This window comes from Phalangium opilio, unplaced genomic scaffold (genome assembly GCF_054372755.1).
Source record: "Phalangium opilio isolate 3A_F unplaced genomic scaffold, DU_Popi_V2 ptg000086l_1, whole genome shotgun sequence".
In the NCBI taxonomy this organism is placed as follows: Eukaryota; Metazoa; Arthropoda; class Arachnida; order Opiliones; family Phalangiidae; genus Phalangium; species Phalangium opilio.
This window is the reverse complement of record NW_028324191.1, coordinates 895,007-1,039,185: the sequence shown is the minus strand read 5'-3', so window position 1 is coordinate 1,039,185 and position 144,179 is coordinate 895,007. Positions and strand designations below refer to the sequence as shown.

Here is a 144,179-nt window from a genome sequence, read left to right as displayed (position 1 = left end):
TGTTAGGCTTAGTTTTGACGGCTATTACGTTACGGTCCAAAGGTTACTTGTTTTTTATATTTCTTGCAGTTATTTGATGCAGAACCACGCTCTGCTACCGTTGTTATTAATTTACATCGAATTGAAGAAATAATAAGAATGTCTAAGTAACAATAATGAATGCTTAATTAAAGAATGAAAGAAACATGTTAACCCTAACACGTACAAAAGACAAGTGCATAGGCGTAGAATTTCGTAAATGTTTGGTGGGGCCCGGCCCAACCGGCCTGGACCAATACATAGATAGCATCATTCATGATGCATGCATATGATGTATATAAATACCTAACGAATATTAAGTAATAAATTTAAATATACTACATTGTATAGTATATTTATTAAGTATATCCATGTACTATGGATGTAAGATAATCTAGGCCGTTTTAAAACAAATTTATCCGTATTTGCGCATTACAACCCTTATGGAAAATTACATTGGAAACCAATTGGTATTTTTCCTATTGGAAATGTATTAGAAATCGATTGTGTTTTGGACAAATACACCAATTCTAGGAGAGCGGTCGCTCTCTTAGATAAGACTTGATACTGCCTCTAATGCTAAAGGAGGGTTCTCTGATTGGCCGTAACTTTTTTCGTATTGTGTTTGCTGCTTTGAAATTTTGCCAGTGAACTAAAATTTGGGCCCTAAATATGTGGTTAAAATTTCAAAGAGATCCAACTAATAGTTAGTTCTATAAAGAAAAAAGTTGTTAAGGGTGGTTTTAGAATCCATAAAATTAATCAGACATTTGGTGAAAGATACAATATTCTTCCATAGACATAACATGGGATTTTTTTGAAAAATGACCTTAATTGGGATCGTGTATAAAGAAAACTAATCATTCGTTACGTTTGGGAACCATCTTAAATGAAAGATAACAGTCCATAGATGTGCCTTTTCTTAGTTTCATTAAGATCAATTAAGTTTAAGTATCGATTTTTATCATTATTAACACATACTTTGACTTACGTTGTTTTGGGTATTGGATTTACGGCGTTTTACCACTGTTAGAGACACGCATTTTAGCCCTAATTTTTTATATTTGACTTACGGCGTTTTTGTCGTGATTCACGCCGTTAGAGGGATATTAAGCAAGAAAAACATTGCGTTTGAGCTCTTGTAGGTGGTTTGCCCGGGTTCTTGTGGGTACTTGTGGGTGCTTGTGGGTACTTGTGGGTGCTTGTAGGTACTTGTGGGTGCTTGTAGGTACTTGTGGTTGCTTGTAGGTACTTGTGGGTGCTTGTAGGTACTTGTGGGTGCTTGTAGGTACTTGTGGGTGCTTGTAGGTACTTGTGGGTGCTTGTAGGTACTTGTGGGTGCTTGTAGGTACTTGTGGGTGCTTGTAGGTACTTGTGGGTGCTTGTAGGTATTTGTGGGTGCTTGTAGGTACTTGTGGGTGCTTGTAGGTACTTGTGGGTGCTTGTAGGTACTTGTGGGTACTTGTGGGTGCTTGAAGGTACTTGTGGGTGCTTGTAGGTACTTGTGGGTGCTTGTGGGTACTTGTGGGTGCTTGTGGGTACTTGTGGGTTCTTGTGGGTACTAGTGGGTTCTTGTGGGTTCTTGTGGGTACTTGTGGGTTCTTGTGGGTACTTGTGGGTACTTGTGGGTTCTTGTGGGTACTTGTAGGTACTTGTGGGTTCTTGTGGGTACTTGTGGGTTCTTGTGGGTACTTGTGGGTTCTTGTGGGTACTTGTGGGTACTTGTGGGTTCTTGTGGGTACTTGTGGGTTCTTGTGGGTACTTGTGGGTTCTTGTGGGTACTTGTGGGTACTTGTGGGTGCTTGTGGGTACTTGTGGGTGCTTGTGGGTACTTGTGGGTACTTGTGGGTGCTTGTGGGTACTTGTGGGTGCTTGTGGGTACTTGTGGGTACTTGTGGGTGCTTGTAGGTACTTGTGGGTGCTTGTAGGTACTTGTGGGTGCTTGTAGGTACTTGTGGGTGCTTGTAGGTACTTGTGGGTGCTTGTGGGTTCTTGTGGGTGCTTGTAGGTACTTGTAGGTGCTTGTGGGTACTTGTAGGTACTTGTGGGTTCTTGTGGGTACTTGTGGGTACTTGTGGGTACTTGTGGGTACTTGTGGGTACTTGTAGGTACTTGTGGGTACTTGTAGGTACTTGTGGGTACTTGTAGGTACTTGTGGGTACTTGTAGGTACTTGTGGGTACTTGTGGGTACTTGTAGGTACTTGTGGGTACTTGTGGGTACTTGTAGGTACTTGTAGGTACTTGTGGGTACTTGTAGGTACTTGTAGGTACTTGTAGGTACTTGTGGGTACTTGTGGGTACTTGTAGGTACTTGTGGGTTCTTGTGGGTTCTTGTGGGTACTTGTGGGTTCTTGTGGGTGCTTGAAGGTACTTGTGGGTGCTTGAAGGTACTTGTGGGTACTTTCCCCGGGTACTTGTGGGTGTTTGTAGGTACTTGTGGGTGTTTGTAGGTACTTGTGGGTGTTTGTAGGTACTTGTGGGTGTTTGTAGGTACTTGTGGGTGTTTGTAGGTACTTGTGGGTGCTTGTAGGTACTTGTGGGTACTTGTAGGTGCTTGTGGTTACTTGAGGGTGCTTGAAGGTACTTGTAGGTACTTGAGGGTGCTTGAAGGTACTTGTAGGTACTTGTGGGTGCTTGTGGTTACTTGTGGGTGCTTGTGGGTACTTGCCCCGGGTACTTGTGGGTGCTTGAAGGTACTTGTGGGTACTTGCCCCGGGTACTTGTGGGTGTTTGTAGGTACTTGTGGGTGCTTGTAGGTGCTTGTGGGTGCTTGTAGGTGCTTGTGGATGCTTGTAGGTGCTTGTGGATACTTGTAGGTGCTTGTGGATACTTGTAGGTGCTTGTGGATACTTGTAGGTGCTTGTGGATACTTGTAGGTGCTTGTGGGTACTTGTAGGTGCTTGTGGTTACTTGTGGTTGCTTGTGGTTACTTTTGGGTGATTGAAGGTACTTGTAGGTACTTGTGGGTGCTTGTAGGTACTTGTAGGTACTTGTGGGTGCTTGTAGGTACTTGTAGGTACTTGTGGGTGCTTGTGGTTACTTGTGGGTGCTTGAAGGTACTTGTAGGTAATTCTGGGTGCTTGTGGTTACTTGTGGGTGCTTGAAGGTACTTTTAGGTACTTGTGGGTGCTTGTGGTTACTTGTGGGTGCTTGTGGTTACTTGCCACGGGTGCCTCTGGGTGCTTGCAGGTACTTGCCCCGGGTGGTCCTGGGTGCTTACCCCGGGTGCTTGTAGGTACTTGCCCCGGGTGCTCCTGGGTGCTTACCCCGGGTGCTTGTAGGTACTTGCCCCGGGTGCTCCTGGGTGCTTACCCCGGGTGCTTGTAGGTACTTGCCCCGGGTGCTTGTAGGTACTTGCCCCGGGTGCTTGTAGGTACTTGCCCCGGGTGCTTGTAGGTACTTGCCCCGGGTGATTGTAGCTACTTGCTCCGGGTGATTGTAGGTACTTGCCCCGGGTGATTGTAGCTACTTGCTCCGGGTGATTGTAGGTACTTGATCCGCGTGCTTGTAGGTACTTGATCCGCGTGCTTGTAGGTACTTGATCCGCGTGCTTGTAGGTACTTGATCCGCGTGCTTGTAGGTACTTGCCCCGGGTACTTGTAGGTACTTTGCCTCCTCCATAGGATTAACATTACACTAAATTTTGGAAGCTCGTAACTCTGGTTTTATTAGAGATACGGGGATATCCTTTGATTATGTAATAGTCCTATTTGCCCCTTCCCTCCTTTGTTAACATTTGCTCCATGGGATACTCCATATACGGGAAAAACATGGAAAACTCAGGGAAGTATATGGGGAAAAGCCTGAAAATCTCAGGGAAATTTGTTTTCGAAAAGTTGTATGAAGCTTGTTTTGGAACATATGTTATAAACTCATGGTTTTAGTTATATAAAGTTTTACCAAGAAGCGATATCTAGTTTACTAGAGAGAAGGCATTAGATGCCTAAGTATTCGCGCCCCATAGTCCCAGTCCCACTTTCAAAATACAAGGGGGGACGTAAAAGGAGGCCGGGCTATTTCGCCTCTCGGCAGTCGGAAAATACGTAGTTTTCGTCATTCGCGTCGCGTTTACGTGAGTTTTCTGGTCCGTGACCAAATAAGCATTTTTTTAAACTGGACATTAGGCCAGTGACTTTCCTGACTTGGAATAAATAAACTGGTCCGTTACCATTGACCAGAGCACGTCGTCTGCTAAACTAAAGAAGTGGATAATTAAAATATGAGAATTTTAATGTGTGGAGTCTGATTACCCTTGAACTTTCTTAGTAGTCTCGTGGACCACTGACCCCCCTCTGATTTAATTTTTGAACTGGACCAGGGAATTTTTAAACTGGTCATTTGCCCTGTGTCACCGCCATATTTCCCACGCTGGCGCGAGTTGTTTTGCGTTGTCGTGTGCGTGATGGAGTTGGCTATGCCTGGAGTCCCAACCTTGAAGGAGAGAGGAATGGAGTAGAAACCCCCACACCTATAGCGTTGCCTGTGTACCCCCACCTACGGCAACATAGTCCTCTCAGCATCCTCAGCGGTTAGGTAGGGTCGTACTGGACTAAATTGCAAAGGGCGCTCCCTCTATCTTCAAAATAGAAGCTAGTTCTCATACAAATAAAATGGCGCTCCGCGGCAGCACTTAGCAATCGCCTACCGAAGGGTAGGGGCGTGCGCGAGGTACATAGGGAGAGATACGGTGCCGCAGGTCGCCCATCATTATTTCCAATCCATCTCAACTTCCTTATCACTGTCCCAACCCCCGCGACTTCCAACCACTAGCATAGCCCACTCGATCACGCTCTCTTTTCCCCGGCTACATATTTTGAAGATGGCACTTTTTAGGCGTATTAACAATCTTGGATCATCTTGGTGAACTTTTAGGGTAGCCCTGACTATATTTTGTTTAAGGTTTTAAGCTTCATATCAAACAGACGTTAGTTTATGCTACAAAAAAAGTGTGAAATTGAAAATCTCGGATCGTCTTTATGAAGTTTTAAGGATATCCGAATTTCATATTGGGCTTATGACAATTTTGAGCTAAATGATAAACGGACATAATCAGCATTTTTAAAAATTTTGTAAAATTGTCAATTTGGTCCTATTTCTGGAATTTTTAGGGGGCGCCTCGCGTTTCAATGAATGATTGTAAAAAATTGTATTATGTTAATTACAATAAGAATACAAACTTTTATTGATTTAGGTTTTTTTTTGAAGTATCATAATAAATAAATGTCTGATTGAGCGAAAGTTATGGTCCCCTATATATATTTGTTTCTGCTTAGTGCAGATTTTGAAAATGTAAAACAGTTTCTTAACATTCTTAATTAAAATGAAGACTGAAGGAACAGATATTAATCAAAAATGTCTTGATTAGAATCAAGACCTAAAAAGTATCGATAAGACTGAGGTTATCACTTGTCTGAAGGATCAGATATTAATTTTTCTTTTTAATTGAAACTTAAATGCATGCTTAAGAAAAAACAACGTTCCATTACCGTTTTCCGTTGAAATAAATTATTTTACTGGTAATCAATTTCAAAAATTTACTTATCTCGGCTTTTCGACCACAATTCCATTCCCCGAAAACATTTTATCATTACATTAATTACTTTTGGGAGATAACGTGTCAAAATAAACTATAAAACAATAAAAAACTGTAATAGCGGTCTGTTAAGCCATGACAACAACCTTTTAAAAGTTACAAGCAGTAGCGTCGCTAGGGTTTGAAATTTGGGGGGGGGGGCTAAATCTGGGCAAACTATTTTAAAGTTATTATAAGAACTTAATATAAAGAAGATGGCCCAAGGGCTGGGACTTAATAGTAGCCACATCGTTATCTATTTAATTAGCACATGAATAAAAAGAAAAAAATTCAAAGACCCTAAACAAAAAATCAGAAATGTCCGACCCCACAGTGGTAGCGTGTCTTACTGCTGCGCCAGCCAGCCGGGTTCAATTCCCGGGTGCGGTGTGAAAAATTATTAATTAAAATAAAATCTCGAACTGAGCTCAGCTACCACTATTGGTTCCATTTAAGCTAAAATCTGACGATAACGAAAGCGAAAACCCCGGCCAGTACTACTACGGCTCGGGTCAAACTAAGAGCCTATGGTATACTACGATGTGGCTAAATTGCATAATGGGTTCTTTGGAAAATGTGTAGACCTTTAAAACTATCCGTAAATTTGTGTCAACGTGAAATTATTCGTATTTTGAAGATATACAACCTTTTATTGATAAAGACTACGGAACCGATTATGAAGGATTTTCACTCGTCTTAGGTTTATTTTTAGTTTTGGTTAGCTTTTAGTCCACACTATTGGGACTCCCTTCGAAAGAACATGAAACATTTTACTTGTTTCCATCTGTTTTTTTCTTCAAAATTTTACTGTTTGATATTGAAAATTTTTTATATATTGCTACAGAATTTTAGGTTGCTAACAGCAATTTTTTGGTAGGGTTTACTGATTATTTTGGGGGGGGCTAAGTTTGGAATTTGGGGGGGCTATAGTCCCCCCCAAAAAGGCCTAGCGACGCCACTGGTTACGAGGACTATATAACCCTTTCGAGACTAACAGGACCTGAGCAAACTATAGCTTAACCTGCTACTAGTACGAACAGATGTAAACTGGAGTTGAAATTTCATCATGTGCGACCTGTGGCCCAGAAACTCTCCCATAGTCCCAGTGTGTGTAGAACATAATTTTTTTCGCTGTTATCTGCCAAAATCAATCTTTCTAGGTAGTGCCGCCTCCTCACTTGAATATTTCATGATATATTAAGGTTTGAACGAACAAAATTCTAGATTACTATTTTCACTACCATGTCCCTCTGCTACCTTGAAGCAAAATTTACTCTCTTTTTGCTGCTCATTACCGGTGCCATTCCCTTGACTTTCTGTTCGTTATAACTACTATCATGAGTTTATTAATTTCAAACCAAAATATAAAAAAATGGATTCATTTTCCTTTTGTGCTACTTAGAATATAACGTTGTGCCGCGCCTTATCAAATAGTCTCTAACCATTGTTAGAAACTAGAGAGAGAAATTGGGCAGTAACACTGATCATGCCCTGAACTATGAGAAAGAACAATACGACGGTTCACTAAAGTGCACTTGATATTACATCATTTTGCAAAACCGCGAGTAAAAATGTTACTGTCCCTATTGAATTTGGCGCCATTGGTTTTAGAATAATTAAAATGTTCCACTGCGAAGCGTGCTGGTCACGAATGGAGATGTAACGTCTTTAGGAACCTTTTAAAACGCAAAAACCATACACGTACTCTCCCAAAAGTAATTAATGTAATGATAAAATGTTTTCGGGGAATGGAATTGTGGTCGAAAAGCCGAGATAGTTAATTTTTGAAATTGATTACCAGTAAAATAATTTATTTCAACGGAAAACGGTAATGGAACGTTGTTTTTTCTTAAGCATGCATTTAAGTTTCAATTAAAAAGAAAAATTAATATCTGATCCTTCAGACAAGTGATAACCTCAGTCTTATCGATACTTTTTAGGTCTTGATTCTAATCAAGACATTTTTGATTAATAGAAATTGAATTGGGTATCAATAGGCCTTGACCAATGGTGTCCCAATAGGCAGTGTTGGGATATAATCTAATGGGGATTCAATAGGAATAGAAATGAATGGGATTGTTATAAGAAATAAACCAAATGGGATTCCGATAGGTAGAAATCAAAATGGGATTCCTATAGGTAATAATCAAAATGGGATTCCTATAGGTAATAATCAAAATGGGATTCCGATAGGTAATAATCAAAATGGGATTCCTATAGGTAATAATCAAAATGGGATTCCGATAGGTAATAATCAAAATGGGATTCCGATAGGTAATAATCAAAATGGGATTCCTATAGGTAATAGTCAAAATGGGATTCCTATAGGTTATAATCAAAATGGGATTCCTATAGGTAATAATCAAAATGGGATTCCTATAGGTAATAATCAAAATGGGATTCCTATAGGTTATAATCAAAATGGGATTCCTACAGGTAATAATCAAAATGGGATTCCTATAGGTAATAATCAAAATGGGATTCCGATAGGTAATAATCAAAATGGGATTCCTATAGGTAATAATCAAAATGGGATTCCGATAGGTAATAATCAAAATGGGATTCCGATAGGTAGAAATCAAAATGGGATTCCGATAGGTAATAATCAAAATGGGATTCCGATAGGTAATAATCAAAATGGGATTCCGATAGGTAATAATCAAAATGGGATTCCGATAGGTAATAATCAAAATGGGATTCCTATAGGTAATAATCAAAATGGGATTCCGATAGGTAATAATCAAAATGGGATTCCTATAGGTAATAATCAAAATGGGATTCCGATAGGTAATAATCAAAATGGGATTCCTATAGGTAATAGTCAAAATGGGATTCCTATAGGTTATAATCAAAATGGGATTCCTATAGGTAATAATCAAAATGGGATTCCTATAGGTAATAATCAAAATGGGATTCCTATAGGTTATAATCAAAATGGGATTCCTACAGGTAATAATCAAAATGGGATTCCTATAGGTAATAATCAAAATGGGATTCCTATAGGTTGTAATCAAAATGGGATTCCTATAGGTAATAATCAAAATGGGATTCCGAGAGGTAATAATCAAAATGGGATTCCTATAGGTAATAATCAAAATAGGATTCCTATAGGTTATAATCAAAATGGGATTCCTACAGGTAATAATCAAAATGGGATTCCTATAGGTAATAATCAAAATGGGATTCCTATAGGTAATAATCAAAATGGGATTCCTATAGGTAATAATCAAAATGGGATTCCTATAGGTAATAATCAAAATGGGATTCCTATAGGTAATAATCAAAATGGGATTCCTATAGGTAATAATCAAAATGGGATTCCTATAGGTAATAATCAAAATGGGATTCCTATAGGTTATAATCAAAATGGGATTCCTATAGGTAATAATCAAAATGGGATTCCTATAGGTAATAATCAAAATGGGATTCCGATAGGTAATAATCAAAATGGGATTCCTATAGGTAATAATCAATATGGGATTCCTATAGGTAATAATCAAAATGGGATTCCTATAGGTAATAATCAAAATGGGATTCCTATAGGTAATAATCAAAATGGGATTCCTATAGGTTATAATCAAAATGGGATTCCTATAGGTAATAATCAAAATGGGATTCCTATAGGTAATAATCAAAATGGGATTCCTATAGGTTATAATCAAAATGGGATTCCTATAGGTTATAATCAAAATGGGATTTCGATAGGTAATAATCAAAATGGGATTCCTATAGGTAATAATCAAAATGGGATTCCGATAGGTAATAATCAAAATGGGATTCCGATAGGTAGAAATCAAAATGGGATTCCGATAGGTAATAATCAAAATGGGATTCCGAGAGGTAATAATCAAAATGGGATTCCTATAGGTAATAATCAAAATGGGATTCCTATAGGTTATAATCAAAATGGGATTCCTATAGGTAATAATCAAAATGGGATTCCTATAGGTAATAATCAAAATGGGATTCCTATAGGTTATAATCAAAATGGGATTCCTATAGGTTATAATCAAAATGGGATTCCGATAGGTAGAAATCAAAATGGGATTCCGATAGGTAATAATCAAAATGGGATTCCGAGAGGTAATAATCAAAATGGGATTCCTATAGGTAATAATCAAAATGGGATTCCTATAGGTTATAATCAAAATGGGATTCCTACAGGTAATAATCAAAATGGGATTCCTATAGGTAATAATCAAAATGGGATTCCTATAGGTAATAATCAAAATGGGATTCCTATAGGTAATAATCAAAATGGGATTCCTATAGGTAATAATCAAAATGGGATTCCTATAGGTAATAATCAAAATGGGATTCCTATAGGTAATAATCAAAATGGGATTCCTATAGGTAATAATCAAAATGGGATTCCTATAGGTTATAATCAAAATGGGATTCCTATAGGTAATAATCAAAATGGGATTCCTATAGGTAATAATCAAAATGGGATTCCGATAGGTAATAATCAAAATAGGATTCCTATAGGTAATAATCAAAATGGGATTCCTATAGGTAATAATCAAAATGGGATTCCTATAGGTAATAATCAAAATGGGATTCCTATAGGTAATAATCAAAATGGGATTCCGATAGGTAATAATCAAAATGGGATTCCTATAGGTAATAATCAAAATGGGATTCCGATAGGTAATAATCAAAATGGGATTCCGATAGGTAGAAATCAAAATGGGATTCCGATAGGTAATAATCAAAATGGGATTCCGATAGGTAATAATCAAAATGGGATTCCGATAGGTAATAATCAAAATGGGATTCCGATAGGTAATAATCAAAATGGGATTCCTATAGGTAATAATCAAAATGGGATTCCGATAGGTAATAATCAAAATGGGATTCCTATAGGTAATAGTCAAAATGGGATTCCTATAGGTTATAATCAAAATGGGATTCCTATAGGTAATAATCAAAATGGGATTCCTATAGGTAATAATCAAAATGGGATTCCTATAGGTTATAATCAAAATGGGATTCCTACAGGTAATAATCAAAATGGGATTCCTATAGGTAATAATCAAAATGGGATTCCGATAGGTAATAATCAAAATGGGATTCCTATAGGTAATAATCAAAATGGGATTCCGATAGGTAATAATCAAAATGGGATTCCGATAGGTAGAAATCAAAATGGGATTCCGATAGGTAATAATCAAAATGGGATTCCGATAGGTAATAATCAAAATGGGATTCCGATAGGTAATAATCAAAATGGGATTCCGATAGGTAATAATCAAAATGGGATTCCTATAGGTAATAATCAAAATGGGATTCCGATAGGTAATAATCAAAATGGGATTCCTATAGGTAATAATCAAAATGGGATTCCGATAGGTAATAATCAAAATGGGATTCCTATAGGTAATAGTCAAAATGGGATTCCTATAGGTTATAATCAAAATGGGATTCCTATAGGTAATAATCAAAATGGGATTCCTATAGGTAATAATCAAAATGGGATTCCTATAGGTTATAATCAAAATGGGATTCCTACAGGTAATAATCAAAATGGGATTCCTATAGGTAATAATCAAAATGGGATTCCTATAGGTTGTAATCAAAATGGGATTCCTATAGGTAATAATCAAAATGGGATTCCGAGAGGTAATAATCAAAATGGGATTCCTATAGGTAATAATCAAAATAGGATTCCTATAGGTTATAATCAAAATGGGATTCCTACAGGTAATAATCAAAATGGGATTCCTATAGGTAATAATCAAAATGGGATTCCTATAGGTAATAATCAAAATGGGATTCCTATAGGTAATAATCAAAATGGGATTCCTATAGGTAATAATCAAAATGGGATTCCTATAGGTAATAATCAAAATGGGATTCCTATAGGTAATAATCAAAATGGGATTCCTATAGGTAATAATCAAAATGGGATTCCTATAGGTTATAATCAAAATGGGATTCCTATAGGTAATAATCAAAATGGGATTCCTATAGGTAATAATCAAAATGGGATTCCTATAGGTAATAATCAAAATGGGATTCCGATAGGTAATAATCAAAATGGGATTCCTATAGGTAATAATCAAAATGGGATTCCTACAGGTAATAATCAAAATGGGATTCCTATAGGTAATAATCAAAATGGGATTCCTATAGGTAATAATCAAAATGGGATTCCTATAGGTAATAATCAAAATGGGATTCCTATAGGTAATAATCAAAATGGGATTCCTATAGGTAATAATCAAAATGGGATTCCTATAGGTAATAATCAAAATGGGATTCCTATAGGTAATAATCAAAATGGGATTCCTATAGGTTATAATCAAAATGGGATTCCTATAGGTAATAATCAAAATGGGATTCCTATAGGTAATAATCAAAATGGGATTCCGATAGGTAATAATCAAAATGGGATTCCTATAGGTAATAATCAAAATGGGATTCCTATAGGTTATAATCAAAATGGGATTCCTATAGGTAATAATCAAAATGGGATTCCTATAGGTAATAATCAAAATGGGATTCCTATAGGTAATAATCAAAATGGGATTCCGATAGGTAATAATCAAAATGGGATTCCTATAGGTAATAATCAAAATGGGATTCCTATAGGTAATAATCAAAATGGGATTCCTATAGGTAATAATCAAAATGGGATTCCTATAGGTAATAATCAAAATGGGATTCCTATAGGTAATAATCAAAATGGGATTCCTATAGGTAATAATCAAAATGGGATTCCTATAGGTTATAATCAAAATGGGATTCCTATAGGTAATAATCAAAATGGGATTCCTATAGGTAATAATCAAAATGGGATTCCGATAGGTAGAAATCAAAATGGGATTCCGATAGGTAATAATCAAAATGGGATTCCGATAGGTAATAATCAAAATGGGATTCCGATAGGTAATAATCAAAATGGGATTCCGATAGGTAATAATCAAAATGGGATTCCTATAGGTAATAATCAAAATGGGATTCCGATAGGTAATAATCAAAATGGGATTCCTATAGGTAATAGTCAAAATGGGATTCCTATAGGTTATAATCAAAATGGGATTCCTATAGGTAATAATCAAAATGGGATTCCTATAGGTAATAATCAAAATGGGATTCCTATAGGTTATAATCAAAATGGGATTCCTACAGGTAATAATCAAAATGGGATTCCTATAGGTAATAATCAAAATGGGATTCCGATAGGTAATAATCAAAATGGGATTCCTATAGGTAATAATCAAAATGGGATTCCGATAGGTAATAATCAAAATGGGATTCCGATAGGTAGAAATCAAAATGGGATTCCGATAGGTAATAATCAAAATGGGATTCCGATAGGTAATAATCAAAATGGGATTCCGATAGGTAATAATCAAAATGGGATTCCGATAGGTAATAATCAAAATGGGATTCCTATAGGTAATAATCAAAATGGGATTCCGATAGGTAATAATCAAAATGGGATTCCTATAGGTAATAATCAAAATGGGATTCTGATAGGTAATAATCAAAATGGGATTCCTATAGGTAATAGTCAAAATGGGATTCCTATAGGTTATAATCAAAATGGGATTCCTATAGGTAATAATCAAAATGGGATTCCTATAGGTAATAATCAAAATGGGATTCCTATAGGTTATAATCAAAATGGGATTCCTACAGGTAATAATCAAAATGGGATTCCTATAGGTAATAATCAAAATGGGATTCCTATAGGTTGTAATCAAAATGGGATTCCTATAGGTAATAATCAAAATGGGATTCCGAGAGGTAATAATCAAAATGGGATTCCTATAGGTAATAATCAAAATAGGATTCCTATAGGTTATAATCAAAATGGGATTCCTACAGGTAATAATCAAAATGGGATTCCTATAGGTAATAATCAAAATGGGATTCCTATAGGTAATAATCAAAATGGGATTCCTATAGGTAATAATCAAAATGGGATTCCTATAGGTAATAATCAAAATGGGATTCCTATAGGTAATAATCAAAATGGGATTCCTATAGGTAATAATCAAAATGGGATTCCTATAGGTTATAATCAAAATGGGATTCCTATAGGTAATAATCAAAATGGGATTCCTATAGGTAATAATCAAAATGGGATTCCGATAGGTAATAATCAAAATGGGATTCCGATAGGTAATAATCAAAATGGGATTCCTATAGGTAATAATCAAAATGGGATTCCTATAGGTAATAATCAAAATGGGATTCCTATAGGTAATAATCAAAATGGGATTCCTATAGGTAATAATCAAAATGGGATTCCTATAGGTTATAATCAAAATGGGATTCCTATAGGTAATAATCAAAATGGGATTCCTATAGGTAATAATCAAAATGGGATTCCTATAGGTTATAATCAAAATGGGATTCCTATAGGTTATAATCAAAATGGGATTCCGATAGGTAATAATCAAAATGGGATTCCTATAGGTAATAATCAAAATGGGATTCCGATAGGTAATAATCAAAATGGGATTCCGATAGGTAGAAATCAAAATGGGATTCCGATAGGTAATAATCAAAATGGGATTCCGAGAGGTAATAATCAAAATGGGATTCCTATAGGTAATAATCAAAATGGGATTCCTATAGGTTATAATCAAAATGGGATTCCTATAGGTAATAATCAAAATGGGATTCCTATAGGTAATAATCAAAATGGGATTCCTATAGGTTATAATCAAAATGGGATTCCTATAGGTTATAATCAAAATGGGATTCCGATAGGTAGAAATCAAAATGGGATTCCGATAGGTAATAATCAAAATGGGATTCCGAGAGGTAATAATCAAAATGGGATTCCTATAGGTAATAATCAAAATGGGATTCCTATAGGTTATAATCAAAATGGGATTCCTACAGGTAATAATCAAAATGGGATTCCTATAGGTAATAATCAAAATGGGATTCCTATAGGTAATAATCAAAATGGGATTCCTATAGGTAATAATCAAAATGGGATTCCTATAGGTAATAATCAAAATGGGATTCCTATAGGTAATAATCAAAATGGGATTCCTATAGGTAATAATCAAAATGGGATTCCTATAGGTAATAATCAAAATGGGATTCCTATAGGTTATAATCAAAATGGGATTCCTATAGGTAATAATCAAAATGGGATTCCTATAGGTAATAATCAAAATGGGATTCCGATAGGTAATAATCAAAATGGGATTCCTATAGGTAATAATCAAAATGGGATTCCTATAGGTAATAATCAAAATGGGATTCCTATAGGTAATAATCAAAATGGGATTCCTATAGGTAATAATCAAAATGGGATTCCTATAGGTTATAATCAAAATGGGATTCCTATAGGTAATAATCAAAATGGGATTCCTATAGGTAATAATCAAAATGGGATTCCTATAGGTTATAATCAAAATGGGATTCCTATAGGTTATAATCAAAATGGGATTCCTATAGGTAATAATCAAAATGGGATTCCTATAGGTAATAATCAAAATAGGATTCCTATAGGTAATAATCAAAATGGGATTTCTATAGGTAATAATCAAAATGGGATTCCTATAGGTAATAATCAAAATGGGATTCCGATAGGTAATAATCAAAATGGGATTCCTATAGGTAATAATCAAAATGTGATTCCAATAGGTAATAATCAAAATGGGATTCCTATAGGTAATAATCAAAATGGGATTCCTAAAGGTAATAATCAAACTGGAATTCCGACAGGAAAAAACCCCTAAGGGGCTTTGATAAGACCTAAAACTAATGCAGTTGTACTAGGAATTAAAATCTGTGAGAGGAGTACAAATTAACACAATAAACGGACTTTGCATGTGAAGAGCCACCATTCTAATAGTGTAAAAATTAGCACCCTAGAATGCTATACATTTTATTACGGCTTTTTTACAAAATAATTATTTAATCTTTTTCCTAATAACAGCAATTTTTCGAGTTAAAGCGTGATGAACACCTTTCACAGCAACATCAATAAGATCAGGAGATAGTTTTTTCTGCTCCCCGTAGTACCTTACGCCACCTTGAAGATTTTGGACTTTGATATTTACTTAAAATAATAATTATAAACTTACTCTTTATTGACTGAATTTTTTGGGGGGTGAGGGGTGGCCTAGCTTCATCATATCTGGTATTTTTCATTCTATTAGAAATTACTCCTGTCAGGCTAGTAGTAGCAAGGACTGTGGTCCCCCATATCGTAACAGCCAAATTTTTCGTAAAAATTGATGGATTTTGGGCCATGAGACAATTTTCCCACTTGCATTTATTTAACAAAACGCCGTTTCCCAGATAAATCTGCAAAATTAATTTACAAATAGCTGAGCGGCAGTACTAGATTTAAAAAAAAAATTTACTTACATCCCAATAAAAGTATAAGCACTTTAGTCCATGCCTCAGTCTCTTCTTCAAGATATTTGTAATTGTGCAAAGTTTAAAATCATTCAAATGATTTGGTTTAAATCCCGTAATATTTTTGATGTTAACAATACGCTGTATGTTAGTTCCGGTGAACTTAACTAGCGCAAATAGGGGTTTCTTTGTCTTTGCTTCTACTTCTTTGTCTTGATGACCAAGGCTTAGAATAAGGTTTTGTTTGAACGTCGGCGTTAAATACGTTTTTCCCTTGATTTTACCCATAATACTATAGTAGAATATTGCCATTAAAGTCAAAGTAATTTTTTAATAATAGTTGAACAAAAACATGATTTACCGAATGCGCTTGGGTTTGTCTGTCGGTAACGAGCTGACTCCTAGCAGCCTATCCGTTAAAATTCAAAATCAAACGAAACGATGCGTTCGTTACAGGAGCGGGGAGAGAGAGAGAGAGTAGAGAATGTGGCGCCACCCTGGAGGCGTGTGTCGACTGTCGTGTGAGAGAATAAGCCTAGGGCATGGAGCCTTAACACACACGTGGAGCAATGATAACGAGAGACCGGGATTTGAACAGTCTATATCGATTTTTTAACTAGTAGTCCCGTTATTATGGCTCCATGGGGTAGATAGAAATTGGCAAATTAAATTGGCTAATGCCGTTTTCCATTTGATGGTAGCAATCTTCCACCATGGAGCAATATAAAATTCAAAATAAATCCATTTAATGCAATTTTAAATAGACTTCTGCTGTCAATCCAAGTGAAATACTTAATTTTGTGTATTTAAATTTGGGGTGTCAAAATTCTGAACTGCCTATAGTTATTTTAAGGGAGTACAAAGTTGTTAATATTGGTAGTAATGGACACCCATTTCTAAGGATAGTGAAAAAGACGCAGAATATTTTGGTCTTTACCGTAAATAAGAAGCACTACCTATCCCCTTTCCCAAATTTAGTTGAATCTAAGGGCATAATGTAAATTTAAATCCAAAAGTATTAAATAATTACACTTTCACTACACTTTCACTAAAATTTAAATTGAAATGAAGCCATTTTTAAGTTTCAGTAAAAGTTTTAATAAAGCACCATGTTAATAAAAGTTTCTTAAGAAATAATTATTTGCATATACCTATATCAAAGCACTAATCTTACCGAATTCTTACCAATAAAATCCCAATAGACATGTTAATTGTGAAGCTTATGGCTTTTCTATACGTTTTCTATTGCAGTCCCTTCCAATTAAAGACCAATTTACAATGCAATTGGGGAGCCTATGGGTTCCCTATTGCAGTCTCTTCCAATTAAATCCTAATAAATATTGCAATAGGGAACCTATTGGTTTCCTATAGGTTTTCTATTGCAGTCTCTTCCAATTAAATCCCAATACATATTGCAATAGGGAACCTATTGGTTTCCTATAGGTTTTCTATTGCAGTCTCTTCCAATTAAATCCCAATAGATATTGCAATAGGGAACCAATGGGTTTCCTATTGATTTTCTATTGCAGTCTCTTCCAATTAAATCCCAATACATATTGCAATAGGGAACCTATTGGTTTCCTATAGGTTTTCTATTGCAGTCTCTTCCAATTAAATCCCAATAGATATTGCAATAGGGAACCAATGGGTTTCGTATTGATTTTCTATTGCAGTCTCTTCCAATTAAATCCCAATACATATTGCAATAGGGAACCTATTGGTTTCTTATAGTTTCCCTATGAGTACACGCATAGGTGTATTTTTCCTATAAATTCCCCATATGTCCTACATGTTTTTAATTGGTTTCCAATGAAATTTTCCACAAGGGAATGCGAATGTAAAAATCCTTGCAAAAATTTCGAGACCACTTTCAAAACTCGGGAAAATCACCAACTTAGGAAACCATGAGAGCGACTTAACCCTTAAGACTAATTTATACTTGTGCCTCGAAAAACATTTTGAAAATTGTTTTCTACTCTATGGAGTTGGCCTTACCAGGGATACTAGATTTTTAAAGTAAGATGATCAGCTAGAGCCTTTTCACGTACGTTCAGACGAGACTGCGACAGAGGTTTTTTTAACGGGGATCTATAACTCACGCCGTCTGGTTTTTCCCTATGAAGGACAAATTTAATTCCTATTCTGAGTATTCCCCCATATTTTGCGTTCCACCGGACCTAAGCCGTCCACAGCGTGCCTATTTCTCTAAGATTTCGCATCCTCCCGCCATCATCCTTATTTTGGCTTTCAATTGCACTAAAATCTAGAAGTCCGGTAGACTGTACTGCGCATGACACGCCGATAACTCTGTCGCAATTTCTGTCTCCCTTCGAATCTCACTTAAAGCATCTAGTATCCCTGGCCTTACATTTGTCGCATTATTCCAAAAGCGGATTATGCTTAACACATAAAGTACGTAAGTCCCACTTTTCCATAGCTTTGGCCATAGATTTCATGACATAAAAACTAAACAGACGAACAAAAAAACTTTTAACCAATCATAAGTCCCCTAACCGTAGATAGCCTCTTTAACGCCTGACCAATCAGCGACGGCTATTACTATTTTCTTGCATGGGACCTCGCCGGCGGCATATCCGGGAAGCTCGAAAGGCAAATTTGCGATCGTTCGTTAGTCGTTATATTATATTAAACGTTTGAAAGCTCAAGTTTCGAAAATTTTCGAGTCATTTAATAAGTCTTCAACTAAATATTATAAGAATTTTTTTAATTTCAACAGAAAAATAGCTCTGCGAATAATAGTAGACTCGAAAACTACACTAAGCCTCGGCTAGGTATCGGCTTTATCCCGATTCCGGAGCCGCCAGCGGCTGGGCTCGCCGTAGCCGCGAGAACAGAAAAAAATCCTCGTAAAAAACAGAGTCTTCGTGCCTTACTCCCAATTAATCTTTGGTATTGTGTATATAGTTTTAACTAAAGAATATTCAGTTTTTAAAGTAGTTCCCTAATTTACGTACCTGGTAAATCGGTTCTTAAAGCGGAAGGATCGCAAGGATCCGAAGGAGCCGCCTTACCGAATTATGTTCCTCCGCATAAGGGGGGGGGGTCTTTCCCAGGAGCTTAGAGAATATCGTGTAGCTCCTCCAGGTACAATGACACATGTTACGTACTTCATGTGTAAAGCCTAATCGGCTTCTGACTATACTAGACTAGAGCATGATAAAAACGGGTTATTTTCAGAAGACCAGTTGCACTTTTCAATCCCATCCCTCATTCCTTCCATTATTTGTGTCAACGGTCCACGAAATTGTTGTAGTATCTAAATTTAATTGACGTGAAAACCATGATAACCAGCCAATCTGAATAGGATGGGCTGCCAGCCGCTGCTGCCTTGACCGGTCAACTCACTTTTTCAACGAAAAGGAAAAAAATCTCTTAGAAACTCCTTTTCAGTAATATCGTATGATGTACATCTAAGCATTATTAGGTTAAGCATTGTTTGTTTCACATTTGCTCTATGTTTCAAGCGAGAGAGAGAGAGAGAGAGAGAAAGAGAGAGAGAGGGGGGATTATGATATAGCCTTAAAATGGAAGGTTTAAAACTCCCTTTAAAATTTCTTTCACCCGTCGACAAGTATTTCACGCTTTCAATGCCACTCCCCTATTTCAACATTCAAAGAAATCGTGGGGAATTTTTCAAGCAAAAGCTTTTCGGAACCGGGTTATTACAATTATAACATAAAGAAATTTCAAGATTTCTGTTTATGTCGCACTATTACAAATATAACAGAAGTAAATTTATTGAAGTAAGAATAATTAAATAGATAACGATGTGGCTACTATTATGGCCCAGCCCTTGGGTCGTTTTGTTTACATTTTACAGAACAAAATAAAACTATTCTGTTCGGAAAACACTGCTCTGTAGTGGTTTTAATGGTTTTTTACAGTCAGTTAAACGCAAAAATTATTTTTATGAGGTCACTATCTTCCCGATGAAATTATCACTATTTACAAGTCTGTTATGCAACAGACCACATTGGTCATTACAAGAATCATCTTATTAAACATACAGAAGAAAAATCTTTCAAATGACAAGAATGCAACTTTGCAACAAAATGGAAAAAAAATTTGACAAGACATCAAAACAGTTTCCATTCCAACGTCGGACCGGTACCTGCCGACGTCGGACCGGTACCGCATCAATTTTCCAAAATTTTATTAATTATTTTAATAATTTCAATCGTTATTATTTGGAGTGTATTTCTTATTTTTAATCATTGTTTATTCTTAAATAACACAACCCTGTTTTGAAGCAGTGGTGCATTTGTTTTTTGCTTTAGTTTACGTATTAACTAATTTGGAACTAATGCGTTATTTTTAGTTCACAAAGATCTGTTAAATATTATTTTTTAATTGTTCAAAATTCTGCATAGGCGTAGAGTTTCGTAAATGTTTGGTGGGGCCCGGCCCAACCGGCCTGGACCAATACATTCATGATGCATGCATATGATGTATATAAATACCTAACGAATATTAAGTAATAAATTTAAATATACTACATTGTATAGTATATTTATTAAGTATATCCATGTACTATGGATGTAAGATAATCTAGGCCGTTTTAAAACAAATTTATCCGTATTTGCGCATTACAATGCGAATGTAAAAATCCTTACAAAAATTTCGAGACCACTTTCAAAACTCGGGAAAATCACCAAATGGCTTGTAGCTGTAAAAATGTAGGGTATTAAACCTATTAGATTATTAATTGCTAGGAGTCAAATTAATCTTAAAATTAGACTTGTGATCCCATTAGTAAATGTCCAATTTAAAAGATTTTTAAATTCTAGGTGTAAAGTGTAAAAATTTTTTTTTGTAATAATTGAGAAACGGCCGCTAAAGACCCATGTCCAATTTGTGAAGAAGGCGTGTTTGGTAGTCAGAAAGCAATTCCCTGCAAGGAATGTAAAGTGAAGAGCCACAGCAAATGCTTAAATCTTATCAGTGAGGATGAAATCACCTTAATATATAATGGAATTAATTCCAAACATCTTTGTCATAGTTGCAAAAGAAAAAGCCATTCTGAAGATGCCCTATTATCTCTTACTTCAAATCCTAGCCAATCAACCAACAACATACCGCTGAGCCAATCTAAAACCCTAAAGGAAAATAAAATTGAAGAGCGGTCCGCTGCGGTTAGAGACATTGAGCATCATATAAAGAAAAAGGAACCTAAAACAGCAAATAAAAATAAACTTGACAGTATTATAGACTCTCTCATGAACGAATTACCAAAAATGTTAAATGAATACTTTAACGAGGAAGGAATATCTAGGGATAATAAGTCAGTGTTTGATCAACTTAAGAGTTTGATGAATATGTTATTAGATGAAATTGGCTCTGTAAAATCAGAATTAGAGGACATAAAAAGTCAAAATTTGTCTCTTAAAGTTGACACAAAGACAATAAAATCGCATCAGGAGATTAATCATGACAAAGTAATGGCATCCATACAAAACGACATTAAGGACTTGAAAACTCAAACTAACATTCTTTTACATAACTCGAGCACTATTACTACAGCATCGATGTCCCCAATAGACCTCACTCCAATCACCGAAGAGCTAAACGAACTAAAACTACAAAACTCTCTAGTCACTGGCCAGTTAAGTATTCTGACAGAAAGCTATAACAAAATTGCAAATAGATCAATAGAGAACACATCACCAATGTGCACCTATAGTGACATGGTACAGAATAATACTGGGAACGACAGTATAAGTAGAAGGGATAAAGTTTTTTCCAATACTAAAAGCCGACAAACAAATCAAAGTAAGCAACACAATAAAGTCAAGCCCCACAGGGTAGGAAAGAACAACTCAACCACAATCCGGGCGCTTCTACCAGAAAACACAAAAATTATAAGGAAAAAGGCCTACTTTGTCTCTCGTATAGATCCAAGTCTATCAACGACAGACTTCAAAAGCTGGTTACAAAAAGAACATACTCTTCAAACAGTCGTGGTGACTAGACTAAAAACCAGATCCCCTGCTTACGCGTCCTATCACGTGGCTCTGGGAGACACAGAGTTTGAAAAACTTGATAACCCTGAATCTTGGCCAGAAAACTCAGTCTACAGAGGATGGCTCAGGCACAATCGCAAATACGATGAGGTTAGGGATAGTGTCCTGGACGAAACCACACGGATAGACACTCCGCCATCTCCAAATGGTAGCGTACCAAAAGTCACGGCCACAATAAACAGAGACAATAGCCTGAGTAAGGACTTATCTACAAACGAGAAGTAAGGAAAGGGAAGAAGTTTACTACTTACCACAGTGTCTCGGATAATTATGGCAAAAACGACCAAAATGCATGACCACAAGCACTCACTAAACATACGCTATCAAAACGTGAGAGGACTCCGCACCAAGCTAGAAGACCTCCATCTAGCACTAGTCAACTGTGACTCCGACATCATCTGTTTAACAGAAACCTATCTTAATGAAACCCATTTTAACGCTGATTTTATACCAGAAAATATGGTGGCATTTAGATCCGACCGACGACAAAACTCCGAACATAGTATCCGCGGCGGAGGTTCAATGATCATCGCAAAGCGACTCCTTAAAGCCATACGGAGATCTGACCTAGAGCTCACCAGCGAGTGCGTTTGGATTGAGATAATCACGACCAAAGGCCGAAATATATTACTTGGTAATCACTATTTCCCTCCAAACTGTAAGGTCGAAGAGTACGGACATTACATCCAAAAAATAAGTGAACGACTTCAACTCTATGACGGCACACACCTAATCCTTGGTGACTTTAACCTACCGCGAGCTGACTGGGAACGTCTAACTTCCCATGACTGTAATAGTATGGTGAAACCAAAAGCTGAAATTTTCTTTGACCTCACATGCGCACTAAATCTGAAACAGAAGAATACACTTAAGAACCAATCCGGCAATACTCTGGATTTAGTACTTACCAACATCGACGATATATCCGTTACCATGGACAATACACATCTGCTACCCGTCGACGTCTATCACCCACCTCTTCTAATATCGCTTAGCTGGGAAGACATAAGACAAAACCTTTCAGATGACCGAAAACGGCGTAATTATAGCAAAGGTGATTACAAACAACTATATAACTCTCTCAGGACCAGAGACTGGACAGACTTACTCCAAACAAAAGTACCAGACAAGGCAGTAGACATTCTGCAGGAAACTGATCAGGAAGTAATAAATCAAAATGTACCAAAAGCGGGCAAAATAATTCATAGATACCCATTATGGTTCTCGAAAGAGTTACGCCAATGTCTAGGGAGAAAACTATATTTCCACAAAAAATATAAGCGCACAAAAAAACCGGAAGATCTTGAGTTTTACAGAAATAACAGAAGGGAATCTCAAAGACTTCTAAAAATAGACCGCCTACATTTCACCTCGTTAGTTGTGGCCGACCTGAAAGAAAAACCAGACAAACTATGGACATACGTTAATAATAGATTAAAACCGAAAGAAAAGGAGGCCCTTATTCTCTCAAAAAACGACGGGACATATGCAACATCGAATAAAGTACTAGCGGAAATATTCTGTACACATTTCAAAGCCATTGGTAGTAACCCTAAAGGAACAACGACAATACATAAACCCCTACCTGAGGAAACGAATGCCACAAACCACGGAACCTTTAGCCAACTTCAAATCACCACTCAGGACGTCATAGAAGGCATCAGGAAGCTGAAAAATAAAAAATCAACCGGATTAGACGAAATACCTGCATTTATAATCAAGGGCTGTCAGGACGTGTTTGCTCCACTGTTACTCTATATTTTCAATCTCTCACTATCAAACGGAACATATCCAGCAGCATGGAAAACCTCAGTCATAATACCGATACATAAAAAAGGTCCTAAAGTTGACATAAACAATTATCGTCCGATTTCACTGGTACCGGTTTTTTCGAAACTCTTTGAGTGTATAATCCATAAATACATAAGCGCCTGGTTTTCACCCATTCTTGCCAAAGAACAACACGGTTTTTGTAAATCCAGATCAACCGCTACCAATTTAACATCACTACTAACGTACGCAGCTCCATTAATCGAACACCAGCAACAAGTGGACTGCATATTTATGGATCTGTCTAAGGCCTTTGATTGTATGAACCATAAGATTCTTCTTTCCAAGTTGACCAGTCACGGATTAGGCGGCCCGCTACTTTGTTGGATGGAAAGCTATCTAACCAATAGATGGAACATCATAAAGATAAACAATGTTCTTACAGCGAGTAGATACAAATCATTAAGAGGCGTTCCACAGGGGTCCTCTCTGGGCCCATTGCTATTCTCAATTTTCATTAACGACCTATACGACAAACGATCCAAAGAAGCACAAATAAAAGCCTACGCGGACGACAATAAAACCTATAAAAACGTTGGAAAGCTATCAGATTGCATCGAACTTCAAAAGGAATTGAATAGAATTAACCAATGGGGTCTGCTTAATGAAATGAATCTTAATGCCCTGAAAACAACAGTGGCGTCTTTTACTAGAAAGGTCAACCCTATTACTTTCGAGTACAGAATAGATAACACCATAATAAATAGGTCAAATCTAACTAAAGACCTGGGCACATGGCTAGATAAGAAACTGTATTTCCGGGAACACATAGACATAACGATTTCTGAGGGACTTAGAAAATTATATGGTATTCTTAGAATTTCAAGGGAACTTAGAAGTGCAAAGGTATTCACTCAACTATATACGGCAATCGTAAGACCAAAACTAGAATACTGCGCTCTCGTATGGGGAGGCACTGCTAATTATAATATAACAAAACTCGAACGCATACAAAGAAAGTTTGTTAAACAATTTAAAATATACTTTGCAGCACAGGGTCAGCTTGATTACATAGAAACTCTAAGGAAATTAAATATACTTACCATTGAAAATAGAATTAAATATATGGAAATTACATTTTTATATAAAATAGTTCACAACCGCGTTGACTGTATGGAACTGTTCGAAAATATACACTTTAGAGTACCAAACCTAAAAACAAGATGCAAAGAAATCTTTTACATAAAAACTAATTCAAATCTGAACCCCGTAACCAGAGCCCAAAGACATTATAACAAAATTGCCGACCGTCTAGATATATTTGAAAATAACCAACAGAAATTCAAAAGAGAATTAAAAATTGCATTAATGACTTAATAATAATAATAATAAAAAGCGATGAAAACTTTTACTAAATAACGAAAATTTATAGAATTGGATATTTTACCTTTTTGTTTTTGTTGAACGACTAACATAGGAAAATTATAAAAACTAATATAACTACTCTGTATAATTGTAAAAAGTGCGCAAGCATGTTATTATGCAGACATTAAACATTAATTGAATTGAATTATTTTTGGTCCAAAAAATGTGGGGTAGTATAAGAGATGGGATAAATAGTGATAATCAGTTTATTGATAAATTAGATGAAGTTGAGGGGTCTAATGTAGAAAAAAGATTTGTTATCATTTTCAGTTTAATGTTTTTTTAATATTTTTTTTCTAAGATGTTTCTCTGATCTTAAGGATTTATTAAAAGTTATGTTAATTAGATTTAATATGGTTAGAGTGAGAGGGAGAAGTGATAGTAATCATCAGTTTATAGGGAATATTTGAGGTATTAAGAAAAACTTAAAGTAATTATATCTTGACAAGATATTGTTATAAGATTTTAACTATTTTCTTTCATTAAGGGGGAAATTCCCATAGTATGGTTTAAGAGACCATTGCTTAAAAGTTTCAGCCACTTAATGAGTCAGAATTGTTAATTCAGTTGATAAAATGTTTAACAGGGATTCTTTCAATGATAATAGGTATAAAACTATGGTTAACCCTTAAAGCGGAAATCTGCTCACGATTCGCCCCTAGAGTTTTACTTGCCCGCACAGCTTCAAAAAAATCAGAGAATGTGCTGCCACCTTTAATTTTTAAGGTTGGTTTATGATCAGACCATTTTTTGGTACCAGTGCTGGACATAAGTTGCCATTTAACAGCTTAGACTTAGAGCAGACGACGGTTTGAAGGCGCGGGTTGTTTATAATTCTAAGACTTCACACTGTGAAAGGGTGGTTTGATTTTGATTATTTAGATGGTCTAAACTCAATTGAAGGTGTAAGCTATACTTATTATATTTGAGAATGTTCGGTCCCTCGGGAAAAAAATAAAATAGTTTTATATTGAACGCTTGTTTTATACTCTTTTTATTCCAAAATTTTGGTTTGCGGATGTGAACCTACATAGCCACTATATTGAAATGCATTCGTCCTATTTTAGTAAGTATTTAATTTAGTTCAGTGACTTACACTTGTGCTTATTATAATGATAAACCACAAATACAATACATTGATCCTTTATTGACGTTGAAAAGAAATAGATTCACCTTTGCGTTTGACTAATTCAGTTTCATAATTGTAATAGCAAATAAACATGTTTGAGCCCAATTCTGCCACACGTAATCAAAGGGACAACTTAGTGTTTCCAACGAGAGGGGCCCGTCATTGCCAAAAAGATCCCGTACGCTCGGGGAAAAATCCAAAAACAAATCTAAAATTCCAGTGAAAATACAAAAAGGATTTTGTATTTTTTGAAAAATCCGAAGATCTTTCAAAAGTTTCAAAATATATAAAATTATGTAAAAAATCCAAAAATCCAGAAAAAAATCAAAAAATTCCGAAAATTTTTTAGAAATCCAAAATAACATGTTAAATCCGGGAGTGTGTTCGAATTTTTTTAGAAATCCCAAATTTTGTGAAAATCCACAAAAAAATCCCAAATTTTGTGAAAATCCACATAAAAATCCCAAATTTTGTGAAAACCCACAAAAAAATACCAAATTTTGTGAAAACCCACAAAAAATACCAAATTTTGTGAAAACCCACAAAAAAATACCAAATTTTGTGAAAATCCACAAAAAAATCATAAATTTTGTGAAAACCCACAAAAAATCCCAAATTTTGTGAAAATCCACAAAAAAATCCCAAATTTTGTGAAAATCCACAAAAAAATCCAAAATTTTCAAATTCACAAATCCAGGAAGACGATACAAATTACAGTTAAAAATACAAAATCCTAAAAAAAATACGAAATCCCAAAAAAATACGAAATCCCAAAACAAATTACGAAATCCCGAAAAAATACAAAATCCCGAAAAAAAATGCAAAATTCCGAAAAAAATACAAAATCCCGAGAAAAAATACGAAATTCCATGAAAAAATTCAAAAACACAACGGTTTTTTTGAAAATCCTACTGGATTTTGGATTTTTATAAAAAGTTGACAAATCCATTTAAATAAAAAAATACGTAAAAATCCATAAAAATCCCGTACCTTTTTTTTTCGAATGACGGACCCCTCGGTTTCCAATATATAAACAAAGTGAACAAATAAACCAATTACTTTCAAAAATATACATACATTTATATCCAATACTCGAAAATACTCCTCCGCGACGGAAGTCGCAAATATAAATACCACGGACTACAACTACTACTTTGACCAATGAGGCTGCAATTATCTGTAAGCAGGCTCTATACTTTTAATCTAAGTTATTATCTATTACTTTTATTTATTAAATTAACTCTGGACATCATTGTAAATAAGGACTCCACCTTAATGATTGTTCCAATAAAAAGCCTTTATTATTATTATTATTATTATTATCTATAATGCCACTAATGATCTATATTAGATTTTAAATAACTAAATACCTATTGGAAGGCTAGACAAGGACATGATTGTTAAAACCTTAAATTTTGACATTAACATTTTTATTATTTTCACATTTTATTGACGATTCTTCTGAAAGTCAAAGATATAGGATTTTAAAACTTTATATAATTCTTTTATTTATCTAATGAATAACTTTTGTCTTAAAAGGAAAAAGATATAATTGTTAGCTAGTAAATATTTTAAATTAATATAATTTAACGCGTGTATGACTATGAAAAGTACATTTATGTATGTTGTTATGCACGCAATAAACTAATTAAAAATTCCAAATTATTATAAAACCTTGCAAGAAGTTCACCGCGGTATCTGATTCTAAAATAGAAACTCAAAATATGCAGTGGAAATATATTTTGATATGTGCAGAAGACTATCACTTTGCACAAGTCGGTCGGCCATTCCTTTTATATAATTTCCACTGGAAAATTCTTGCTCCGCGACAATGGCGCTACTTTCACCTAGTGCGGTTTAAGCTAGGTAGTGTCATTTCATCCCTACCAAGCGACTTGTGGATGTGGAACCCTTTAATCATAGTCATTATTATTGTGGGAGGAGTCACGTCCCACCACTGATGCCAAATACATATTGTGCACCCTCACTGTAGCTGCAGCAAAGAATGAGTATCAACGTCTATCAAATGCAGGTGTCTATTAAGCCTAATATCCCATCTGCTGAGCCCAGTAAGGCTGTAACAGACCAAATCCTACAATCCGTACATTAAAGCTAGTTAGCGGGCCAGAGAAAACATCTTACTACTATAGAGTCCATTAATTAATAATTAAATAATACGTTACGTCCTTTATAGGCCAGGACAGATACTCCAAAAAAGGGCTTGACCTAGAACATTTGAACATAAAGATGAAAATTGGTACGTGTGTTGTTTTTGACCCAACAAAAAATATACTAAAAGTCCCCTGCTGTAGAGCGCGAGCTTTCGCCGCCATCTTGGAAAATGGCCGCCGGGAATTACAGCTACAAAGTATTCCACGTTCTTCTTCAAAAATTATGAAAATTGGTACACATTATGATTGGAGCCACATAAACATCATGCCAAAATTTCACAGCTCTGTGTTCAATAGTTTGGTCGCCATATTGGAAAATGGCCGCCGTGAATGCTAGGTACAGTATATTTCACCATGTTGTTGGAAAATCATGAAAATTGATAGGTATTATAATCAGGGCTGTGTGAACCTCATAGTAAAATATTGAAGCCATTAGTCAGATAGTTTAGCCGCCATGTTGGAAAATGGCCTCCATCAATGCCATTTAGATACAGTATTTGGTTCAAAAATTATGAAAATTGGTAATTATTATGTTGAAGACCGTCTAAATATCATACTTGAATATTGAAGACGTGCTACTGATAGTTTGGGCGCCATTTTTGAAATTGACTGCTCGAAGTGCCAAATATATTACCGATATATAAATTTTTTCGATATTTTTTATTGAGTAGATAATTTTCATGAACGTATAAAACACCATAAAAATAACAGGGCTCCCAGCGCTTAGTGCACAAAAATAATAGGTATTATAGGTCTGAAACGCCAAAATTATAGGATATTTATAGGTCCAAAAATGATCAATTTAGAGGTTCAAACATATGTTATGTAAATTTTATACGTTTAAAATTACGAATTATTGGAGTTTTACAGGAAGTATATTATATTCGAGAGTAGACTAGAACTTTTAAACATATTTATAAAAATATAATCAATAGTTAATCAACTTTGGACGAGTCGTTAATAATGTAGCAACTAAATTATTTACCCTGAAATTTTTATAGTTAACTACCTTACATTTTTGAATTATTTTAAATGTCAGGTACTCTAGAATTTGGACTAGTTCAGGGTTAATTTTAAGATTCAAATTCCCTGACTTTTTCAGATTTTGTCCGACTTTTATTACGATTTTCCCTGACATGTTTAGGCCTAATTGTTATTATAGAGAGCTTTCAGATGGGATAGGGAGCTAACAACTGGCTAGGGGGAAGAGATAGTCTGACGTCACGCAGCCCCTCTCTGGTTGGCATTTTTGCGCGTAGAATACTGTTTCCAACCGTTAGGGGGATGAAACTCCAGTAAGAGATAGAAGGGTGTGACGTTTCAGGGTCAGAACTGTTAGCTCCCACGTCACACCCTTCAAAGTCGTACCGCTGTTCTGGTAGCCATATTGGTTGGCCTCAGCTTCATTCCTGCTTTAACCCCACCAATATGGCAGCGTCAATTAAGTCACGAGACTAAGCTCCTCCTCCAACTGAAAGCTCTCCATTCCAAATAACTGAACAATTGCATTTAAATCGTCTTTTTGAATATTTAACTTAAAACATTGGGGAGCGAGCGAAGCGACCTCCTCGATTTTTGTGTCTGGTCAAACGTGATCTCGCTAAAACGGCGTTTAAAACGTCACCTCCTCAGAAAAATAATCAAAAATTTTGGATTGTTTTTGAACTTTCGTAGTGTTTTTTAACCAACATATCTAAAATATAGGTGTTATAGGATAAAACGAATTATAGGTTTTTATAGGACCATCTCGGAATTATAGGTATTTATAGGTATTATAGGTACTCTGGGAGCCCTGAAATAACTATTTTCGAGTCTATATAATCGACCCATCATCAAAAATGGTCACTGAAATATTACTATCCTAAAAATTTGGAAAAAAGAGAAGGAAAGCCATATTACTCGGATTTTGGTTAGGAAAAACCGTTTTATATGGGGTATATGCATTCTAGTGTCGTTAAGGATTAGGAAGGCACATTTTTAGCATTTCGTTCATATTTCTCGTCATCATGAAGATTTTTTATTACGGCTAATACCTTGACAATGACCACACATTGCCCAGCAAGCTAATCCAGATCGTCTACATTCACAGTTCTTTATACAAGATGTTCTGCAGACTGCAGGTACAAATACTGAGTTGTATAAGTTCATCTGATGCCGGAAGGAGAATGGTGTGAATGGGTCTTCGACTTTCGCGATCGCGAACCAATCCCCACTGTTCGGGATTAAATCATTTCCTAGCTATTCTTGGACTTGAAGACTAGCTCGGAAAAAATGTAGTTTTGCGGCGTCGGTTGTTGGATGAAGCTTAGTGGGATCAAATGAGGACTTGACAGTATGTGTGTGCAATATCTACATAGTTGAAGCGTGACGTGTCAATTATCGCCCTAAAAAAAGCGAAAAGAATCTCTCTTCGGCAGCAGCTATGGCTTCCTTAGATGCAATATGGTCATTAAAAAGCGCAACAAATTTGTAAGACGTTGATTATCTGTCATTACTTTAAACCACGCCTTATCATAACCACACCCAATTACAGCACGTAAATGAAAGAAGTGTTCTCTTAACCTTTTTAATTCAAAGGACTTGTCGTGGCGGACGGGGCCCGAGTTCGGTGTGATGGTTTGGGAGTTCCTTGGTTTCGCCCCCACCCAGGTGTTGCCATGGCTCGCCCCCGCTATTGGCAACCCTCTAGGGGTCGCGGATACACTATTTGTTTGGGCCGTATGGCTATGTTGTGTTTGGAGAGAACTTCCCCGTCCCCTCAAGTCTTCTGCTCCCTTAATCCTTCCCTGTCACCGACCACCTCCTGACTGGGCTCGCCGCTGACGGTGTCCAGCTTCTGTCACCTGCTCAAGTGGCGTTTATCGGTCCCACTGGCCGTTCCCCTGTACCATGACGGCGGTTCCGCAGGTTCAATTTGGAATATGATGGGTAGGGGCGCTGATAAGGCCCCAGCTATGTGTAGCGCCTAATCAAGGGTTGTGACATACAATTATTATGAAAAATCTTCAGGATGACGATGAATATGTATGAAATGCTAGAGATCTGTCTAAATTCTAATCTTAAACAACAGTAGAATGTATAAACCCCATATTAAATCATATTCTCTAATCAACATGTTGAGAATAACAGCTTAGAATAACTTTTCTTTCTTTCAGAATTTAGGGCTATGATTTTCATGTGGCCATTTTTAAAGATGGCGTCGATAATTTCGACTTCGAGATATCCATTTTTTGTTGTTTATTACGTTAATGAAAATCATCTATTCATAAAAGGAATTTCAAAAAGATTTATATATTTGAAATATATTTAGCATTTCCAGCAGTCATTTTCGAAGATGGCGCCCAAACTATCAGTAGCACGTCTTCAATATTCAAGTATGATGATAAGACGGTCTTCAACATAATTATTACCAATTTTCATAATTTTTGAACCATATACTGTATCTATATGACATTGATGGCGGCCATTTTCCAACATGGCGGCCAAACTATCTGATTAATGGCTTCAATATTTCACTATGAGGTTCACAAAGCTCCGATTGTAATACATATCAATGTTCATAATTTTCCAACAACATGGTGAAATACACTGTACCTAGCATTAACGGCGGCCATTTTCCAATATGGCGGCCAAACTATTGAACACAGAGCTATAAACCTTTGCCATGATGTTCAAGTGGTTACAATAATAATGTGTACCAATTTTCATATTTTTTGAAGAAGAACGTGGAATACATTGTAGCTGGCATTCCCGGCGGCCATTTTCCAAGATGGCGGCGAAAGCTCGCGCTCTACAGCAGGGGACTTTTAGTATATTTTTTGTCAGGTCAAAAACAGAATATGTACCAATTTTCATCTTTATGTTCAAATGTTCTAGGTCAAACCCTAAAAGTCCTGGGCTATTAGTTCTTTTATTCCAACAGTTTTCCGTCGAAGTGAGAGACACCCGTATACCGCCAACTAAGCCCAAACCATGCCGCACCTAAATGAAAAGTGACTAGGCCGACTAAGCGCGTATATTCGGGATCAAAGGTCAAAAGGGAAAACGACGCCTCGTGGCGGCGTTCGTTACTTGTTCCCCAAAAAACACATTCACATATGATAATTATACAGAAATATAAAATGTTACAATCGATAATCCTATTAGGCATGACAAATATATAATTATTAAACAAAATAGTAGTAGGTAAAAATTAGGAAGTAAAATTTTGTATTTAATTTAAATTTAAAAATTGGTTGATATATTCTGAGAGAGCGGTAGCTCTCTTAGATATGACTTCATACTGCCCTTAATGTATAAGGAGGGTTTTTTGTTTGGATGTAGTTTTTTTTGTATTTTGCATTAACTGTTTTGAAAAAATTCCACAGAACTAAATTTCTGGCCCACAATATGTGGTTAAAATTTCAAAGAGATCCATTAATTAGTTAATTTTATAAAAAATAAAGTTGCTTAGGGTAGTTTTCATTTCCATAAAATTCATCACACCTTTTGTTGAAAAACAGGAATTTTTCCCATAGAAATAACATGGGAAATTTTCTGAAAAAAACGATCCGGTGGCTCCGATGTTAGAAAAACTATACGTTTGTTAGACTTGAAAACGGTTTTAAATGGAAGGTACAACACCTAACATTCCGCTAAGCAATTTTCATTGACTATAATTAAGTCTAAGTATGTTTAAATTTAAATTTTCAAAACCATTCCAATCTGCGATATTTAAGCAGTGTAAAGAGACAGTTTATGATGTTAGCACTTTTAAGGCTAGTTGGTTCATATTTCGTGGTGGTTGAAAAACAAGGGGACCTAGCTTTGTGTGAGCTAACAAGTTAAGTTGGAAAAGGTCCCCCCCCACTAATAAATTATGTAACCAACTGCCTTTGGTACTTGTGGGTACTTGTGGGTGCTTGCAGGTACTTGTGGATGCTTGTAGGTACTTGTGGGTACTTGTGGGTGCTTGTAGGTACTTGTGGGTGCTTGTAGGTACTTGTGGGTGCTTGTAGGTACTTGTGGGTGCTTGTAGGTACTTGTGGGTGCTTGTAGGTACTTGTGGGTGCTTGTAGGTACTTGTGGGTGCTTGTAGGTACTTGTGGATACTTGTGGGTGCTTGTGGGTGCTTGTAGGTACTTGTGGGTGCTTGTAGGTACTTGTGGGTGCTTGTAGGTACTTGTGGGTGCTTGTAGGTACTTGTGGGTGCTTGTAGGTACTTGTGGGTACTAGTGGGTGCACGTAGGTACTAGTGGGTGCTTGTAGGTACTTGTGGGTGCTTGTAGGTACTTGTGATTGCTTTTAGGTACTTGTGGGTGTTTGTGGGCACTTGTGGGCGCTTATGGGTACTTGTGGGCGCTTGTGGGTACTTGTGGGTGCTTGTAGGTACTTGTGGATGCTTGTGGGTGCTTGTGGATGCTTGTGGGTGCTTTTAGGTACTTGTGGGTGCTTGTAGGTACTTGTGGGTACTTGTGAGTACTTGTGGGTACTTGTGGGTGCTTGTAGGTACTTGTGGATGCTTGTGGGTGCTTCTAGGTACAAGTGGGTGCTTGTAGGTACTTGTGGGTGCTTGTAGGTACTTGCTCCGGGTGCTTGTAGGTACTTGCTCCGGGTGCTTGTAGGTACTTGTAGGGTAGCCCTGACTATATTTTGTTTAAGGTTTTTAGCTTAATATCAAACAGACGTTAGTTTTTGTTACATAAATGTTTGAAATTGACAATCTCGGATCGTCTTTGTGAAGTTTTAAGGATATCCGAATTTCATATTGGCCTTATGACAATTTTGAGCTAAATGTTAAACGGACATAAATCAGCATTTTTAAAAATCTTGTAAAATTGTCAACTTGGTCCTATTTCTGGGGTAAAAAATTGGTATTATGTTAATTACAATAAGAATACAAACTTTTATTGATTTACGTTTTTTTTAAGTATCATTATAAATAAATGTCTGATTGAGCTAAAGTTATGGTCCCCTTTATATATAATAATAATAATAATAATAAGCTTTAATAGGGATATTCACATTCAGATAGATCTGGTTTACAAGAGAGTCCCGACAAATTAAATTATAATCCAATATAATATAAATAAATAATATAAATAAATAATATAAATTTCAAATCATTATGCATCATTTTTCAAGAAGGCTAACATTCCATTTATAAAAGTTGCCCTTGTGTCTGATTTTTTAATTACTTCTGGCAAAGAGTTCCATAACTTCACGCCTCTACTTTTAATACTTTTCTGTGTAAATTTATTTTGGGAATTTTCAACATAAAGATTATGTTCACTACCTCTGGTTATATGTTTTTTAGGGCCATTGAGGGCATTATGAAATATATCAGTTATATAATTTGGTGCTTCACCGTTAATGATATTAAACATAAATTTCAAAATATGTAACTCCTGTCTTTTGGACAAATCCAACCACCCAAGTTCAGACCTTGCTTCCGTAGCCGAGAATCTTTTGTCTTTTCGTAAAATACGCTTCGCGCAACTGTTTTGTAATACTTGAAGTCGCTTTAAGTTAGTTTTAGAGGCAGTGCCATATAATATGTCTAAGTAGTCAAAGATTGGTTGGAGCAAAGCGTTATATAGAATGCTAAGGGATTTTTTATCAAGGGCACAAAATAAGGGGTATAGCATCCAAATTCTTTTTTTTAATTTTTTGCATGTGTAATCGATGTGATTAACCCAGTTTAAGTTTTCATCTATATATATGCCCAAGTACTTGACCACAGAGACTCTTTGTATATCAGTGGCTCCTAAGAATTTAATGTTCTCAACGTCCAGTTTCTTATTTTGCGATGGAGAAAATATCATGAAGACTGTTTTTTGAACATTAATTCTAAGGCCAATTGTCAGCAGTGCCCTTTTCAACGCATTTATGTCTGTTTCCAGTTTGGAGATTAGGCATTTCACATCGCCATCAGAATTAATTATAGCCTCATCATCGGCATATTCGAGTAAAACAGATTCTTTCACCGCTAGGTGGTTGTCTTTGGTATATAAATTAAATAACAAGGGGCCTAATATGCTGCCCTGGGGCACCCCTGCTCTAATATGTTCGAAGTTAGAATAACATCCATTGAGATACACTTGTTGTCTACGATGCTCGAGGTAAGATTTAAACCATTTAATCGAGGAACTATTGAGTTTGCAACTTTTAAGTGTTTTTAGGAGGATTTGGTGGTCAACACAATCAAAAGCTTTAGAAAGATCGATGAAAACTATGCCTACGTATCTACCATGTTCTAGTCCGTCAATTATTCGTTCATGTAAATTTATTGTCCCAGTTAATGTAGAATGTCCAGGCACGAAACCTGATTGCATGTTGTTAAACAGACTATTATCGAGGGCAAATTTCATAATTTGGTGGTGTGCACATTTTTCTATAACTTTTGACATGGTTTGAAGAATAGAGATACCTCTATAATTATTTAAATCCATATGATCACCTGATTTATAAAGTGGTACCACCTTAGCTTCTTTCCATTTTTCTGGATAGGTTCCAGTTGAAAATGATAGATTAACAATTTTGGTTAGAATTGGGGCGATAAGAATTGCTATACCCTTTAACAGGCAGACTGAGATGCCGTCTGTACCTATGGCTCTACTATTTGGGAGTTTCTTTAATATATTGAAAATCATATCTTCTGAAACTTCCTGAAAACAGAATTCTGATATTTCATGATTGAAAGGAGTAAAACAGTACGGGTCAACTTTTTGAATGGCCTGATTTTTGGTAAAATGGTCGTTAAATAATCTCGCAATATCGTTGTTTTCTGTAACTATATTGTCATTAACTAACAGGGATGTGACAGTGTTATTTTTACTTTTTATATATGGTTTCAAACTTTTCCAAATGCTTTTTGAATCAGGTGATTTGGCAACCTTATCTTTAAAGAAACTATTTTTAGATTTTTTAACCATTAAATTAACAGTATTTCTTAGGTTCCGATACGTTAATAGTTTTGAAGGGTTTAAATGGGATTTCTTTTTTGCAATGTCACGTTCGTGCATTATATTTTTTATTTCGTTAGTGAGCCATGGTGGTTGGTTAATAAATTTACGGCATTGCTTTAGTGGCATAAAACTATCTAAATTGTACATCAATATATCATTTAACTGAGTGACGGCCTGATTAATTTCAATAATATTTAGCTTCTCTAAGTCTGTCGTAAGGGATACTATAAAATCATTCACCCGAACATGCCTCATATTTCTAATTTTGGTTATAATTTTTTGCGGTCGTGGACACGATTTTTTGCGAATGCACATAATTAAATCATGGTCTGATGCACCATTGGGAATCACAGTACTATATTTAATGTTCTGAGGGTGAGAAGTATAGAAGCGGTCGATGAGAGTTGCACTAGTTAAAGTTATTCGTGTAGGTTCGGTGATCAGTTGACTATATGTGTTTAATGTTGCCTTCAGTGATTTGGTTTTTGGAGTCTGCGTTTGAGTTAAGTCAGTATTAAAATCGCCCAAAATAAGAAGTTCTTGAGTGGTGTCTTCATGTATGAGTGCGATCACTGTACCTAAGTCTTCGAATGTGGTTTTATATTCAAGATTTGGCGGACAATAACAACATACTATATTAGTAGGTTTTGTATTTTTTTCGTATAGAGAGCACCATAAAAATTCAAGAGATGAACTCTTGGGCTGTGTGTATCCAAGAGATTTTATATTTATAGTTAAATGATCTTTATAATAGACACAAATCCCACCACCTCGTTTGTTAATTCTGTCCTTTCTAATTAAAGTATATCCGTTAATGGCTAGAGGAAGGTCTGGTATGAGAGCAGATAACCATGTTTCGGTGATCGTCAAAATATCAATATTATGTTTAAACAATATATTAACTATATCAGTAATATGGATTTTAAGACTCCTTATATTAACGTGACCAATGTATAGCCCCTTAATACGGGTTTTTCCCATAAAATTATGAGTATTAGAACTTGAAGGTAAACTTAGTAAACTTGGTTTGGGAAGTCATTTGGTGCAAGTGTTTGGAGCCCTTTCCACGTAACGCCTGACTCTTATAGGGCTCGGCCAATTCTCGGGGGCTAATATGATACTATGCTTCTGCTTAGTGCAGATTTTGAAAATGTAAAACAGTTTCTTAACATTCTTAATTAAAATGAAGACTGAAGGAACAGATATTAATCAAAAATGTCTTGATTAGAATCAAGACCTAAAAAGTATCGATAAGACTGAGGTTATCACTTGTCTGAAGGATCAGATATTAATTTTTCTTTTTTATTGAAACTTAAATGCATGCTTAAGAAAAAACAACGTTCCATTACCGTTTTCCGTTGAAATAAATTATTTTACTGGTAATCAATTTCAAAAATTAACTATCTCGGCTTTTCGACCACAATTCCATTCCCCGAAAACATTTTATCATTACATTAATTACTTTTGGGAGATAACGTGTCAAAATAACCTATAAAACAATAAAAAAAACTGTAATAGCGGTCTGTTTAGCCATGACAAGAACCTTTTAAAAGTTTCAAGCACTATATTACCCTTTCGAGACTAACAGCACCTGAGCAAACTATAGCTTAACCTGCCACTAGTACGACCAGGCAGAATTGATGTAAACTGGAGTTGAAATTTCATCATGTGCGACCTCGGCCTAGAAACTCTCCCATAGTCCCTGTGTGTGTAGAACATAATTTTTTCGCTGTTATCTGCCAAAATCAATCTTTCTTGGTAGTGCCGCCTCCTCACTTGAATTTTTCATGATATATTAAGGTTTGAACGAACAAAATTCTAAATTACCATTTTCACTACTATGTCCCTCTGCTAACTTGAAGCAAACTTTCCTCTCTTTTTGCTGCTCATTACCGGTGCCATTCCCTTGACTTTCTGTTCGTTATAACTACTATCATGAGTTTATTTAATGGAAACCAAAATATAAAAAAATTGGATTTGTTTTCCTTTTGTGCTACTTAGAATTTACAAATGTATATAACGTTGTCCGTGCCATATCGAATAGTCTCTAACCATTGTTAGAAACTAGAGAGAGAAATTGGGCAGTAACACTGATCATGCCCTGAACTATGAGAAAGAACAATACGACGGTTGACTAAAGTACACTTGATATTACATCATTTTGCAAAACCGCGAGTAAAAATCTTAGTGTCCCTATTGAATTTGGCGCCATTGGTTTTAGAATAATTAATATTTTCCACTGCGAAGCGTGCCGGTCACGAATGGGGATGTAACGTCTTTAGGAACCTTTTAAAACGCAAAATCATACACGTACTCTCCCAAAAGTAATTAATGTAATGATAAAATGTTTTCGGGGAATGGAATTGTGGTCGAAATGCCGAGATAAGTAAATTTTTGAAATTGATTACCAGTAAAATAATTTATTTCAACGGAAAACGGTAATGGAACGTTGTTTTTTCTTAAGCATGCATTTAAGTTTCAATAAAAAAGAAAAATTAATATCTGATCCTTCAGACAAGTGATAACCTCAGTCTTATCGATACTTTTTAGGTCTTGATTCTAATCAAGACATTTTTGATTAATATGTTCTGATGGACTAATAATAATAACTAGGCTTTGTCTATGAAGGGATTTCTAAAACAAGCCTGTGGCTTGTTTTAGGGTGGGTCCCTTTACATTGCATAGAGGGGTGGTGGCTAGCCCCTATGCCACAGCATACTAACTAGTACCATTAACCACTACAAGTTTTTATGGAAAGGAGAAACCGGGTTAGACCGCGGAGGAAAACTCCTTTACAGCATCTCTTCTCGAGCCTGTATGATCGCTTAAGATACAGTACGACTCGGGTTCTATCTTGGTTGCTTGTGGCACAGGAACTTAGGCTTCTCGTTCGATACTGGCGCATCATGTTGACTCCGCTTCCAGGGCGTTCGGTACATTCCTCATCCAGATATGGTAACGGTACATTGGTATGCAGGTTCTTCCACGCTGATACCTCCGATGTGGATAACTCCTCAGGCGCTTCCAATTGCGGGAAGGTATCCGGCCCCTTGAACTGATGTATTAAGGCCAAGTTTAGAGTCTAATAAGTAATAATACGTTACGTGCTTTGGTTCTCTTTTATTTCGACGGTTGAAGTCCTTTATCGTATGGGGATGTGTTGTCCATCTAAGTGACCAAGGAGACATCGGTATACCGCCAAGTCAGCCCAAACCATGCCGCCCCTAACTGATACCGACTAAGCGGGTATATGCGGGATGAAAGGTCACTAATGCCAAATGACGCCATCTCGCTGCATCCATTACAAGGTCCCTAGCTCAAGACCTGCAAGGACCATCAACAAACTGTTTCGTCAGTTTCAGGCCATCAATATCAAGCCAGAGCTGATACTAAATAGCAGTGATTGTGTCATGCAGGCACCATCTTACCTACCCGTTGGTGATGAGGACGACTAACGTTGGTCCAAAGAAGAGGGTGGTGATGGATTTTTCAGGTGTCTTATGTGTAGGGTCCCAAGCCTTTCTTGGGTCTCTTATGTCTAGGATCCCAAGCCTTTGTTTGGTCTCTTATGTCTAGGATCCCAAGCCTTTGTTGGGTCTCTTATGTCTAGGATGCCAAGCCTTTGTTGGGTCTCTTATGTCTAGGATCCCAAGCCTAATAAGCGTTGATTCCTCAGCATTCCAACTGTCGAAACTTCTTATTTCGTGGATTGCTGAAGTTTATTTTTGACATTAGAAAAGTGATTTCATTTCCCTTCAAGGACTGACAGTGCACGATGACCGCAAATTTCCCTTCCTATGACTTACGAGTTATTAGGGTGGTGGGGGGTCGCTTTGCGGTCATTTCCCAAGAAATTTAGTTATTACTTATTATTTAAAATCGAGATATCTGTTTCTCTCTTAATTCCTCCTTTGAAGAGGCTTCTACCATTCCTCTGGTTTTGGCAATCCTTAACGGGTGATCAGCATCCAGTGGTACTTTTTGTTTCAATGACCCCTAGAAATCATAATAAATTTATAGCTGAAAAAGAACAGATTTTATTTTTACCTTGAAGTTTCCCCTCTGTTCGAAAATGATCCGCATTAATTCCGGAATATAAGAATATTTTTTCTTCTCATATATTGGCACAATGTACCATGCCTGCGTTCGTTTACTGTAGGCACGTGTATCTCTGGAATCCACACATTTATGACCGTTATGCTTATTTCACAAACACATAGGCTATAATAAGTATATTAATGAAATTTTACTTTGGCTGTCCATCTTGTCTATAAGCCCGAGGCCTTCCACAGTGCTTGTTGTGGTCTATGGCGGCTAATTTAATCCTTATTTGGTAGCCCCAGTAGCTACATCACAGACAAAAATTACTATGTGATTACGATGGAAACAAAGTTAGACATACCCAAAAGCGATTCTTTTTGGGGCATACATTAGAATTAGACTGTGGTAACTTTCGAGAAAGCCTGTGTGCCTGTAACAAACAAGATTTGCGCGTGATGAATGGTGGTACAGTTCATCTCTCTATGTACTCACGCATACCTAAAGTTTGTGAAGTATCCCATATTTTTCAAGAGGTACTTCCTCATAACTTCGCTTCTTAATTTTAAGAAAGTGGGAGAGTTGGCTTGTAACCAGGGGTGTTTTTCCAGCTGCTCTTCAGTTAAAGGTTCATGGTCGCAATGATTGAACATGCCTATCTCCAAGTGCCACTCATGCTCGTTGATAACATGGTGGAGACAAGTCAACCACAAACTCTATAAATATTTGGATTTCAATTGACCACCTGTTCTTCAAGATTCATTCAAGGTAATCATAGCACAATACCTTCATAGTGAAGACCTGTCCTTGACAATTTTTGGAGCACCACCAGAAATGATTACGTAGTAGAGGAGCCCAGTGACATAAATCTCTATGTTCTTTAGATTTCAGTCCAATCTACATGAAACACGTTCTGTTTCATTCACTTAATAAAGGGTGTGACAAGAGATTTAAAAATGGAAACATATTTACTTCGTTCAATCTCTTTAATATTATTTTGCCACCATGCCACGTGTCCCACGAGTGTTTTACACCTGGCAAACAAGAATCCTCCTTCCCTACGAATAGTCGCAAATAAATTTTTTTTCATAAATATACCATGCATTCTAAAATCGCCAAACGTTAATGTCGTGCTTCAAACTAACTTAGCTCAGCTGAAATTGCCGAATGAGCATCTGTGACGACTTCCAACACTTTGACATTGTGTTGGGCGCCAAGCTCCAGAACCTCTTTGGAAGCACCTTTGAAAGCCAGGAGCTCCATGTTCGGGCTTTTCCCTTCAGCATGTCGAACGTCTTTGTTGGATATAGCTATGATTTTCTTTGATTCAGTATCTGCCAAAGTGTACGTGCAAAACATGGCGGAATGCCCTGGACTGTCCATCCTTCCCGACAATTCTTCGAAAGTTTCTTTTTGCGTCCTCTCCCAGAAAACATCAACAGCTGGCTTCAAAAAATGAAGCTGATAGCTGATGGTGAAAAACAATTTCATGCCCAATTTAATAATAATGATATATGCTCGCTAGCGAGAACTCCCCCGGTCTCCATGTCTATACATCGTTTTCTCTAAAGGTGAGAGGGGATGAATTTTATCTAGACCCTTTATTTTATCATTCTCAAACAAGGCAAAAATCATTTTGCATTAGTCCGTGTGCTTTCCAATGTGCTAAGGTTGTACATCACCCAACAACGATCTAAGGCTATAGACTAGTAACGGGACTAGCGGTAGAGGGGGTGTAGACGGTGTATCCCTCCCTCTGGTCGCGCTCTTGTATGGACTACTTTGCTCTTAGCTCAGTGTCATCCCCCTGCCAGGCGCCTAGAGGGAGGGATACACCGTTTTGAGTGCTTTTAATGGATATTAAAACCGTAACTGAAGTCTCCAGTTTTGTTTTGACTGTACTTCTTCAGTTTTTTACCCAACACCAACGCTATGACAAATTTGTAGTAGAAAAACAGTAAAAAGCTATTGCTTTCATTTCAAAAGCATCGGAAAGCTAAAAATTCTTTAACCAATCTCCTTGTCTGTCCCATGAGTCATTAAGTTTATTGGTCCTGACTCTGTAACCCCCTCCCTAAATTGCAACCATCCTGTCCTTCTAAAAGTAAAAGGTTTCCCATAGCTTCTTGTATACAAAATAACCAAGTGAATGCTTTTAGCACAACAGTAAAAACTTGGGGGAACCAACAAGAGGAGCTGATAAGCCTGACTATAATTATATCGAGGGGCTAATCACTATCAGATTTCGTGTTCAAAGGTATTATATGTAAGGATGTTAGCGCTATCAAGTGCACTCCACTTAAAAAAGGGAGGGTGAAGTAGAAAATGAAGTGATTTTTTATTGATTCTTGTACAAATTATAAGACCAGTCTTCATAGTGAAACATTTAGGAAATACATCAGAAAAATTTTAAAATTAAAATTAGGCTCAGGTTTTAAGGATAATTTTAAATAAGGACGTCCGACCAATCGCGTAACGCCGTGCCTTTCTGTTAACAAAATTCTCGTGACACGTTCCGTGTCGAATGAAATTTATCACGAGATTTGATAAAATTTGCGCGCGACGTGACAATCGTGGCGCGAGACATGGCGCGTGACACAAGAATTTGGTTAACAAAAAGGCAGGGCGTTACGCGATTGGTCGGATGTCCTTAATTAAAATTATTATTAAAATCTGAACCTAATTTTAATTTTAAAATCACTCTGGAATATTTCCCGAATGTTACACCATACAGACTGGTTTTTTAATTGGTAGAAGAATCGATAAAAAATCACTTCATTTTCTACTTCACCCTCCCTTTAAAGGTTAAGCATAATCCTTATATTGTAGTAAAAGGTACAGCGTCTACAACGATTACTTTTTCCTTATCCATTGGTTATTAGGCACGAAACCAAAAGTGATCACCCCCTTTGATTTTAACGCCAACATGCTAAAATTGCTCGCTTCACTTTTTCCCACAGCCGAATCAGGCATAACCAACACTCTACCATTTCATTTCATTTTAAAAATTGTGTTCTTGAGAGTAGAAGGTGTAACGGGCGGCTACTTCACTCGCCGTGTAGTCGCTAAAAGCCGCGCGTCTCGATACTCTCCAACCCTCTATGCCTTTAGGGTGTCCTATTGTCATCTTAGCTGGGGTGGTCCTCGTGACCCTGACCTCCCGGACTAGGATGCCATTAGGCACTAATTGGAGTTTCCGATAATCTACCTAAATTTAAATGTTAAGAAACTCTCTCCGAATGGTTTTATGACAGGTTGACTTGGGGGATTCTGTTGTTCCGAATAATAAAATATCAGTTCTATTTCTACCCTCAAAACGAAGAGTCACTTTTTAACATCTCCTACATTCGCTACTTAAAATCGCGCTCGTAGAGAGACCTGTAACGTACATATCCGGGCAACGTTACAAAGGTTCAAAAATATGGAAGACTTCCCAATTGCAATGAAATCGGGTTCAGCCGACCCCTTTTCTAATTGTTGTTCGTGTCGGTCCGTGTGTGCTCGAGCCCATGGGCGCCTAGGGTGCCCATGTAGGGCAAATGGTGTCGAGTGCACCGATCGATGTAGCTGCGGGTTTGTGGGCAAAAAGGTGCTAGTTTGCACAAACCAGCAAAGACCTAGCACCTCCCGCGCCCCAGACCCCCAAATAATTGTGGGAAGAGCAGGGGAGCCAACTCGGGACCTCATCGAAGAATTGGAAAGAGGAAGCGAGGATTCGAATTCTCAAGATGCGGATCCCAAGGAAGATACTTCCTCAGAAGAACTTCCCGAGCTGGAGGTTAGGTTTTGACTTTTTAAAATTAATATAAAATAAGGCCAGTTTGACGGTCCGGGACATTTAGTGTTGCGACCGCCGCATCAAGCGTGGCATAGCGTGGAATTAGCCTAAGTCATTCTTTGTTCATTGGCCAGATTTCTTTAAAGACCATTTTAACATAAGTTTATAAAGCATCCGAGGATAAATATTGCATGCACGCATGATTTGAATGACAGCCCCATTTTTTTAGTTTTCATATGATGTAAAGGACAAAATATAAATTTTATAGCCCACCCCTGCTCCTAAAAAACGTAGGAGTCGCGGTGCCCAGGCAAGACGGCAACCGGCTCTAAAAAGGGTGCGACAAGCGCAAGACCCGGCGATGAGGGGTGCATTTTCGGTTTTGGTAGTGCCTGCCGAGGCAGGGCCGTCTATTAGTGAAAATATATCTAGAGCCGTTGATGTACGTATATATATATATATATATTTTTTTGAATTACATTCAAAGGTAAACGACATTTTTGTAGGATGTTATCGACGGTCTAGATATCACCACTAAAGATAGACTTCTCCGAAGATTGGCCAGGTTGATTCCGGAAACGGAAGCCATTTTAGGAGAAAGTAAGACATTTTCTAACTGTCTAATAACAGAGACTTTCCAAGTCTCTTTCCATAGACATTTATAGCTGTGTTCAGTTGGACTTCAGTAGTCCTACTTTCTATGCTATATAACATTCTGACTGAACACGACTATGTATACGGTCTTTGCGTGAAAAAAATGGGATAAGAAGTAGGGGTCTAAAGCCGGTTTACGGGTTAGTGAATATAGCGTTGAAAGGACATACTCCTGGAAACAGCAAAGGGACAAGAAAGGGGAATGAAATGACGTCACAGGCGAGGACCCTATACTTTAAACGAAGAGGATAGAAAGAAGAGAAGTAGAAGCTAACGGCTTTGACAAGGCATTTTTAGAGTTCTCGCTTTTCGTTTTTAATTTTACATGGAATTATGGAATTATAATTACGGTAAAATTTAAGAGAGGGTTCAATCGTCTGGCCTTTCCTGGACGCGCGCACGATTTGTAGAGAGAGAAGCTAAAGGTAAATTTAAGAGGGGAAGACAGTGGCCGATTTGGATAGAAAGAGAGAGGCGAAAGCGATGGCGCGCTGAATGAACAGAAGTTAGAGGGGGAAGTTTAAAATTCCCCGATTACTATATTTCAACCAATGTGAGGGCAGTGAAAGATACGCCCGCATGCTGCAAAATGCACAAAGCGAGAACTCTCAACCTCAGCCTTCTACACCTCTTCATTATACCCTCCTTGCTTTGAATAAGGTTCCCGAACCTAGGGTAAACGCTCTTTGACCAACCCTAACTAACACGCACACAATTCTACTAAAATCAGTTTCAAACTTCCATGTTTCTTTCATGCAATTTTAGTTGCAAAGCCTAAAATATGAATGGTTGATAATATTCAATGTTTTAATGAAATAGTTTTACGTGAAAACGACCACCCTGGCCTCGGAGACGCACCACAAACACAAACTAGCGATAGATTGAGGGAATGTCCCCCTCCTTCCTCACCCCCCGCGCAGGGGCAACAGTTCTGCCTATGCGGAATCTGTATGCCTATGCCAACAGCGCTTGAGAATGTGTGCTGTCGTAACATCCAGGGCACCATTCAATGCGAAACCCTCAGGCCACAATTTCATTTATTTTTTTTGGAACCAATGGTACTCATATTGACGATGCGCCTCAGGGGCGAGTTAATCCTAGAGAGGAATTTAGACATAGATAACGCAAACTTGAGATTTCAAGCTTACGCGAATCTATGTCTATCCCTCTTTGGGTTCCTCGGCCTTGGCAACAGGATGGTTTTGCCAGCCTGTTGTGTAAGGCGTATTCGTGAATCATTTCCAAGCCCCGATGGGGAATACCGAGGGTTCCAACCGGGAAGATTTCCGGGGTAATTGAAAGAGTTGCCTGAGGGGGGGGGAAGGTTAAAGTGGGAGATTTATGTAAATATGTTTATAATTTTTTTGTTTTGTAAATATGTTTATAATTTTTATGTTTTGTAAATACGTTTATACTTTTTATGTTTTGTAAATATGTTTAAAGTTTTTATGTTTTGTAAATATGTTTAAAGTTTTGTTTTGTAAATATGTTTATAATTTTAATGATTTCTTAGTAAACCTTTATTTGAATTCATACGGGTTTTGTAAATTTGTTGCAATTCACTTATATAAATAACATTTTTGCCTATAGACTAGTGGCGGTAGAGAGGGGGTGTAAACTATGTATCCCTTTCTCTGGGCGCGCATTTATGAGAGTGGATACTTACGCGCTTGGTAGTGGGATTACACTGAGCTAAGAGATAGAAGGGTGTGACGTTTGCATACTTAGAACTGCCATTACGAAATTTTTAAATGAACATCATTCACCATGCTTACTAACAAATCCCGGGTAAAGATTCAATTTTTAGGTGCACGAAAGCTGCCCCCCCTTTTTACCTATATCCTGTCGCAGCCCTCCCCCATCTTTTGTAATGGCATGGCCCATCCGTGGGAACCGCTGCTGGGTATTTCGAAATTCATAAAGTTGTACCGTTTTTATAGTTTTGAAGAGAATTACAAAATAAGCGTCCTTCCAAATACAAATATCATTTTCTTTTATAATTTTTCGGAATTTTTTAAAACCCGACGCCCACGCCACAAGACCCCCCCCCCCCAACCCCTGATTTTTTTATTTTATCAGACGCGTACACGATACGGAGAGAGAGAAGCTCGGAGAGAAACCCGTCGCCGAAGCACTGTAGGCACGCACGATTCGCGAAGCGGCTCGAGTATCGGAGTATCACCGAGACACCGACAGTCCGACACGACACCGTAAAACTCAAGCCTCGGCCGCGTAATAATGTAAACAAACCTCTCTGACTTTTTCTCTCTCGGTTGCGCCGATTGCGCATGTGCGCCACGCTCTTAGAGAGCCACTGGCACTGGTAACGTTTTTGAAAGGGGGGCTGACGGAGAATTTGGTCTCTCCGAGAAACGAATTGAAAGCGCGACGTAGAGAGTGAACTGCCTGCCTGCCTGCCGTGCCTGGTATATAGTGAGAGGGGGAGGAGGGAGACGGGCGTCTCGCCCGGAGAGGAGAGAGATAGGAAAGAAATGTAGTTTAAATTTCGCGGGCTTTTTGAATGCAGAGGCATAGTGAATTGATAGAAACTACTTCCCCTTTCCTCTCTCCCGAGCGAAGGGTCTTTGGGGAGGGGGGAGGTTGGTAGGGGAAAAACACGTTTATTGGGAGAGAGAGCTTTCAGCAAGGAGGATATATAATAGGCCTTTTTAAAAAGTTCCCTGTACAAAGGATGTAATGGGGGAGGAAAGCGGAGATGGATGGCATTTTTCCCTCCCGCGTTTCTGCGCGCGCCCCATGTGAAACGTCATTTTTTAAATCGCCTATTATACAGTCTCCTTGGTCTCCGGCCTTCTATCAATTCACGGTAGTAATAGCATGCGCTTGAGGAAATTTGTTTTCACGCTATAGGATAGGCAACACCCTATCTCGGACGGCACCTTATTCTGTATATACTCTGTTACAACATCGGTTGTCAGCACGCGCAAACCTAGGTCTCTATGCAACCTAGGTTTATGCGTGCTGACAATAGACAAAAAACTTGAGGATCTTCAGGATTTAAAATAAGCGCGAGTTTTTTTAGCACGAGTGCACGGACATCTAGGCCTTAGTTTCAAATACGTGTAATAGGCTGTAGGCAATTTCACGCGTATTTGAAACTAGGGCCTAGAGTGCACTGGAGCTAAAAAAAACTGGCGGATATTTTAGATCCTGAAGTTTTTTCTCTTGACAGCACGTACAAAGCTACGTCACATACAGACGTGGGTTTGCGCGTGCTGACAACCGATGTTGTAACAGAGTATATACAGAATAGGGTCTTTGCGCGTGACGTCAAGTTACCTTCCCCCTTTCCTCTCCCCTTGCCGGCTGCCCGCTCTGGCCACGTTAGGACGCCATGTTGACATCCCCTGAAAACCGGTTTTCGCCCCCTATTTCTTCTCCCTTTTTACTCTCGCGGAAACACCCTATAAGCTGCCGTCGGAGATAGGGAGTTGCCTATCCTGTAGAGTGAAAACAAATTTCCTCACGCGCATTCTTTATCCATGGTAATAGTTTCAAAAAGAGGGCTAAAAAAATTGGGAATTTAATTTTTGTTAAAAGGAGTCTTTTCATGAACTCCTTCGGTGGAAAGGTAAGAACACCCTTCATCTCTACCCCCCCCCCCCCGGAAAATATTCTCTTCGCGGGAGGGATGAACACCCTTCGGCCACGCTTTCCTCCCCCAGCAACATAGGGATTTTATTTAAAGGCCAATTTCAAAAAGGGACCGGCAGACTAAGCCCCCCCCCCCCCAACATTTTTTGACAGCCACGCTTTTGATGGAATCTGATGGGGTAGAACTACAATATTTTTGGTCTCAGGCTCTAAACCCAGTGACACACTGAGACATTTCGTGAATTTCAAGGTCGTCCGCCAAACACCAATGTATCACTTGTGTGTAAAATGCATATGCTTTTTGGCTTGAAAGGCTAAATTTTCAGTCTGCAACTGGCTTTAGGAATTTATACCGTATATTTATTTAGAATATATTAATTTATGTGATTAAAAAAGCCTAATTTTCATGAAATAGTATAATTTTAATTGCAATTAGGCTTTTTTAATCATGTAAATATAAATTAATAGGGAAAACGAAAACATTTTACCCAAATTTGCATTAGAATTAGAAATAGGGGGAACGAAAACATTTTTATATTTTGACCTACCAACTTTGGTATACGTCACAACTTTGGTTCGGTGAATGATACGTGGAAACCCGTTGAAGGGACGATAGTCCTAATTATCTACTACGCAGTAATGTTAATTACTGGCATTATTATGCATCGAGTAGGGGGTCGAGATATTAATTTAACAAAATCTATTTAAATATACAGGGTGTTTCTGATAAGTCTGCCATAAACTAAGGGGGACGTTCTTTGGGTGAAAGATTTTGAGTCGAAAATGTAACTTCTATCTCCATTTTGATTGCCACAAGGGACACTGGTTTCGAGTTGAGATTGGATGGAGTATTTTGCGGATGACCCCTTAAACTTAATTAAGAAATTGAAAGACAATGATTGAAAGACAGTTTCCCTTGTGGCAAACAAAATGGAGATAGAAGTTACATATTCGACTCAAAATCGTGCACCCAAAGAACATCCCCCTTAATTAATGTCAGACTTATCAGAAACACCATGTAATTAACAATACAGAAGCCCGCATTCAGTACTACCTCATCGGGCAACGAAGCTATGGTTCAACTTTTGATCTACCCAACGATAGCAATGTCAGCTAACGTAGCTCTCCGCGTGCGCTTTCTATTTGCTTTTGACGATACAAAACACTTCGAAGTAAGCGAGAAATATTCCATTAGAAATCGGCTTGAAGCTAAAAATCTTTTGAAGATTATACAAGCGTATTTATGTTAGAAAAACTCTTAAACACTTTAGGCTTAACTCAGAAAACCTAAAGGGCCCAAGATATATTTTTTTCGGGGTATTGTATGGGTGTCGGGTTAAGCCAAGGGGGTCTCGATCGGAGCTAGGAATTTTCAATTTTCTGTCTCTTGACGAAAGTTCGTCTGCTTATGGTCCGCGTTCTATAGATGTGACGTCATACGTGGAGAATTTTTTAAACGTAAAAGCGGGAATATTGACTTCGCTGTTTTTGGTATTAATATTCTTTGAATTATAATTTATTTATTAGCTTATTTAAAAGTATTTTTAAGGAAGACAACCTTTTTTTATTATTTAAAGTGTTTTGTGGATTGATTTTAAAAATCAGGTACATTTGAAGTTTTAAAATCAGGTTCATTGGAAACAATATATATATATATATTGTTTCCAATGTACCTGATTTTAAAATATATATATATATACTATATAAATCAAAGTCCTGACTGACTGACAGACTGACTGACTGATAATCAACGCCCCGCCCAAACCGCTTGCCCTAGAAGGCTGAAAATTTGCAGGAACGTCACTCATATGTAGAAGGCGCGTACTAAGAAAGATTTTTCCAATCCGACGCCATCTTAAAAAATGGCGACCAGAAATGTAAAAAATCTTCTCTATGGAACAGAGTCCGCGCGTTTCAAACGATTTCGCAAATATTTAGTACACTGATTTCCTTTGACCTATAGGCGGGTTGAATGGTCTTTCGCCTTCGATTTGTTGCCATCTTTTTAAATGGCGGCCAAAAACTTAAAACCCTTCTTTATAGAATGATGTCCGCGTGAAAAATAATAAAAAATGTCCCGACGGGCTGACGGGCAACGCCGCGTGCCCTCGCTCCTAGGGTGCTACAAAAATATCAGTCATCAGTAAAATCTACCCATTCTTTATATCATTTTGTTGGAAGTTCTAATTACGCGCGAGCGACGCCGCGGGTAACAGCTATATATATATAAATTTTTTAAATGAAGTACATTTTAAATAATCACAACATGCTCATTTTTTAGCAAACAAATTTAAGGTTTTTTTTAGCTGCTTTTATATTTTGGTTTGGTTCCAGAATTAGCTGGTTTAAAAACTTCATACGTATAAAAGTACGAATTTTCACAAATGTAACAATTATATCTCTTGGGTATGTCGTAAATTGTTGACACACCTTATCCACAACATTTCGAACAACTCCAACCTCATTTGACATTGTTTGTTTAAGATCATTGTTTTTGTAATGATGGTTGAGAAAAATGGTTTCAAATTGTTTAACATCTTTCAAAAATTGATTTGATGGTACAATTATTCCACCATACGAGAGTTGTGTGACCCATGAAGGAACTGCATAGTCGTGCTCTAGGACAGAGCAAACTGATTTTAAATTTAAGTTAGGGTATTTATCTATGTATTTCTTTGCAACCCAACCCGCTAAATATTCTATACCCCCTTCTTCTTGTTCATTGAAATCTAAGAGGAGCTTATTTCTTTCCGGATTCTGATTTTCGTTATTCTACAGGGCCGGTAGGCCCTTGTAGATATGACATGACACCCTTCCGTAATGTTAAAGGAAAATTCACAGTTTTTAGGGTTAGCGTCCCATAGAAAAAGCATTAAAAAATTTTCGGTTTTTTTAAGGCAATTGTGGCAGGCCATACGGAAAAAGTATAGCGAAGTTAGTTTTCGGAATACTTCTAAATTAACAAGCATTTATTAAATGGGAAACTTACCTGTTTCGATTTTTAATTAATGAATTCTAATTTTTGTAATTTAACTAATTAAGATAGTACGTCAAAAAATTACTTTTGGGTCAGAGGTCAGCCTAACCTTATAGCAGGCTTAAACCTATTTTCATCATTTCGTTCTCGTTGACAACTAGAAGGTCCTAAGTTTGTGGGTGCTAACAAGTTACGTTGACTAATTGTAAATGTTGGCTTTCTTGCTGATTTTCCTAATTTCTTAGCAGCAGACTCTAACAAATTACTTTGGTATTTCATCCGAGCTTGAGCACCTTTATATGTATTTTCTAATTAACTGTAGCACCCTTAATAAGAAATAGGTCGTTATCAGGTCGAATTTTCGTCTAGAAAAGTAATTCAGGTAAATTATTACAGTTAATAGAGGTTTTTATATCTTTTGAAGTAAGTTTTTCGACGTTCTTTACGGCCAAGGCTTAAGTTATATAGACTAATAGCACCCGATGTTATTTCCCCATAGAGCTTAATGAGGGCTGTCATTACCCTATTTTAGTTACTCTTTAAAGATTATCAAAAAGGCTGATTTCCAGCTCTCATTTGTTTTGGAATCCTTTATATAGTCTGCTCCGTTTTATGCTAGAAACATTTCCTAACCAGGCTAACCCAAGGTTTTCTTACTGTATTTACCATGTGCGCTTGCAATTTGATGTAAAAAATGGCATACCTATTCAAATTATTAACGTGTTGAAATAAAGATAGTGCTTTTCACCCTGTGAAAAGATCGAAAACTTCAAAATACTACTGGTAAGATGACAAAAAGTTTAAAATGTTTTCCTTACGGCAGTTAAAGAGTCGTGGTGTTTACCTTAGCGCAGTTTGTTACCAACAGTGGATTTTGTTAATTCATAAATATAAGTAACAGTGGTGCTGATTAATCCAGGAGGACAGTGTCGTTATGTAATTTAATTAGTCAAATAATTTCCATGTTTACATCAGCGCAGATTTTTCCAACGTAACCACGTCAGCAACGGAGGGTTACGTTGTTCGTTATCTCCACAGTTCACATTGCCGTTTGTTCATTCGTCTAAATTGCTATGAATTGTTTAGGTATTTAATTTAATTACTGTTATTGAAGCCAAAGTAGCTAAACTATAGAATCACATCATTCATTAACATATGTTATAGATGATCTTTATGTTACCGAAAATTTAGCACGGGGTGTGATAGAAATTGAACGCAATGTGTTGGCAAGAATGAAAAAACTCTTCTGAACTTTACTATAAAGGTGATTTGAAACTCATTTTATAAGCTAAATCAACACTGCCAAACCTCAATCCTTCATTAATTTCAACTTAATTAAGTATAATTAACGTGAATTTAAACATGAAATATACATATTTGGATGAGAACTCGAGTAACTTTGAAATAAAATACTTAATTAAGATTAAAACTGCACAAGCTGTTAGTATAGCCCCATGTTTTCAATTTCACACTTAAGTTAATTTAAATTATCTTTAAAATACATTAATAGGCGCGAAATTCGAAAGTGTAGGGTAAAATAAGATTCAAAAGGTCCACTAAAAATTGCAATTAACGTGAAGTATATATTGAAAGTCATTTTATAACCTAAATGAACACTGCCGAAACACAATCCTACGTTAATTGTCACTCAATTAAATATAATTAACGTGAAATTAAACCAAATATATTCATTTTTTGGATAAAAACTCAAATAACTTTTAATCTTATTTAAAACTACCCAAGCCATTGGTAAATCCCAATGTTTTCTATTTCAGACTTAAGTTAATTTAAACTATCTTTAAAGTACATTAATTGGCGCGAAATTCAAAAGTTTTGGGTAAAATAAAGACTGGCAAAAATGTTAAACTTCACTAAACGTTGCAATTAGGGTAAAAAATTCCAATAAATTATACTTTTAAGCTTAATCCACTCTCACGAACCGCGCTCAAATTAATATTAAAACATCACAAGTTTTTCGCACAGCCACAGATGTTTCCTGTTTCACTTTCAAATTAATTTAATTCATCATTGAAATACATCGAAAGCTCTTACATATTTTAGGGTAATTGCAATTAAAGTTAATATTTTATCGAAACTTGTATCCACACTAGATAAACCGTTAAATTAAACTTAATCAAGTATAATTAATGTGAAATCAACCCAAAACACGAATGTTTTTGGGAAATTCATGGATACCTTATAACTAAACTAACAAATTATAATTAAAACTACACTTATCTTACACTCAGCCTCCATTTTCCTGTTTAATTCTTACACTTAAATAAATTGTCATTTAAAAGCATTTTTCCCATATTGAAAGAGAGCCATTGAGAAGGAGCGAAACTTAAAGTTTGGGGCGGTGGATGTTACAGTATTTGTGCCTTTTTAACAGGAGTATTGTTACAATTTTAACACTACCAGACTTAGAAATAGCACACGTCCACTGGTCCAAAACCAGTTTATTGGTTGCTTGGACCAGTTTTTAATTGAAAAAATTAATAATTAAGTTTTTTGATGGGAATTGAGGCGGGACCAGTTTAAAAATTGAAGCTTTCTTCCAATTTCTACTCTTAACTTTTCTCTTTCAAACACAATAAACCGCATCACTCTAGAGTTTAGACCCAAATGAAGGGCTTGCCAAGTGGTACCAGGTTTTGGTAGTGGTATTAAGTTAGATTTAAAACTACACGGTAGTCGGCAGTCTCGGCACGATTGGAATTTTGAAGTCTCGCAGAGTCAATTTAGTCAAACCTATCCTTTATGGTCAAACTACCTTGAACCTTCTCGCAAATGGGCTAGCGCCTATATATATAAATATATATATATATATATATATACGGTAAAGCTAACATAATTATTCAAAATTTAATTACATTAAGACTGAAGTGACAGATATTATAAAAAAACGTCTTGGTTTGGACCAAGACCGAAAAAACAAACGATATGTGTGAGGTTTATCAATTGGCTGAAGTTTCAGATATTGCAATTTTTTTTAGTTATTTTTATCCATTTAATCCTTAAAAAATATTAAATTCAATCAACTGATTTTACTGTTAATCGATCTAGTCCCTCTAAATTAATTGAAAAAATTACATATCTACGCTTTTTCAAGAACAATTACATTTTCCGAAAACATTTTATCATGAAATTAATTATTTTCAAGGGATTTCGTGTAAGCACCTTGACGGACATAGATTTAATTGTTGCTGGTTTGACAAATTTTCAAATTTGCACCCAAAAAAGTTTAAATCTGTAAGTTGCTAAGAAGACTGATGTTCAAATGATAATTTAAATTTATTTTGTTCAGACTAGTTAATAAACTAAATAACTAATGTCGTCTATTTAAGACAAAGCAACATCGTTTATCCTGTGTGGTTTCATTTAGTAGGTAGCTATCTGTAACACTGGACAAATATGAAAACGGTATATAACCAAAGGTAAGGGTAAAGATTACATAAAAAGAAATACGTTTCAGTACCAATGGCTTGTTATATTCATCTCCATTAATTACCAGTTAAACGAAGAAGGTCACACTTAACTTAAAGGCCGACTTCCATCGAAAAGGGTTCTTACGAACTGAAAACCGTGCATCGAGAGTAACAATGGAGCGACCGTGCCGATTTTCGAATCCCCGCTGGACAAAATTTTGAGCGGTTCTTACGAACTGAAAACCTTGATACGGGGGTTCTTACGAACTGAAGATAAACAATAGATATTTTCCTTCAGAGGGTCGTAAAAATCGGGAATAAAATATTTAAGAGACTTTCTATTGTTTATCTTCAGTTCGTAAGAACCCGCATAGCAAGGTTTTCAGTTCGTAAGAACCCCTCCAAATTTTGCCCCAGTGGGGACTCGAAAATTGGCATGGTCGCTCTATTGTTAAGAATCGATGCACGGTCTTCAGTTCGTAAGAACCCTTTTCGGTGGAAGTCGGCCTTTAATATAAAATTTTACAATCACCAGTGGTTCCAGTGTTTTGGGTCATCTGAGCCGACGCAATACACCCAGCAAATATTACCATATAGGTCGAAACCTTTTCACATTAGTGAACGGTACATGACTCTCCGGACTTGCCCACCAACCTTAATAACCTAAAACTATAAAACGTTCGTGTACAAGAATGATTATTGTTGTGGCTTGACACTCGCTAGCGCCTGAAGGACCGATCACTCAGTCTAATCGGTGTACATTTGTAAGAGAGTAGACCATTTTAGAAATTACATACAGAGAATTAAAACACAGGTGTGATGCCGCCATTAAGGTCTTCTCTCTCTCTCGCCCAGAAGCACCGCTATAGGCAGTGCAAGTTGACTAGCCTCCTGCTTGTAGTCAACTTTGTTACCGTCTGGCGGTGACCCTTGGTGCATGAGATAATACCCAATGGTGGCCTCGCCACTGTGTGTTTTCCGAAATGGTATTTACGCGTGCTAAAATGATTATGCGTAATACGTTACCGGTGTACAAGTAACGCCAACAATGTAGAAAGGGGTGGTGACGTTATAAAACTATAAAGTACGAAGAGGGAAATTGCAGTGCAACCTTTCCTTCATAGTCGCGACATTAGAAATGTAGCATTTCGATATACGAAATTAAATGTATGAATTCGTGCAACACCCTGGTTTGGAATCGACTTTTAAAAATTTACATTATCCTTTCGAATTATGTCAAAGTTCGCTTGGTCTTTTTAGACAGTGTTTCAAATATTCATTATTGATCCCTCAGCACGTACTCCCTTGAAAATAATTAATTTCATGATAAAATGTTTTCGGAAAATGTAATTGTTCTTGAAAAAGCGTAGATATGTAATTTTTTCAATTAATTTAGAGGGACTAGATCGATTAACAGTAAAATCAGTTGATTGAATTTAATATTTTTTAAGGATAAAATGGATAAAAATAACTAAAAAAAATTGCAATATCTGAAACTTCAGCCAATTGATAAACCTCACACATATCGTTTGTTTTTTCGGTCTTGGTCCAAACCAAGACGTTTTTTACCTCTCCGAGTGACGATGACGTCACGGAGAGGTATTACACTGGCCGTGTCTGTCTGTCTGTCTGTGTGTGTGTCTGTCTGTCAGACCCCACGTGACCGCGTTCGCAGTTTACAAATCGGAGCAAACAAATACCCGATTTCCGGAACGCGTTCGCGGTTCACGGAAATTTGGCCATTCATCTACCAACACCAGTCTTTACTAACCGGCTTCTAAGGACCACAATCTGCTATTCTTTGTCCATCCCACATGGACACTAGTCTGTACTTGCTTGCTTCCAAGCACAACCATCTTCTGTTCTTCGTCAATTTCACCTTGACACCAGTTTCTATGCACCATCATCTTCTGTTCTTCGTCAATTCCACATTGACACTAGCTTCTATGCACCACCATCTTCAGGTCTTTGTCCATTCCACATGGACGCCAGTCAGTCCATTCTAGCTTCTTTTCCTTCGTCATCGTTTGGTTTCAAGAGATACGCGGCGATCGGCTAGGGTTACGAGAAACGTCTAGCCTCCCAATGGCAGGGCTTCCACCATCGGTTCACGCGAATGCGTTTTTATCTATTATTGGTTTCAAGATCTACGCGGCGATCGGCTAGGGTTACGAGAAACGTCTAGCCTCCCAATGGCAGGGCTTCCACCATCGGTTCACGCGAATGCGTTTTTATCTATTATTATAATGGAAACGAATCGTATATATACCCCAAAATTTGAAGAAAGCGGGCAAGAGGGGTACCCTTCACTTTAAACGTCAATGTTAGCAAAGTTTCGAAAGATAATAGGAACAACTTTATTTTAAACGATTTAACTATTTTTAAAGTTATTTACTGGCGATTAAAATAATTAATATCATTTATATTTAATTAATTAATTATTTAAGATAAACTTATTTCTATGTAATGACACAAGTGAGAGTTAATATAGAACGAGTAATGAAGATTGCATCCGAATCGAAACACTACACGCATATCAAAGTTAATATAAAGCGAGTAGGATGATAAGATCTCCTAAATATTAAAAGGAAATATTTTAAATATTTTTCGGCATTACGATTCTTTTAGTAGTTGTGTAGCTACAAAGCTCTGTTTCATCTCAATATTCCAAGAACATCTTTTGATATTAACATTTCAAATTTGTTGTTTACTTTTTAATTCAGCTTTACTACATTTAAATATAGTGTAAACGCAACTTATAATTTCACTACATAATATGGCTTTTAATACTTCGTCTCTCTATAAGCGTTGAAGCGATTGGGTCTATAAAATAAGATACCCTAGTTTTAAGCCAGAATTGACCTTGTTTCGTGTCCTCTTACAAGAGGTGTTAACGGTTCAGAGTGAGCCGAAAGTTAAATACACACTTAAGTGATAGATATAAGGTGCTCATTAGAATTATGAGAATACACAGGGAAATGTTAAACGATTAAACCTTTCGCAATATCCCGCCAATTTGAGCTACGTATTTCCGGTTTTTCTCATTGGCTGGTGGACCCATGGACGAAGTAATACTGAAGAACCAATGTCAGCCCATTACTGCCCCCATTACTAAGCGACTAAACAACCAATGTAAAGCTTACTTCCCCCTTTTCAGCCCCAAAATGGAGGGGTTTATGAAAATGCGGAGTCAAATCCCGGAAAACGCTAGCGCCATCTAGACAAAATAAGACTTTAACTGCTTCCCTCGTTAGAACGTTGATTCCTCACTATCTGGTTTGCTACTATCTGCCGCTAGAAGGCGAATTCACAAGAATTTTTCAACTTTCTCCCTCTGCCATCCGTCCTTCAGTATTTTTTCGTCCATGGTGGACCTGTGTTTGGAAAGTAAATTCGTCTCGACTCGGAGAGGTTTATTTTGGTTTCCCAACTTGTTTATAATTTCTTCTTAGTGTTGTTTGTAGTGAAGGCTCAAAGGTACTCGTTTTTGGTGTACTTGTTTTGGATGGTGAAAGCGCTACATTCTGAATGCAATTGGTAATATTATTTAGTTTAGGTCGAATGATTGGCGTTGAATTGAATGGCGTTAGAATTGTACTATCACAGTTTGCAGTTGAATCTAAGCCAGCATTGAAAAGAAAGTCAATTTCATCAACATCATCAATTTCTTCTACATCTGTTGGTTCAAATACTTTTGTAACCAAGTACTCATCATTGGTCTGTGATTGCGTGTTGGAATTTCTTTGTAGGATTCCGGGGTTTTTACCCAGAATAAACATTTTAATTCGGGCTAGAGCGTTTAATGGTGTCGGGTGATCATCAAGCCCACCACGTGTTCGCAGTTGGGAAAAGAAATTTTACAAACTGTCGTGATTTAGACGGTGTGTCAAAATATAATTAATTCCATACTTATATGTCAGATCATACCAGAGAGATTGAAGTGATTTATTGGATATAATAATTCTTTTTTGAAAAAGCTGCAAACTATTAAACGGCACACCTTTTTGTTGAAACATCTTATCGCTTGCATCAGGTGGCTCATATTTTCTAAAGCTGCTGTCTGCTCTTTGAAATTCACACCATACCCACTTTTGGTACCATTATTTTGGCTGTAACTATTCATGACATCGAACCAACTGTTGACGATTTCAAGGAACTCAACTGTTTTTGTTCGCGATTCTTCTTCACCTTCATTGGGTAACGAAGGCAGTCTCTTAACAGCCGTAGCTACAGTTCCTGACAACAGTTCCGCAGCTAGGCGAACGTTTTGCCGCTGTGTTTTGATACACTCAAGGTGAAGTTTGGTAAGCTTGTTGCACATCTTCAATTCAGCTCTGTCTTGCTTAAATACAGTCACAACAAAATTTTTCTTAACAGTAGCTCCTTCTAAATCAAATCCAGTTTCCAAAAACCAATTTCTGACTAGTTTCAATGCATGCGGTGCGTCAGCGAAACAGTATATTTTCTCATTCGGAAGGGCTGGGTTGTCAAACCAGGTTCTATTTATATTTATACCAAGTTCACGCCAAAGTCCCATATTCCCTCCTCCCATATCATTGACGCAAGCCACAACAGTAAATCCAGCTTTTTGCATCTCCGTAATGGCGCTTGATTAAATATCCTTGGTCATTTTCTGGTCAAACTCTAAATATATGGGTTGTTTCCATTTTCCAAACAAACCCCTAGCCATTATGACTTGCAGATATTTGTGTTTGCCAATTATCTGGTCATTTTTGACGTCGTACTCATAAAACTATTTGACGTTAACTTCGTCAAATGATAGTACAGTATATATATATATATATATATATAAGTTTCTCTGTATTGGAGAGAGTTTGACCTATTGACTTTATCAATGAAATAACATCAGCAATTAAGCCTTTTCTTAGATATATTTGGGAAGCGTAGCGTTGTAGAGTTGATATACCAGGTAGTGGAATATTTTTTTGGTCTCTCAAATAGACATACGCTCGTTTACTTAGATAACGGAGTGTGAAAGCGTTCGCTATGACTTCACGGTCCCAGTTGACTTTCTTCTTCCCCAACAGTTTTTTATTTTTATTTGACTTTGTGTAAATATTTTCTCTAAACACCCCATGTATTTTCCGTGATACTTCTCACTGTCTTTAACTTTTTTCTGTAAACGCTTTACTTCTTTATTCAAACTGCGAATAGTAGCGTTTTGACGAGCAATTTCATAGTATTGAAGCTTATTCTTTCGCTTTTTTTTTTCAAAAGCCGATGTTTAGCATTGTTTAAGTGCTTGGCTAACGTTCTTTTCTCTTTTTCTGAACGTTCAAAGTTTTTCCAGAAAATGTTACTTTTTCTTAATTCTTCTATACCATCACAATTGCAGTAACACCGAGAACACTTTAAACATTGACCTTCATTAATAGGAACCATTTTCAAGCAACTTGATTTTTCCTTACAAACATTCATATCTTCATTGTAAAGCTTTAATACTTTCTCACTTGAATTATTTTGTAGACTAGAATCGTGTAAATTATCACAGGCTTTGATAATTTCAGTATTAACATTGAATAATACGCTATTGGTCGTGTTGTTAGTACTTGACGATTCGGTAGTAATACTAACGTTGATAATGTTGTTACATGACACACTTGAGCCAGAGGAAATAGTAACATTGGACGTATCAATAGCAACATTGGACGTATCAATAGGAACATTGGGCGTATCAATAGTAGTATTGGGCGTATCAATAGTAGTATTGGGCGTATCAATAGTAGTATTGGGCGTATCAATAGTAGTATTGGGCGTAACAAGAGTAACATTGGACGTATCAATAGTAATATTGGGCGTATCAATAGTAAATACGTTGGAAGTTTCATTAGATAATATACTTGATTTGGAAGAAATGTTGGTAGATTCTAACAGTTCTGAATTTACTAACTGATCAATAAGTTTTCTTCTTTCTCTACATCTGGCTCTAGACTCTCTTGCTTCTGAACTTTTCACACACACAGACTGTTGGTATGGTAACTTCATAGAAGGAACTGCGCTTGAATTTAACCGTCTTTTAGGCTTCGTTCCCATCAGTTCAGCTTTAAAATCTCTTACAAAATCTTCGTCTTTGAAATGTTCCGAGCAAATTCTTGCATAAGTAGTATTAATTTTAGGATTGTAACATTTAGAAATCCATATTCTTCGGATTTTTGAGTCCTTTGGTAATGTAAAGTAACTGATATGATTCTTGTCCACATTTTTAGAAGTTACGGAAAATTTATTATCACATCCAGTTATTGCACACTTTGCTCCACCGTACGGCATGTTAAATATTTTATTTAGGTCATTAAAACAAGTTAAAAAATAGGAACTAATCAAAATTAATTGATTTTATCTAAGCCTTGTCCATAACTTATAGCCTCTACGCTGTATATTTGAGCTATGGTCGTCTGCAGAATCTCCACGTACTACGTCACAGAGAGAGTCAGGGAGAGACCAATCAAATAACGAGAAAAAATCAAAAGAAAACGGCGCGATCGAGGCAACCTTATATAGCGCTTTCTTTACGAACCTTGGGGTTAAGCCCCTATTTAGCGAAATCGTTCGAGAACCTATTGTATTCAATGGTATTTTGGAGAGATGCAGGGATGTTGAGTTTTTTCTCGCTGGTAGGGGGTGGGTGTGTTGTAGATTGTCATGACGCTAGCCGGATGGCCAACATGTCATAATAGAAGCCCCTTTTTAGACCGTATTCACCATAAAGGGTTCCCCTCTCTACAAAAGTGCAACCATACCTATTTTCAACTACTCTTTTTGATCATACCGACATTGTTATATTGGTCAGGAAAAACAGGGGGTTGACCTTTCATACGGTTGCTACAATTTGAAATAATTTTCAGTGGTATACTACCTGTATTTCCTTCATTTGATTTTCCGTAATTATTTTTTAGACCAAATAACAACAAGAAAAATTAGTTGTCAATGTTAACAGGGATATTTGTTAAGAATGATTTGTGCACTAAAGGAGCTAGAGCAAATGACTCGCGACACTTGTCTAGAGTCAACTCTTAATTTGGAAAGTACGTTCGTTATTACAATTCCAAAAACCCAAAAAATCTTCCCCATTAAATAAAATTCTCCGATGTCAACGTTAAAATTCCTAGTTTTTTCCACACATTTTTCCCAAACCAGTGGCAACACTACATCTAAACCAAGAATAAGCGAACAAACAATCGTTATTCGTCGAACTCCGAGCTCCTATTTGATCCCCCATATAGTAGTATTAAGAAAAATTAGGCAATAACTTTATATAATTTTAAAGGCATTCTCATATATACTGAATTTGGTTTCTTGAAGCGGATAAAAAAGGTAGTTTTAGGCGGGACTAGGGTAGCATATGGTCGAAAAGGGGGCCCAACGTAAGGGTCCCCGCTTATTTTTAACATCTTTGAAACCCAATATGATTTGGGCATCGCCATATAAAAATAAGGCTTCCATTTTTCTAGACTCCTGAAAAGGTGTTTGCCAAACGTTTTTCATTTCTTTACGGGAAGTTTTAAAACATCCAACCCATCTCCGGCCAAATGTTTAGAGAGAAGAAAAAAAAACGCATCTCAGTTTAATCCCTCGATTTCTCAATGAAAACCTAATCCATAACCTAAACTCGGTATGAGCACTTCGAAAGAGTACTTACGATACAGGGTGTTTCTGATAAGTCTGCCATAAATTAGAGATTGTGCTCTCATAGGGTCAAACTGAGTGGAAAGTGTAAGCAGAACTTTATTTACGACGATAGGGGCCAATCCATGTTTTGGGAGCTCATATCTCTGCACGTAACTAAATGTTGTAGACCCCATCCATGTTCTGGTGACACTTGCCACTGACTCAGTTTGACCCTAAGAACACACCTTTTAATTTACGTCAGACTTATCGTAAACACCCTGTACATACCACTATAACTTCCAAGGAGACCCGAGGACCGCGAAACAAAGACGCACATATGCAGTTTAAACGGCAGCCGACATAAATAAATATGAGATCCCAATACAAAAACAATAAAAGCCATGGAATATCCTCGAATCATTCCATGAGAATTTTTATTTTCAAAATCTCGTGCGGAGTTTTGCTTTTCCTTGTGACAGAGAAATTTTGTTTTGAATCACGTGACACGGTGGGGTGTTGTTTTCTTTATTGACAACCTAACTTTAACTTGATATATTTTATAATTCAGTTATGTTTAATGCATTTAATCTTTCAAAATTAGGGTCTAAATAACATGAGGTTTTTTAATAGGTTTTTGGAGAGTCAAATATTTTTAAAAACAAAACAAATCTACAAAAACAGGTGGTTATACCTGAAACGCTATACTACACCTTTATACTATGAGCGACGAAGCGTTAGAAAATTCGTAATGTCACCGTGTACCTTTAAAAAAACCGCTCTGATGTATATTTGCGCTTTCTTCGACAACATCTAAGGATTAAAAAAGTCCCCTTCTTCCCTGGCTGCTTCTTCCCGTATACTTTAAGGGAGGAATTCTTTCTCTCTCTCTCTCTCCAAAGAGGCGGTATATCTGGTGTCAAATAACGGACATTTTTTCACTAAGAGTATTAGAAGAATGGGGTTTTCAAATCTCGATGGGCTCTAAACAATATTTTTAAGCCTAGGTCTAATTTAAAAACATTAAGACCATTATGATTGGAGATATCACGTTTTTATTAAAGAAAAGAAACTTCTACAACTATAGAAAAGAAACTTCTACAACTATAGAAAATAAACTTCTACAACTATAGAAAAGAAACTTCTACAACTATAGAAAATAAACTTCTACAACTATAGAAAAGAAACTTCTACAACTATAGAAAAGAAATATGCTTTTTTTCGGTTGTTGTTTTATTATTAATTCTTTACTCGCGACATACGTATTAAAATAAAAGCAATTTCTGTTTCATAACCGTTACTTATAAAGAAATATTTACGAAATTATAAGGATTTGAGATTAATATCAACTTTATAAAGAGGATCTAGTACTTAAGTCTTGTTAGTGGGAGAAATAAGTAACCCCGTTTATAGTTTTAAAAAGAAACAACAAAATGGTAAAAAGAAGCATTCCCCATCAATTATTAAACATTCGAGCAAATATTCTTTATTTGCTTAAAATTATTAACTAACTAGTAATTAATTATAGTTACATTTCTATAATCAAAACTACCTTAAAACTTTTATAAAAGAAAATTTTGACAAGGATGTTTTTAATTTTGCGTGCATTCTAAAAAAATTGGAAAGAAAAAATTCAATAATTATGAAGTAATCTTTCTTTTTATAGAGAGACTTTCTCTTGTAAATAACAATAAGAAAAAGGGGTATAGAGAACTAAAGAAAAAAAAAAGAGTTTCGACTGAATCTTTCAGGGTTATTAAAGTTTGCGGTCATGGTTCAGGTACATTTTCAAAGGATTTGGTATGGGAAGGAGGTTAATTTTCTCTCTAACGAACATCGTATAGCTTTCCTCTTCCATTTCAACGTCATTTGGATCTTTATCTTCATAGGCCACCCTTTTCCAAATAATTGGGGGTTGAATTTGACGGAATGATCTTCTGAAAGCGCTAGAGTTGTTAGATTTGTCACTCGCGGATGAATCGGGAACAGTTTTACACAGCCGCCATGGTTGAAATTTTTTTTCAAAAGTAGCGAGCATGGCGTCAACCAACTGGCCCATGTTGAACAGTTTGCTCAAAGATCCCGGCATGGGCCTTTATGGCATTTGGCTATTTCCTCTTTCACGTACCCAATGGTGATGCAGTTCATTTTGAAGACTAAACGATAAACGGATATTCAATGAATAAACAGAAGTAGCCACCTGTACTTAACATAAGCCAATCAGCGGTATAAGTAACAGCGTTAAGTTTGCCAGTGTAACGCGAAAACAGTAAGTGTTTGAATAGATCAGGGGTTTTAAAAGGTTAGGTATGGCTAAAACCATATTACCAATGCGTTACTTTTTCACCCAAATAACATTCTCGGCCAAAGGGGTTTGGGGTAATCAAGAATGTTATTTGAGTCAAGCTTGACCCTGGTAATGTATGGCTAATAGTATTACCTATATATTACCTTTTCACCCATACGACTCTTTCCAAAGGTATTCCCCATTATAATAAAAACGGCAACCATCTACGTAGCTATACTATCGTACCCCATGTATAGTAACAAGAATCCATACATTTAAGAGGAATCATTCTGTAGCCTCCCGGACTCCCTTTTATAAGTCGCCAAAGATTGAGTGAGTAGCCCCTCGACTACCATTAAAAACAGGCAATGATTAAGTGAGAAGCCCTTCGATTCCCTTTTAAAATCTCCAAAGATTAAGTGAATATCCCCTCGACACCCACTAAAACAGGTAATGATTAAGTGAGTAGCCCCTCGATTCCCTTTTAAAATCTCCAAAGATAAAGTGAATATCCCCTCGACACCCACTAAAACAGGCAATGATTAAGTGAGTAGCCCCTCGACACCCACTAAAACAGGCAATGATTAAGTGAGTAGCCCCTCGACACCCACTAAAACAGGCAATGATTAAGTGAGTAGCCCCTCGACTCCCTTTATAATCGGCTATGAATAATTGTGTAGTCCCTCGACTCTGCTAAACTGGCCAGTCATTGAGTGTACTCCATTGAATTGAAAAATCGCCGATTAAGTTAGTAGCACCTCGACTACCTGTAAAAATCGCCATTGAATAAGTTAGTAGCCCCTCGACTCCCTTTATAAATCGGCTATGATAAGTAGGTTGCCTCTCGACTCTTTTGAAATCGAAAATGAATGAGTTAGTAGTCGCTCGAATCGCCAATCATTACTTATGAATTAGTGAATAGCTCCTCGATTCCCTTTAAATATTACCAATTATTAAGTAGGTAGCACCTCGACTCCCTGTAACAATCGCCATTGAATAAGTGAGTAGCAACTCGACTGACTTTAAAAATCGCCAATGATTTAGCGAATAGCCCCTAGACTCCGTTTTGAAATCACCTATGGATAGCCCCTATAGACTGCCTTTGACGCGTAAGCGTTTGAAAGAGAATTTTTCTTAGGGTTACGAATAGCAGATACGAAAGCGATTGAAGTGAATTTGGTTTAGGGTTTCGTTTTCATTCTCTACTTAAGTGAGGCTAAAATTTAAAATCAATTATAGCATTTCCCAACGTATGTCAGCGAAATGCTATAATTGATTGTGACATTTCCCAACGGATGTCACTTAAAAAGTTTCTTCAAAAATATGTGCCATTGCGCATCCGCACCGCACTCTTATTTAAATCATTCTTTTCAGTTTTCACTCTCCCTTTAAAAAGGCGAACGATACTTTTTCTTCAGACCAAGTGAAAATAATAGCCCATCGTTAGATGTTCACCAAAGGATGTAGCGAAAAACCCTGGATAAAGAATGCGCGTGAGCTTGAATATTTATTATCACGCTATAGGATCGGCAACTCCCTATCTCGGACCACAGCTTATTCCGTATATACTCTATTACAAGATCGGTTGTCAGCACTCGCAAACCTAGGTCTCAATGTAATTTAGCCTTGCGCGTGCTGACAAGAGGCTAAAAAACTAAGGGATATTTTAAACGATTTTAAATCCTGAAGATCCTGAAGTTTTTTGTCTCTTGACAGCACGTACATGGCTAGGTTACATCGAGACCTAGGTTTGGGCGTGCTGACAACCGATGTTGTAACATGAGTATATACAGCATAAGCTGTCGTTCGAGATAGGGAGTTGCCTATCCTATAGCGTGAAAACAAATGTCACGCTCTCGGGCATTCTTTATCCATGGAAAAACTATCGCGCTACCTTTAAGATTGCTAAATTATTATCCGTAACCTGGAAAATGAAAAGCAAAAGCACGCGTCTTCTATTAATCGCATTCTATTCTAAATTCTGGGCACCCGACACCCTGGGAAATACATCTTATCCCGCGTCTAATTGTCCCGCTTTCAATTTGAGAAACCTTCTCCGCACTTTCCAAGAAGGACAATCGCGTTTAAAGATACGAGATCCCACGCATTTTTATAAACCAGCTCAATCCATTCAAACAATTACCATTCAATTACTAATTTTTATTTGTTGAGAAAATTAATTAACGCGCAAGTATGGCTAATCGTAATAAAAACGTCAAACTATATAATGAACCTAATGATTAGGTTAATGTAATTTGATTACTTGATCGATTAAACCATGAATAAAACCCGAAAATTCTAAATTAGACGGGGGCATCTTATGATGAATAAAGTAACAATAATTATTGTCACTAGAGGGCGGGAAAAAGTGTAATATCACTGGGTCATCTTGTTAATGTTCACCAGAGTGATAAATTTATAGCTCCCGAAGAAAGATGGTGATTATTTGAAAATAAGTTGCAATGGATTATAAAATGCTGGTCATAAACACTCGTTAATGACGAGGGCACTTTATAATTAAATGATTTCTAACTTAAACAGACACACGTATCAGAAGTGAAATCCTACATTTCCGCAGAATTAACAATAAAATTCTGCGTTTTCGCCGAATGACCTATAAAATCCTGCGTTTTCGCCGAATGACCTATAAAATCTTGCGTTTTCGCCGAATGACCTATAAAATCTAGCGTTTTCGCCGAATGACCCATAAAATCCTGCGTTTTCGCCAAATGACCCATAAAATCCTGCGTTTTCGTCGAATGACCTATAAAATCCTGCGTTTTCGCCGAATGACCTATAAAATCCTGCGTTTTCGCCGAATGACCTATAAAATCCTGCGTTTTCGCCGAATGACCTATAAAATCCTGCGTTTTCGCCGAATGACCTATAAAATCCTGCGTTTTCGCCGAATGACCTATAAAATCCTGCGTTTTCGAAGAATGACCTATAAAATCCTGCGTTTTCGCAGAATGACCTATAAAATCCTGCGTTTTCGCAGAATGACCTATAAAATCCTGCGCTTTCGCAGAATGAGCTATAAAATCCTGCGTTTTCGCAAAATGAACAATAAAATCCTACAATTTCACTGTATGAACAAAATCTTAGTTTCGCATTATGAACAATACAATCAGGCCCCATTTTCGCAGAATGACATATAAAATCCTACATTTTCGCAGAATGACATAAAATCCTACATTTTCGCAGAATGAAATATAAAATCCCAGGATTTCGCAGAATGACCTATAAAATCCAGCGTTTTCGCAGAATGACCTATAAAATCCTGCGTTTTCGCAGAATGACCTATAAAATCCTGCGTTTTCGCAGAATGACATAAAATCCCACGTTTTCACAGAATGACCTATAAAATCCCGCGTTTTCGCAGAATGACCTATAAAATCCTGCGTTTTCGCAGAATGACCTATAAAATCCTGTGTTTTCGCAGAATGACCTATAAAATCCTGCGTTTTCGCAGAATGACATAAAATCCCACGTTTTCGCAGAATGACATATAAAATCCCACGTTTTCGCAGAATGACATATAAAATCCCACGTATTCGCAGAATGACGTATAAAATACCATAAGGAACCAATTACAGATATACATTTTTCAAAATTTTCCTGATTAAAAGCCCAGAATCCAATAAACCTGAACTTTTTCATCTAGATCCCTTGTATTTCGCTAAGAGCTTTAAAAGCTCACTATGGATCGTGCAATTATAGCCAAGAACTAATTAGCAACTGTTGATGGAGCAACCTTAATTGTCTCCGCTACTAAAGCAAATGTCGGCTCCTGAGGCGTCCCTAAGATGCTAGCTAATCTTTAACCCAGCAAGGCAGCTAGGAACCAATCAGAAGTCTTCCACGAGAGCTTAATTAAGCTTAAAGGGACTGTAAAGTATATTGCTATAGTTTTTTGTCAGCACGTACAAAGCTACGTTACATTAAAACCTAGCTAGCTTTGGAAATGCTGACAACCCACCGAAACTGAAACAGAGTATATATACAGAATAAGCTGCGCGCATTCTTTATCCATGGACTCACGACAGAAAATATTGAAAATTTTCTACTATGAAACAGACGACGCATCATTTCGACCCTGATTTGTCACTAAAAATAATTGGAGGTCCATTTTTGGGTAAGGGCTGACTTTTCCTGACCTTTTAGGCTAATTTTCAATTTCCCTGACTTTTCCCTGACATTTTAGGCTCATTTTCAATTTCCCTAACTTTTCCCTGACCATTTGGGCCTATTTTAAAGTTCGCTGACTTTTCCCTGACCTATGAGAGTTAGCCAATGACGTTTGAGAAAACACCCCAACCCCTTATCGATTTTTTTGAGAGGTAGTTCATAGCGACGGCAGCGACCCGGGACAGTAGCCGGTGAAATTGTCTGCTCTAAAGGAAAATTCAAATCGACCAAGTGTCACATCGTTTAAAAATTGGGGGCGCTGATTTTTATCCTTTAATTTTTGTATTTCCTTATGTCACATATAATTACAGGGTCGGGCCCATTTTAGTTGACTAATCCACCTAGTCCAGGCAAAAAGAAATGCGGAATAACCACCACTATCTTCTTCATGTTTTGACTTAAGAAGATCACATTGGCAAATCTTATCCTATAACAGTTCGTTCATGGATCCATTACCTTTCATAGAGTTAAATATTCTTATTCTACTTCCAGTATCGTCCGTGGTAAAAAGATCGTCATTTATTAATTTTAACGTTTCCACTCACAGATGTTGCTTTACCGTATATCCGTATGCGATCTCGTTAAGCCTTAGCTAGTAGGAGTCCTTTTAAAACTGTTTACAGAACTATTTTTCAGTTGCAAATAGGCACTGGCAATGTGCAATACCTCTCCTACGCGAGGGGGTAGGAACTGTGAGAGAGAGGAAAGGGGGTTTCTAGGTTTTCATGGCGCGGGGGATCTTCCAAGTGCTTTACTTTCCCCCTATCTACTTTTGATTTCAGGCACCAAAATTTTCTACTATGAAGCAGACGACGCCTCATTTCGACCCTGATTTGTCACTAAAAATAATTGGAGGTCCATTTTTGGGTAAGGGCTGACTTTTCCCTGACCTTTTAGGCTCATTTTCAATTTCCCGGACATTTTAGGCTCATTTTCAATTTCCCTGACATTTTAGGCTCATTTTCAATTTCCCTGACATTTTAGGCTCATTTTCAATTTCCCTGACATTTTTGGCTCATTTTCAATTTCCCTAACTTTTCCCTGACATTTTAGGCTCATTTTCAATTTCCCTAACTTTTCCCTGACCTTTTAGGCTCATTTTCAATTTCCCTAACTTTTCCCTGACCTTTTAGGCTCATTTTCAATTTCCCTAACTTTTCCCTGACCTTTTAGGTCCATTTTAAATTTTCCTGACATTTTAAGGCTCATTTTCATTTTTCCTAACTTTCCCTGACCTTTTAGGCCTATTTTAAATTTCGCTGACTTTTCCCTGACCTTTTAGGTCCATTTTATATTTCCCCGACCTTTTAAGGCTCATTTTCATTCTTTATCCATGGACTCACGATAGAACCTATCAGGGCCGGAAATAAGCACAGGACAATGGACATTGTCCAATAAAATTTTAAAATGTCCCATAATTTTTTTTAAAACTAAGGGTGTCACTGGACAGTTTGACCAATAAGTTTTCCGAAGTTTTTATAGCTTGAGAATGGAGAAGCGACACTATTTTTGCACACTCCAGTGGACAATTTTTGTTATTTCCGGCCCTGGAACCTATTGAAACGTTTCTACTATGAAGCAGACGATGCATCATTTCGACCCTGATTTGTCAGTAAAAATAGTGCTATAAGCCTATAGGCAGGCAGTCGCATCGGGAATAAGGTGGATTATAAATGCCGTACTGCTCAAAACCAAAATTAAATCTAAACACTATATATTAAACGTGTATAAAGAGAAAAATGTATGGAGTATTAGCAAGGTATAGTAATTAGTTAGTATTAATCGAGAGCTGCGCAAACTTTTAATGAATTAATGAATAAGGGTAAGACGAGAGATCAATCAAAACTTACCCAGAGATGCCGCTAATTCCTTCTGTTATATTCGTACCAACACCTCTGTTTAAAATAAATTAAATAAATAATTAATTTTAATTTTAATTTCACAGACAATTCGGGCCTTGGCTACATTTTAGCAAAAGTAGATAGGGGGAAAGTAAAGTTCGAGGATGGTCCCCCACCTTTGACTGTGGGTTTCCTCTAAGTTTAGAAGCTATCTCTCCTCTCTCTTACCCCCAATGAGAGTTAGCCAATGACATTTGAGAAAACACCCCAACCCCTTATCGATTTTTTTTTGAGAGGTAGTTCATAGCGACGGCAGCGACCCGGGACAGTAGCCGGTGAAATTGTCTGCTCTAAAGGAAAATTCAAATCGACCAAGTGTCACATCGTTTAAAAATTGGGGGCGCTGATTTTTATCCTTTAATTTTTGTATTTCCTTATGTCACATATAATTACAGGGTCGGGCCCATTTTAGTTGACTAATCCACCTAGTCCAGGCAAAAAGAAATGCGGAATAACCACCACTATCTTCTTCATGTTTTGACTTAAGAAGATCACATTGGCAAATCTTATCCTATAACAGTTCGTTCATGGATCCATTACCTTTCATAGAGTTAAATATTCTTATTCTACTTCCAGTATCGTCCGTGGTAAAAAGATCGTCATTTATTAATTTTAACGTTTCCACTCACAGATGTTGCTTTACCGTATATCCGTATGCGATCTCGTTAAGCCTTAGCTAGTAGGAGTCCTTTTAAAACTGTTTACAGAACTATTTTTCAGTTGCAAATAGGCACTGGCAATGTGCAATACCTCTCCTACGCGAGGGGGTAGGAACTGTGAGAGAGAGGAAAGGGGGTTTCTAGGTTTTCATGGCGCGGGGGATCTTCCAAGTGCTTTACTTTCCCCCTATCTACTTTTGATTTCAGGCACCAACCAGAACTCGTAGTTGGCTAAGGCGGAGTTAAAACCAATCATGAACCTTCAATCCAGAAGGACCAGAACTGAAACTGGGAGGTTTTTTTCTGCTTGCTTGCAACGTCTGTACGCAGTAGTTCGCCAATTTCGCAGGGTACGCGCACCCGCGGTAAAATGTAAACAAACGTGGCCGTGCTTTTGGGAATCACTTTCACAATTTCCAAACGCGCAAATCTTTATTTTTCCTATTTTTAATTACTTTATTAAACTCTATGTTTAAATAGATGCAAAAAGTTAACATTAGTCCCAAGGCTTAGCGAAATGAGACTAAGCGGCCATTTTACTTGTTTACATTGTACCATCTCTCAGTGATGGGCGCGCTCCTTAAAGCTCCGCTCACTAGGAGTATTTTGAGAGATGAGTAGATAGTTTTTTTCTACATGTGAGAGGAGCGTGAGAGGAGAGGGGTAAAATTTCATAATGGAACGGAGTTGGAGATGAGAGTGCTATTTTTTGGAGTTCCAAGAGATGAGTTGCGACGAGTCCAAATGTTTGAGAACTCCTGGAGTTGAGTTGAAGATGAGCGCCAAATATTTAAAACCAGAATAGGTGAGCTCTTGTGAGCGGTATTTCTTTTGTACACCCGAGATATGAGATTTTCCTTTGCTACAATTATTAATGTCTCAATGAGTTGAGTTTAACGTGAGCTGCTATTATTTGCAACTGCATGAAATGATTAACGGGGGAACAGAAATTTTTTGGAGCTCCAAGAGATGAAATTTTGCTGAGCAGCAATATTTGGAGCTCTCAGAGATGAGGTTTTGGTGAGCAGCAATTATTCGGAGCTCCAAGAGATGAGTTTGTGGCGAGTAAAAATAAATTTGGAGCTCCAAGAAATGATACTTTTGTGAGTGGCAATGACTTGGAACTCCGAAAGAAGGGTCTTCTTTGGTGAGGGAACTATTTTGCGGCTTCAAGAGATGAGGTTTAGGTGAGTGTACCTGTATTTGGAACTCCAGATTCCTATGAGTACTGAATACTTTGGTTCAAAATTCTCATTCCCACACTTGATTAAGGCAGGAAAGTAATTTTCAGTGTTAAATGAAGGCTTATACAGGGTGTTACTGATTTGTCCGCCATAAATTAAATGCTGTGTTCGAGATAATGGGGTCTGCAATTATGTTACTGAGATATATGGACCATAAAATATTGACCCCAATTTCCCGCAAAACCATGGGAAAAGTTAGAAATGTTGATTAGTCTTTCGTTTATGAGAGACTTATCAGAAGTAATTATAAAAAGTAATGAGCAAAAAAAACGGAAAACAGTTTGGGGAGAATTTTAGACATAATAATAATAATAATAATAATAATAATCTAGGAACGAATTAAGTTGAGATGAGGGCTCTATTTCTTGACCGTTTGTCTAAATAGATTACATTTGAATCATATTTTGAACTAGGATTATAATTATGAGAAAACTAAGTTATAAAATGACCTTGTATAACAAAAAATCAAATCAAATTTATTTCTCATGAAACGTCTGTTGCATTTCCCCTTAATTATCATAATACGCCCATATGTTATGTCAGTTTTGGCGCAAGGAAACCCAAATATTTTCAATTATAAAACCAGTCTCCTTGTCCATCTGGAAGAAGGGGTGAATCACCGTCACGTTCTTTTTTGTTGTCTGATTCTTCGGAATCGGTGTTATGATCTGTCACTGATGGAGAAAGTACTGAAATTGGCAGCAATACTAAGATTTGAAATTTACAACATACGTTCGCCGAGTTTAAGATTTTGATTTAATGCAAAGTTTTCAGCAATGACCCACGCTTGTCGATCGCTAAGCTTACGAACTCGTTCTAACTCTTTTTTCAATTTTGAATTTTTTTTTCTTAATTTTATGACTTCGTTTTCGTACTTTTCAGAATGATCTAGTTTTAAGATAAGCAAAATTAGATATATATGGTTAGTTAGGTAAGGTTGCCATATCCTTGCCAAATAAACTAATCTCCCAGAGAATTATTTTATTCTGCATAAGTTTGAAAAGATTAACCCAGCGCCGAGGAGGACTGACTGACCTCTAATAGTACCACGTAAAGATTTTTCAAATGTACCCTTTTGACTTGTACAGTACCTCACATAACTCCCATTCATCCATTATAATTCTGTAAACCCCTTACCTCTAAGTCTTTTTATTTCTTCGTCTTTATCGAATAGTTTTTGTGCGCAATCGCATTTATCAAGATGCTTAAATTCTTTGTTTGAGTCTGACATTTTCACATGTTGATGAACATGAATGGTCTCATTTTTACGATCTTCTATAACAGATATAATACAGTGATACGTTTAAGATCGGTATGTAAATTAATGTAAAGAACAAGTCTCGAGAAAATCACCCTTTGATTCAAGACCATAATAAAAGTAATACGATAATTATTCTTTTATAAAGTTGAAAGCTGTTTTAATTAAGCTGCAAAATACGTATCACTGTTACGCGGCAGCCTAAATATGAATATGATATTGGGGGCAATTCTATAACTTTTTTAGCGAGTTATTGTAAGTGATAACTATGGACTAAAGGGCTATTTTCAATCTCGCGCGTCAACACGCTTTTCTATGCGAGCGAGAGACAAAATCGGCGAAAAGTTTCAAGGGTCATCAAACCTTGAATGAAAAGCGCCGCTCGTGCTAATAGAAAAACAAGGTAATCAATTGAAAATTTTACCGTTTTCAGTTATCACGATCGTGAATCGTGATATCTTAACGACAAGCTCATCCTTTTTTTACAAAATATCGCTTGAGTGATAATTATAATGGGTAAAATTTTCAATTGGCCACCTTGTTTTTCTATTTGTACGAGCGAAATCACGAGACAAGCGTCGCGTTTCGTTCAAAGTTTCTTAGTTTGATGACACTTACGACTTTTTGCCTATTTTGTCTCTAGCGTGCATAGAAAAGCCTGTTGACGCGCGAGATTGAAACTAACCCTTTAGTAGATAGTTATCACTTACGATAACTCGCTAAAAAAAGGTACAGAATTGCCCCCCCCCTCCCCTATGTGTTTGGAACGGCTTCGATTCTTCAATTTTAGAAGGAGGTAATTTAAATAAACTCTTTTTTGAGTTTATGGGGGAGTCTAACCTTTTTGAATACGGCTCTTAAGCTTTATTTAATTTTGAAAGTTTGCGACTATCTTGTAAATATGTCGTTTTTCAAACAAAATTGAATTTTAAACTTCTTTTAATATAAGACTTATCCTTAACTAAACTTTAGTATACCATACCATTATCTACAATTGTCTCGCTCAAGTGAGAAAACTGAGAATAGCCAGTAGACAAGTTCAAAGAATCAAAATCAGTAAAATTCCGCTCCATTGAAAACCAACTTTTAACCTTTCTATAAATTATTAAATCACAATATCGTTTACAAGAATTATTTTTTAACCGTTATTCTTCCTCCCAATATATTTACCAAATTCTTCAGGAACTACTTTCAACACTTCCTCGCAAAAATAAAATATATTGGTTTTAGACTTTAAGGACGATTTCAAAACTATTAACTTTGGGTCTTTCTTTGCCTACTGTAACTGTAGTAATAGACATATGAAAATACCCATATTATCCATGTAAAGCCTATACCTTGACTCTACGCTATGATTGGACGTTGAGCATAGCAACAAAGTTAGAAATGTTCGGTTTTATTATTTTCCCACGCTTTTAGACTTTTTAACTTTTAGTTTCAATTCCCACGGCCGGTTCACTCTCTTGGCGCTAGTAGCTTAGCACTAGCGTGCTATGCGTTCATCGTGTTAAATTATATTTCTCAAAAATAAGACAGAGGTCGCAAGTTTATAACGGTCACGTACAAATCTTTCGCGCTTATAGTTTTGAGTAATGAAATTTCGCCTTTCGGAAAGTAACGGAATAAATCGAATTTAAACTTGTTAATAATGGCTAGAACTAGGGGTGGTAAAACTAAAGTAGAGAGTAATCGAAACAAAGACGTTTCGAAATTGACTTTCAGGAACAACGAAAAAGGCAAGGTATTGAAGGTGCCAAATTGTAAGTCGCGATCACACGGTTCACATCTTTTCGCGGCAGTGTCGGTTTCTGAAACAAAAAGTTCAGCTTCAACTTCAAGTTCCTCTGAAATCCAAAATCAGCAAAACTTTACGGGTGGAGTTACGGATACAAATAATATACCTACAGCTTCAGAACATGATCCCTCAATTAATAACCAATTACAAAGTGATCATGAACAGAACGTTAGCATGGAACTAAGCGAAAATGGGAACACCCGGTCGCAAGAGCTACAAGACCAGCAAGACAATGAAGTGGTCCGAACCGAAAAGTATCCTCATTTCGACTACTTGACCTCAACCCTTGGAAGAACTCTAAGTTCACATTATGAGTATATGGGGCACGCAATTATTTCAGAGGAAAAAGGAGTGAAAAATCGATACGGATCAGCGGTTCTCAAATGTTTTCACTGTTGTAGGCCTATAATCGGAAGCAATGGAAACGCTTTATACAATTTTACAAGACATTTACAGGTAAGTTAAATTTACACTTAGGCTGTTAACAGTTTTATATGTATATCCTACAAGATACCAGGGTTTTTAAGTGTGGGCATTCCTAAACTACGGTAGTTGACAAATGTGTTGAAGTAATCAAGCCCTCTCCCGAGTTCCTATATCGTCTCTAAATTATCAAGCCTTTAAATATGGACACTTAAATATTAAAAAGTAGTATGAGGGTTGGAGCCGCTGGGTCAACTGCATGTTTTTCGTCCATCTATACTTGTGTGACGTACCTTATGAACGGACTCCCTGTGTTTTGTGTTTTGTGACAAATCCATATCATACTATAGACAAAAATAGTCATATCACTTCTCGAAATTATAGGCATCGGAAAATGTTTCGAAACCAAATACTGAATAATCAAATGCTTATATATACATTTTAAATCCTCAAATTTTAATTGTAAACGAGATCAAGTCCAACTACACTGTAGAACGCCTAAATATTTTTACATTCTTCATGGGTTTTTCTTTATGATGTTTTACTAATCCTAAATCGCACGTGTTATGCAGGGATAATATTTAAAGTGTATACAGAGTAGAGTAATTACTAAAGGAGTTGCATTAAACCTTGCGATGTTTGACGGAACTGAATTAAATATATCCAACGTGAAACATTGTGAATTGTTTTCTCTACTAGGCATATCGCCTGTAAACACCTTTCTACATTATCTCTGCATACACCTACGTGTTAGGAAAAGTATTTTGCTATTCTTCGCTGGTTTTATGAGTAAATGATTTGATGTTCTAAAACAGCGGGTTCATCCGGATCAGAAAATAGATTCGAAAAAATCGGGAAAAAAGGAAACCGAAATGGTTCCAAGTAGTGAGGAAATATGCACTCAAATTGCTCCCAAGACAGTGGTAAATTTTTTTGGAAACAAAAGACGCTCGTCAACTAATGGAGGCTGGATACAAAAAAAATACAGAAAAGCTGTATTGGATTATATTGCTTTAAGAGGTCACCCTCTTAGTGAAACTGAAAGTAGGTTCACAATTGGTTCACACTCAGAGTGACGGACTTTTAAATTTTTTACATTATTGCAGCTCCTGGTTTCCGCTATTTCATGAGTGAATTGAACCCTGATATAAATCCACTTTCAAGAAGAACCTTAGGAAGAGATTTAGAAAAGGCAGTGTCCCACGAAGTAGAGCCTGCCCTAAAAAACGAATTGGCCTTACAACCCAATTACAGTATTCACATTATCTTGGATATTTGGAGTTCCATTTCTCGCGAAGGAATAATAGGAATTAAAGTACAATTTATTAATGGTAAGTTTATAGAACTGTTTCGTACCGGTTGAAAAAATTTCGTGGGAACAGAAATACCTGCTTAATAAATATTCCTAAACAAGCAAATTACTGTTATAGGCCTTTTTAGGTTCAGACCAGAACTAAAAATCTACTTTCAGTTAAAACATCTTTTCCGAATAGGTTTCCAGAATCCATATAATTGCAATTTGGACACCAAAGTTACTAGTATTTGCAATTGAAAAATATCATACCCGAATAAGTTTCCAGATTGCAATTTGAACTAGTTATTTATGGATTCCACAATACTGACAAGTCACGGTCGCATTTTTTTACAGATCGTTGGCAATTGATCTCTAAAACTATTTCATTCAAGTACTTTGGCGAGCGGCACACTGGGGATAACATAAGAGAAAAAGTTATAGAGTCGTTGAAAAGTATCAAAATTGACCCAATGCAGGTAACAATCGTATTTCTGCTGATACCATACAGTACTAAATTACTTTAATTGTAAAATAATTTAGTACTTATATTTGGTTTCAAACAGCCATACGTTACGTTATCTACAGAGTGTTTCTGAAAGGTCTGTAGGGAATTATGGGGAGTGATCTTTGGGCGAATTCAAGTCAAAAATGTTCTGTGACATTTTTTGTCTGGACCACCGTTTTCAAGTTGTGATTGGAGTGTTTTACAGATGATTTCTTAAATTTATTTAAGAAACTGGAAGATGATGATAATAAAATTTAAAGGATCATCCATAAAACACTTCAATCATAACTGTAAAACGGTGGCCCAAACGATAAAATGTCAGAACATTTTCGACTCGAAATCGCCCAAAGATCACCCCCCATAATTTCCTACAGATATTCCAGAAACACCCTGTATAGGAATAACATATGCGTGAAAAAATTATACTTCATATCATAGCCGTTTAATCTTAGTAAAAATGAAACTTTGAAACTATAGGTAGGAAAGGTTATGGCGGACAACGCGTCCAACATAACGAAAGCTTTTAAGAATACTGTCCTACAGTCGGTCACTCCTGAGTGGACACCATTAAGTAGGGTTTATGACACATCGGAAGAAAACTTCCCATTTGAAGAAATGGGATTAATGAATGACGACAGTGACGATGACTCAGACGATACATTTTTAGAAGGTCATAATTTGAGTTATAAAGGATTGCACATCCCTATTTTGGTAAATTTTAGGCTAATTTTAAAATGCACCTTATTAAATCAACAGGAGTGTCAGAAAATGAAATATCTCAAATATTACTTCAATGGGATAGAATTAGTTGTGTGGCACATACAATTCAACTTGTTGTTCATGACGCAGAAAAGGGAGATTTGGAAGCTGCTAAAACTATTCAACAGTGTAAAGACATAATTAATTTTTTTAGAAACTCGAACTACTACTATGGACTTTTAAAGAAAGCAGCAAACAAGACACTTTCTGGATATAACAAAACGAGATGGGACTCTACTCTAACATCCATAAATGATATTTACGAGGTATATGTTTTCATCGTATTGTTTTTCACTGATTACATTTTGCACAGGGTTGAACAAAGAAAATTATTTCTACTCCTGAGTCCTGCCTACGGCTTGTTGGTAGAAAAATAGTATTTATAATGATGCACTTATATATCAATAGATTTTTTCCGATGTGCAACAATTACTGCTAAGGGCGAGCAATGACCAAAAACTACAAAAGAAGGACAAAATAGAGGTTCCCAAAAATAACTTCAAGTAATTAACTAGACCACTAATAAATTTTACCAGGCGAATCTTTCGAAACTTTACGCACCGCCCCCTTTACAGTTCAATGATCTTTCCCAATTAGAACATACATGTCATTATAAGATGAATCGAGGCAAATTAACTTGATGTTCCCCCTTCACCATCCCTTTAACGGCTAAAGCTGAACCCATAGAAATCGGCAAAATTATTTATTTTTATTAGGGCTGCAATTGGAGAGATAATAGCGCTACTCAAACCAATCCACGAAGTAACAAAGATGGTACAATCGGCAACCAAATCCACATCTGCCATTGTACAATCATTAATTGTATACACGTATGGAAAAATCAACGAAGTCCAGTGTTCAAGATATTTTGAGATGAAAAAGTTGCTTTTGAATGGAATAAAAACTCGATTTGAAGCCAGACTGTGTAAAGATGAATCGTTCACTGCGGCCACAATTCTAAACCCAGCAATTAAACTGGGGCTTTTTGAAAGTGAGTTTTTTTTATTTCATTACAACGAAACGCGCAAAGTGTCGCATTAAAATTTGTGGGGCACATGCAAGAAAATATGATAACCCGATTCAGAACAAAATTATACTAACCCAAAGTTCAACGACTAAACTTTTTTATATACTCAAATTACCAAAAATATTTCTTAGCATGTTATGCGTATAGCAGGGTTCTAAATTTACTCTCTGCGCTCTTAATTTAGTAATGTTCAAATATAGCTGGTTTATCGTCAAGAAACATGACGAAATATTAAAAATGTTCAAATTTGAAACGATATTATGAACTTTTAATGTTTTTTTTTAAATTCTTAATCCTATTTCTAAATATCAATACAGATGCACTGGCGAAAAATCTTGGTTTACCAACAATTGAAGAGGCACGAGAAGCCCTTATCAATCAGCTAAACTATTATGTCCCAGATGATGAAAATCTCAATGTAGATTCTGGTGAAACAGAACTGGATAGAAATGACTGTCATGAAGGCAATGATGATAAAGTAGAAGATAAAGGTAATTATTTTTCTAAAAACGATCGTTATCGTAACCTCTATATGGGTAACCTTCCATAGATGGCTTTAAGTGTTTTCTTGAAACAATTTCCCAAAAAACTCGACTAAATACATGCCAGTCCAAAGTGTCCGAGATAGAAGCGTATTTAAAAGAAGCATTTTCTGATACACAAAACCTTGAAAATCCAATAATATATTGGAAAAACAAAGAAGATTTATTTCCTAGGTAATATTATTCAATGCCATAATTTATATCGACTGTATATAGCTATACGAAAAACGTTACAGGCTCAGTAAATTGGCCAGAATTCTTCTGGCAATTCCAGCCTCGTCAGGGGACGTGGAACGACTTTTTAGTGTTGCCGGATGCATCAAAAATACAAAGAGAAACCGTTTAAAGCCAGATGTTGTAGAGCAGCTAATTCTCTACCGGGAAAGTCGAATGGCTCATGTAATGAGCAAGCTGGATGTTTTGGAGAAGCGGCAAACACCTCTACAACCTGCATAAAAAGGCAGAAATAAAAATATCTATTTTTTCCCGCAAGTTTTAATCCTTATTTACACGCTGCTCAAAAAACGTTGACGTCTACCGTCTACGGTCCTATAGTTTAATCTACCCTTTGTGCTCTGATTTCAATCTCTCCGCGGTCTGTAGCCTATCGGTGCAAAAGATAATTGCTTTAAAATTTGGTATCCATAGAATATGTAGAATCAATTTTTAGGCTTATTTAAACAAGTTCCTTCTTTATGGTAAGTACCTGCCGCTGCCGATTCTAATATGCAAATTATTCTACCTTAAATTGACACCGCGCAGAAAGCCAATCTAGCGTTCGGCGTGCTATCGAAACAAGAGAAATAAATGACTAAATAAAACTGAAATGAGTGGTGATATAGTGAGTTTTTTACAAATGAGATGAGTGAGATACAATAAGAATATCATAAATGAGATGAGATGAATGGTGAGATACAACTGTTCGAAATTTTTAATTGAGAAGAGTCCAACACGATTACAATTTTAAAATGAGATGAGATGAGCTTTGAAAAGAGCTCATTAATATGAGCTTTGACAATGAGTCGAGCGGTAAAATATATGAAGAACTCCAGAAATAAATGAAAAGAAAAAAAAGAGAAGCCTTAAAATTTTAATGAGATGATATTTGGTATTGAATTGAGAGCGAAATATGAGATGAGCGTCATAAGCTATTGAGTTCACCAAAACCATAAAGAGAGGTGAGCTTCGAGTATCGAAAAAACCAGTTGAAATGAGATGAGAGGAAACCCATAAATTCTTTGTGGAAATGAGCCCAATAATTGAGAGCTGACGGACTTGGTTTATGGAAGAGCGGAGAGCACTGTGAGCTCGCCATATTTTTTTGTGTCAGTGTGAGGCGAGAGCTTTTTGTGCCATTTATTTACTAGAGTAATTGAGCAGAGAGCAGCGCCATCTTGGAGAACACGCACATATTATTTTATGAGAGGAGAGGCTATGACAAATATATTGTAAAAGAAAGCGGAGAAGAGTAGCTACTCTTTTTCGCAAAACCAAAAGTGAGCGAGAGCTGAGAGCTCCTACTCTCTGAGTAAATACTCGTGAGCGTGAGCGTGAGAAAATGAAAAATCTGGAAAATGCCCATCACTGCCATCTCTCTCCAAGACCTTGTCGTCTGCTACTAGCTACCTTTTTTCTTTATTTTGAGCACAGCCCACTCGATCACGCAAGTTGCACGCGCTATAGAAGCCCGTCCAAAGAATTCAAAACCCATGTATTTTCGAGAATCGAGAGGGTGTAGTGGAAAAGCTGGTAAAAACATGAACGAGTCTCGATTTTTGAGACAAAAAGCACTGAAATGTTAGGGGGAATTGTCGAGTTGATGAACAAACTTTTATAGGAAAGTGAAAAATGTAAGCTCTAGCTTCCTGATTTTTTTACTATTTGTAAGTTAAAGTACACTAAAAATTTAGAAAATATTTTGAAAGGCTTAGGACTGATAGTTATTTTTCTAAAAATTATCAAACTTTCAGTTTGTGGTTTTTTCAACTCTGGATGACTTCTAGCCATTTTAAAACGCGCTGGGCAAATTATTCAAATACATAATTTTTCCCCCAATACTTGTAGTACTTGGTTTTCACATATTTTCCAATTAGCTTTAACGACTAGTTAATTGTAATAATAAATAAAATATAAGCCCTTAAATACAGTATTTTGATGAAGAACATTATCAGCGGGATTGTTTGGGCCTAGTGTTTATTTTTTAACTAAAGAACTATTCACGCTTGAAATTTCAAAATTTGTAGGACTTTAGAAAACGTTACTACGCACCTCTCCTTAAAATTTCACGACATTTGATCCACAAAAAGCGAAATTACGCCCATTTTACTCCAAAAAACGGCATTTTCCTATAGACATAATGCTAATTCTTAGACTGCTTTGACGAACGTTATCGGTTGGGCCTAGTGTTTATTTTTTTACTGAAAAACGATTCACTCTTGAAACTTGAAAATTTGTAGGACTTTAGAAAACGTTACTACGCGCCTCTTCTTAAAATTTCACGACATTTGATCCACAAAAAACGAAATTACACCCATTTTACTTCTAAAAACGGAATTTTCCCCATAGACATAATGCTAATTCTTAGACTCGTTTGACCAAGGAGTACTAATCGGTCATATTCTTGACTTTTGGCTGTTTGAAGGGGCTTCTATAGCGTGTGCAACTTGCGTGATCGAGTGGGCTGTGTTTTGAGACACATTAGTGAAAAAACTTTAACATGGGATCCACCATAAGATTCTGGTCCATTATATAGAAGGTTCATGGCAGAAAATTCTTAAGCCTGGTTTTCACTGGCCCAAAACGCAGGAAAAATCGCGTTTTCCGTGCGGCAAACGTGGAATTGGTTTTTTATTTTTCCGCAAATTTCCACGTAAAGGAAAGTGGTGGCCAATAGGAATCGACAAATGCGTGACGTCATAGGCTTGGTTTTTGGTCAGCTTGCGAGGTTTTAACCGACGCCATTTTTTAAATTTAGGGCGTTTGTGTTGTCGAATGTTTGTTTAACGATCTGCTAAAGAAGTTTGGCTTAATCGTTATTTATATGATAAAAATGAACGTTTTTACAATTTCAATAAATTATAAAGAAAATCAATAGGTTGCTAATGGTGCATTTTCAACATAACTGGTAAGCTTTGGTCTCCACGAGCTCGCACTCCTTCATATTACAAGTTTTTAGCAGAGCTGTGCTAATTAGCTGACAACTAATTGAATTAGAATTAGCAATTAGGGAAATATTTTTGAGCTAATTAATTAGCCAATTAGCAATTAGGGAAATATTTATGAACTAATTAAATAGCCAATTAGCAATTAGGGAAATATTTATGAACTAATTAAATAGCCAATTAGCAATTAGACATAGAAACTAATTCAATTCAATTAGAAATTAGAAATTTATTTATCAAACTAATTAATTAGAATTACTATTTTCTAATTAAGGTAAAATAGAAACCATAAGTAAACATCAAAGTTTAGAAGTGCCCATGGATTTAGAACTTTGGTAATGCAAAGTTTAATCTTTCAATACCATTGAAAAACGGGTACGGAAGCCAAGAATTATTCTCGAAAAATAATGTTAAAATTTGTCTCATTTCTTCATTTACTTGCCACAGTTCCTATAATGGACTCCTGAGTAGTAAATACACGCGCACTGCTTTTAATTCGAGTAGGTAAAACAGTCCAAATTTCGAAATGGGGCAGTTGCGAACTACGAAATATTGTACTAGTACTAGTATTCTCTCATATTTGAGGAGATGGAAAATTTAGAGTAGCACTAAGGCTTCCTCATTGATATAATAAGGCTTTTTCTTATTCAAATAGATGAATCATGAGTTAATTCCTCGATTTTTTTACAACAAATTGGCGCAAAAGATTAATTGAAAATCCAATTGGCTAATTAGTTAGTCCTAAATCTAATTAAATTTTAATTAGATAATTACCTTTCCGATTCACACTAATTAATTAGAATTACTTCTCAATTAGCACTAAGGTAATTAAAATTCAATTACCATTTTCAATTAGTAAATGTTGCTAATTAATTAGAAATTCAATTAGCTAACTAATTAATTAGCACAGCTCTGCAATTAAAACCATAAACCAAAAGGCACGAGAGACGAGAAGTGTAATGCTTTTCTAGGTAATGTGTCTTATCCCTTCTATAAAACCCCTGCTTTGGCAAGCACGCTGACAAATCTCTCTCTCTAGCAGGGTGGGAAATAAGGATTTTTTTTAAACTGGACATTGGGCCAGCGACCCCTCTGGCCTGGAATAAATAAACTGGTCCATGACCACTGACCAGGGCGCGTCGTCTGCTAAATTGAAGAAGTGGATAATTAAAATATATTAGCTAATGTCTGGACTCTGGAAACCCTTGAATTTTCTTAGTGGTCCTGTGGACCACTGACCCCCCTCCGATTTAATTTTTAAACTGGTCCAGGCAATTTTTAAACTGGTCATTTGCCCTGTGCCACCGCCTTATTTCCCACGCTGCTCTCTAGTCGCTACGTTACGTTACTCGGCAATTTTTTCATTTCCATAGGACCGCGGGGCAGAGTGGTTCTCGATACTCACCGTGCCGCTTAACGTGGGTTGAAATTAGGTTATATTGTAATGAAAGTGACTTAAAGTTGATTTAATTCAATTACAGTAAAGGTATATGAAGTTCCGAGAGAAGTGCGGACTTCTCTGAGAAGCCTTAATGCGCTCTCGGAACGTAAATACGGCTTTCTTAGTTAGAATACAGAAACCTTTGTTTCTCGCTGATGTCGATGGAAGTTTAAACAATTCAACATTATGTGTAAACAAACTAACTACTGTAGAACGAATAGATGGCAGTGAAATAAGCAAAGTATCTTCGTAAGAACTTGTACTATTAATGCTCAATATATTTTAAATATTTCAATATCGTGGTACAGTAGGCTTGGCCTTGTAAGCCACGCCAGACGTAACTTCTCCATTCCAATTTGTTCGAAAAATATAAATAGCGGTTTGAAATCTTTGTTTCATGGCAATGTTTATTATGAGTAGACATGTTTGAGATATAAGGATTTGAATAGTTTTAATATTGCAAATAAATAGGTATTTAATCTAGTTTAGATATATCTTGAATTGGAAATAATAGAAATATCTTTGACTCGAAATCGGTTTTGAAAAGAGTAAATATCTGGGATTTGAAGCGTTTCTTGGGGGCTGCAAATATCTGGGATTTGAAACGTTTCATGGGGGCTGCAAATATCTGGGATTTGAAACGTTTCATGGGGGCTGCAAATATCTGGGATTTGAAACGTTTCATGGGGGCTGCAAATATCTGGGATTTGAAGCGTTTCTTGGGGGCTGCAAATATCTGGGATTTGAAACGTTTCATGGGGGCTGAAAATATCTGGGATTTGAAACGTTTCATGGGGGCTGCAAATATCTGGGATTTGAAACGTTTCTCGGGGGCTGCAAATATCTGGGATTTGAAACGTTTCATGGGGGCTGCAAATATCTGGGATTTGATACGTTTCATGGGGGCTGCAAATATCTGGGATTTGAAACGTTTCTCGGGGGCTGCAAATATCTGGGATTTGAAACGTTTCTCGGGGGCTGCAAATATCTGGGATTTGATACGTTTCATGGGGGCTGCAAATATCTGGGATTTGAAACGTTTCTCGGGGGCTGCAAATATCTGGGATTTGATACGTTTCATGGGGGCTGCAAATATCTGGGATTTGAAACGTTTCTCGGGGGCTGCAAATATCTGGGATTTGAAACGTTTCTCGGGGGCTGCAAATATCTGGGATTTGAAACGTTTCTTGGGGGCTGCAAATATCTGGGATTTGAAACGTTTCTTGGGGGCAGCAAATATCTGGGATTTGATACGTTTCATGGGGGCTGCAAATATCTGGGATTTGAAACGTTTCTTGGGGGCTGCAAATATCTGGGATTTGAAACGTGCCCTTGGGGGCTGCAAATATCTGGGATTTGAAACGTTTCTTGGGGGCTGCAAATATCTGGGATTTGAAACGTTTCTTGGGGGCTGCAAATATCTGGGATTTGAAACGTTTCTTGGGGGCTGCAAATATCTGGGATTTGAAACGTTTCTCGGGGGCTGCAAATATCTGGGATTTGAAACGTTTCATGGGGGCTGCAAATATCTGGGATTTGATACGTTTCATGGGGGCTGCAAATATCTGGGATTTGAAACGTTTCTCGGGGGCTGCAAATATCTGGGATTTGAAACGTTTCTCGGGGGCTGCAAATATCTGGGATTTGATACGTTTCATGGGGGCTGCAAATATCTGGGATTTGAAACGTTTCTCGGGGGCTGCAAATATCTGGGATTTGATACGTTTCATGGGGGCTGCAAATATCTGGGATTTGAAACGTTTCTCGGGGGCTGCAAATATCTGGGATTTGAAACGTTTCTCGGGGGCTGCAAATATCTGGGATTTGAAACGTTTCTTGGGGGCTGCAAATATCTGGGATTTGAAACGTTTCTTGGGGGCAGCAAATATCTGGGATTTGATACGTTTCATGGGGGCTGCAAATATCTGGGATTTGAAACGTTTCTTGGGCGCTGCAAATATCTGGGATTTGAAACGTGCCCTTGGGGGCTGCAAATATCTGGGATTTGAAACGTTTCTTGGGGGCTGCAAATATCTGGGATTTGAAACGTTTCTTGGGGGCTGCAAATATCTGGGATTTGAAACGTGCCCTTGGGGGCTGCAAATATCTGGGATTTGAAACGTGCCCTTGGGGGCTGCAAATATCTGGGATTTGAAACGTTTCTTGGGGGCTGCAAATATCTGGGATTTGAAACGTTTCTTGGGGGCTGCAAATATCTGGGATTTGAAACGTGCCCTTGGGGGCTGCAAATATCTGGGATTTGAAACGTTTCTTGGGGGCTGCAATTATCTGGGATTTGAAACGTGCCCTTGGGGGCAGCAAATATCTGGGATTTGATACGTTTCATGGGGGCTGCAAATATCTGGGATTTGAAACGTTTCTTGGGGGCTGCAATTATCTGGGATTTGAAACGTGCCCTTGGGGGCAGCAAATATCTGGGATTTGATACGTTTCATGGGGGCTGCAAATATCTGGGATTTGAAACGTTTCTTGGGGGCTGCAAATATCTGGGATTTGAAACGTGCCCTTGGGGGCTGCAAATATCTGGGATTTGAAACGTTTCTTGGGGGCTGCAAATATCTGGGATTTGAAACGTTTCTTGGGGGCTGCAAATATCTGGGATTTGAAACGTGCCCTTGGGGGCTGCAAATATCTGGGATTTGAAACGTTTCTTGGGGGCTGCAATTATCTGGGATTTGAAACGTGCCCTTGGGGGCTGCAAATATCTGGGATTTGAAACGTTTCTTGGGGGCTGCAAATATCTGGGATTTGAAACGTGCCCTTGGGGGCTGCAAATATCTGGGATTTGAAACGTTTCATGGGGGCTGCAAATATCTGGGATTTGAAACGTTTCTTGGGGGCTGCAATTATCTGGGATTTGAAACGTTTCTTGGGGGCAGCAAATATCTGGGATTTGATACGTTTCATGGGGGCTGCAAATATCTGGGATTTGAAACGTTTCATGGGGGCTGCAAATATCTGGGATTTGAAACGTTTCTTGGGGGCTGCAAATATCTGGGATTTGAAACGTTTCTTGGGGGCTGCAAATATCTGGGATTTGAAACGTTTCTTGGGGGCTGCAAATATCTGGGATTTGAAACGTTTCTTGGGGGCTGCAAATATCTGGGATTTGAAACGTGCCCTTGGGGGCTGCAAATATCTGGGATTTGAAACGTTTCTTGGGGGCTGCAATTATCTGGGATTTGAAACGTGCCCTTGGGGGCTGCAAATATCTGGGATTTGAATCGTTTCTTGGGGGCTGCAAATATCTGGGTTTTTGAAACCTAGTGTTTGGGAACTGAGAATATCTGGGTTTTTGAAACCTAGTGTTTGGGAACTGAGAATATCTGGGTTTTTGAAACCTAGTGTTTGGGAACTGAGAATATCTGGGTTTTCGAAACCTAGTGTTTAGGAACTGAGAATATCTGGGTTTTTGAAACCTAGTGTTTGGGAACTGAGAATATCTGGGTTTTTGAAACCTAGTGTTTGGGAACGGAGAATATCTGGGTTTTCGAAACCTAGTGTTTAGGAACTGAGAATATCTGGGTTTTTGGGAACTGAGAGTATCTGGGTTTTCGAAACCTAGTGTTTGGGAACTGAGAATATCTGGGTTTTTGAAACCTAGTGTTTAGGAACTGAGAATATCTGGGTTTTTGAAACCTAGTGTTTAGGAACTGAGAATATCTGGGTTTTCGAAACCTAATGTTTAGGAACTGAGAATATCTGGGTTTTTGAAACCTAGTGTTTGGGAACTGAGAATATCTGGGTTTTTGAAACCTAGTGTTTGGGAACGGAGAATATCTGGGTTTTTGAAACCTAGTGTTTGGGAACTGAGAGTATCTGGGTTTTTGAAACCTAGTGTTTGGGAACTGAGAGTATCTGGGTTTTTGAAACCTAATGTTTGGGGTTGGTGGGCTAAAGGAATTCCGGATGGGTGGGCTAAAGGAATTCCGGGGTGGGTAGGCTAAAGGAACTTCGGGTGGGGCGACAAAGATTCTGGATGCGCTGGTCGACAGGATTAGGGGGTATTCAATTTACATTTGGTATTTTCTCTGCAAATTTTTAAAATTGAGATAAGCATAAAACTATTATATTGAAAATCTATTCGAATATAGAACCAGAGGCCTGATTCAACAACATTCAAAACAGTGTTCATTTATATAGCTAGCTGAAACAGACCCCATTATGGCTAAAGGTTAAATTTATGTTAATGTTAATATTAGAAACCAATTTCTGGTTCTCCAACATCAGGACATTTATTAGATGTCTTACATGACGTAAGAACTGTTGAACATTTATAAGTTACTATTGCTAGGCAACTATAAAATTCGGATTGGTTTAAGTTTATCATTACCAAAGTATTTACATTGTTTGTGTCCCGAAGGGACGCGTTATGGCCTGTTCGAATGGACCTCCTCTCTTCTGCTATTTCAATGTCTCTACGCGCTCTGTCTTCAATTGATATCAGATTTTTTGTTTTATATACACAACGTTAGCTTAAGAATCGCAATTGAAAGTTTTTCACGTATTTACTTGTAAATAACCATACGCATGGAAAATTTCCCCTGAAGTCCCTGTTCAACTGAGCGTGGAAAGACTCCACATCGTTGTTTTTTCGCCTTCGAACCCCGTGGACGGAAATTACGAAAGGTGTCACAGTATCTGTCCAATAATCTTGAACGTAGCGACCCTAAGTATTGATACTATTCAGGTCAACTAAAAAAATGAAACATTTGTCAAAAGATGGCAATAAAGCTCGACCGAAAACGTTCTGTAAATTTTTACCGCATGGTCACGAAAGGGTCTACCAATGCCATCTCATATTACGTCCATTCCCTCTTGAATTTGGACAGCTGGCAAAAGAGGCAACACCATCATCATTTTGATTAAATCGCGGATGTTGTTCTGTTCCCGTGGCAAGTCCCTCCCTGTCTTATAATGACGGTGAAGTTCAGGGCTCGCGGCGACTCTGCGATAAATCGCCTGAAGAAATTTTCACGGGGTTGGCATTTTTCTGTTTTTTTGAAATGGAATTTAAAAACGTTAACCTGTGTGTAGTGGAACCAACACCCACGTAGCCTCGTTAAAGCGAAATGGTCATGCAAACTCCTTTGAATTCCCATTTCAAAGTCAGTCATCTTGACTGAATTTGAAATGGTAGACTGAAAATTCAGGTATTATCGGCATAAGAAAACAAGAACCTCATCATACGCCCCCACTGTTTTTCTGGTCATGAAAGCGTACACAAAAGAGAATACGTATTTAAACAAGTTGGGAAAGCCAAAATATTACCTCTCCGAGTGGAGATGACTATCACTACCCCTTAAACAACCCAAATATATGCATCTATCGCTTTTTTTAATTCTTTGCAAGTGCAGGAATTCAATTTTAAAATAGTCAATTGTTCAAGCTTTTTCAATATCTCTCAATTGCTGTGGAAACTCTACTCTCTCGCTATACCTCAACCGTATTCTTAGTCTACCAGTATGATTTGTAACATTTGTCCATATCAAAGCTGAATCATACCTCGCCACACAAAAAGCAAATGTCCCCAAAACATGGAAGCCACAACCCAATCACACATAAGCTAGGCTTGTACTTGTTCATCGCCTTCGATTATTTCACTAATATTAGCATTATCATTTTGTACATTATTGGGTTCCTCATTAATAGATATGCCTACGCTTACGGTACTTTCAATAGAGCTTTTATTTAATGCGTCATCTTTCGCAGAATCATGGCCAACTGGCCTCGCGGTAGGACCAACATTGGGTGTGCTAGAACCTGTTCCCGAAACAGCCTTTTTTCAGCTGCTAACACTCTTCTCCTTTCATTTTCTCGTTTCCTAAATTCAGGATCTGACCTTTTTGCCCTCATTCTTTCCCTTGCTTTACGTTTCCTGATTTCCTCTTTACTTGAATTATTATCCTCCTCCATTTTATTATTCAGTTAAATACTCACAAAATCCGCAAAAGCAATCCCCTTGCAAGACTCTGTAACGTTTGAAATATTATTTTCCGAAGAAAGTTATTACAGAAGATTGAATTATGAAGTACTACCTTTGAAATTCAAATAAAGAATGATAAAAGTGCGTAAAAAAGGTCTTTCACAAATAGGGGGCGTATAAAATAAACAGCATTTTTTTATATTTAAAAAATATTCTTAGATTGTCAAAGACTTTTTTCGCCGTTGAATTTTTTTTTAACACCAGCTTGTAATCTAACTGGGAGTAAGATGAAAGGAGTAGAAGCTTATCTGTCTTAGGAAATATGAAATTTTATCTTAACAGTTCGTTAAATCATAAGTTTATAACGAAAAAACGCGGAAGGGGAATACGAGCAGACAACAGCGATTTTTGGGGGTAGAAGGTTAGAGCGCCATCTGTCGTCCGTGCCAAAGTTGAACTTCCACTCGAAACGCAATGAGAAAGTGGATAAAATAATGCCATCAGCTATTTAACTGCGTCGATATAATTAACGACTTGACCCATGACATGCCCTTAACACTGGCTTCTACGAATCCTATTTATTCTTGGATACTAGGAAACTTGGTAGACGTAACAGTCTGTACCAAGTACCCAAGCATCCTTCAATAAACGTCTGGCAACATTGTGGTACGCATGGTACAACTAAAAAATAGGATGTGTATTTATCTTTCGACTCACTCCAAGTCGTGAAGCCCTCATTACAGAGGATTTGAAACACTACCATAATTCATAGTGTCTCGAATCTCTACGTTCCTGTCCATTATGAACAGTGCTGAGAGAATGATACATCAGAAAGAGCCATTCAAATCGAATTGCCGAAAATATTATCCATATTTTCATTTCATATAACAAAGAAAATAAATTATTATGGTTTTGAGAGGAGCTTCCCATTTTGGTTGTTATTTTCAAAAATATATCGCAATGCACGGGCCTTGAAAGATATAGGAGGCAATGTAGGAAATATAACGCAATGCACGGGCCTTGATAGATATAGGAGGCAATGATTTAACGACTTCGGTACTTGGGTTTATCTTTAATATTTAAATAAATATAATTATTTTTAATTATTTTAATCGCCAGTAAATAACTTTAAAAATAGTTAAATCGTTTAAAATAAAGTTGTTCATAATATCTTTCGAAACTTTGCTAATATTGACGTTTAAAGTGAAGGGTACCTCTCTTGCCCGCTTTCTTCAAATTTTGGGGTATATATACGATCCGTTTCCATTATAATAATAGATAAAAACGCATTCGCATGAACCGATGGTGGAAGCCCTGCCATTGGGAGGCTAGACGTTTCTCGTAACCCTAGCCGCTCGCCGCGTATATCTTGAAACCAAACGATGACGGTGGAAAAGAAGCCAGAAAGTACTGACCGGCGTCCATGTGGAATGGACAAAAGACCTGAAGATGGTGGTGCATAGAAGCTGGTGTCAATGTGGAATTGACGAAGAACAGAAGATGGTGGTGCATAGAAGCTGGAGTCAAGGTGAAATTGACGAAGAACAGAAGTTGGTGGTGCTTGGAAGCAAGCAAGTACAGACTAGTGTCCATGTGGGACGGACAAAGACTAGCAGATTGTGGTCCTTAGAAGCCAATTAGTAAAGACTGGTGTTGGTAGATGAATGGCCAAATTTCCGTGAACCGCGAACGCGTTCCGGAAATCGGGTATTTGTTTGCTCCGATTTGTAAACTGCGAACACGGTCACGTGGGGTCTGACAGACAGACAGACAGACACACACACAGACAGACACGGCCGGTGTAATACCTCTCCGTGACATACGTCACTCGGAGAGGTAAAAAATAATAAGAATAAAATCTTGCTATCGCGATCAAAGGGAAAAAATCGTTGACGTAATGCTTTGGTGGGCCGCCTTCAAAATAACTTCGAAAGTTCCATCTAAGAAGATTGATTTCATATCCGCCATAAAATGCTGCGTCATATACCATGATACGAAAATCCACACAGGTAGAATGCCCTGCAAAAAAAGATAACGATTAAGAATGTTCGTATCATACCTGTATTGTTCCGCTTTGGGATCCTTGTTTAGCGCTTGAACAAGGCCTTCAAAAGTATTGACACTGTTAGGTTCGTTCCTTTCCATGGCAAGTGCATCATTGAACGACAACTTGGGAACGATACACCCATCACATTTTGGCTAAATTTGTTTTAACGGGGTATATGGTCAGTAAAATACAGTACGTAAATTATGGATATAATTAGTACAAGAACGAAAAATTGCTAGGCTCCAATGTGCTAAGATAGTACAGCTGGCAGAAGGTGCTAAGGCCTCTTTCTCCATTCCATATATATGATTCTAGTTGGCGGAGGAGGGACACTGAACAAAAAAATCAATGAAACTGAAATATCAATCAATCATCTACTGAAAGAGGTATCAACCTACTTTTTTAAAAAGAAGGTAAATAAGGATTAGATGGCTTGCTGCTTCAAACAAGATTTTTAATCATGAAGAGAATATTTTGTTAATTTTGGTCAAATTTAGATTTTCGGTAATCGAGTTGATATGAATAAAGCACTTTTTGCCCATGTCTATTTTAAACTTTAATCACAGATTTCGCTTACCATTTCACAAGCATAATAAAGACTACTGAAGGACGCAATTCTATCTGTGATCGGTAACGGTGACCAATATAGCAATTTTCCCAATTAATCGGCTTGAACTTCATTTGCACATTTCTAGTCGTTAATTTGAAATGTTGCGAGAAATTTTAATGGAATATAAGTAGATATCTCTTTCAGTAGATAATTTTTGATGTTGATATTGAAGATTCATTGAGTTAATAAAAATTGGTATTGGTATTTGAATTAAGTTTTGATATCAACATCGGTTAATTTACGATATTGGCTTATGATGGTAGTCTGTTTATAAGATTAAATCGTTACTTTAAGTGTCACTAGATGCTACGAGATGGACAAGTATCGGGCCTTAAAACGAGGGGCCAAAAAAATATATTTTTTAATAAATGCCAAAAATCAACGGTGCCAAGTTTAGAAATGGTTTGTGGGACAATGAAAAGGTGGAAAATTATGAAATTAGGCTTATATTAAAGCTTGGAACCTAATTTCTATCATATTTAAAATCCAACCATGTGCAAATCCTCAAACAATATGAAAATGACAACGAAAAAGGACCCACTCTCAATTTTTTCTCCTTAAAGAAAAATGTCGGCCACAAACGGGGTGAAAAAGGGGAAAATGACGATTTGGATGGCCATTTGGCTGGCCAAATGTTTGGATAGGGTTTGAACCAAATGAAAATGGATTTGGAGTTACAGAATACCGATAAGTGTCATTTGGGGATGAATCAACCCCAAAACCAAATCATTTGGATTAGGAATGATCCAAATGTAGTTAGAGAATAGGGTCCCAGGTTTTCCATGTTCGTTTGAACTCTGAAAGCGCTCCTTGATTTTTTAATGCGAATATCTTTTTCGTAAGCAATTATATTATAAAATAAGATAAGGTGTTTCTGAAGGTCTGGCACAAATTATACTGAGTGAAACCCACCATAAGAATAATGTTGTTAAAAGTTGCTTTTCTAGATAGTTTTATTGCGCTAGAGATATTTTCTCTTCTTCCTCGGCTTTTCACAGTGTGCCTTTGGAAAAGCAATGGAGAATGGTGATTTGCACCTTCCACCTGCCAAACTCCTCCCTGGAACTAGGGGGTTGAAGATTCCTCATGTGTTTGTAGGAGACGAAGCATTTCCATGTAAACCTTATTTAATGAGGCCATACTCAGGACGAGAGCTGAACAACGTAAATGACGATCCAGAGCTACGATTAAAGAGGCAGATTTATAATTATCGCCAGTCAAGAGCCAGACGAATCATTGAAAATTCTTTTGGGATTGTGTCGTCTCGCTGGAGGATTTTTCGGCGCCCAATTATAGCCAATGTAGAAACTGTAGAAAGAATCGTTCAAGCAACTTGCGCTCTACACAATTTTTTAAAAGTCACGGATGACGCATCGAAAAGTTCAGACAAACGCTATTGCCCTCCTACTTATGTAGATCATGTTGATGAAAGTGGAGTATTACAGCTGGGTGAATGGAGAAATGAGGGACCAAGTTTAGCACTACAAAATATCCCTTCATTTCATTCCAACAGAAGTTCTGAAAGTGCTAAAGATGTGCAACACGAGTTTGTTAAGTTCTTCAGTAGCCCCCAAGGAGAAGTACCATGGCAACTAGAAGTTGTAATGAATGGATCAAGGCCAAGCGGTTAAAACTCAGATACAATATTTTTTAATTTAATTATATTGAAAATGAACATTACAACAAAATGTAATACAGTACAGGAGTGCAAAGCGGATTGCACAAGTAGTTTAAATATGGAGGTTTAAATACAGTTTTGTACTTTTTAAAGTTGTGTGGTCATGTAGGCCTGGAACATTTACCCAAATATTTAGGGGAGACTATTATTTATTATTTTTCCTATATTTTTATTTAGAAGAGTTATGTATTTGAAATTTTTATCTAATATTTAATTTATTAAATTGGTATAAACTGTATTTAAAATTATTTTAAAAGTTATGTATACATATTTATATTATCATCAAAAACTTTCTTCAATGTCAAAAACTTATTAAAACTTGAGTGGTTTTAAAACAAATTGGAATAAAATATATTCTCGTTAATGGTTGTCTTCTGAAAATTTCACTTCCATTAAAATTTCTTGAATTTTTACTTTGGCCAAGGAATTTTTATAACTGGATAAGCATTTTAATTCTTCAGCTACTTGTTGACCAAATAAATCATCTTTATCCAAAGCCTTTTTGGATTGACAAGCATTGAGGATTAAATCATCAGTACTTTTAAGCATATTCATTAAATGGTTCGTGTCAGTGTCAACACTTTTCTTCTTCTTTCCATCTCGCAATTCTAAGTTCTTTGGTAATTTGCTTTTGCGAGAGGCAAAGTTAGAGCTGCTACCCAAGTAAGGGTCCCCACTTCCACCAACACTACACACTTGTCTCTCATCTGTACTACCTTGTTCTTCGGGGTTTATTTCCATAATGTCACTGTTAAGATCCAAATCCAAATCATCACCGTTTGCCATCGCTTTCAGGATGGTATCAGCATATTGACCTTCATTAACATCTTTATCTGGTATATTTCTATTTAATTCAGAATGGTTTTCACATTCATTATCATTATCAAGAACTATATCTCTTGATTCTCTTTCCAAATGGCTATCATCATTGGCATTATTTTCATGGGGTTTATCATTCTCTTTACCAGGGTTTCTAAAGTTTGATGAAGATCTGAAAACACAAAATTATATAATGAAATTGCCCCTTGATTAAAACTTTCAGATTGCTGTCATATCCCCCAGAATGAGAGATGCAAATAATTATAATCATATTACTGTCTGTGTTGCACGTGATCCGTTAAAAATAATAGCATTTGAAAAAGTGGCCAAACAGAAAATGCAGCACTTCCACTTGGCTTTTTTCGCTCCTTCACAAACTTATCTCGTATTGTTTTCCATCTTTTTTGGACTGTTTGTACTAAAAATGTGACAGTAATTAGTTTAATATGACTATGCCCGAAGGTTTTAAGCACTCACCATCTGTATCCATTGTCAACGCAATGGATCGCCATGAATTTTGAAGTACATCTCTTTTCCGGTGATTTTGATGCTTAAAATTATAAATGTGTTCGTACTTTTGAACTTCTTCTATTAATTTTACGTCAAAATCCATTTCAAGAATTGAAACCAAAATCCGAATATCAAAGAAGACTACAGAATGATTTGCTAATTGCAACAGACCGAAAAACGCAACTTTTACAAATTATTCAGCGCCATCTGCCGCTTATATTTTCGCGCGCGAACTTACAAAAATGGGAAGTCGCTCAAATTTCGCAAGTCGACGCATGAACGCTTAGAAATTGTCGCGCGACAGCTCTACACCGATTTGCGCATGCGCACGCGCGAAATTTTCGCGTGAAACTTACACGCGACGCCAGTGGGCATCCGCCTTAAAGGATAGGCAACTCCCTTTTTCCGACGGCAGCTTAATTCTACAGGGCCGGTAGGGCCTTGTAGATATGACATGACACCCTTCCGTAATGTTAAAGAAAAAGTCACACCTTTTAGGGTTAGCGTCCCATAGAAAAAGCATTAAAAAATTTTCGGTTTTTTAAGGCAATTGAAGCCGGCCATACGGAAAAACTATAGCGAAGTTAGTTTTCGGAATACTTCTAAATTAACAAGCATTTCTTAAATGAGAAACTTACCTGTTTCGATTTTTAATTAATGAATTCTAATTTTTGTAATTTAACTAATTAAGATAGTACGTCAAAAAATTACTTTGGGGTCAGATGTCAGCCTAACCTTATAGCGCGCTTAAACCTATTTCCTGATTTCGTTCTCGTTGACAACTAGAAGGGCCTAGGTTTGTGGGTGCTAACAAGTTACGTTGACAAATTTCAAATGTTGGCTTTCTTGCTGATTTTCCTAATTTCTTTGCAGTAGACTCTAACAAATTACTTTGGTATTTCGTCCGAGCTTGAGCACCTTTATATGTATTTTCTAATTAACTGTAGCACCCTTAATAAGAAATAGGTCGTTATCAGGTCGAATTTTCGTCTAGAAAAGTAATTCAGGTAAATTATTACAGTTAATAGAGGTTTTTATATCTTTTGAAGTAAGTTTTTCGACGTTCTTTACGGCCAAGGCTTAAGTTATATAGACTAATAGCACCCCATGTTATTTCCCCATAGAGCTTAATACAGTCGAAGGCAGAGGGCTGCCATTACCCTATTTTAGTTACTCTTTAAAGATTATTAAAAAGGCTGATTTCCAGCTCTCATTTGTTTTGGAATCCTTTATATAGTCTGCTCAATTTTATGCTAGAAACAGAGCCTAACCGGGTTAACCCTAGGTTTTTTATGCTGTATTTACCGTGTGCGCTTGCAATTTGATGTAAAAAATGGCATACCTATTCAAATTATTAACGTGTTGAAATAACCCTGTTTAAAGATCGAAAACTTCAAAATACTACTGGTAAGATGACAAAAAGTTTAAAATGTTTTCCTTACGGCAGTTTAAAGACTCGTGGTGTTTACCTTAGCGCAGTTTGTTACCAACAGTGGATTTTGTTAATTCATAAATATAAGTAACAGTGGTCTGATTAATCCAGGAGGACAGTGTCGTTATGTAATTTAATTAGTCAAATAATTTCCATGTTTACATCGGCGCAGATTTTTCCAACGTAACCACGTCAGCAACGGAGGGTTACGTTGTTCGCTATCTCCACAGTTCACATTGCCGTTTGTTCATTTGTCTAAATTGCTATGAATTGTTTAGGTATTTAATTTAATTACTGTTATTGAAGCCAAAGTAGCTAAACTATAGAATCACATCATTCATTAACATATGTTATAGATGATCTTTATGTTACCGCAAATTTAGCACGTGGTATGATAAAAATTTAACACATTGTGTTGGCAAGAATGAAAACCTCTTCTAAACTTTACAATTAAGGTGATTTGATACTCATGTTGTAAGCTAAATCAACACTGCCAAACCTCAATCCTTCATTAATTTCAACTTAATTAAGTATAATTAACGTGAATTTAAACATGAAATATACATATTTGGATGAGAACTCGAGTAACTTTGAAATAAAATACTTAATTAAGATTAAAACTGCACAAGCTGTTAGTATAGCCCCATGTTTTCAATTTCACACTTAAGTTAATTTAAATTATCTTTAAAATACATTAATAGGCGCGAAATTCGAAAGTGTAGGGTAAAATAAGATTCAAAAGCTCCACTAAAAATTGCAATTAACGTGAAGTATTTATTGAAGTAATTTTATAACCTAAATGTACACTGCCGAAACACAATCCTACGTTAATTGTCACTCAATTAAATATAATTAACGTGAAATTAAACCAAATATATTCATTTTTTGGATAAAAACTCAAATAACTTTTAATCTTATTTAAAACTACCCAAGCCATTGGTATAAATCCCAATGTTTTCTATTTCACACTTAAGTTAATTTAAACTATCTTTAAAGTACATTAATTGGCGCGAAATTCAAAAGTTTTGGGTAAAATAATGACTGGCAAAAATGTTAAACTTCACTAAACGTTGCAATTAGGGTAAAAAATTCCAAGAAATTATACTTTTAAGCTTAATCCACTCTCACGAACCGCGCTCAAATTAATATTAAAACATCACAAGTTTTTCGCACAGCCACAGATGTTTCCTATTTCACTTTCAAATTGATTTAATTCATCATTAAAATACATCGAAAGCTCTTACATATTTTAGGGTAATTGAAATTAAAGTTAATATTCTATCGAAACTTGTATCCACACTAGATAAACCGTTAAATTAAACTTAATCAAGTATAATTAATGTGAAATCAACCCAAAACACGAATGTTTTTGGAAAATTCATGGATACCTTATAATTAAACTAACAAATTATAATTAAAACTACACTTATCTTACACTCAGCCTCCATTTTCCTGTTTAATTCTTACACTTAAATAAATTGTCATTTAAAAGCATTTTTCCCATATTGAAAAGAGAGCCATTGAAAAGGAGCGAAACTTAAAGTTTGGGGGGGGGGATGTTACAGTATTTGTGCCTTTTTAACAGGAGTATTGTTACAATTTTAACACTACCAGACTTAGAAATAGCACACGTCCACTGGTCCAAAACCAGTTTATTGGTTGCTTGGACCAGTTTTTAATTGAAAAAATTAATAATTAAGTTTTTTGATGGGAATTGAGGCGGGACCAGTTTAAAAATTCAAGCTTTCTTCCAATTTCTACTCTTAACTTTTCTCTTTCAAACACAATAAACCGCATCACTCTAGAGTTTAGACCCAAATGAAGGGCTTGCCAAGTGGTACCAGGTTTTGGTAGTGGTATTAAGTTAGATTTAAAACTACACGGTAGTCGGCAGTCTCGGCACGATTGGAATTTTGAAGTCTCGCAGAGTCAATTTAGTCATTTAGTCTAACCTATCCTTTATGGTCAAACTACCTTGAACCTTCTCGCAAGTGGGCTAGCGCCTATATATATAAATAGCCCACGTATATAAATATATATATATACGGTAAAGCTAACATAATTATTCAAAATTTAATTACATTAAGACTGAAGTAACAGATATTATAAAAAAACGTCTTGATTTGGACCAAGACCGAAAAAACAAACGATATGTGTGAGGTTTATCAATTGGCTGAAGTTTCAGATATTGAAATTTTTTTTAGTTATTTTTATCCATTTAATCCTTAAAAAATATTAAATTCAATCAACTGATTTTACTGTTAATCGATCTAGTCCCTCTAAATTAATTTAAAAAATTACATATCTACGCTTTTTGAAGAACAATTACATTTTCCGAAAACATTTTATCATGAAATTAATTTTTTTCAAGGGACTTCGTGTAAGCACCTTGACGGACATAGATTTAATTGTTGCTGGCTTGACAAATTTTCAAATGTGCACCCAAAAAAGTTTAAATCTGTAAGTTGCTAAGAAGACTGATGTTCAAAAAAAATATGATAATTTAAATTTATTTTGTTCAGACTAGTTAATAAACTAAATAACTAATGTCGTCTATTTAAGACAAAGCAACATCGTTTATCCTGTGTGGTTTCATATATCCTGTAGGTAGCTATCTGTAACACTGGACAAATATGATAACGATATATAACCAAAGGTAAGGGTAAAGATTACATAAAAAGAAATACGTTTCAGTACCAATGGCTTGTTATATTCATCTCCATTAATTACCAGTTAAACGAAGAAGGTCACACTTAACTTAATCCCCCCCTTCCTCCATTTCCCCAATATATTGCATTTTACAATCACCAGTGGTTCCAGTGTTTTGGGTCATCTGAGCCGACGCAATACACCCAGCAAATATTACCATATAGGTCGAAACCTTTTGACATTAGTGAACGGTACATGACTCTCCGGACTTGCCCGCCAACCTTAATAACCTAAAACTATTTAGCATTAGAGGCAGTATCAAGTCTTATCTAAGAGAGCGACCGCTCTCCTAGAATAAAACGTTCGTGTACAAGAATGATTATTGTTGTGGCTTGACACTCGCTAGCGCCTGATGGACCGATCACTCAGTCTAATCGGTGTACATTTGTAAGAGAGTAGACCATTTTAGAAATTACATACAGAGAATTAAAACACAGGTGTGATGCCGCCATTAAGGTCTTCTCTCTCTCGCCCAGAAGCACCGCTATAGGCAGTGCAAGTTGACTAGCCTCCTGCCTGTAGTCAACTTTGTTACCGTCTGGCGGTGACCCTTGGTGCGAGGGATAATACCCAATGGTGGCCTCGCCACTGTGTGTTTTCCGAAATGGTATTTACGCGTGCTAAAATGATTATGCGTAATACGTTACCGGTGTACAAGTAACGCCAACAATGTAGAAAGGGATGGTGACGTTATAAAACTCTAAAGTACGAAGAGGGAAATTGCAGTGCAACCTTTCCTTCATAGTCGCGACATTAGAAATGTAGCATTTCGATATACGAAATTAAATGTATGAATTCGTGCAGGGTGGTTTGGAATCGACTTTTAAAAATTTACATTTTCCTTTCGAATTATGTCAAAGTTCGCTTGGTCTTTTTAGACAGAGTGTTTCAAATATTCATTATTGATCCCTCAGCACGTACACCCTTCAAAATAATTAATTTCATGATAAAATGTTTTCGGAAAATGTAATTGTTCTTGTAAAAGCGTAGATATGTAATTTTTTCAATTAATTTAGAGGTAATAGATCGATTAACAGTAAAATCAGTTGATTGAATTTAATATTTTTTAAGGATTAAATGGATAAAAATAACTAAAAAAATTTCAATATCTGAAACTTCAGCCAATTGATAAACCTCACACATATCGTTTGTTTTTTCGGTCTTGGTCCAAATCAAGACGTTTTTTTATAATAGATACATGCTCTGTTCCGGCTTAGGTTGTCAGCACGCACATACCTATGTGACGTAGCTTTGTACGTGCTGACAAGAGACGAAGAAATACTGATTTTCAGCAACTGAAACCTCGTGATTCTAGGTCCTGAAATTCAGTAATTCTTTGGTCTCTTCAAACAAATTTTCATGATATCACTATACACGGAAAGCTTACACACATACTGGAATCATTGACGTTTCCAAATCCCTCAACCAGGCCTGTGCGAGTACTCGATCAAAGGCGAGTACTCGACTCGAGACTTGAAAATCAAAATTTTAGGACTTGAGAATAATTTCGAGTCCTCAAAAATCCTCACTACTGGACTCGAGGAGGACTCGAACTGAGGCTGTACACCATATCAAGTCCAAAAATATTTATTATGGATAAAGAATTTATTCTTCTTTCGTCTCTTGTCAGCACGTACAAATCTACATCACATAGAGGCCTAGCTTTCCCGTGCTGACAACCGAAGCTGCAACAAAGTAAATATCGAATAAGCTGCCTTCGGAGATAGGGAGTTGCCTACCCTCTAGCGTGAAAACAAATTTCCTCACGCTCATCCTTTATCCATGTATTTCGCCTGAACTCAGTGACTCGGAATTTCAAGTAGAGCGCGGTATCTAGTGGGGTTTTACTGATTTAGATTTTAGAGAAGACAGATGATTGGACTAAAATTTGACATCAGCTAGAACATGTTTATTGACGTTTGTTACTTTTTATATCCAAGCTGTGATATTTGAACAAATGAAGAGTAAAAAATGAAAGATATGAAAATATTTAGCCATGATTTTGACGTGAAATCATTTATTAGGACTCGACTGGGACTTGATATAATTAATCAGGACTCGACACTGGACTTGAGACGTAGTTTTGTAGCTGAATTTAGGACTCGAGGACTCGATACCAGTTAAAGGACTCGACTCGAGATTCTATAAGACCTTTTTTTAGGGCTCGAGACTCGACTCGAAGCCTAAAAAACTGGACTCGCACAGGCCTACCCTCAACGCAACTGACATCCAAAACGTCGTCATGGCGACTATTTAACGGACAAAAAAAGAACTTGGTCATATTTTAATGTATTGAATCGTGTTAGTAATGCAATATGTGTAGGAGTTCAATGTTGACATGGTAATTGAAATATGAGAGGGAGGCGAATCGCAGCCAAATATTGAAATGTGTTATAGGACATGTAGGAAAGAATTGTATATACAAACACTATACAATAAGAAGCTGCTTTGAGCGTTTTTGATATGACTATTCCATTGTTTGAATTAAACATTTAATTTGGCCATGAATTATCTCAACACTTATCATAACATTGTTGCGTTTAGACCTTTTCAAAATGATTAAAACCGGTTTCAATGTGTCTAGTTCATAATGTTGTATTGTATAATAATAATCTTAAGCTTTTGTTTATGAAGGGATATCCACGCGAAGCCTATGGCCTTCATGTTCGTTAAACTGGACATTTGGCAACTAAAGGTAAACTACCCGGTCGTACACTTGCATTTCTACTGGGAAAAGTCTTTGAAAGCGTATGATTATTATGTTTATACGACAAGAAAAACTAAAGTATATTACAATGTGAGACGAAGTCACAAATATTGGAAATTTTAGGATTGTTTATGAAACTATCAGTGAACGTTGGTAAGGTGGCAAGTATTTGACAACTAGGCCATTTGCTACAGTATGTTTAGGTTACTTACACGACTTCGCAAGGTACAGGTTGTGACGAAGAGCTGCAAGTCTCGCTGTAAATGTAACAATAACTCTGTTAATAGTTACTAGACCAACAAGTAACAATCTACAATTGTCCAGGAACCCTCTGAAGAAGGGTTAGGTCACAAACAACATTGCATAATTCCTCAAGGTGCTTGCTTTTACATCTTTGGCCTCGTAGTAAACAGGTAAAACAAATTATAAGATTTCAAGCCCACTTTTGATGTAAATCCACCGTTTAGAGCTGACACTAACTTTAAAGATGCAATAGCTATTGCTGTCAAGGAGTACATAAATATTGTGTCAGTCATCGAACATTAGCAAATCAATAACTCTTTTCTTAAGAAGCCAATGTTCATGGACAGAGCAATTCTTGCAGTTTAGGCTCTAATCATTAAGGTAAAATGCACCGGGATGTAGGGCTTGAAATACTTATGTGGCAAGCATTACATTTTAGGGCCTTGATTTACAAATAGATACAATTACGCAATAGGTACCATTAACAACAATCTCTAATAGGGAACAAAATTGTACAAATAATAGCGGAAAAGACCACTTCACACAGGTTCACTTCTCATGCTTTTGAAATAGGGAAATGAATTGGAATAGTTTCTTAAACAGTGATGAAAATACGTACATAACACGTTAGGTCACACCTGTCATTAGATGGGACTGTTGGTACAAACAATAACAATAGGATGAGGAAAATTCTGAAAGAGGTAGTTCCAAATGTAAATGCTCTCATTTATGGGTTAGTGAAACCATTTTAACTCACGATCTTCCAACCTTATCAAGTTGAAGGAGTACCTTAATGTACACTTGTACAAAATATGGACTTACCGGCATAATGTGTTTACTATTCTTACCATATATCTTTGATTACAATAAGTTACTTGCGTTTCATAAAATTGTGGCGCTGACGAAGGTCCTGGAAGAGAGGGTATATCCGAAGGTTCGTAGCCTCCGGCTATCCCAAAAATGGAGGCCCTAGGAATCAATGCAGCCAAACCGCAGTGATGGGCATTTTCCAGATTTTTCATTTTCTCACGCTCACGCTCACGAGTATTTACTCAGAGAGTAGGAGCTCTCAGCTCTCGCTCACTTTTGGTTTTGCGAAAAAGAGTAGCTACTCTTCTCCGCTTTCTTTTACAATATATTTGTCATAGCCTCTCCTCTCATAAAATAATATGTGCGTGTTCTCCAAGATGGCGCTGCTCTCTGCTCAATTACTCTAGTAAATAAATGGCACAAAAAGCTCTCGCCTCACACTGACACAAAAAAATATGGCGAGCTCACAGTGCTCTCCGCTCTTCCATAAACCAAGTCCGTCAGCTCTCAATTATTGGGCTCATTTCCACAAAGAATTTATGGGTTTCCTCTCATCTCATTTCAACTGGTTTTTTCGATACTCGAAGCTCACCTCTCTTTATGGTTTTGGTGAACTCAATAGCTTATGACGCTCATCTCATATTTCGCTCTCAATTCAATACCAAATATCATCTCATTAAAATTTTAAGGCTTCTCTTTTTTTTCTTTTCATTTATTTCTGGAGTTCTTCATATATTTTACCGCTCGACTCATTGTCAAAGCTCATATTAATGAGCTCTTTTCAAAGCTCATCTCATCTCATTTTAAAATTGTAATCGTGTTGGACTCTTCTCAATTAAAAATTTCGAACAGTTGTATCTCACCATTCATCTCATCTCATTTATGATATTCTTATTGTATCTCACTCATCTCATTTGTAAAAAACTCACTATATCACCACTCATTTCAGTTTTATTTAGTCATTTATTTCTCTTGTTTCGATAGCACGCCGAACGCTAGATTGGCTTTCTGCGCGGTGTCAATTTAAGGTAGAATAATTTGCATATTAGAATCGGCAGCGGCAGGTACTTACCATAAAGAAGGAACTTGTTTAAATAAGCCTAAAAATTGATTCTACATATTCTATGGATACCAAATTTTAAAGCAATTATCTTCTGCACCGATAGGCTACAGACCGCGGAGAGATTGAAATCAGAGCACAAAGGGTAGATTAAACTATAGGACCGTAGACGGTAGACGTCAACGTTTTTTGAGCAGCGTGTAAATAAGGATTAAAACTTGCGGGAAAAAAATAGATATTTTTATTTCTGCCTTTTTATGCAGGTTGTAGAGGTGTTTGCCGCTTCTCCAAAACATCCAGCTTGCTCATTACATGAGCCATTCGACTTTCCCGGTAGAGAATTAGCTGCTCTACAACATCTGGCTTTAAACGGTTTCTCTTTGTATTTTTGATGCATCCGGCAACACTAAAAAGTCGTTCCACGTCCCCTGACGAGGCTGGAATTGCCAGAAGAATTCTGGCCAATTTACTGAGCCTGTAACGTTTTTCGTATAGCTATATACAGTCGATATAAATTATGGCATTGAATAATATTACCTAGGAAATAAATCTTCTTTGTTTTTCCAATATATTATTGGATTTTCAAGGTTTTGTGTATCAGAAAATGCTTCTTTTAAATACGCTTCTATCTCGGACACTTTGGACTGGCATGTATTTAGTCGAGTTTTTTGGGAAATTGTTTCAAGAAAACACTTAAAGCCATCTATGGAAGGTTACCCATATAGAGGTTACGATAACGATCGTTTTTAGAAAAATAATTACCTTTATCTTCTACTTTATCATCATTGCCTTCATGACAGTCATTTCTATCCAGTTCTGTTTCACCAGAATCTACATTGAGATTTTCATCATCTGGGACATAATAGTTTAGCTGATTGATAAGGGCTTCTCGTGCCTCTTCAATTGTTGGTAAACCAAGATTTTTCGCCAGTGCATCTGTATTGATATTTAGAAATAGGATTAAGAATTTAAAAAAAAACATTAAAAGTTCATAATATCGTTTCAAATTTGAACATTTTTAATATTTCGTCATGTTTCTTGACGATAAACCAGCTATATTTGAACATTACTAAATTAAGAGCGCAGAGAGTAAATTTAGAACCCTGCTATACGCATAACATGCTAAGAAATATTTTTGGTAATTTGAGTATATAAAAAAGTTTAGTCGTTGAACTTTGGGTTAGTATAATTTTGTTCTGAATCGGGTTATCATATTTTCTTGCATGTGCCCCACAAATTTTAATGCGACACTTTGCGCGTTTCGTTGTAATGAAATAAAAAAAACTCACTTTCAAAAAGCCCCAGTTTAATTGCTGGGTTTAGAATTGTGGCCGCAGTGAACGATTCATCTTTACACAGTCTGGCTTCAAATCGAGTTTTTATTCCATTCAAAAGCAACTTTTTCATCTCAAAATATCTTGAACACTGGACTTCGTTGATTTTTCCATACGTGTATACAATTAATGATTGTACAATGGCAGATGTGGATTTGGTTGCCGATTGTACCATCTTTGTTACTTCGTGGATTGGTTTGAGTAGCGCTATTATCTCTCCAATTGCAGCCCTAATAAAAATAAATAATTTTGCCGATTTCTATGGGTTCAGCTTTAGCCGTTAAAGGGATGGTGAAGGGGGAACATCAAGTTAATTTGCCTCGATTCATCTTATAATGACATGTATGTTCTAATTGGGAAAGATCATTGAACTGTAAAGGGGGCGGTGCGTAAAGTTTCGAAAGATTCGCCTGGTAAAATTTATTAGTGGTCTAGTTAATTACTTGAAGTTATTTTTGGGAACCTCTATTTTGTCCTTCTTTTGTAGTTTTTGGTCATTGCTCGCCCTTAGCAGTAATTGTTGCACATCGGAAAAAATCTATTGATATATAAGTGCATCATTATAAATACTATTTTTCTACCAACAAGCCGTAGGCAGGACTCAGGAGTAGAAATAATTTTCTTTGTTCAACCCTGTGCAAAATGTAATCAGTGAAAAACAATACGATGAAAACATATACCTCGTAAATATCATTTATGGATGTTAGAGTAGAGTCCCATCTCGTTTTGTTATATCCAGAAAGTGTCTTGTTTGCTGCTTTCTTTAAAAGTCCATAGTAGTAGTTCGAGTTTCTAAAAAAATTAATTATGTCTTTACACTGTTGAATAGTTTTAGCAGCTTCCAAATCTCCCTTTTCTGCGTCATGAACAACAAGTTGAATTGTATGTGCCACACAACTAATTCTATCCCATTGAAGTAATATTTGAGATATTTCATTTTCTGACACTCCTGTTGATTTAATAAGGTGCATTTTAAAATTAGCCTAAAATTTACCAAAATAGGGATGTGCAATCCTTTATAACTCAAATTATGACCTTCTAAAAATGTATCGTCTGAGTCATCGTCACTGTCGTCATTCATTAATCCCATTTCTTCAAATGGGAAGTTTTCTTCCGATGTGTCATAAACCCTACTTAATGGTGTCCACTCAGGAGTGACCGACTGTAGGACAGTATTCTTAAAAGCTTTCGTTATGTTGGACGCGTTGTCCGCCATAACCTTTCCTACCTATAGTTTCAAAGTTTCATTTTTACTAAGATTAAACGGCTATGATATGAAGTATAATTTTTTCACGCATATGTTATTCCTATACAGGGTGTTTCTGGAATATCTGTAGGAAATTATGGGGGGTGATCTTTGGGCGATTTCGAGTCGAAAATGTTCTGACATTTTATCGTTTGGGCCACCGTTTTACAGTTATGATTGAAGTGTTTTATGGATGATCCTTTAAATTTTATTATCATCATCTTCCAGTTTCTTAAATAAATTTAAGAAATCATCTGTAAAACACTCCAATCACAACTTGAAAACGGTGGTCCAGACAAAAAATGTCACAGAACATTTTTGACTTGAATTCGCCCAAAGATCACTCCCCATAATTCCCTACAGACCTTTCAGAAACACTCTGTAGATAACGTAACGTATGGCTGTTTGAAACCAAATATAAGTACTAAATTATTTTACAATTAAAGTAATTTAGTACTGTATGGTATCAGCAGAAATACGATTGTTACCTGCATTGGGTCAATTTTGATACTTTTCAACGACTCTATAACTTTTTCTCTTATGTTATCCCCAGTGTGCCGCTCGCCAAAGTACTTGAATGAAATAGTTTTAGAGATCAATTGCCAACGATCTGTAAAAAAATGCGACCGTGACTTGTCAGTATTGTGGAATCCATAAATAACTAGTTCAAATTGCAATCTGGAAACTTATTCGGGTATGATATTTTTCAATTGCAAATACTAGTAACTTTGGTGTCCAAATTGCAATTATATGGATTCTGGAAACCTATTCGGAAAAGATGTTTTAACTGAAAGTAGATTTTTAGTTCTGGTCTGAACCTAAAAAGGCCTATAACAGTAATTTGCTTGTTTAGGAATATTTATTAAGCAGGTATTTCTGTTCCCACGAAATTTTTTCAACCGGTACGAAACAGTTCTATAAACTTACCATTAATAAATTGTACTTTAATTCCTATTATTCCTTCGCGAGAAATGGAACTCCAAATATCCAAGATAATGTGAATACTGTAATTGGGTTGTAAGGCCAATTCGTTTTTTAGGGCAGGCTCTACTTCGTGGGACACTGCCTTTTCTAAATCTCTTCCTAAGGTTCTTCTTGAAAGTGGATTTATATCAGGGTTCAATTCACTCATGAAATAGCGGAAACCAGGAGCTGCAATAATGTAAAAAATTTAAAAGTCCGTCACTCTGAGTGTGAACCAATTGTGAACCTACTTTCAGTTTCACTAAGAGGGTGACCTCTTAAAGCAATATAATCCAATACAGCTTTTCTGTATTTTTTTTGTATCCAGCCTCCATTAGTTGACGAGCGTCTTTTGTTTCCAAAAAAATTTACCACTGTCTTGGGAGCAATTTGAGTGCATATTTCCTCACTACTTGGAACCATTTCGGTTTCCTTTTTTCCCGATTTTTTCGAATCTATTTTCTGATCCGGATGAACCCGCTGTTTTAGAACATCAAATCATTTACTCATAAAACCAGCGAAGAATAGCAAAATACTTTTCCTAACACGTAGGTGTATGCAGAGATAATGTAGAAAGGTGTTTACAGGCGATATGCCTAGTAGAGAAAACAATTCACAATGTTTCACGTTGGATATATTTAATTCAGTTCCGTCAAACATCGCAAGGTTTAATGCAACTCCTTTAGTAATTACTCTACTCTGTATACACTTTAAATATTATCCCTGCATAACACGTGCGATTTAGGATTAGTAAAACATCATAAAGAAAAACCCATGAAGAATGTAAAAATATTTAGGCGTTCTACAGTGTAGTTGGACTTGATCTCGTTTACAATTAAAATTTGAGGATTTAAAATGTATATATAAGCATTTGATTATTCAGTATTTGGTTTCGAAACATTTTCCGATGCCTATAATTTCGAGAAGTGATATGACTATTTTTGTCTATAGTATGATATGGATTTGTCACAAAACACAAAACACAGGGAGTCCGTTCATAAGGTACGTCACACAAGTATAGATGGACGAAAAACATGCAGTTGACCCAGCGGCTCCAACCCTCATACTACTTTTTAATATTTAAGTGTCCATATTTAAAGGCTTGATAATTTAGAGACGATATAGGAACTCGGGAGAGGGCTTGATTACTTCAACACATTTGTCAACTACCGTAGTTTAGGAATGCCCACACTTAAAAACCCTGGTATCTTGTAGGATATACATATAAAACTGTTAACAGCCTAAGTGTAAATTTAACTTACCTGTAAATGTCTTGTAAAATTGTATAAAGCGTTTCCATTGCTTCCGATTATAGGCCTACAACAGTGAAAACATTTGAGAACCGCTGATCCGTATCGATTTTTCACTCCTTTTTCCTCTGAAATAATTGCGTGCCCCATATACTCATAATGTGAACTTAGAGTTCTTCCAAGGGTTGAGGTCAAGTAGTCGAAATGAGGATACTTTTCGGTTCGGACCACTTCATTGTCTTGCTGGTCTTGTAGCTCTTGCGACCGGGTGTTCCCATTTTCGCTTAGTTCCATGCTAACGTTCTGTTCATGATCACTTTGTAATTGGTTATTAATTGAGGGATCATGTTCTGAAGCTGTAGGTATATTATTTGTATCCGTAACTCCACCCGTAAAGTTTTGCTGATTTTGGATTTCAGAGGAACTTGAAGTTGAAGCTGAACTTTTTGTTTCAGAAACCGACACTGCCGCGAAAAGATGTGAACCGTGTGATCGCGACTTACAATTTGGCACCTTCAATACCTTGCCTTTTTCGTTGTTCCTGAAAGTCAATTTCGAAACGTCTTTGTTTCGATTACTCTCTACTTTAGTTTTACCACCCCTAGTTCTAGCCATTATTAACAAGTTTAAATTCGATTTATTCCGTTACTTTCCGAAAGGCGAAATTTCATTACTCAAAACTATAAGCGCGAAAGATTTGTACGTGACCGTTATAAACTTGCGACCTCTGTCTTATTTTTGAGAAATATAATTTAACACGATGAACGCATAGCACGCTAGTGCTAAGCTACTAGCGCCAAGAGAGTGAACCGGCCGTGGGAATTGAAACTAAAAGTTAAAAAGTCTAAAAGCGTGGGAAAATAATAAAACCGAACATTTCTAACTTTGTTGCTATGCTCAACGTCCAATCATAGCGTAGAGTCAAGGTATAGGCTTTACATGGATAATATGGGTATTTTCATATGTCTATTACTACAGTTACAGTAGGCAAAGAAAGACCCAAAGTTAATAGTTTTGAAATCGTCCTTAAAGTCTAAAACCAATATATTTTATTTTTGCGAGGAAGTGTTGAAAGTAGTTCCTGAAGAATTTGGTAAATATATTGGGAGGAAGAATAACGGTTAAAAAATAATTCTTGTAAACGATATTGTGATTTAATAATTTATAGAAAGGTTAAAAGTTGGTTTTCAATGGAGCGGAATTTTACTGATTTTGATTCTTTGAACTTGTCTACTGGCTATTCTCAGTTTTCTCACTTGAGCGAGACAATTGTAGATAATGGTATGGTATACTAAAGTTTAGTTAAGGATAAGTCTTATATTAAAAGAAGTTTAAAATTCAATTTTGTTTGAAAAACGACATATTTACAAGATAGTCGCAAACTTTCAAAATTAAATAAAGCTTAAGAGCCGTATTCAAAAAGGTTAGACTCCCCCATAAACTCAAAAAAGAGTTTATTTAAATTACCTCCTTCTAAAATTGAAGAATCGAAGCCGTTCCAAACACATAGGGGAGGGGGGGGCAATTCTGTACCTTTTTTTAGCGAGTTATCGTAAGTGATAACTATCTACTAAAGGGTTAGTTTCAATCTCGCGCGTCAACAGGCTTTTCTATGCACGCTAGAGACAAAATAGGCAAAAAGTCGTAAGTGTCATCAAACTAAGAAACTTTGAACGAAACGCGACGCTTGTCTCGTGATTTCGCTCGTACAAATAGAAAAACAAGGTGGCCAATTGAAAATTTTACCCATTATAATTATCACTCAAGCGATATTTTGTAAAAAAAGGATGAGCTTGTCGTTAAGATATCACGATTCACGATCGTGATAACTGAAAACGGTAAAATTTTCAATTGATTACCTTGTTTTTCTATTAGCACGAGCGGCGCTTTTCATTCAAGGTTTGATGACCCTTGAAACTTTTCGCCGATTTTGTCTCTCGCTCGCATAGAAAAGCGTGTTGACGCGCGAGATTGAAAATAGCCCTTTAGTCCATAGTTATCACTTACAATAACTCGCTAAAAAAGTTATAGAATTGCCCCCAATATCATATTCATATTTAGGCTGCCGCGTAACAGTGATACGTATTTTGCAGCTTAATTAAAACAGCTTTCAACTTTATAAAAGAATAATTATCGTATTACTTTTATTATGGTCTTGAATCAAAGGGTGATTTTCTCGAGACTTGTTCTTTACATTAATTTACATACCGATCTTAAACGTATCACTGTATTATATCTGTTATAGAAGATCGTAAAAATGAGACCATTCATGTTCATCAACATGTGAAAATGTCAGACTCAAACAAAGAATTTAAGCATCTTGATAAATGCGATTGCGCACAAAAACTATTCGATAAAGACGAAGAAATAAAAAGACTTAGAGGTAAGGGGTTTACAGAATTATAATGGATGAATGGGAGTTATGTGAGGTACTGTACAAGTCAAAAGGGTACATTTGAAAAATCTTTACGTGGTACTATTAGAGGTCAGTCAGTCCTCCTCGGCGCTGGGTTAATCTTTTCAAACTTATGCAGAATAAAATAATTCTCTGGGAGATTAGTTTATTTGGCAAGGATATGGCAACCTTACCTAACTAACCATATATATCTAATTTTGCTTATCTTAAAACTAGATCATTCTGAAAAGTACGAAAACGAAGTCATAAAATTAAGAAAAAAAAATTCAAAATTGAAAAAAGAGTTAGAACGAGTTCGTAAGCTTAGCGATCGACAAGCGTGGGTCATTGCTGAAAACTTTGCATTAAATCAAAATCTTAAACTCGGCGAACGTATGTTGTAAATTTCAAATCTTAGTATTGCTGCCAATTTCAGTACTTTCTCCATCAGTGACAGATCATAACACCGATTCCGAAGAATCAGACAACAAAAAAGAACGTGACGGTGATTCACCCCTTCTTCCAGATGGACAAGGAGACTGGTTTTATAATTGAAAATATTTGGGTTTCCTTGCGCCAAAACTGACATAACATATGGGCGTATTATGATAATTAAGGGGAAATGCAACAGACGTTTCATGAGAAATAAATTTGATTTGATTTTTTGTTATACAAGGTCATTTTATAACTTAGTTTTCTCATAATTATAATCCTAGTTCAAAATATGATTCAAATGTAATCTATTTAGACAAACGGTCAAGAAATAGAGCCCTCATCTCAACTTAATTCGTTCCTAGATTATTATTATTATTATTATTATTATTTTTTTTTTTTTTTTTTTTTTTTTTTTTTTTTTTTTTTTTTTTAAATTGTTTATTACTAAAACCTAAGTTTACAATGAAATTTTCATTTCCACTTTCTTACCCTCCAATTTACATATTCCCGCTTCTATAAAAAGTTTAAAGGCTATTTTGTCATTTCTTTGGTAAAATTCGTATTCAGTTAAAATACATAGTAGTAGTTTTTTGTTAAAATAGTTTGCTAGCATAATTTCAGGATCAACTTCTTTTATATTCATTCTAGCATGGTATGTAAAATAGATTGAAAGTTTTGCTATATTTAAAATAATGATTATGATTTTAAAATAGGCAGTTTCTTCTCCACAATACAGCCAGTACATTTTGTTAACTAATTTAAATTTTGGGTTGAATATTTGTATAAAAATTGTAATTTTTGCTAAAAAACTCTGGGTTATCCCACAGTTAAAAAATATATGTTTAATATTTCCTTGCTCTTTATCACAGAATGGACATTTGGGACTAAGATTATATAATCTAGATGCTAAAACTGGTAACGTAATATTGCCTATGGTTATTCTCCAAAGGATACTGTTTTCCTTCGGGAAAAAACACGGATGCCATATAGGATTTAATTTAAGTTTTATATTGTTTGGATTCTCAAAAATCGCGAGAAATCTGTTCTTTAATTGTTCTGAATGTGGGTTGGTAAGTTCTTTAAATTGGGTTTTTGTTACTTTTTCAAGGCTGACATACTTATCATCCAAGTAAAGTTCCATCTCACAAATTGTCTTTTCTTGGGGTGGATTAGTTTTGCTCGGCAGACAAAAAAGCTCTATCTTTTCTTTACATAATTTTGAAATCTTAAGGAACTGATTGGTAAGGGAGCGCTCTGTTTGGGGTCTTAGTCCTACATCAATAAAGGGATTTCTAAAACAATTGTTTTGGTGGTCGTAGATGTCCCTGATAAGTTGAAAGCCTGGTGTTTTCCATTTTGGATGATAAAAGTCCAATTTAATCAAAGGGTTATTTAAAATAGGTAAGTTTAAAAAACTCTGTATGTTTGTGGGTTTTGTTAAACGTATTGGGATCGTTTTCCAAAACATGAATAGATCCTTGTAATATTTTGGACAAAAATCATAGTTGAATTCTATGTCTGGGAAGCTAAGAACGTTTAAACCAAATTTATATATGTTCGTTTGTTTTAAATAATGATCTAGGAAGGCTCCTTCTATGGGGTGGTAAAGTCCCTCAATGTGACGTTGTAACTTATTAAAGGCGAAATTTTCCCATCTTTTTGTTAGGGTTATTAACCCGAAACCTCCCTGGCCTATCTTCTGTTGGATATCGTCCATATTTAACCAGTGTCTGTCGTTAGTCCAGATTAGTTTGGCGCATTCGTGTAATATTCTCTTGGATAGTTCTTTCGGTGTGAACAGTACTGGTAAGGTGTAGAATAGTTTGCTGAGGAGGATGTTACATAACTGCGCTCTGTTTTTGTATGACAGGCCGAAGACTGAGGTAGAAATGTTTTCCATTGAGGTTGTTATTTCGTCTGCTACCATATTTACGTGCTTGTTTAGAATATTTTCTTTCGTGCAGAAGGTGACGCCTAAGGACTTTATTTGATCATTGTTCCATTGTACGTTTATCGGGAGATCCGTTCTATTTTTCCACCCTCCGAGCCATAATCCGTTGCTTTTTGCTAGGTTAAACTTGGCGTTACTCATTCTCGAGTAATTGGCACATTCTTCTGAAAGAATCGTAAAGCCTTGGTCTGTGGTGATAAAAGTGTTGAGGTCATCAGCGAAGGATAGAGTAGTTAATGGTCTCGGGATGAAAGGTAGATTTATAGAGTCTTCTCGTAGTTTACTTCGGAGATGGCATAACAGAGGTTCTATTGACAAATTGAATAGGAAGCTTGACATTGGGTCGCCTTGGCGGATGCCTTTGGAGACTTTAAATTTTGCCGAGAGAATATTATTCACTTTCACGCATGCTTCGGCTGATGAGTATACGGCTTGAATGTAATTTGCTATTTTGTCTCCAAGACCAACGTGTTTCAGGATTTCATATAGGTACTTGTGTTTTACCCGGTCAAAGGCTTTCGCTTGGTCGAGCGCTACTATCGCTAAATTTTCGCTAGAGTTGAAGCTGTAGTGGTGGATTACATCCCTCATTATATTTAGATTGGATGTAATACTCCTTTTCGGTATACTCGACGTTTGGTCATAGTCGATAATTTTATTAATCTTGGTACCGATTCTATTTGCCAGACATTTTGAAAGAATTTTGAAATCTGAATTTAGTAACGAAATCGGCCTCCAGTTGTCTAGAAGTTTTGGGTCCCCTTTTTTGTATATAAGTTTTATAACAGCGATGGTAAAGGAGCTAGGGATTTGTTGTTGGCCTAGTAACTGTGTAAAAATTAGCCAGAGGGTATTTCCAATAATAGGCCAGAAGTGCGTGTAGAATTCGTTGGTTATGCCATCTCTGCCGGGGGATTTATTTCTGGCTAGATTCTTTACAACTTCGTCGACTTCCTGTTTCGAAAGGGCGCTATTGCAGACCTTGGTATCCTCTTCGCTTAGACGGGGTAATATTGATATGTAATCCTGACAATTCTCCGTCTCTTCGTCTTGGAAGCAGGACTCAAAATGTCTGACGATTTCAGTATATAATTCTTTCTGCGTTGATGTTTCCTCCCCTTTTTCATTTTTGACGCTTGTGACTTTTTCAATTTGATTTTCTTCAATTCTTATTAGTTTCTTGGAAGGATATTTAGCTGCGACTGCAGTCTTTATTTTGGTACGGGTGATTATGCCTTCGATTTTGTTTGCTTCTAGTTCCTCTAGTCGTTTAAGGAGTGAGATCTTTTCTTGTTCGGACTTCACTCTCCCGCTTAGCAATTTTTCAGAAATGCATCTCGATTCTTCCTTTCGTTTTAAACTACTATTTTGCGAATATTCTTTTGTCATTTTTTTTAATAAAAATTTGGTTTTTTCCCACCAAGATAACATGTTTTCTTCAAATTGGGGTAGTAATTCTAACCGATTGGTCCAAAAGTGTTTAAACACATTTTCGAATTTAGAGTCAATTAGTAAAGAGTTATTAAAGCACCATGTGTCACTTAAGTTGTTTCTATTTAACTGCTTGATTTCTAGTTCTAGGATTATTGGTGAATGGTCTGAAATTGTCATGCCTTGGACTATCTTTATGTTTTTCACCATTGGCCATAGGGTGGGTGAAACGTAGACACGATCTAATCGAGCTTTTTGATTTTGATCAGAGAAACTTTGCCATGTCATTTCTTGACTTTTGGGGAAAAGTTTACGGTATACATCAATTAAGTCATAGGTTCCTACAAGACACTTCATTTTGTTGACTAGTTTACTACGTCTTTCAGCTGTATTGTACCTATCAAGTGTAGAATCTAATGTACAGTTAAAATCACCAAGTACTATTATATTTGTTATATCCTTGTTCTCAACATGGGTAATAATCTTATCAATCAGTTCTAGAGCTTTAAAATTGGATTGTGGCATATAAACATTATAAATGGAGACAACTAAATTAACATTGGTAAAATTTAAGAAAGTATACTGTAGATAACCTTGTACAATTATTTCACTTTCGATTTTAATCGAGTTTGCATTAAAGAAACAATTGTTATGTGTTGCTGAAACACCTGCTTGATGGTTTGTTAAACCGTTAAAACTATGCGAGTATTTGTTTAAAAAATAGTTTGGAAAAATGTTTTTGGTTAAAAATGTTTCTTGCCAGAAGGCTAAGGGGGAGTTTGTGTTATCCATTAGATTACATTCGTTAAGATATTTAATGTTATTATTTAGTCCTTTGGTATTATGTGTTATAATTTTAAAACTCATTAGGATTTCTTTAAGTTATCTACAAGTTTTGCTAGTCTGATTCTCTCGGTAGTGTCTCTTTCTTTAGCTAGGCGTTCAAAATTTATTTGGTTTGCTAGACTTATATAATTAGTAGTGTATTTTGCAGCACAAAGTTTTGGTTGTTTTTTCCAACGGACTTCTTCCAAAAAGGTTGTAAGCATTTCTTGAGATAGTGTTGGTGGGGGGGTTTCAAGAACCTGTATTTTAGGTTTTTTAACAGTTTGTTTTTCAAGGTTAATAGTATCCTGTGGCGGAGTTGCAGGTGGAAAGAGGCGTTTGTTTCTGGGTGTCGGTGAGGTTCTTTGGCTGCTGTCCAGAAAAGGGGTGTCGGCCCAGTTTATGGGGTTTCCAATTAGGTTGTTTTTTGGGGTTGTTGAATTGGAGTCATCAGATTGACTACAATTATTATGTCCTTGGGGTGTGCAGGTGTCGGGATTTGTAATTTGTGCATACGTTTGTTGTTGCTCTTCTGTTTCACTCTCGTTATCCGGTTGTGATAAGTGTGGATCTTGGTCATCAATGGTTGGGTTATTCTCCTTGTCGTGTGTTTTCTTTTTGTAGCAGTGATCAGCCAAATGTCCTCGCTTTTCGCAAAAATCACAAATTTTTGAGCCCGCTTTTTCGAAGAAGATCACATAGTTTTGATTTTCATATTTGAAGTTGATTCTTTCTGGGATTTCCTTTTCTATTAGCGCATAAACCTGTCTTTTGAAGCTAAAAACCGGTCCGCCTAAAAGTTCTTGTTGCTCTGTTGTAGGGTTGACGTAGATTTCGGTGATTTCGGAGGTGATTTTGGCAAAATTGTTTATCATTGGTTTAATAAAGTCATTTGGTATTTCGGGCATTATATTTGAAATTATTAGTTTTTCGGAAGATTTGGTTAAACGTTCAACATTAATCTGCATATTATTTATTTCAAAACCTGTCATTGACAGTTCTTCGGCCATTTCTGGGGTTTTTAGATAGGCCAAGGCCCTACCTTTTGATATTCTACCGCAATGGATTGTATTCGCTTTACCGATGATTTGGTTGATCGCGATCGCGTATTCGATAGCACTGATTTCTGGTGTGGTGTTAAAAATGACCGCATGGTCTCTGGTCATTACCGGCGGTCTTGGACGTTGATATCTTGGTTTATCAGGTGGATCTTTTCCTTGGCGTACATCGCCATTAACGACATACATGGCCGGAGGGAAAAAACTACGAAGAGCGGTAAAAGAGCCTAAGGCTTAGCGACGGTAGTTAACTAAAGTAGAGCACGGAGCTAAAAAACATGCGACTGCACTCAACGAGAGCTAACACTGTTTCTATTCGGAAAAGATGTTTTAACTGAAAGTAGATTTTTAGTTCTGGTCTGAACCTAAAAAGGCCTATAACAGTAATTTGCTTGTTTAGGAATATTTATTAAGCAGGTATTTCTGTTCCCACGAAATTTTTTCAACCGGTACGAAACAGTTCTATAAACTTACCATTAATAAATTGTACTTTAATTCCTATTATTCCTTCGCGAGAAATGGAACTCCAAATATCCAAGATAATGTGAATACTGTAATTGGGTTGTAAGGCCAATTCGTTTTTTAGGGCAGGCTCTACTTCGTGGGACACTGCCTTTTCTAAATCTCTTCCTAAGGTTCTTCTTGAAAGTGGATTTATATCAGGGTTCAATTCACTCATGAAATAGCGGAAACCAGGAGCTGCAATAATGTAAAAAATTTAAAAGTCCGTCACTCTGAGTGTGAACCAATTGTGAACCTACTTTCAGTTTCACTAAGAGGGTGACCTCTTAAAGCAATATAATCCAATACAGCTTTTCTGTATTTTTTTTGTATCCAGCCTCCATTAGTTGACGAGCGTCTTTTGTTTCCAAAAAAATTTACCACTGTCTTGGGAGCAATTTGAGTGCATATTTCCTCACTACTTGGAACCATTTCGGTTTCCTTTTTTCCCGATTTTTTCGAATCTATTTTCTGATCCGGATGAACCCGCTGTTTTAGAACATCAAATCATTTACTCATAAAACCAGCGAAGAATAGCAAAATACTTTTCCTAACACGTAGGTGTATGCAGAGATAATGTAGAAAGGTGTTTACAGGCGATATGCCTAGTAGAGAAAACAATTCACAATGTTTCACGTTGGATATATTTAATTCAGTTCCGTCAAACATCGCAAGGTTTAATGCAACTCCTTTAGTAATTACTCTACTCTGTATACACTTTAAATATTATCCCTGCATAACACGTGCGATTTAGGATTAGTAAAACATCATAAAGAAAAACCCATGAAGAATGTAAAAATATTTAGGCGTTCTACAGTGTAGTTGGACTTGATCTCGTTTACAATTAAAATTTGAGGATTTAAAATGTATATATAAGCATTTGATTATTCAGTATTTGGTTTCGAAACATTTTCCGATGCCTATAATTTCGAGAAGTGATATGACTATTTTTGTCTATAGTATGATATGGATTTGTCACAAAACACAAAACACAGGGAGTCCGTTCATAAGGTACGTCACACAAGTATAGATGGACGAAAAACATGCAGTTGACCCAGCGGCTCCAACCCTCATACTACTTTTTAATATTTAAGTGTCCATATTTAAAGGCTTGATAATTTAGAGACGATATAGGAACTCGGGAGAGGGCTTGATTACTTCAACACATTTGTCAACTACCGTAGTTTAGGAATGCCCACACTTAAAAACCCTGGTATCTTGTAGGATATACATATAAAACTGTTAACAGCCTAAGTGTAAATTTAACTTACCTGTAAATGTCTTGTAAAATTGTATAAAGCGTTTCCATTGCTTCCGATTATAGGCCTACAACAGTGAAAACATTTGAGAACCGCTGATCCGTATCGATTTTTCACTCCTTTTTCCTCTGAAATAATTGCGTGCCCCATATACTCATAATGTGAACTTAGAGTTCTTCCAAGGGTTGAGGTCAAGTAGTCGAAATGAGGATACTTTTCGGTTCGGACCACTTCATTGTCTTGCTGGTCTTGTAGCTCTTGCGACCGGGTGTTCCCATTTTCGCTTAGTTCCATGCTAACGTTCTGTTCATGATCACTTTGTAATTGGTTATTAATTGAGGGATCATGTTCTGAAGCTGTAGGTATATTATTTGTATCCGTAACTCCACCCGTAAAGTTTTGCTGATTTTGGATTTCAGAGGAACTTGAAGTTGAAGCTGAACTTTTTGTTTCAGAAACCGACACTGCCGCGAAAAGATGTGAACCGTGTGATCGCGACTTACAATTTGGCACCTTCAATACCTTGCCTTTTTCGTTGTTCCTGAAAGTCAATTTCGAAACGTCTTTGTTTCGATTACTCTCTACTTTAGTTTTACCACCCCTAGTTCTAGCCATTATTAACAAGTTTAAATTCGATTTATTCCGTTACTTTCCGAAAGGCGAAATTTCATTACTCAAAACTATAAGCGCGAAAGATTTGTACGTGACCGTTATAAACTTGCGACCTCTGTCTTATTTTTGAGAAATATAATTTAACACGATGAACGCATAGCACGCTAGTGCTAAGCTACTAGCGCCAAGAGAGTGAACCGGCCGTGGGAATTGAAACTAAAAGTTAAAAAGTCTAAAAGCGTGGGAAAATAATAAAACCGAACATTTCTAACTTTGTTGCTATGCTCAACGTCCAATCATAGCGTAGAGTCAAGGTATAGGCTTTACATGGATAATATGGGTATTTTCATATGTCTATTACTACAGTTACAGTAGGCAAAGAAAGACCCAAAGTTAATAGTTTTGAAATCGTCCTTAAAGTCTAAAACCAATATATTTTATTTTTGCGAGGAAGTGTTGAAAGTAGTTCCTGAAGAATTTGGTAAATATATTGGGAGGAAGAATAACGGTTAAAAAATAATTCTTGTAAACGATATTGTGATTTAATAATTTATAGAAAGGTTAAAAGTTGGTTTTCAATGGAGCGGAATTTTACTGATTTTGATTCTTTGAACTTGTCTACTGGCTATTCTCAGTTTTCTCACTTGAGCGAGACAATTGTAGATAATGGTATGGTATACTAAAGTTTAGTTAAGGATAAGTCTTATATTAAAAGAAGTTTAAAATTCAATTTTGTTTGAAAAACGACATATTTACAAGATAGTCGCAAACTTTCAAAATTAAATAAAGCTTAAGAGCCGTATTCAAAAAGGTTAGACTCCCCCATAAACTCAAAAAAGAGTTTATTTAAATTACCTCCTTCTAAAATTGAAGAATCGAAGCCGTTCCAAACACATAGGGGAGGGGGGGGCAATTCTGTACCTTTTTTTAGCGAGTTATCGTAAGTGATAACTATCTACTAAAGGGTTAGTTTCAATCTCGCGCGTCAACAGGCTTTTCTATGCACGCTAGAGACAAAATAGGCAAAAAGTCGTAAGTGTCATCAAACTAAGAAACTTTGAACGAAACGCGACGCTTGTCTCGTGATTTCGCTCGTACAAATAGAAAAACAAGGTGGCCAATTGAAAATTTTACCCATTATAATTATCACTCAAGCGATATTTTGTAAAAAAAGGATGAGCTTGTCGTTAAGATATCACGATTCACGATCGTGATAACTGAAAACGGTAAAATTTTCAATTGATTACCTTGTTTTTCTATTAGCACGAGCGGCGCTTTTCATTCAAGGTTTGATGACCCTTGAAACTTTTCGCCGATTTTGTCTCTCGCTCGCATAGAAAAGCGTGTTGACGCGCGAGATTGAAAATAGCCCTTTAGTCCATAGTTATCACTTACAATAACTCGCTAAAAAAGTTATAGAATTGCCCCCAATATCATATTCATATTTAGGCTGCCGCGTAACAGTGATACGTATTTTGCAGCTTAATTAAAACAGCTTTCAACTTTATAAAAGAATAATTATCGTATTACTTTTATTATGGTCTTGAATCAAAGGGTGATTTTCTCGAGACTTGTTCTTTACATTAATTTACATACCGATCTTAAACGTATCACTGTATTATATCTGTTATAGAAGATCGTAAAAATGAGACCATTCATGTTCATCAACATGTGAAAATGTCAGACTCAAACAAAGAATTTAAGCATCTTGATAAATGCGATTGCGCACAAAAACTATTCGATAAAGACGAAGAAATAAAAAGACTTAGAGGTAAGGGGTTTACAGAATTATAATGGATGAATGGGAGTTATGTGAGGTACTGTACAAGTCAAAAGGGTACATTTGAAAAATCTTTACGTGGTACTATTAGAGGTCAGTCAGTCCTCCTCGGCGCTGGGTTAATCTTTTCAAACTTATGCAGAATAAAATAATTCTCTGGGAGATTAGTTTATTTGGCAAGGATATGGCAACCTTACCTAACTAACCATATATATCTAATTTTGCTTATCTTAAAACTAGATCATTCTGAAAAGTACGAAAACGAAGTCATAAAATTAAGAAAAAAAAATTCAAAATTGAAAAAAGAGTTAGAACGAGTTCGTAAGCTTAGCGATCGACAAGCGTGGGTCATTGCTGAAAACTTTGCATTAAATCAAAATCTTAAACTCGGCGAACGTATGTTGTAAATTTCAAATCTTAGTATTGCTGCCAATTTCAGTACTTTCTCCATCAGTGACAGATCATAACACCGATTCCGAAGAATCAGACAACAAAAAAGAACGTGACGGTGATTCACCCCTTCTTCCAGATGGACAAGGAGACTGGTTTTATAATTGAAAATATTTGGGTTTCCTTGCGCCAAAACTGACATAACATATGGGCGTATTATGATAATTAAGGGGAAATGCAACAGACGTTTCATGAGAAATAAATTTGATTTGATTTTTTGTTATACAAGGTCATTTTATAACTTAGTTTTCTCATAATTATAATCCTAGTTCAAAATATGATTCAAATGTAATCTATTTAGACAAACGGTCAAGAAATAGAGCCCTCATCTCAACTTAATTCGTTCCTAGATTATTATTATTATTATTATTATTATTATGTCTAAAATTCTCCCCAAACTGTTTTCCGTTTTTTTTGCTCATTACTTTTTATAATTACTTCTGATAAGTCTCTCATAAACGAAAGACTAATCAACATTTCTAACTTTTCCCATGGTTTTGCGGGAAATTGGGGTCAATATTTTATGGTCCATATATCTCAGTAACATAATTGCAGACCCCATTATCTCGAACACAGCATTTAATTTATGGCGGACAAATCAGTAACACCCTGTATAAGCCTTCATTTAACACTGAAAATTACTTTCCTGCCTTAATCAAGTGTGGGAATGAGAATTTTGAACCAAAGTATTCAGTACTCATAGGAATCTGGAGTTCCAAATACAGGTACACTCACCTAAACCTCATCTCTTGAAGCCGCAAAATAGTTCCCTCACCAAAGAAGACCCTTCTTTCGGAGTTCCAAGTCATTGCCACTCACAAAAGTATCATTTCTTGGAGCTCCAAATTTATTTTTACTCGCCACAAACTCATCTCTTGGAGCTCCGAATAATTGCTGCTCACCAAAACCTCATCTCTGAGAGCTCCAAATATTGCTGCTCAGCAAAATTTCATCTCTTGGAGCTCCAAAAAATTTCTGTTCCCCCGTTAATCATTTCATGCAGTTGCAAATAATAGCAGCTCACGTTAAACTCAACTCATTGAGACATTAATAATTGTAGCAAAGGAAAATCTCATATCTCGGGTGTACAAAAGAAATACCGCTCACAAGAGCTCACCTATTCTGGTTTTAAATATTTGGCGCTCATCTTCAACTCAACTCCAGGAGTTCTCAAACATTTGGACTCGTCGCAACTCATCTCTTGGAACTCCAAAAAATAGCACTCTCATCTCCAACTCCGTTCCATTATGAAATTTTACCCCTCTCCTCTCACGCTCCTCTCACATGTAGAAAAAAACTATCTACTCATCTCTCAAAATACTCCTAGTGAGCGGAGCTTTAAGGAGCGCGCCCATCACTGGCCAAACGAGACTCAATGGGTGTGAGCTCGCTGGCACGATTGATTCCTCCCCCAGTCTTTTTTGTTTCAGAGGCTATTGTAGCCACTTTATTTTTTACATAACTCTTTAATGCAGCCCACTTTTTTCTTATTTCTTCGCAAGTGCGCTGTTGCCCACTGATGTGGTTCACACGATCTGCAATCGTTTGCCACATTTTGCGTCTCTCCTCTTGGGATTTCCCGTACTGATTATTGAGTAACGAGGGCACTGCCTCAAGCTGGGAGACAAGACATTCCATCTCGTCATCGGAATATGGACCCTTCCTCAGTTTCGGTGCCATTTCTTAAGCTATATGGCTTACTAATTAGAAACGAATATTAGCAAAACTAGAATGAACATGTAACTGCCATCGTGTAAGATGGAGTAAAATGTATCAACCTTGACAAATTAACAGTTTCATTTATTTCCTATTTAAGAATTTCATTTATTTTTGTATTTGACAAATTACAAACATGACAAGGGAAAACAAAACGATTAAAACGAATGGTTGATAAATTTTAAATATAATCATTCAATCATCATTATTACATTACCTTATTTCGTGCAGTAAAAACTATCGAAATGAAAGTTCGTGAATTTGTTCAAGTCTGATTAGGGGTTTCGGCGCTAGATGGCACGGTACACCGAACAGTAAGGTCAAAGGTCTCTTGCACTGACCTTTAAAAGTTCAACACTTTCAAGTTGTGTTAACTGGCCTTGCACCAAAATATAGTTCCGATTACTTAAAGAGCTGAACTGAACCAGAATGTTCAGGTCCTGCCCATATGGACATCCAATCCCCTAATTGGTCATACAGGACCCTGTCGGGCCCAGGGCTCTACATGAGGATATTTTTTTTAGTAGTCAGCCTGACTAGTGAGCCCCCCTATCCCAATTTTTTTAGTAGTCACTGACTAGTGAGACGCATGGTTTACGACTATTTGGGTCATTTTTTTTACTAGTCAAGTTGTCTAGTGAACCCCCAGATTTCGATTTATTTTAGTAGTCAAGGCATTTTTTTAGTAGTCAAATGCCTTGACTAGTGCCTTATGTAGAGCCCAGGGACCCTATTCTCTAACTACATTTGGATCGTTCCTAATCCAAATGATTTGGATTTGGGGTCGGCTCATCCCCAAATGACACTAATCCGTATTCTGTAACTCCAAATCCCTTTTGATTTGGTTCAAACCCTATCCAAACATTTGGCAAGCCAAATGGCCGGCCAAATCGTCATTTGGATAGCTTCTTTTCGCCTTTTTCACCCCGCTTGTGGCCGCCATTTTTTTAAGGGGAAACAATTTGAGAGTGGGTTCTTTTTCGTGGTCATTTTCATATTTTTTGAGGATTTGCTTATGGATGGATTTTAAATATAATATAAAGTAGGTTTCAAGCTTTAATATAAGCCTAATATCATAATTTTCCACCTTTTTATTGTCCCACAATCTATTTCTAAACTTGGCACTTTTTTTAAGGCGGTGAAATTGCGCTAAGCCTTGGCTTACCGTTAATTTTTGCCATTTAAATGTTTGGCCTCTCGTTGCCCGTTACTTCGCCTTCTCTTATCGTCGTATTTTTAAAGTTTAGACTTTGAAAGTAGTGCTTTGTTTTCTTAAATTTAACTTAATTGTATAAGATTTCAATATTATAATTGCGTTAAACGTCGGTATTTACGAATTCAAGGGACGCGCCTTGCATTTGAATTTCGTTCCCTCGAAACTACCCCCTTTCTTTATCGCCGTCTGTCAGCCCCGTGATGTATGTAGTGATTAATGTTATTTACTAAAAATGTATGCGGTCAGTGTGTTGTTTTTGCATTTTAATGCTTCTAATCGTGGTGTGCGTCGAGGTTTATGAATCCAACGTGTGTTGCGAAATGAAAATCAAGGGTGGATACTATAATATCTATGCTTTAAAAGGAATTTGACGGCGAAAGTCAAGCTAAACGGTATTAGGCCTTGCCAAATTGTCAATGATATAAGAAATTGACCCTCGGATATCCTGTGATGAGATGGTTATAAAGTTACTAACTCTCGATTTTGGAGGTAGATACTGTCTAGTGACGATTTAATCTTATAAACAGACTACCATCATAAGCCCATATCGTAAATTAACTGATGTTGATATCAAAGCTCAGTTGAAATACCAATAGAGCTATTTCAGAGGGGGTAATGGCTAGTCACCAATGCTATTTGCCCATAGAGAAACCCTCACAAAATGGCCGCCCTCTACACTCAAAGGCAGGCCCAATTTTCGTAGCAGACGAAATTTTTCCCCCACTGAAATACCTCTATAGCAATTTTTTTAACTCCATGAATCTTAGATATCAACATCAAAAATTATCTACTGAAAGAGATATCTACATATATTCCATTCAAATTTCTCGCAACACTTCAAATTAACGAGTAGAAATGTGCAAATGAAGTTCAAACCGATTAATTGGGCAAATTGCTATATTGGTCACTGTTACCGATCACAGATAGATTTGCGTCCTTCAGTAGTGTTTATTATGCTTGTAAAATGATAAGCAAAATCTGTGATTAAAGTTTAAAATAGACATGAGCAAAAAGGGCTTTATTCATATCAACTCGATTACCGAATATCTAAATTTGACTATCATTAACAAAATATTCTCTTCATGGTTAAGAATCTTGTTTGAAGCAGCAAGCCATCTAATCCTTATTTACCTTCTTTTGAAAAAAAGTAGGTTGATACCTCTTTCAGTAGATGATTGATTGATATTTCAGTATCATTGAGTTTAAAAAAAAATTGGCTCCACCATTGGTTAATATACAATATTGATCAATCGACAATCACAAATTTTACTAAATTAAAAAAAAAACGGTTCAAAACTTTATTAGTTTTGAAGCGAGTTAAATTCTAATATTAAACATATACACTAGTTAATTGCCTTAGTGAAATTAATTATGAATTTTATATACACAAAATAAATGTTTACTTGTAAAATTTAAATGTAAAATGTGTGCATTATTTGCTTTGGTCCCATTGAACCGAATTCCCATTCGACAGAAGGGGTTTTTTTGGGGTCCCATTCGACAGAACGTAGCCAAAGGTGCGATTTTATTATAGTACCATTGGACCGAAATTCTATTGAAGAGATACTGTGTGGTTTTGCATTAAATATATTTTTAATTTCACAACTTATTTTTGTTAAAATAAATGTGAGTTGAAAATGTATTACTGCACTTATTTTAACTACGTTTTAATTACGGCGAACCTCACCTACCCTAGCCTAACCTAACCTAAGCTAACCTAACCAAACGTAACCTAACCTAACCCAACCCAACCTTGTTTGGAGGTAAAAAGATTATTTATATGAGTATTAAAAGCCCGCCTCTTACCACGAACAATTTATTAGCAATAATAGAAATATTTTGGAAAAGATGTCAGATAATTAATTGGAGAATATTTTGGAAAAGGTGGCAGCTAATTAATAGGAGAATATTTTGGAAAAGGTGGCAGCTAATTAATAGGAGAATATTTTAGAAAAGGTGGTAGCTAATTAAAAGGAGAATATTTTGGATAAAGTGGCAGCTAATTAGTAGGAGAATGTTTTGGAAAAGGTTGCAGCTAATTAATAGGAGAATATTTTGGAAAAGGTGGCAGCTAATTACTAGGAGAATGTTTTGTAAAAGGTGGTAGCTAATTAAAAGGAGAATATTTTGGAAAAGGTGGTAGCTAGTTAAAAGGAGAATATTTTGGAAAAGGTGGCAGCTAATTAATAGGAGAATATTTTGGAAAAGGTGGCAGCTAATAATTAGGAAAATCTTTTGGAAAAGGTGGCAGCTAATTAATAGGAGAATATTTTAGAAAAGGTGGTAGCTAATTAAAAGGAGAATATTTTGGAAAATGTGGCAGCTAATTAGTAGGAGAATGTTTTGGAAAAGGTTGCAGCTAATTAATAGGATAATATTTTGGAAAAGGTGGCAGCTAATTACTAGGAGAATGTTTTGTAAAAGTTGGTAGCTAATTAAAAGGAGAATATTTTGGAAAAGGTGGTAGCTAGTTAAAAGGAGAATGTTTTGGAAAATGGGGTAGCTAATTAGTAGGAGAATGTTTTGGAAAAGGTTGCAGCTAATTAATAGGAGAATATTTTGAAAAAGGTGGCAGCTAATAAATAGGAGAATATTTTGGAAAAGGTGGCAGCTAATTAATAGGAAAATCTTTTGGAAAAGGTGGCAGCTAATTAATAGGAGAATGTTTTGGAAAAGGTGGTAGCTAATTAAAAGGAGAATATTTTGGAAATGGTGTCAACGAATTATTGGAACCAAACCAAACCAAACCTAAACTAACCTAACCTAACTTAACCTACCCTAACCTAACCTAACCTATGCTAACCTAACCTAACCTATGCTAACCTAACCTAACCTAACCTAACCCACCCGAAACCAAAATATTAAAATTTTAATTTAAAGACATTGATGGAACTACCATTAAGACTGTACTTCATTTTAAGCACAATTTGTTTATTAATTCTATATATCTCTTGCCTTGAAAGGAATGAAAGTGAGCGTTTTAATTACTATCACGAAACATTTACTTTTAATATTATTAACATACCTTTCGGAGATTCGAACCAACAACCTATCGCTTCGCAGTTGTTATAAATTGAAGTAGTATATTTATTTTATGCATGCACCCTTTGTAATTTCGATTTTTATGAACGACCCCTCGAACGAGCGAGAAGAGAATTTAAAGAAAAGATACTTCTTTAACAAATAAGCCGTGGATGTACAAACCCATGAGTCAGGCCACCCAGAAAATTGCTACTCTATACTGAGGCTAATCCCCTAGCTTCAAAAATCTCTCTTCTCGCTTCTCCCCTCCATTTTTCAAACGGAAAAATATCAGAACCTTACCTGAACTCCAACGAGTAACATGTAACAATTTTATCATTTTAACTTTTATTAAACTTTTACTATCTAAAACATGAGTATCTTTGATTTACTAGCGGTAATTATATCGAACAGATTTCCTAAACAGTCGTGATAATTTAGAATAGTTAAACCGAAATTGAATCGAACCCTTACGGATTAAAACTTAAAAATAGAACATTCGAATTAACTTTATCACTTCTATTGGAAAAATAACAGCAGTCCAACATCGTATCCACTACACCACCGAATCGCTGACGGCTACAGTGTTTCAAGTTATATTCATGTATTTTTTAGGGGCATATTCGGACTATTGGGATTTCGGTCCATCGGGAATTCTAGGAGAGCGGTCGCTCTCTTAGATAAGACTTCATACTGCTCTTAATGTATAAGGATGGTTTTTTGATTGGCCGTAACTTTTTTCGTATTGTGTTTGCTGCTTTGAAATTTTGACAGTGAACTAAAATTCGGACCCTAATTTTGTGGTTAAAATTTCAAAGAGATCCATCTAATAGTTAATTCTTTAAAGGAGAAAGTTGCTAAGGGTGGTTTTCATTTCCATAAAATTAATCACAGATTTTGACGAAAAACCGGAAAATCTCCATAGAAATAACATGGGAAATTTTCCAAACTTACCCATTTTATCCATACCCTTACAAAAATAACTATACATTTGATAGATTTGAAAACGGTCTTAAATGAAAGCCCCATTATCATAATTGGCGCCTATTTTTTTTCATTAAGAAAAATTTCGATTAAGTATTGTTTCTCATAATTTTAATTACATGCCCTGATTTACGTCGTTTTGGGTATTGGAGTTACGGCGCTTTTTCACTGTTAGAGACACGCAATTTACGCCTAATTTATTATGTGGGACTTACAGCGTTTTTGTCGTGAACTCGTGATTAACGCCGTTCCCGTTAGAGGGACTTAAGGAAGAAAAACATAGCGTTCGAGGCACACCCGGTTAAAACCAAAATGTTTTTAATTGGAATTAAAATGGAGGCTAATTAGGTCTGATTTTTATTATTTTCGTAACAAAAACGTGATTGAAATTTACTACAATTATTTTCATCTTTAAAATCATTAGAATATTTTAATATATTTAGCAATTTTTGCTAAGCCTCGGTCAAAATAGCGTTATGTTGTCGTTGATGTTATAGGGTAATGGCAGCCCTCTGCCTTCGACTGTATTAAGCTCTATGGGGAAATAACATGGGGTGCCATTAGAATACTGTCGGTAGGTGCAAATAAATTATAATTATAAACAAATTAATTATTAATCTTACTGGGAGATCAATCAATTACTACATTGTTATCTGTGACAGCTGGGATACATTATTAAGATGTAGAGGTAAATTTTTCACCTTAATGATGAAACCTCCGCTGAGTCGCTGACTAAACGTAGCCGATAACTTTTCAAGGAAAATTATGACAAACAGAACTGTATAGATTCTTCCATTTAATAACATTTTACATTTGCCTTATTTAAATTCAAATTCTGCATTAAAGGTAAAAACCATTTCTGTTCTTTGGATCTCAAAACATTGTTTTTAATTTCAACAAACCAACGTAGCTCTTGTAATTTGAGGCCGAGTTTTTTTAAAGTCGTTTATAACACGATGTTTAATTAAATTATATTAATTTTGGATTACGTTAAATATGTAAAACACTGTTAAGTGGTTCTGCTACTAAGCCTTCTGAAAGAACCCAAAATGTTTGAAATTATTGGGAAAAATGTTTCTTTGACGCAAATGTACGTTACCTGACCTTACCAAAAATTGTTCCAAACTTACGGTGTCCGAAATTATCAGAGCTAATTATCAAAGACACATATTTAATTGATCTCATTTTGAATTATTTAAATTCAAAGGGCTATATTAACTTTTAAGGGGAAAACCATTGCGGTTTATTGGACTTCTAACATGCTTTCCAACTTTTTGATATACAAACATAGCATTGTTTGTTTGAGGTTCCGTTTTTTTTTAAAGACGCTTAAAACACTATTTTGCTTAATTAAATGGTATTAATTTTGGTTTATGTCAAATATGTACCACAGCTAAGTCGCATAGAAGTAATAAACATTAAGTCAGCTGACTTCATCAGCCGTAGAGTTCTACTCACAAGGGTTTGTTGCAAGTTTGATGAACTCAGTGCCACCACCCGGGATCGAAGCAAATAAATTAATTTTATTTTAAATAGAATATTAACAGTACTAAAAAACACATTAAATCTTGGAAATTAGGTATGACGTTCATGATGGATTTCCTAGTCCCGTCACAGCACAAAACGTTATTAAGCATACTTAACGATATCACAAATATGACATTTCTACTCAAATTTAGGTGTTGAATGTGAAAGATAGTGTGGGTTTGCATTTTAATTAATAATTAGAAACATATTACATTTAAGAACATCATGATTATGATTAATTAATGTGGAATTAGTAAATAAAATTGCTTAGTGATTGCTAGCCCCCCCTTTGTATGAATTAAAAATTGGAATGCAGATAGACAAGATTTAAATGACAAATAAAAAGTGATTTATGGATTTTAATGATTTTCGCAAAATGTATTATTTATTATTTTCAGGGAATGAAATAAATGATTTTTACAAAATGAAAGTATGATTTTTAAAAATGAAATATTTATTATTTTTAGGGAATGAAATAAATGATTTTTACAAAATGAAAGTATGATTTTTAAAAACGAAATATTTATTATTTTTAGGAAATGAAATTATGATTTTTAAAAAAGAAAATAATGATTTTTAAAAAAGAAAATAATGATTTTTAAAAAAGAAAATAATGATTTTTACAAATAAAATATTTATGTTATTTACATAAAAAGAAAAAGAAAATTTACTTAAAAAAAAACGAAAAAAAAAATTGTGATGATGCTATATGAAACAAGATGACAAAATTATACTCTTATAAGAATGTTATTGGAACACAGGAAATTAATTTAACTATACAATAGGGGCAGAAAAGCAAGTAACAAATACATTATAAGGCTACTTAAAATTTGAATTTTCGCGCGTTTCAAGCAATAGGTCTCTTCATTAGCATGATAACAAAACCCACCAAATTAACTTGGAAACTTTGAGAATTAACTCATAGCCCTAGCCAAACTTTTGTCTATTCTGGAGCAATACATAGCTTACAAGCATGGAGGATTTCTACCATTAACACAAGGAGACCAAGACACTTAGAGTGTAAAATCGTCTGTTATTTTACACTCTAAGTTGGCTGGTCTCCTTATGCAAATGGTATGAATCCTCCTTGCGTGTAAACTATGTATACTATGCTCATTATGTATAGGGCGCCAATGTTAGTTCCTTATGCTTAATTATTTATTATTATATTTGTTCCTAAATTTTACCATGTTATATGATATTCATGTCTAACACATTAAAAACTGTTAAGATTTTTCCTGTGCCCCGGTTTAATATAAGTCATCACATTTTTGTAATAACTTTAATTTTTATCTTACTTACAAAATAAAAATTAATCTGCCACTGGGGCATCCTTATCGTCGATGACGACATCTTGGGGGGGGGCTTTGGTTCCGCCCCCTCACCCACTTCCATGCCCTCAGGCATTTTCTCCTCCTTTTTTTCTTTTCCAATAATATAAATAGGCTATTAACTAACTATCTCTAATGAATTTAGACTATCTGCTTGTTTTGCTAAGCCATTCATTTGGTTTAACAATTATTACACACGTGGAGGATTCATACCATTTACAACAGAAGGCCACGAGCTGGAGGAAAAAAGGCGAAAAGGGATTTTGTCTTCCAAGTAGCCAGGCCTCCTGGCGTAAATGGTGTGAATCCTCCATTTGTGAAAACTAAATATAGTTTAGGGACTAAATTTTGGATAGAAAAAGGCCGGGTGTTTACAAGTAACTACTAACTAACTCTAACTTGTTATAATACTTAAACAAAACATATAGAGCAAATAATTAACTCCATGCCTCGGACGACAGCTTATACATAGTTTACAGGCGTGGAGGATTCCTACCACTAACACAAGGAGACCAAGCGACTTAGAGTGTAAAATCGACTGCTATTTTACACTCTAAGTTGCCAGGTCTCCTTGTGTAAATGGTATGAATCCTCCACGCCTGTAAACTATGTATACCGTATGTACTCTGTTACAGCATCGGTTATCAGCACGCTCAAAACTAGGTCTCTATGTAACGTAGCTTTGTACATGCTGTCAAGAGACGAAAAACTTCAGTATCGTCAGGATTTAAAATATGCTGGAATTTCTTAGCTGAGTGCACGGACCTCTAGGCCTTAGTTTGAAATACGTGTGAAATTGCCTTGGGCCTAGAGGTCCGTACACTGGAGTTAAAAAATTCGTGAATTTTTCAAATCCTGAAGATCCCTATTTTCCTCGTCTCTTGTCAGCACGCACAAAGCTAGGTTACATAGAGACCTAGCTTTACGAGTCCTGACAACCGGTGTTGTAACAGAGTACATACAGAATAAGCTGTCGTTCAAGATATGGAGTTCCCTATCCTATAGCGTGAAAACAAATTTTCTCACGCGCATTCTTTATCCATGGCCATTGGTCACACTAACACCATGAATAAAGAATGCGCGTGAGGAAATTTGTTTTCACTCTACAGGATAGGCAACTCCCTATCTCGAGCGACAGCTTATTCTGTATATACTCTGTTACAACATCGGTTGTCAGCACGCGCAAAGCTGGGTATGTATGTAATCTAACCTTGTGCGTGCTGACAAGAGACAAAAAACTTCAGGATATTTTAAACGATTTTAAATCCTGAAGATCCTGAAGTTTTTTGTCTCTTGTCAGCACGCGCAGGGCTAGATTACATAGAGACCTAGCTTTGCGCGTGCTGACAACCAATGTTGTAACAGAGTATATACAGAATAAGCTGTCGCTCGAGATAGGGAGTTGCCGATCCTATAGCGTGAAAACAAATTTCCGCACGCGCATTCTTTATCCATGCTAACACCTTCTAAAAAAAGGATCCCGTACCTTTTTGGGCAGGGCAATCTTTTATGAAGTGTCCTTCCTTTTTGCATGAGTAGCACACTCGCGGACGCCTCCCCCCACGTTTATTCCGACCGCCTCGACCACCACGACCGCCGCGACCTCCGCGACCACCTCGAACACCATTGTTGGTAACGTACACGTTGCCGGTAATTTTCCAACTATCCATTTTTTTCTAAGCCTTGGTCGGTTAAAAAGTAATTAAAAAAAATCACAATTTAACCACATAAAGTGCTCCCTATCAATTTTCAAACTAGGTCATATAAATAAACCTTTAAGTTGTTAAATATATGACTTAGTTTAAAAACAAATTAAAAACAAAATAATTCTTAATAAATTTTGGCATAGAACTCACTTTCGTTTCTTTAAATTTGAAAGTTGGCACCTTGACTATAGCCCACTCGATCACGCACTCCACCGTCGCGGAGCGCGTGATCGAGTGGGCTATGCACTGACAGTGTAAAATAAAGAGAGAAATAATAATAATAATAATAAAAATTTAAATATTTATGTAAATGCTGAGCTACATAAAGGAGCCGCCCTGTTTCTGAAGGGTGTATACATACAAAAAAAAAGAAAACCTGTAACCAACAATACATAGTTTACATCGTAGGAGGATCCATACCATTTACACAGGGAGGCCAGGCTTCACGTGTTACACAAGAAGGGCTGACTCACGAGGTGAGTCTAAAGCCATGCCTCCTTTTGCAAATGGTATGTATCCTCCTAGCCTGTAAACTATCTATACAATTACTAGGTCGGGAAATTGTCCACTAGATTGTGCAAAAATAGTGTCGCGTTTTCATTGTCAAGCTATCAATATTTTGGAAAATTTATTGGTCAAAATGTACAGTGACCCCCCTTAATTTTTAAAAATATTATGGGACACTTTAAAATTTTATTGAACAATGTCCAGTGTACTGTGCTTATTTCTGGCCCTGCCTATAAATGTTCCGGTGCTTATTTTCGGCCCTGTACACAAGTGACAACTTTGCCTTTTTAACTAAGCCTATTTTTATGTTAAGAGCCACGTTTTCGGGCGCCTTTTTCTGTTTTGGTACGTATTCTCAAGCACAATTTCCTCTGCTACTACTTACTAAGACTTACAATTTCTAATTAATCTTTTAAGGGTTAATAACTTTTATTAGTTCCATTACTTTACAACGTCTGTATTAAATTATTTCCATTTTTTCACTTGTTTAATTTTTATTCTTTTTTCCCCCTAACGTTAAGCCTACTACTTTTTATTACATTTCACTGTATGTTGTTTTTATTTAAGAGTGTATATAATTGTACTTCTTTGTGGTTCCAAAGTGTTCTTTGTGCAACGCTTTATCGGATAGCTTTGTGGTTTCAAAGCGTTCTTTGTGCAACGCTATATTGGATTTCTTTGTGGTTCCAAAACGTTCTTTGTGCAACGCTTTGTTGGATAGCTTTGTGGTTTCAAAGCGTTCTTTGTGCAACGCTTTATTGGATTTCTTTGCGGATCAAAGGCGTTCTTTGTGCAATACCTACCTAATTTGGGTTCTTTGCGCAATACCTATTTTGGGTTCTTTGCAAATCCAAGTTGAAAATTGCTGTGTGGAATTAAGATCTGTTTCAAAAATACACTACTGTGTTATATTTCTTAACGAATATTCAAAATGGTTTCAACTGAAGCAGTTAAGAGGAAAAAATTGCGTCAAGCAAAGCAAATATATAGAGCGCAAGTAAAGTTAAAAATGCAACTTGAGAGTAAACCTTGAGAGTCAAGCTAACGAGCTATATTGTAAAAAATACTATTTGAAAAACAATGAATACTTTCAAAGAAAAAATGCAAAAAACTATGTGTCACGTAAATCTCACCTTGAGAACCGGAAAGTGCATACAAGAAATATGCCTTCAGGTGGTGGCACTAATGTTAGTACAAAAAATAAAAAAACCCAATAACAAACACATTCTGATGGGTAAAATGGGTTTTGCAAAAAACCTCTTAAATGCAGGGATTTTCAAAACAAAGAACAAGAAATTCATAGCTGAAAGCTACAAACGGTTTCTGGTCACACGTTTAACTGAAAGATTGGCAGGATCAAAGTCTATTGACAGTGAGACTTCAAACAGATGCACCAAATCTGTCTCTCACAAGCTGAAATGCCAATTGTTAGCTGGTAGAATACTACACTTGAAAAGGCAAATGTATTCAGCATACAACGCCCAACTATCAGGGATGGTTACTCAATTTAAAGATATTGTCGAGAAAATCAAAGAAATTGGGTGTGTTAATCAAGACAAATTGGCGGAAGTTGTAGGTGGGAAAAGGCTTCACAGTAGCCTAAAAGAAGCCTATTTCCACGAAATAACCTATTATGCAATTGGGAATAATGGTAAAATATTAAAAAATGACGGTGAGTTGCGTTACAGAAAAATATTTCAATTGGATTCGGATGGTCATGTACAGAAGGTGCTGAGAGACCGTGCTACCAATTCGAACAAAGAATTGTTTGTTGACGAAATGGGGAATTTCGTTGACATAAAAAACAATAACGAGACTAGTAACGTAGAACGAGTTTCACAAGTTAATGAGTCGGGAATTGTTACGAATCTTTTCAAAATTGTTGAAACTGAAGAGAAGAATCCGAAAGCAAATTTTGTGATCAATGAAGGGGGGTTTATTGAAACCCAAAACAAAACTGTATACTGGGAATGCAGTGACATTTGTAATGTTCGAACTCGAGCCATTGCAAAAGTACTAGCTTTCATAAACACAGTTGCCAATGCTAATGAAAAATCTTTGACTAAAATTTTTGAGTCTGATTTGGACCTTTGCGAATTAAGAAAAGAATTTTGCAAAAAATCAAACGTGTTTATACCACCAGATGGGGACGAAGTAGTGGTGAGAATAGTTCCGTTCCTAGGACACACCTCTTACTGCGCTGATAGCGAAGAGTGCCAAAGTAATTTGCGTTCTTTCGCTGAATTGACTCCACATTATTCGGGAATTAGAAGTATTATGAATAAGATGTATCAAGTCAAAGCCTTGCTCAACGCGTTAACTAAAATTTCAACTGAAATTGAAAGTGGTGATTACGATTCTCTGACGAATGTCATGGTGCAATCGAGAAAAATCCTAGCCACACGTGGGAAAAATTTAAATACCGAACAAAATAATGCTCCCACAGGAAGCGTTAACGCTCCTCGGCCGACTCTCGATGAAAGTGAAATCTTGAGTTTTACGAGAATCAATTCGCTCGGGCAATGCTAAACACCAACGAGTTTCACGACACGCCTTGCGACTGCTGTTTTAGATTACTGAAAAAAACTGATTTAAGAGCTGTAGAAAAACTAGTAAACAGTGCTGTTTTTGATAACGAGGCCTATCTGATTTTAAGAGCTGGCTGGATAATGAATAATTCGGACGCTAGAGAAGCGGACATGCTTCTATGTCGTTACTGCGCTACGGATTTGGGAAAGGGTAAAGTTCCCATTAGATGTTTTCTGAACAACTTGGCAGATGACAATCCTCCGCCAGATGTCACCAATTTAAACATGTTCGAGAAAGTTTTAATTCAGCTTGTGAAGCCCTTCCACACTGTGGTGCGGTTAGGCACTAAAACCAATTCCAACGTGAAGTTTGGTACGGTTAAAGCTTTAAAGGGAAGAGTAATTTATCTTCCAATTCCAGTGGAAAAAAATTTGAAGATGATTCCCAAAACGTTGCCCAAAAATCACGAACTGCATATCTTGGTGAACGGCGTTCCCACTGCGGACAAAAAGGTTTGGCAGCAGGTTATTTGCCTCGAAAAAGTGTTGAAAGCTTTCAGTGTGCTGAAAAAAATTAATCCTTTTTACAAACATATTGATATTTCGGCAATGAACGAGGATTATATTTGTGGGACGCAATATATCGATGGCGGGGAAAATTCATTGATTCCCGATGAATTACTGAGCGTAGCAGATCCACTTGCGCTGATCAACGATGGCTGTGATGCGGTGCCACGTGGTTCCGCTGCGCTTCCAGTGAATTGCAATCATGACATGCCAGCTGACCAAAACGCTTCAAATATGAGCGTTCAGGGTGAAAATCAGTTGACCCATGCAGCAGATGACTACGCAATTATAACGCAACCCGAGGCTTTGTTGCGAAAACTTTCTGAAGGCGAAGCCAATGATCTGTACGATCATTACTCTATTCATCCGGTGAACGTCCAACCACCGAAGGATTTATTGGGTGCTTACCAAATGAAGCGCGTCGAGGCCGAGCCGGTTAGCACTTGGGACAAAAAACTGGAATACATGAGCTTCGTTCATTTGTTCCCTCGGGGTCGCTTTGGCAAGCACGATGATAGACCATTTGGGAAAATAACGGAAACCTAGTATCGTTTATCCCGTCTTTTGAACAAAAGTCCAATTTTTAGACGCGATTACGCCTATTTGTTCCATTCTTATCAAGAATGCGAAATGAAGGCGATCTCTAGCAGTTTGAACTACGTTCTTCGTGTTAAAAAACCCATGCCAATTGGTGTTGAAAATTTGCTCAATCGAGTTGAATCTGGCGATAAAGAACTTGAGAGTAATTTAGCTACTTTCTTGGGTCATATTCGAGGAACGAAGGACTACTGGTATAAAGTTCTTAGGGACGTTCTAGCGATGATTCGGGAATTCGGTCCTCCAACCTGGCTTTTAACTTTTAATCCGGCCGAGTACGATGATATGGAACTGCACGATCACTTGAGAAAAGTGAATTCAGACGTTCCAGGCGTAGAGTCGATGACGGTGGCTGAATTGTTGAATTTAGACCCACTTAGCGTCAATTTGGACTTTCACAACAAAGTGCGGTCGCTGTTAAACAACTTTGTCTTGTGTAAGCAAAATCCAGTTCTTGGCATGATAGAACATCATTTTTGGAGGGTTGAATACCAATCTCGGGGTTTACCTCACTACCATATGCTTTTGTGGGCCAAGGACGCTCCAAAGATTGGAACTTCTTCGACCGAGACTATTTTGGATTACGTGCAAAAACACGTCACGTGTTCGATGCCAAGAGCATCGGTAAGTCCGGAACTACACCGGCTGGTAAAAAAATTCCAAATTCACAAATGCACTTCCAGTTGTTATAAGAAGGTGAAAAATTCTAAAAAAGGATTGAAAGTGTGTCGTTACGGTTTCCCTCGAAACGTAACAAACATTGCCACTATGAATTCTGTTAGATCAGTTACTCGTCACCGTAAAATGAAAAAGGTGCAGAAACGACTGTACGACTTGCCGAGAAAACAGCATGAAGTTTTAATCAATGATTACAATCCCACGCTACTTTTGGCTTCCAAAGCCAACATGGATTTGCAATTTGTCGCAGACAAATCGGAAATAGTGGCAAACTATATCACGGCTTACGTGACAAAGGGAGACCGGGCTGACATGGACCAAACCTTTGCCGAGTTAGGCAACGAAAGTTTGTCCAAAAAATTATTTGCCTATAGATTGAAATCTTTGACGTGCAAGCAAATAGGAATTTATGAAGCTCTCGATATGATGCTGGGCCAAGACCTTTACAACAAGTCCGACAGCACTAAATTTATTAACACTAACTTAAAAGAAAACCGATCGAGAGTTTTGAAAGGTTACAAGGAACTCGCGCGTTTGAGGGAAACTGACCCCGAAAGCACGGACACTTGCCAAAAAGGGTTCGTCGACGACAAATATCCGAATCGCCCTGACAGCTTGGAAAATCTTAGTTTGCGGGAATTTGGTCAGTTTTACGATTATGCGATGCGCAATGAGGGTGTCGAGAAAAATGCGAATGTAATCCAGTTGAAAAACAATCTGGGTTTCATGAGAAAAAGAATTAAGCCCTACATAGTAGAGCACTACATTCACGACCCGATAGAGGAGAAAGAAAAGTACTGTCACGCCCTACTGATCCTGTTCAAACCGTGGCGTGACGAAACTGAGTTATTGGGCGAGTAGGAAACCTACGCCGATGCTTTCGAAAACTCTCTTTCAGTGTTAAAAGAAATGAAAGAATATCACGCGAAGCTCTCTGTTTCCAAAGAAGTTGAAAAGAAACGGAAGGCTTCTAAAAAGGCGAAAGAGTCAGAAACCATCATTTCGGATGTGGAAAGCGACGACGATGAAAATGCTCTGCAAGGGAAAGAAATTGTTATCGAAACCGAGCATGCAATGGCTGATGTGGAAGCTGCCATGGAAATGAATTTCGAGGCTGATGTTGACAATGTGGCGTCACTAAACTCGGATCAAAAGAGAATTTATGATGACATCATGGATCACTTCTCCCAAAAGGGAGAAAAATCTGGAAACAAGTGCCTTTTTGTGTCAGGACCTGGTGGCACTGGGAAATCGTTTCTCATAGACACTCTCGCCAATGCCGTACGGCGTCGCTTTCAAAATCCTGCTAGCGTAGCCATTGCCGCGCCAACGGGTTTGGCAGCTCTGAATGTTAATGGCGTAACGTTACACAGATTACTAATGCTACCGGTAGATCATGGGCGTATCGCCGAATACCATTCCCTGAGTTCAGACAATATGAGCATTATGAAAGAAACTTTGGGAAACTTAAAACTGTTAATTATTGATGAAATTTCTATGGTCTCATCGGTTTTACTGACTCACGTTCACTTGAGACTGAACGAATTTTGGGAAATGAACCAACCATTTGGTGGAGTGGTCTCTATCCTTGTTTTGGGAGACTTTTTCCAATTGCCTCCGGTTCAAGGGAATCCCGCGTTTATCAAAATCACTTCCGAAGAAGCCAGACTTAGATACAATTGCATCGGAGGAAGTGATCTTTGGAAGTTTTTTAAATACGATGAACTAACGCAAAATGTTAGACAAGCCAACGACCAAAGTTACGGCGACATTTTAAGCAGAGTTAGAATTGGAAATATTTCCGAAGCTGATGTTGCAACCTTAAAAAGTAGATTGGTTGCTGACGGACAACACATCGAGGTGGCTATGGATCTTTTCATTAAGCTGTCCAATGAAGGGTTTCACCCAATTTGTTTGATGCCAAAATTAGCGATGTGCGAAAAATTCAACTGTGAAATGCTGCGAAAAAACGGCGAGAAAGTTGAAGTCATTCCTTGCCAGGATTGACTCGCTGACTACGGCAAAAAAATGAATAAAAACATTCTCAGGAGACTGCAAAGCCTACAAAACGAACCGTCCAAAACTGGCGGTTTGGAGAGCGAGTTAATTCTTTGCGTTGGCTGCCGTATGATGGTCAGAAGGAATATTAGTTTTGAAAAAGGCGTTGTAAATGGTACGATGGGTTTCGTAACTGGATTCAAGAAGGACGAACAAGGAAACGTTGTTGGCATTTTTCTCAGAGTGGATCGCGAACCGAATAACGACGACGCTAACACTGACTTTTTAGTTGAGAAAATTTGCGTCAAATTTTTGCTCATGACAAACATTTACGTTAAGCGCTCGCAGTTTCCCGTCATCCTGGCGTACGCTATCACGATACACAAAAGCCAAGGAATGAGTTTAAAATGCGCCATTATGGATTTGGGTCCGAATTTATTTGGAACGGGCATGGCGTACGTCGCTTTATCGAGAGTGACGTCCTTAGCCGGACTTCATCTATTACAGTTCGATCCGACTAAAACTAAGGCGGATGGACGAGCCATAATGGAGTATAACTGGCTTCGCAAAAAATATAGGCCAGATCTGCCTGTTTTGAAAATAACGGAGTCGAAAGAAAGGCGAGGTGGGAAAAGAAGTGCGCCTACACTATCTAAAAGCCTTTTAGAAGGCGAGGAAGAGAGATGTGAAGAAACACCGAAGAAGAAAAGGAAAGCCCAACAGAGTTTGGATAGTTTTCCCTAGAAGGGTTTAGCTAACGATGATCAAGTAACGTGCTATTCTAATAGCGTTTTGCAACTGCTCTTATTAGTGCCGGAATTAAGAGAATTGGTTAAGTCTTACAATGGATCGTTCGTTGAAAAACCAGTTTTACGGTGCCTTCATAACACGATAAACGACATCGAGAGTTCTCAAGGAAGTTTCAGTCGTAAAGGGTTGGAACTGAGAATGGCTGTTGGAAATCATTTTACGCAAAACGATCAACAAGACGCCAGTGAATTTTTGATGGTCCTCTTGACGACACTAAGCCAAGAAATGGAAGCCGATTACTCTAAGGTTCTAAAAGAACTTTTTTGGTCAAAGTCTCGAAACGTTACCAAATGCCCCAAATGTCAAGTTGAACAAAATTCGGAAAATATTGTTGAAAGCAACATTTTCAATCTTCCACTAGAAAACCGAGATAAAATTGATTGGAAATCTCTAGAAAAAAGGATGAGATTAACAGAGATGCGGTGCGTTTATTGTAATAATCCAACAATACAAGAGCGTGATGTATTGATATCCAGCGGAAAGTACGTTTTTCTGTGCCTTCTACGGGGCGATTACAGAGATGGTCGACCAATTAAGATTTCGACTAAAATATCAAATTTTGAAAATCAAAATGTCACTTTGAGCAAGATTCTCTTTAAAACTAAAGGGGTGATTATTCATAAAGGTCAATCGTTGGCCGAGGGACATTATGTGAACTTTGTGAGAAAAGACAACGGCTGGTACGAGGTCAGCGATGCAATGATCAGAAAAAAGGAGAGATTCGTCAGTAGCTTGACTGACGTCACTGTTTTGCTCTTGGAAAGAGTCTAAACACTTTAAAGGGGAACTAACGTGCCTGAAGTCCATATTAAATTTACCCCGAGTAAAGCCTAAAATTTCAATAATCGTACCAGAGAGGAGCATCATATCTGTCGAAGATATACTAATAGTTTCATATTCCCTTTTAAGTAATTTATGCTTGGGTAAGATTGTTGGCCCTCGAGCATGTTTAAGGTTTACAATGGTTAGAGATTAATTTTGATGTTGCCCAGACTATAATAACCGTGAATGGGAGAGGAGGGAGGATTGTAGGGCCATGCTATTGTTATGAAAAAAGGCGATGATTCTTGCATTAATTTTTAAATTTTCTAGTGAAGGGTTTTTAATACTCTGTATTAGTTTTGCCCCAATGGTATTTTATGTAAAAACAAGTTAAAAACGTAGCCCCTGTTGGTAATGCTATGTGATTAAATAGAATTCTTTAATAAGCTGGTGAAACTATTGAGAGAAACTCATATTAATAGTTAACATTGAAGAGATTTTTGGAACTGAGATTTAGACACTCGTAACCAAATATTAAATAAATACTGATTAAAATTAATATATTCGAAGAGTTCTCTAAATATCAGTTTCGCAACTACCATATTTTCTCTTTTAAGCGCGCTATATTTTTTTACATTAAGACGCTTATAAATTTTTTTCCATTAACAATTTCAAACCGTTCCAAAAAAATCCACGAGATTTTATAAACTAAATTAATTTAATCTAATATTATACTGTTTTAATTTCAACCCCCTGTGTTTCTATATTATTTATTAATATAACCATTCCTTTGTATAACTTATCAATAATATGTACCGGACCCAATCTAATACCACTTACAAAAATTCATTTTTAAACTATTTAATCTCACCAAAAACATCTCTGTAAAAATATGCCAAGTTGTTTGGCCGTAAAAAGAAGTGAGATCTAAAATACGGCCAAGTTATTATCTCCAGGTGAACCAACATTTTATTCGACTTAAAACTTCTCAAGAATGTTTTTCTGACTTGGCCATTTGCATATCAAGGATTCGTTTAATTCCAGATATGGATCGAAATTAAAATATTAAATCAAATTGGTTAAATATTCTTGATAAGCCTTTGTGGTTAAACTTGTAATTTCAGTTATTAACCTTCACGGGTGCAAAGAAGAAGGATGCAA

General features: G+C 36.6%; 5 protein-coding genes and 1 long non-coding RNA gene across 7 annotated transcripts; 1 reads left to right on the top strand and 5 right to left on the bottom strand.

Moving 5' to 3' along the window:
* Positions 1-15,366: 15,366 nt before the first annotated feature.
* Positions 15,367-19,943, bottom strand: LOC149650536 (uncharacterized). Its single transcript, XM_089849127.1, has 5 exons — positions 19,920-19,943; positions 16,291-16,338; positions 15,939-16,202; positions 15,653-15,875; positions 15,367-15,600 (listed from the first exon to the last, which is right to left on the bottom strand). Exons 1-5 carry the CDS (start codon positions 19,941-19,943, stop codon positions 15,479-15,481), a joined length of 681 nt encoding a protein of 226 aa, XP_089705253.1. The 3' UTR covers positions 15,367-15,478.
* A 20,482-nt stretch (positions 19,944-40,425) lies between these two features.
* LOC149650535 (uncharacterized) lies at positions 40,426-42,084 on the bottom strand. Its single transcript, XM_089849126.1, has 8 exons — positions 42,005-42,084; positions 41,595-41,917; positions 41,422-41,507; positions 41,236-41,346; positions 40,951-41,165; positions 40,814-40,882; positions 40,662-40,757; positions 40,426-40,582 (listed from the first exon to the last, which is right to left on the bottom strand). Exons 1-8 carry the CDS (start codon positions 42,082-42,084, stop codon positions 40,426-40,428), a joined length of 1,137 nt encoding a protein of 378 aa, XP_089705252.1.
* Positions 42,085-52,135: 10,051 nt separating this feature from the next.
* On the top strand, positions 52,136-99,870 carry LOC149650532 (uncharacterized). 2 transcript variants are annotated; one of them, XR_016371567.1, is made up of 2 exons: positions 52,136-52,256; positions 98,099-99,870. It is a non-coding gene; the product is annotated as an uncharacterized LOC149650532 (long non-coding RNA). The 2 variants fall into 2 exon arrangements; XR_016371566.1 differs by lacking the exon at positions 52,136-52,256 and adding an exon at positions 98,003-98,026.
* On the bottom strand, positions 63,985-65,166 carry LOC149650534 (uncharacterized). Its single transcript, XM_089849153.1, has 2 exons — positions 64,976-65,166; positions 63,985-64,680 (listed from the first exon to the last, which is right to left on the bottom strand). Exon 2 carries the CDS (start codon positions 64,611-64,613, stop codon positions 64,281-64,283), a length of 333 nt encoding a protein of 110 aa, XP_089705279.1. The 5' UTR covers positions 64,614-64,680; positions 64,976-65,166; the 3' UTR covers positions 63,985-64,280.
* On the bottom strand, positions 95,240-96,807 carry LOC149650533 (uncharacterized). Its single transcript, XM_089849152.1, has 3 exons — positions 96,587-96,807; positions 96,386-96,527; positions 95,240-96,281 (listed from the first exon to the last, which is right to left on the bottom strand). The coding sequence occupies exons 1-3, from the start codon at positions 96,720-96,722 to the stop codon at positions 95,651-95,653; spliced, it is 909 nt and encodes a 302-aa protein (XP_089705278.1). The 5' UTR covers positions 96,723-96,807; the 3' UTR covers positions 95,240-95,650.
* Positions 99,871-124,408: 24,538 nt separating the features above from the next.
* On the bottom strand, positions 124,409-124,750 carry LOC149650531 (nuclear apoptosis-inducing factor 1-like). Its single transcript, XM_089849133.1, has one exon. The coding sequence runs from the start codon at positions 124,748-124,750 to the stop codon at positions 124,409-124,411; it is 342 nt and encodes a 113-aa protein (XP_089705259.1).
* Positions 124,751-144,179: the final 19,429 nt, after the last annotated feature.

Excerpts from the sequence above, each read along its gene's own strand:
- LOC149650536 (XM_089849127.1), bottom strand. The coding sequence starts at position 19,943 with ATGATTCTTGTAATGACCAATGTG. Across the intron at positions 16,339-19,919 it reads TTCTTGTAATGACCAATGTG|GCTGCTAGGAGTCAGCTCGT; the intron begins GTCTGTTGCATA and ends TTTAACGGATAG. Across the intron at positions 15,601-15,652 it reads AAAAATTCAGTCAATAAAGA|GTGGCGTAAGGTACTACGGG; the intron begins GTAAGTTTATAA and ends AAAATCTTCAAG.
- LOC149650535 (XM_089849126.1), bottom strand. The coding sequence starts at position 42,084 with ATGATTTTTGCCTTGTTTGAGAATGATAAAATAAAGGGTCTAGATAAA. Across the intron at positions 41,508-41,594 it reads GGCAATTTCAGCTGAGCTAA|GGAAGGAGGATTCTTGTTTG; the intron begins GTTAGTTTGAAG and ends GACTATTCGTAG. Across the intron at positions 40,583-40,661 it reads AGACAAGATGGACAGCCAAA|AGATACACGTGCCTACAGTA; the intron begins GTAAAATTTCAT and ends TGTGGATTCCAG.
- LOC149650534 (XM_089849153.1), bottom strand. The coding sequence starts at position 64,613 with ATGCCGGGATCTTTGAGCAAACTGTTCAACATGGGCCAGTTGGTTGAC.
- LOC149650533 (XM_089849152.1), bottom strand. The coding sequence starts at position 96,722 with ATGGATTTTGACGTAAAATTAATAGAAGAAGTTCAAAAGTACGAACAC. Across the intron at positions 96,528-96,586 it reads GTTGACAATGGATACAGATG|TACAAACAGTCCAAAAAAGA; the intron begins GTGAGTGCTTAA and ends TCACATTTTTAG. Across the intron at positions 96,282-96,385 it reads GATCACGTGCAACACAGACA|ATCTTCATCAAACTTTAGAA; the intron begins GTAATATGATTA and ends TTGTGTTTTCAG.
- LOC149650531 (XM_089849133.1), bottom strand. The coding sequence starts at position 124,750 with ATGGCACCGAAACTGAGGAAGGGTCCATATTCCGATGACGAGATGGAA.